Consider the following 136,966-nt stretch of genomic DNA (forward strand, 5'->3'; position numbering starts at 1 on the left):
TGTTACCATGGCTCGTAACCAGCTCAACCACAGTGCAGAGATCAGCCGACAGGTGGGTGGAGTGCTTGGCACTCCATTCATATTTGGGATGGGATGTTTCAGGTTTAATTCACACTGCTGCCATGGCAACGTAAAGTTGTCCATTGCTGCGTGCTCTGTCATTTCTTCCCTAAGGCAAGCGTGTTTGTTTCACTACAAAACTTATGTTCATTTAAAACAAGTGGAGAAATATACTAATTCTGGATGCTCCTTGCTGTTTATCCCAGTTAGTTTAAGCAGGCCGTTGATTCATGCAGCTGAACAACTATGCGTGATTGGCTTTTTTTTTTTTTTTTCTTGATTTCATGACTGGTAACAAACTTCTTAATGTAGAACAATGGTTTCTGGTAGAAGCATGATGCTAACCTGGTGGTCCTATTGTTACTTCAGACCTCCAGCACTGAGTCTAAAAACAACAACAAAAAACATAACCAGAAAAAAAGGTCTATAATATTTTTTCAGTTCCTACTTCAAAGGCTTTATGTCATTAGAACAAAACTCTAAACCCAAACAGTACTTTGGTTATGCTGCCAGTAACTCTTACTAGATAAATATGTACTAAACCACTCCTGGAAGATCAACTAATTTAAGTTAGCTTGGACTAAGCAGTAGTTAAGAGTAGGTGGTTCCATGAAAAAGCCCAGGCAAGCAACATCTTTCTGAACTCACGCATATGCCTTCTACCAATTCACTTCTAATGAACAAATTCTGATTAAAAATAAAATTTAAAAAGGACAACTTTTACCCTTAGATATGCTTCACTACACTTCCAGAACTGAAGAGAATTTATCTGCACTCAAATCAGCATCTTCTTTACCGTGAGGGTTGTGAGGGACTGGCACAGGCTACCCAGAGAAGCTGTGGCTGCCCCATCCCTGGCAGTGCCCAAGGCCAGGCTGGATGGGGCTGGGGGCAGCCTGGGCTGGTGGGAGGTGTCCTTGCCCATGGCACGGCAGTAGAATTAGATGATCTTGAAGGTCTCTTCCAACCCAAACCATTCTGTGATTCTACAGTCTCTAGGCTAAAATGAGGCATCTACTTCACAGACATTGGGCAGGAAAAATGCAGTTTAACCCACAAAACCCTTCGCTACCCACAAACATATCCAGCTGCCATGTATTTGTATATCAAGAAATTTCCAGTAGCGATCTCTAAAGATGCGTTCTCTCATTGGCCATGCTACGGTGACAGGAATTTCACCTTACCTTTCTGAAAAATGCACTCTGCTTTTAAGGAATTGTTCCACAATCAGAAAAAAAAACAACACACCACCGACCAGTTCCTGTAAAGCTGTTGGAGCATCTATACCCAAAGCATCTTAAGTTTGCTTTTAAGTTTGTACAGATGGAGGAAGAAAATTGTAAGAAAAAAGCAGTTGTGAATGCACACGAGGAGAGAGCTATTTCTGAGCACCTAGAGAGAAAAATGTGACCCATAAGGTCAAAACGACTGTTGGTTGGTGGACAAGCACATCTAGAAACCATTTTACTGCTTCCTTCTGAGGAAAAGCCTGGTTTAGACTGCAAGCAATGTACAATCTCACAGTTACTCACAGGTGTTTATGTATCCAGTTTCAAATTTTATACAGGCCCAAAACACTCACAGCTGCACAGCCTTAACCAATTAAAATGGTACTATGGAAACAGGTCTCTCTTACTCACTTTGTATTACTATCACTTGAAGTTAATTACTACAGATTGTCACATATTTTAATTAAAACTTGGCTCTGAAAAATCCTCTGAAGATGCTAATCACTCACTATAAACTGTCCTAACATCTTAAAACAATGCCATCATTTCCATTTCCTTACAGATACTAGTCTTTTACTTTTCACCAAGAACAAAAATGCTTTCCTAAGAGCTGATTTCTGCCCAAATTATCCTTTCAATATTTCCTTCTGTGGAAAGAATTCCAGTACCACTTGAAGTCCACTACACGATACTGTTTTAAAACTTTCTGAAGCATATCTTAAGAAAGACTAAAAACTATAGGTTGAGTATGTTATTTAAAAGATATTTCTCCTAATGCACTGTAGAAATCATGGTATCTGTTTGGGTTTGGATACTGGAAAGCAAGGAAGTTTGTTGTGATTCAGATTTCACCTTTGCGAGGGACAGCTGAAGCTCCCTTTATGCAAATGTCAGTGCCTTTGAAAACAACTCCCAAGCGCCCAGATTTACCTTTTGTTTGTTTGTTTGTTTGTTTGTTTTTAGGTTATTCTTGGAACATCTTTACAAAAAGTCAAGGGTGCTCAAAGAAAGCCCAGCTGCAGACTGCACTCTTACTCATGGCTCTGGGATGCCACTTCCAGCAACAGCTTAATTGTTTGGAAGGCACAGTTCACTACATATGGTGTGGCCAGGTAAGAGAAACAAACATAAACAGAGAGATTCTGTATTTCATAAAATGCATACTTCTTACAGCCTATAAAGATGATGGATGTTCCAAAAGTCAGGTTGGAGGGAATGTTTTGACTCATTTTGTGCTAACAGTGAGAATACCTATTTTAAAACCAAACACAGAGTCCCCTGGTGGTTAAATGAAACAGGCAGTAGGAGCTAATTATTCCCCAACTCCCAGTCCGGTCCAGTCCTGCCTTCTTGGAGAGAACAGAGCTTCTCTGCTTTTTTTTTTTTTTTTTACACCTAGACACAGACTTGGTAAGTAAGAAGTGACAAGGTGATTCATAGTGTTGCATGCAGCAGGAAAAGAAGGAAGGGAAAGGAGAGCAAGAGATCAGGTGTTCATCTGAGAAGCAGGTAAGGAACCGCTGGTGAGGAACAACCAGACTTGAGAAGGCAAGGTGTGTAGCAGAAGAAATTGCATCAGGCCTGTACACACTCGATCACCAAGCTAGCCTAGGAGATAAGGGAACTAGAGCTGCAATTGCTGAGAAACATGCCTGAATGTTTAGAGGCTGTACTACGTTTACTATGAGACATTAGAGGAATTAAATTGGCTATTAAGGATTCCAGCTCTATTCAATAAACACGGTACTGAAAAATAGGAAGCGTTTTGCATCAGACAGCTAGAGAAGCGTTGTGCTCCCCTCAGGTACCGCAATCGCTGTGGTTGTCAGAGTAGAGGAACGCAAACGATAGCGATGGACTGACACCACTTCCATTTACTCGAACCCCAAACACCAGCCCTTGCTACTTTTCCTGCTGGTTCTTTGACCAAATAATGAGTTAGGTGTCCCAACTGGCTCCAAAGATGGAGAAAATGAATGCTTGATAGTAACTATAACCTGATAGTTGATTAAAAGAACACAAAGCAAGAGGCCCAATGCTCTTCAGCAAAAACCCACAGCAGAGCAGCTTCTGGCAGGGTACTCACCAACAGCTGTGACTGCGAGCGCACTGACCCGAGCTCTGAGCTGCCCTGTCCTTACAGAGGGTTACATTTACGCACACAGGGGTTCCTGCTCCCCGCAGCGATGTACTGCCTGCCTCTTTGCAACTTGCTTTAAATTGACCTTTGAAATTCAATTTTCGGTGAATTCATGATGTGCTTGGAAAGCCTCTGGAGCATTCAACTACTGCAAACCTGTTAACTGGTTTAACGTTACAGCCAACTTATCTTCAAGGTAAAAACCATTGAAGATTATTTTTTTTTCCCAAAAAATTAAATTCCCACCTTACAATTTTTTTTCTGTAGTCATTTTTGGAAGTTTCTTTACTTGCTTGCCAGGGCAACGTCACAATTTTGCAATACAGATTTAGGTGCTTTGCTGTCACTAACCACGCACCCAGAGGACAGCGGTTACCGCCGCTGACCCTGTGGCGTTGAACCGTTCCCTTTGTCACTGCTTTGATTTTTCCCTGTGGATTTTTCCCTGCTCCCCGCCCTCAGGAGCGCTCGCCCGTTACCAGGAGCGGGACACACACCGGGCAGGGCCCCGTAACTCGGGCTCCGAGCCCGCCAGCCCTGACAGGAGCGGCCGCGGGGCCGGGCGCTGAAGGGGCCGGGCCCAGCGCAGCCCCCCCGAGGCCCCGATGGCTGCTGGCGGCGGCTGAGGCCTGGCCCGGCCCCGCCCCGCCGGTTACGGGCGGTGACGTCACGCGCAGGGATTCTAGACCGTTCCAGGGCCGTGACGTCCGGCGGCGTCATTCCAGAAGATTCGGCCGGCGCCGCTATAAAAGGCACGGAAGAGGCGGGGCTCGCGCAGAGCCGGGCGGGCGGGCAGGCGGCGGGGCCGGGCGGCTGCAGCGCTGAGCGGGGCGGCAGCGGCGGGCCTGGGGCCGTGACGGGCGGTGAGCGCGGTGCGTCCCCCGCGGGGCAGAGCAGAGCAGAGCAGGGCACCATGGTGAAGGAGACGGAGTACTACGACATCCTGCAGGTGAAGCCCACCGCCTCCTCCGAGGAGATCAAGCGCGCCTACCGCAAGCTGGCGCTGAAGTACCACCCCGACAAGAACCCCAGCGAGGGCGAGCGGGTACGGAGCCGGGGCTGGGGCCGGGAGCGGGCCGGGGGGCGCGGCGGGGTTCGGGGCTGCCTGGGCCGGGCGGGCCCCGCGTGGCCGCCGCCTGCAGGCCTCGGGGCCGCTCCGCTGGGGGTGCGGGGCCGCGGGGCGGCCTCCAGGTGGCGGCTCCTGGGGCTGGCGCGGAGCTGCCCGGCTCCCCGCCGCCCGGGGGAGCTCCTCTGCTCCAGCGCTGCCCCAGCCCGGCCACGGACGCAGCGCCCTTCCTGCGGCACCCGGGATGAATGAAGGGTGCGGGTGTGCGGACTGGGTAAAGAGGCCTCGGCTTGGCAGCAGGCCTGGTGCCCGGTCGCGGCAGGAGGGCACGCTGAGGAGAAGTGGGCATCGTGGCTCCTTCCCCGGGCACTGCTCTCACCGTTCCTTACAGCTGCCAGGAGTTCACTCTTAGCAGTGATGCTTGTTGAAGCAGGCGAAGCTAGAAGGACTTCTGCTGCCTTAATGGTCATCGTGCTGTATTGGATGTTGTGAAGGTCAAAGCTGGATCCACCTGCCAGCACTACTGTGCACGTTGGGGTTGCAGTGGATGGATTTGTGCCTATGAACAGCATGAGTTCTTTAGAGGAAACACAAAAGCAGGTGGATAGGGAAACTACCCAGAGGAAGCCATTCCATTGTGCTGAGCCATGAGTGGACTGTTTACAGCACATCTGTTTCATTTAAAAAGAGAGACCCACTCAGCTCCCTACTAAAGGAGCACCACAACTGGAGACCTATGGAAAACAAACTTGATTTATAGGTTTATTTACATAGAAATAGGTCTGATAATTAATACCCTAATGTAAGAAAGGAAACACAATAATTGTGCATGTAGTATACTAATTCACAAACCTAAACTAGTTAAATAGTAACATAGGCTAAGTTAACTTCTAATGCTTTTATTTTTGGTCTGCAAGTTTACCTGGTCATAAGCAGATCATGTTGAAAATGAGCAAGCTGAACAAGCCATTTCAGCCCATTTTTCAATGCTCTTTTCTATTACTATTTTACTAATAAGATTTAGTAATAGAAGCCTTTGGATGGCTTTTTAAAGAATGTCACATCTGGATAAGGTTGATGTTCTGATTTTTATCCAAATTCGTTCCATTTGTAGTTACACCAGTGCTTTGTCACTTAAATATTTGTTTAATTTTAGCTGAGTATAGGAGCTCAGCAGCCATTAAAGATTGCTGTGTAGCTCTAGAATGACTAGTGCTGCTGTGGCCAGTGAGCATCCAGGGACCCCAAAGACTTAGGGGATAGCATCATATCCCTTCCTAAACAGGTTTGTTAGAGGTGTATGATGGCTGCAACCCATGAGCATCAAAGGGGCAGTTTGCATATGCCTGTAAGTTGGATGTGACTCTAAGTTTGTGTGTAATATGCTGGTGGGTGGGAGGGAGAAGACTGCTGTTTTTCCTGGACAAAAGTGTATTATTAGGCTCTATTGTTGAGGGAGTTTTCTCTTGGAAAAAACAAACACTGCAAGAGTATTGTAGTGGCTCAATCTGAAGATTGAGTTGCACGTGAGAGGGTTACATTTCCTCTTGGTCATAGTTGTTCAGAGCTTCTTTTTTCTTTTTAGTTTAAACTCATATCCCAGGCATATGAAGTTCTGTCGGACCCAAAGAAAAGGGACCTCTATGACCAGGGTGGGGAGCAGGCTATTAAAGAAGGAGGCCTGAGTGGCGGCAGCTTCTCTTCACCCATGGACATCTTTGACATGTTCTTTGGTGGTGGAGGCCGAATGAATAGAGAGAGAAGAGGTACACAGTTCTAAACAAGTTCTAGAAATTCTAACCATGCACTTAAGCATAAAACACGTGTGCTCTGGTACTGCTGTTCTGCTAAGTGCACATAGTGTGGGTTTTATTAGTTGAATTAATAGATCACGTAACCTATGAATTTTAGTTAATCTAGTAGTGAGATTCTAATAAAATAGATAACATGATGTAGCCATAGCAATCTTATTACTTGTGCTTATTTTATTTTTGTTAAAATGGGTATGGGTGTAATTTTTAGGGGAGGGGGGAAATACTTGTCAAGATGGCTAGCAGATAAGTTTTAAGTTATCTTCTTTCTAAATTTGTGCCTCACTTGCTCATATGCTTTGGGCAACTTGCTTCAAAGGACACCATCAACTTAAGTTAATGTTGAATCCCATGAAAAGATTTGGGAGAAATTATGTGGCACTGAGTACATACTGTTGCCAAAAGCACAATGATTTCTTCTTGTTCATTCCCAATGTCTGTTGAAAGAGCAAGTAGTAACTTGCTGCCATGTCTTTGAAATCACGCTATGAAGTGGCATGTAAATATATAGGTAGGCCTAACAGCAATTTCTAAATTGACTAGATCTGAAGCTGGTAGTGTCCTTGCATCTTTCTGTTTTGGTTAAGCTTATAAAATTATGGGGAGAAGGAGGGGTCAGGTGGCTTTAATGATGCTTTACTTAACTACAGCTCAACTTTGTTCTGACCTAAGTGGGTGCAGCTTAGTGGAAGCTGATGGAACTGCACATGCTTTTAAGGGGGCTGAGCTCTGTTCAAAGTCTGGAATTAACATTTCTTCAGTGAGACTGCATGTATGAACAAGTATAGAAGCCTTTAAATAAGCATTAGTCCTCCCAGTAGCTGAACCAGAATTAATTTTTCTTTCTCTGTTTTTCCAAGGCAAGAATGTTGTGCACCAGTTAGGTGTATCTCTTGAAGACTTATATAATGGCGTTACAAGGAAATTGGCACTGCAGAAGAATGTTATATGTGGGAAATGTGAAGGTAAAATAAGCAGTGGTTTCAAGCACCTCTTACTCCAAGATTTTCTTGAATAACATAGTGGAGGGCTGGGAACAAAGTGATTTTTTTAATATATTTTTCTCTTCCCCCTGCCCTGAATCAGACTGCTTTAGGTCAATCTGTATTCAAGAGTAAGGCCCTCTTCCTAGACAGTGGTGTTAACCTATTGCTCTAATGGCAGACTTGAAGTCTATAAATTGTCATCAAGAGCACCTTTATTACATACTTGAATCGGAAGCTTTAATCAACAGCTGTTTTGTTAAACTTTTTCTTGAATAATTGGCAGTAGAATTGTAGCTAGAGTTGTGCGACTTGTTTTACACCTCTTAAGCATCCATAATGCCTGATCTTCACTGAGGTAAATCTTAATGTAGCCTTGTATCTTAGTATGTTTTTACATTTTTACTGAACCAATTCTTACCAAGGCATTAATGGAAAATGTAGCTGTGGAAGGCTGTATGTTGATGATTCATTCAAAACCAAGATAATGGGGGGAGTAGAGGGGGGGGAGAGAGCTGGTGGTGCAGGGAGACTATTAAATGAGCTGTGAGTAGAGAAGTTGGCTTTCTTTTGTATGTTAAAACTCCTAACTTGTGGGGCATGTTTGTCATGGAAACTAAATCCTAATTAAATTGGAATTGCATTACAGAACTACTTAAGTTGCCTAAAGGTTCTCTTGAAGTCAGTGAGTTGTAGCTTGACTATTGTAGAATAATTTTTTTTTTTTTTACCCCTGAGATTACCTTTAACTTCTTCTGTTAAAGGCTATGGTGGAAAGCGAGGGGCAGTAGAAAAGTGCCCTGTGTGTAAAGGAAGAGGAATGCAAGTTCTAGTTCAGCAGATTGGACCTGGCATGGTACAGCAAATCCAAACTGTGTGTCCAGAATGCAAAGGCCAAGGCGAAAGAATAAACCCAAAGGACAGGTGTGACAACTGCAATGGCTGTAAGGTTGTAAGAGAGAAAAAGATCATAGAAGTTCATGTTGATAAAGGTGAGAGACGTTTATTTGTTCTGCATCCCTAATCCCATTCTAATAATTCTGTTGAGAGTTCACTGCTTTTTCTTCTGCAGGTATGAAAGATGGTCAGAAGATAGTATTTCATGGAGAAGGTGACCAAGAACCTGATCTGGAGCCTGGTGATGTTATAATAGTACTTGATCAAAAGGATCATGCTGTCTTTCAGAGGCGAGGGCATGACTTAATTACAAAAATGAGAATTCAACTCTCAGAGGCTTTATGTGGCTTCAAAAAGACAATTGATACTCTTGACAACAGAGTTCTTGTCATATCATCTAGGCCAGGTAGGTCTTCAGAATTCTGATGCCATGCAAACTGCTTGTCTTTTGGACTGTGCTAGAGCTATTTCTTAATCAACTGATGCAACAAATCCAAACTGCTTTTGCAGTCATGGAGTCAGGAGTGGCAAAACTAAGAACTGAAACTCTGCATGCAGAATTCCAGCTAATGCTGTCAAATGCTTCTTAGGAAGGTTGCTACTTCAGTTGCAGGATAGACAGGCCATGAGAGGCCAGAAACATACATATTAATCTGTGAATTCAGCCTGGAGGCTGTTCAAAGAAAAGTTGATTTGCCTACAGTAGAGGAAATACTCAAGATGAACTTCTATTTGGTGTTTTTATCACTTTGCTTTGTTTTAGTGTGCTTCAGTATGCGCTGTTTTCTGTAGATTGCTCTGTAACCTAAAGTTTATTTTTATTGTTTACGAAACTCCTGTCATGTAATATTGCTTACAACTCCTGACCTTTGTGCAGGTGAAGTGATAAAACACGGTGACCTAAAGTGTATCTACAATGAAGGGATGCCTATCTACAAATCCCCGATGGACAAAGGCAGCTTAATTATACAATTTTTGGTAAGTTAACTACATGCTTTTTTGTAGCAAAGAAATCTATTAGCATCAGGAGTAACTATTTGTTTAAAAAAAAATTGTAGGTCCAGTTCCCAGAGCACCACTGGCTTCCAAGGGAGAAACTCAATCTGCTGGAGGCTCTGCTTCCTCCACGAGAAGATGTTATGATTACAGATGAGATGGATCAGGTAGACCTTGAAGATTTTGACCCTAGTGAGCAAACCTACCGTAACAGTGGGGGAGAAGCATATGAAGAAGATGAAGAGGGTCCAAGAACAGGTGTACAATGTCAGACATCTTAAAGCAAGGTGGAATGGCTATCATCTAAAATGTAAATTTTCACAATGAAAACTGCATGGCTGTAATAGCCACTGCTTCTGGTTTTTGTGTTCAGCAAATTGAGTTGCTGCGCTGTCAGTATCACTTTTTTTGTAACTAATTTATATTGTGTTCTTGTCTTTATATATAAAGCAAATGTCACACAGCTGAGAACCAACTGAGTTGGTATACATTTTCTTGTGCTGTGAAGGTTCTCACTTTATTTCACCTATGCTATTTATATAAGACTCTGGCAATACTGCTAAGAAGTGGAGTGTCTTATGTAAATATTTTCATACTGGAAATTAATTTCATAGAATAAAACATAGCTGAAGTTACTTCTAATAAATAGAACTTCACATTTTGTTTTTTCTCTTCGTGCTTTGTAAGCTAGTCTTCTTAAACATGTTTCTTTAAGTTCCTGCTCCTTTGTTCAACTAGTTTAGATGTCTTTGTGTATGTAGTCCATTAACCAGTTAACTGTATTTCAAGAGTATTCTATTCCTGCCCTACTACTTCATAGTACTGTTCTCCTGTCTCTTCCTTTTCTACAGATGAGAGTAGACTTCTTTCATCATCTTAACTCTTAACTCTCATCTTAACAAGAAAATTATGAAGTATTTCTCTCCTGTGTATACAGTACTTCAGAATGATTTAAGAAGAGGTACTTCCCCACCCTCCCCCCCCCCCCCCCCCCCAAATGACTTTTTTCAGAAACTGTTGCTCTTTATCTCAGGCTTTCCTAGAAGGTGGTGTGGCTGTACAACAAAAGGCTATGCCTTGCATATACTGTTGGTGCTTTGTACTGTGCCAAGGTAGCAAAGTAAAATTCCATTTTATCTGTTTTTTATAAAAGCAGACTTTTGTACTGAAGTAGGGTTGAGAACAAGTAGTACCCATTAGTGAAATTAAACCATGATGAAGGTGCCACCTGTCACCATACAATGGCTGGAACAGGTGTTCAACTTGAATGACCCTATCCCACACAGAGGACCTACATTAAGATGAGCGAAGGCTATCATAATCTCAGTCACTCTTCCTTTTCCTAAAATAAGCTTGTTCAAGCTGGTCAACAATTTCTAGCTCTAGTCTATTTATGTAGGAAAGCCAGGAAGAGATGAGATACCAGTGGTAGATTAACTGAGCAGTTACCTCACCCATGACTGTATATTTCCAAAAATACATTTTTCCAAGGATTAGTTACAAGTTACTTGCAACTATAGTTTTTATTTAAAAAAAGTAAAGCTTTCTTTCATGCTAAACAATAAAGATTGCATATAAATTTATCTGATTATCTGATTTTCAGTGGGAAATCAGATCAGCATTACTAAAATGCTTTTTATAAAATAAAAAAAAAAAAACAGGATTGCAGTGTTTTTAAGAACTGCCACAGAAGTTAACCAAAGACATTTAAAGACATTTAAACAGGACAATCATAGATATGGATTTCTTTGTCATTTCCAACAGATACAATTTTGGACCCACTTCCATTGTATTTCACTCCCCAAACCTGCAAATAGGACATAGAGAAGATCATAAAGGGGAGGTACTGAGACAAAACATTTATTTATCTTTGCAACAAGTAATGTATACCAACTACAAGAAGCAAAAGAGGATTATTTAAGAACACCCTCTCAGAGCTAATACAGTTACAATTCCTGCTTTAACAAGTGATAAGGCTTGTAATGGGATAAGACTTCTAGCTGCCTGGTAAATTCTTGCTTTCTACTTTCATTGACTACAGATTATGCAGCCTTAAGATACTTGGAAAAATACCAAAGTGTACTTGCCCCAAGTAGCATAAGTCTGTCTTAACCTTTTACACTCTTGGCTCCCATCTTTTTTTTGAGTGTATTTTGAAGTGCTTTTCATGCAGACTGAGAAGCAGCGTATGATAAAGAATGACCTAGTTTATCCTTGGGTTAATTGAGAGTCATTTACTTACCAGTGCAAAAGCAAGAGAAATTCAGGTCAGTCCTCTGGCTTGAGCTAAAAACTTATAAACCTGTAAATGACTCTCACTCATCCCTTTTATTAGAATAACATGAGGAAGAATGAAGTCTATCCAGCACATTAATACAAGATTACAAAATAGCTGTATCAACATGTTTTGGGGGAAATCTCATACGCTGCTTTTCTATCTAAAAACTATAGGGATCAAATGTTGCAGGGGGCTGACGTATCCCTGCCTTCCACAAGTCCATGTAATTACAACTAAAACAACACTAGAAACCCAATTATGCTTGGTATCAAAATCCTCACAGATGTAGATAACTGAAAAAGGGGTTACCAGCAAAAAAGTACTGTGGAAAAAAGAGTCTAAATAAAATATGCAGGAATTTCCATTCTTAAGTCTTCTCTTAAACATCCAAATACAGCCTTGTTCTACTTAACACCTAGCATTTGGGGAAAAAGAAGTAAGCTGGTTCCTAGCCTCTTTACTCAATTACAGCTTTTCTTCAGCAAAAATAGAGTTTCAAGGATGGTTTGAAATATTTTTTAAAAATACCATCCTTTTAAATAACTCCTTCCCCCTACACCTGCACACACTCTGTAAGTGATAAATAAGACCATGAAGATAAAAAATACAGTCTGATAAGAATCCATTTGGCCACTCAGGAGTACCCTTGTTTGGACCTGTAAAAATGGGTTCCATGGAAGAGCTCAACCTATACCACTCTTGGAATATTAGATTGATATTAAGTGCCTAAAAATTGCAGCTTTTAAGATTTCATTACAGTAAGCTGAAGTCCAACTCCTCTTTTAAGCACAAGCACGCACAACTGCACAACTTAAGTTTTCCTGTTTACAATGATTTAGGTAAAGTGATGGTAGACCAGACAATATTAAGTTTGTAACATACCTGATCTTGGTGGTCAGAGAAAGTGTGAACACAGGTTCTTGTTCCGGCATCCCAAACTTTTACACTTTTATCAGATGAACTGGAAAAATAATCAAAATTTAAGTTAATAGATTAACTAGTTTATTTCAGAGCTTAAAAGATAGGGATAAATTAACAAAGATTTGCATCTTCTACCAGGTCTAGTAACCTTTAAGATACATCACTGTTTCAGTATCTGCAGTATGAAAATGAGGACTCCTGTTTTAGTCAGAAAATTCTTTGAAAATTCTTGATCCAAAGATCAAGAAATGCCTATTGTATATACCAGGTCTCCCAACTGTCTAAGCTGTTTTAAGAGCTGTTAAGGCAGTTCAACTCAATCAACATGTACTACTACTACATTAGGTTGTACTTGTTTTTTAACAGCAGCTTTTCAGATATTTAGAATCAAATTGCCCTTTTTTTCATTAAAGTATTTTTCACTTGTAGGAAACTACACTGCAGTGAGATGACTTATACTATGAAATAGTATTGACTACAACTGCTATTACATTACAAATCAGCTTGAGTCTTTTATTGTTATGTTTGCTATTCCATTACAGATTTCACTGCAATTTGAACACATCTACTTTCTGATTAATCTCCACTTATAAATATAAAACTTTTTTTTTTTTTTTTAAATAAGCATAAGAGTTTAAAATCCTCATTACCTGGAAACAAAATGGGTATCATCAGGACAAAATGCTACATTTAATACCCAGGATCCATGACCACTTAATGTGCCAGCCAAGTTTGCATGCTGTCTGTAGAAAGAACAAATTTAGAACACAGAATTGTAAGATCAACATTTGGTTTGTGAATTCCAGGGAGAAAGCAACTAGAATATACTGTAATCAGCGCAGTCACGAATAGTTCAATGGAAGGATCACGGAAGGAGGACATTTTTTCAACCAAGCTGTCTTGTGTTGCAATAGGTTCTGGTTTTCCATTTCCAAACTTAAAAAGAGGTCACTACAAAGATGGATAGGTGGACAAAACAGTTTGGCCTGGAAAACTTCTACAAAGAATGCACAGTAATGCAGGTATAGAGGAGTGAAGATGACTGAATCAGTGCCTTTTCCTTCCCAGGAAACTCCTCCAATTTTTGTCACAATGCAAGAGAAAAAAAAGTAAACGATGTCACTTCAGGTAGGTACAGATGTTTCTGATGTGTAAACACAAACACACAGGACAGATATACAAAACAATTAGCCTGTTGCTTACGGGGGCAAATATGAGGAAAACTGATTTCAAACTTAGACTATCATCTACCTATGTACTTCTTAAAAACTAGAAGATTTAATGTTTTATTATTTAAGCTAAGGTTACTTATTCAATAAAGAATTGTCCAAAAGCGGAAGGGAATTTTACATTTTTTACATCCTCAGCTTTTTGGAACAGTTACTTTACTGTTAGCATATCTTGCAAAATGAAAACTCACACATCGTAGATTTTGATGTAGCCGTCATCTGAAGCAGTTACAAGTAACTGAGAATCTGGAGAAAATGTCAGTGAACGAATAGGCATCGCATGACCTGAAATTCAAAGTTTTGCATGGCTCAGAATTTATCTCTACTGCTTACTAATGACAGTAATAGTAGTGAGAGTTACATCAGAACAGCATTCCCTGTTAAAAGAAAGCAACCTCTCTATGCCTCTGCTGGCTTCTTCACACAACATACAATGGAAACTGGCAATATTCTGAGCTATGAATGTTAAAGCATGTCCAAGGCAACACAAAAGTACTCCTTTCAGCTGAGGATCTTAATTAGAAGTGATGTAGGAAAACATAGTTTTCTGATCTCAGAATGCTTTCTAATATGACAAGCGTCATGTTTTCTAACATGATTTAATAATGTTTGAAGTTGTTGGGTTCTATATTTTGCACTGGGCAGAATCTGCATGAACAGTAAAAGCTCACACCTTAAAAATGCGTATCTTTTACAACATAGTATGTTCAGTTGTTTTCTGAAACAAGAATACTTTGCTATAAATCTGATACCATATTCAAAAGAAAAATCATGTATAGCAGCATAGATTCGGCTTAGTCTCACTTGTAGTGCACTACAATACAAGAAGCAACTGCAATTTAAGAAATGAGTTAAGCATTACTGACTTGATATTTTAAGATAAGGATGGGATTTATGCTACAAGCCTGAGTTTACAGTTTGCCTCTTATTTTGCAAATTAAGTAAATGAATAAATAAAATCTAATGGACAAAAAACACAAATTCATTTATGCTGTGGCTATTGTATCCAACTCTGACTTACATTATATCTTTCAGTTTTCCTGAATGAAACCAGAACTTAGGTACTGCAAATAGGCAAACCATTACCTTCTAGCGTGTGCAAAAGTTTTCCAGTTGCAATATCAAAAATATTGATAATGCCATCTATCGCTCCACTGGCTAAGTATTTCCCATCTGGACTCTGTAATAAAACACAGCAAGTATGCATTTAACAACTGTATGAATTTATGCTATGTACCTCCCCTCCCGATGCTCTTAGCGGCTTGTCACAAAGCACGGTCGACAATATCATGTAGAAATAAAGTGATGAAAGAAAAAAAAAAAGGCTTATAACATATTACCACATATTAAATATAAGAGATGATCAGTTATTGTTCTTACATATGCAATGCTAAGGATGAACTTTCCTCTGGTATCCAGAGAATATTCTTTTTTTCCAGTTTCAGCACCAAAAATATTTACTTTTCCCACATGACTTCCTGTTGCAAGGTACTGGGAATCAGGTGAAAAAGCCAGAGACCAAGCATCAACTATATTAAAAAATAACAACAACAAAAACAAACAAAAAAACAACATTCAGTTAGCTGAATACTGTTGTTAGTCCTTACCCAATGTCAGTTCAGAACGCATATGTTTAGACGTTTATCCCTGGCTACTCTTAATACTCCAAACTCTACTAAATACTCCAGGAGCATACAAGCTCATTAATGTGAACTTCCTTTTAATGGAGTAAAGCATGAGATATTTATTTAAGTTTAGTGAAAGATGACATTTTCTACTCAGATCTCAAGTTTAGTAGCCCCTACTGCAACAACAAATTTAGCATTTAAGGCTGCATATGTGAAGTATAAATTCGTTCTTTTCTCCTCATGCTGACAGGTATTGAACCAGTGTAAGAAAGCAACAACTAGCAGTTAGCAATGCACAGAAGATGGAGAAGAATCATGCAGATATATGAATGTAACGTGGGTCAACATGTGTTACAAGTGAATTAAAAAACCTTTCAGAGTAACATACTATATTTATCTGGCACAATGTAATTCACAGATTTTTCTATATTCTTATGATTAATTACCTAAAACACTCCAAGATTGTTTTTAATTACGGGACTGCCAATGGATCAGTGAAGTAACAATAAAATCTTAGGCCCTGCATTCCAACTCAGAGAATGCAACATCAGTCTAGACTTCAGCTTTACCCTACTTTGACTTGTTCCCTTAGGCTTGGATGTACTGCATAAATAAGCATCACATATATGGCTTAAATTCAATTCAGATATAACTAGAAATCAAGACTCAGACTTCCTTTGTAAACCAGTCTGAGTAAGTGTTTGGATCATTTTTTAAAACACCTTTATATTAACATATGTGTAAGAGCAAGCTGGTTTCCATTCTGCTTTATCTAACAAAAAAACATATCTAAAAAAGTGTAAATAGTGTAAAAATGTAAAACCATCTGATATTACTTTATATTGAGCTGATAAAAATCACTCAGATTTTAAGATTCTGCAAATCAAGAAAGATTTTAAAAGTCCCAGTCATCTCATATACCCTAATTATATAATGTACAGTAGTTACCACCTACGTTTAGGAAATTTCTTACACACAGATTAACACTGATATCTTACCAGGTCCAGCATCTATTGACTTGATCTGTTTGCCAGTTTCCAAATCCCAAAGGCGAATATGGGCATCTAGGGAGCTGGATGCTGCAATGGAACCTGTGTGGCTGATATCCACAGATACCACACCTAGTTGGTGACCCTCTAACGTCCACTGTAGGTTCAATTTTTCACCATTCCTTTTGTTAAAGGGAAAGAAAAGGCCAGTTATGAATAGCTGGAGGTACTTAACTGAAATCCAACCTCGGATAAAACAAATAAACAAATTAACCCACACTTCTCAATTCTGGTCAACCATAGGAAAACAGAAGTACCCATGGAAAGTGAGGACAGCTATGCACAAATTGCTCACTGTACTCAAAGGAAAGAAACAAATCATTTATCGTATTTCTGAAAAGCATGTACTTCATTTTAAGTTTGTAAGGAGTCCCACAGAAATCTCCATCACACAGCAGTACATGACTACTTGCACAGCAGACCCAATCTGCCAGCACAACATGAAACAATGACTAACATTTTTAGAATATCACACAAAGCTACTGAAGTAACTAAAGTGAAGCACAGACTTAATATTGCTCTGGCTAAGAGAGAGGAAAACATTGCAAAAGTACACTTCAGTGTCACTTGTATGAGGATTATGAAGATATATTTCTTTTATTTTTTTTTTGATAAGAAAGGAAGGTAACATTTTCTCTTTTACTTTGTTCTCATTATTCCTTTCACAGTATACATGCCCTCAATGCATTGTCTCATAAAAAGCTTCATTTCTAATTCTTTGGTTTCAAAATGCATCAAGTTCTACCATTCTCTCACAGAAGACATATAAAATTCAATGTATATTTTCAGAAGGGTTTGTGTTCTTCCCAATTTAAAGCACATTGGAATGCTACCACTCCTGTAAAAAGCATGTACCAATGAAGATAAGCTTGCTCAAGAGCTGTGTCATGCTACCTGTTGTGGAAATTTAAGGTTGCTTTAACTCCACGCTGACTACTTCCCAGGGTTAAAACTGGTTTTAACCATTCAGTATGGAGCAGTTCACTTACCACTTCCAGACCTTCACTAGATCATCCAAAGAACCAGAGATCACAATTTCAGAACCATCCTTTTTGTTCTTTCCCCAGGCAACTGACCAGATGTCATCATCATGAGCTAAAAGAGAATATAAACATAGAAACTAAAAGTTAAGGTGGTTTCTTTTGATGGAAGATAACAACCAATTTTTACTTCCCGTTATAGGCTGGACACCTATGTAATATTCAGAGCAGATAGCCCAATTAATGTCTTGACATGACACAGAGTTAAATTTAAACCAGGAAACTGCCCTTTTTTGTGTTCTTTTACAATTTTAAGATTGCTCTGACAAAGGTCTACATTGTAGCTGTATTTTGACATTTTTACGAAAGGAAGTTTTAAAGCATATGCAGCTGGTTTATCAGGCAAAAACCATGGAGTTTTTTTATCATAAGTCTATTGCATCTGCTGCAGCAAGAACATGCTACTCTAGTCACAGTACCTACAGACTTCTGGGACTGAAGTATATGAGAGTCCAGTCACCAAAAAAAGTCACGTAGGCTTTGGTAACGCTAAAATTGCCTGTTTAATGTTAGCAGCAGACCCCCTTGCACTTCAGGTCTATCAGTGCTCTGGGAGCCTTATCACTGCTGTTATTGTTTCAAAGCACACAAGGTCTATGTTTACCAAGGTCACTGTTGAAAAACTGCACAGATATGTTTAAGCTATTCAGATTTACATGTCATATAAACATAACCCAGATGATCTCAGACACATATCTGCTTTACATTGCCCAAGGAAGCCAGTATTATTTAATAAATATTGGTGTCTTCTCACCTTGCTCTTGCTTGAAGAGAATACCGTACTAGAAAGAAAAAATAATTAGTATTATGCATAAGCAGCCTAAAAATATATATATAGTACATATATCAAACCAACAATTACTTAATTTAAAATTAAGCTCTCATTTACCTGCGTGGTCATGTCTTTATGGAAGCAATCTTAACAGGAATGCTCTGGAAGGAGAAAACCCATTAGGCTCAACAATAAGACTCAGGCTCAGAAACACCGCTCTGCAAGGAGAAAACGCGGTGGGCACAGGCGTCAGGCATCAAGAAAGCGCTGCCCTTGGGGCACCCCCGCCTCCCCACGGGACCCCCACTGCCGCCACCACTCCTTCACGGCCACAGCACGCCCTGAGCTACCGGGCCGAGCCGCGACGGGCCGCGAGGCACCGGGACGCGCCCTGAGGTACCGTGAGGGGCCGTGAGGTACCGGTCCGAGCCGTGAGGTACCGGGAGGGGCCGAGCCGGGCCACCGGGATACCTGTCGCCGCCGTCGCGCAGTGATGAGGCCTTCTCGGCGCCGCGACGATAGAGAGGGGCGGTGGCGGCGCCGCGCTCTCTGCCGCCGCCGTGTGGCGATGGAGGCTCCGCTCCCCGCGCCTCAGCTGAGCAGCGCCGCTGAGGTAACGCGGGGCTGAGGGCGCCGCGGGCTGGCCCCGCCGCCTTCACACGTCCCCTCCGGCCGCTGCAGGTCCCCGGGGAGCGCCTGTCCCTCCCTGGCTGCCTGGCGGCGCGGCCGGGACGCTGCCATCTTCCCGGGCACGGCCGCTGATGGGCAGCAGGCTGCTCGCCGCCCGGCCGCCCCCGGTTCTCCCGCTGGTCACACGCAGGCAGCGACCCCAGCGGGCTGAGGCATCAGCCACTGTGCTTGTAGCTGTCCTAAAGCAGTCAGCGTTTTTTGGGTGACCTATAAAAAACTATAATGCACTTTTGTGTCGTGAGGGCAGCTGTGGGAAACGTGAGGGACTCGGGCAGCAGCAGGGCTGGAAGTTGCTGACTGAAAAGTGAGACTGGCTGGCTTTTGTCAAGGGTGTGGAGGAGCAATGCCAAGCCGTCAGGGAAGACTGAGCTCCAAATTTACTTCTTATGGTAGGTATTGGGTCACTTCACAAACAGCCGTCTCCCAAGGATCCTGGAGTTGCTGTAAATGTTGAGCAGCACTTCCCCAGCCAGAGTGCCGAAGTCGGCTTTAATTTCACGGGAGGGAGAGGAGGCTGGTGACAGAGAGTGACAAAAAATATAAGACTTTTCTTGGAAGCTGACTTTTTTCATGTTGCATTTACTGCCTCTGCTTAAGTTAGATCTGGGGGAAAAAAAATAATCAGAATTAAAGTTCAGGAGAACAAAGCAGCTTCCCTGAGGCTTTAAGCTAAAGACAAAGGATCAGTGGCCTTTCACAGTTTTTAATCAGTCTTTATGTGTACACAAAGCTCACCGAGATCAATAGAGCTTGTCAGAGTAAGCAAAGTAACAACCAAAACAGGAATTCTGAATGTGTCTTAACACAGTTCTGCAGTCAAGAATGAAAATCTGGGTAAAACTCTTACAAGTAACTACAGAATCCTTAGTTCTCTTATTATTTAGATTGAGCTTTGAGAGGCTTTTAAGGCAAGCTGCTTTAATACACTGAATTTCAGTTACTAATGATACACTGGAAAGCATTGTTTCAGTAGTCAGATAAATTAGTGTATTTATGCATCCTACCAGGATTCTCCTAAGAATTTTTCCATTTAAATTTGTGCTTAAAATATCCCACTTTCACCCTATGTCCAAATGTCCATGGCTGGGTTCTGCAATTCTGTGGTACTGTCATGTAATCTTTGAGAGTCAAAGTGTTTCTAATCCCTCCAGAATTTTCACATCACGCAGAGTTCTCCTATGTACCAGTATTAACCTTGTACACAGGCCGTTAGACCTTCACGGGAAATGGTTGTTATTGTTCTCCTGCAAGTGCAGAGTGAGACTGTGGGTTATTTCCTACAACACTTATGACACAAATCTGTATTTGCTAAGAGTTAAAGCTGATTAGATGCTGCTTTGGTGCATCAAGAGGATAATCTGAAGCAGTGTGCCACATGTTTGATTTCTAGATAAACTGCCTTCTTGGAATGGTTACTAAGAGTGTGTTTCTGTATGTTTGCCCTTGTTCTGGAGCACTAGCATGCTCTGTATCTGTGTGGATATTTTAACCCTAATCAGAATAATACTTTATGAGTGTACATGTGTTTAAATGCATTTTTCTTAAACAGTGTTACAAAGGAAAACCTGGTGTATTTAAAAACACAGTACGGTCACCTTGGTATTGTGAACAAGTACAAGTGATTTAGGTTAAGATATTTTTTTTTCCCTTGGGATGCCATACAAAAATTGCAAAAGGCAGTTCCCGGACAAAAGCACAGTTGCAGAGGACAAACTGAGAGCCGAACAGCTAGTTTCAGAAATAATAGGTTGAGTGCCCTTGTGGCTAGCTATTGCAATCATAATTCAGGATCAGCATTCACAATTCAACACTTGCTTGGCCTTTCTCAAAAGCCAATGCCAAGTGAGCCTTGATTTATGAAGGTCTTAAAGACACCTGAACCTCCATAAAGCAGAAAGGCTAGGTAGTTAATTTAGAACTTCAGTTCTGCAGTTAGATGAACACTGCAGTATTCAGATGTTGTCAGACATGCCAGCTCTTCTCTCTCATCCATGCTAAATAATTCCTTAACTAGTGGGTTTGAGGAAAGTGGCAATGGTATTTGCAGTTATGGGTGGTGTGTGCTGAAGTGGGCATGTGTACAGAGATGACATGAATATGTATTCTCATGATCATCAAGATGGAGCAACACGGTCCCTTTGGAATGGGACTATGTAACATAACTACCTGCAGAGGGCTGGATTGGATGACAGGTCCCTTTCAGGGCTGATCTATCAATTTCAGGTTTGATTTTCCATGTTAGGGTTCTGGTAGGATCACTCGCAGAAACTGTAGTACCTGCAGGCACTGCAGAAACAAAGAGCTTGGTGTCAGCGTGCAGAGTTATACCATCTGCCCGTTGTGGGGCAGCAGCATCAAGATAATCTCCACCTCCTTGTAGTAGCAAGGGGTTGGCGTACACAATGACACATTAATCATTCTGAGTCCTTTACCCTTTAGGGACTCTGAACAGTTGTGGCAAGGGGAAAGATTCCTCTGTTTACATTACCCGATGTGCCCCTTGGAAACTGCTAAGAGACTGTTCCTGGGAGCGAATTGGAATGATATTTGTACTGTTTGCTCATTCGTTTCAGGTATTTGTTCCCTTCACAAGCTCTAGGAAGACAGTTACACATAGAACTTCGATGTTTTTCTTGAAAAGCAATGTATAAGCATGTATAATCCACACACCAGCTTTGTAGCATGTTACTGTCAGGGTAGTTGAGACAAAAGCAAGAGCCACAGAGAATCAGACCCTAATACAGTCTACAGTTCCACTTTAGAAGTGATCCCTACACATTGACATTGCTTTAAGATTGCATTTAAATACTGAATTGCTTCTCTAGCAAGAAAGCAAGCCTTTCTATGTATTCAGTCAACAAGCAGTGAAAAGTTTTTGAGACAGACAAAAATGGAAAAGAAAATCAAAGCTGCCAGAGACTGAGCCAAACAGGAATGAAAATAATACTTAGCACTTGCAGGAACAAATCTCTCTGACTGGCACCCTGCAGTTCCACCCCAAGGCACCTTTGTAGGGTACTGGTGAGAGGACAGCTTGGCCTGGATTTCAAATGGGCGAGGTGGGCAGTGAGACTGGAGTGAATGAACAGTTTATTCTGGGAAGAAAAGAGGCATATAAAGCAGTTAATTAAACCAATAAATCCTAAAGAAACAGACTCCCTCCTCCATGGAAGCAACCTCATCCCCACCATTGCCTGCAGAGAAGCCAGAATGCTCAGATGTAATTACAGGCCTTTTAATCTCTAGGTTATAGCATTTATAGGCTGAGAGGAACCTTTCAGAGCACAACTGTTTTGAAAGGAATAATAATAGTAAAAAAAAAAAAAAGTGTTGTTCGTTGTGAGAGACTTTCTAACAATTGGTCTGTGCTTGGTGATAACTGAACCCAGACATTATTCTCACCCTGTCTTTTCTTTCTCCTCGTGAAAAGACTTCAGTTCTTCCTTCAAGTATTTGCTGTATTTAATCTGAATTACTATATTTTATTCTTGATTTTGTTCTTTCTTGTAGCTCTCTTTCTTATGGGGGGAGAGGTGGGTCAGAGAGAGTTTCTTAGATCTTCACATGAGCCTGAAATGTTGAATGAGTATATGAAATGCAAGTATAATAAAAGAAACATCTGGTGCTCATTTGTCAGGATTGGAATAAGGCACTTTAAAATGTCATGCATATGGTTGGGACTTGCTTTTAGAAAGCACAAAGTTTCAACTAGTACATCAAAACTCGTAGTAAAACTTTTCTCTCCATTATGATGTATCTCACGTGTTTCACCCAAATTTATGTATAAATTGCTATTGTCACTTCAGATATACATGGCAGCTCATGAGAACCTAATCACTGACCTTAAGCACTGAAAGCAAAGGAAAATGTCTCTAGGAAAATGTCTTTGGTTGTCACTAATAGACTGTTTAGTTCTGAGCAAGTAAATAACGATCATGTTAGCTAAGCTGCTATTTTACACCCAATTGTGTACTTTTTAGTTTGGTATTCATTCCTGAAGCTGCAGCAGAAAATGCTCTTACACGTGTATTGGTAGGCTTTCCTATGCCAAACAGCACCCAAGCAGCCAGTTAATTCTCAAGTGTAAACGAACGTCTGCAGTCACCACCTGTAAGGTACTGTTCTCATGAGGAAGAGTATGAAGGCATCAGGGATCCTGTGCTCCTGTGCACCTTTTTGTACCCAGGATGCTAGTTCTGTTTGCATCTGGGTAATGGGAAGTTAGGATGGGTGGTGGCAAAGGAGACAAGGGAAGCATCTTTTTTTTTTTTTTTTTTTTTTTTTTTTTTTTTTCCCCGATCCCTGCAGACAAGTGTTTGAATGGGTTGCTGAACTGGAGGATGGGAGGGAGAGAAGAAGTTTTTTCCACTGGCTGTGGGACATTCTCTGCCTGACTAAGCTGTTTACAGTTCACTAAAGAGGGAGAGAAGGCACAGTGGTTCCAGTCTCTGCATGTGTTATTTGCTTCATTGTAAAATGTTATTAATTTTATACTTCTTATGGATTCTCTTTCTAAAGTGACAATCCAGTTAGCTGCTTGAATTGGCTGTAAGCCTACTTTTTGTTGGAGTGGAGAGTCAAAAACTAAACTGGCACTGTGGCATCTTTGTAATTTTAAGGGTCTTTGTGATATGAAAAACACTTACAGGATCAAATGCGGAGGGTGCAACTCTGGCTGTTGTGAACAATTAGTAAGAAAACTCAAATTAGTACCCTTTATTCATTGGCAGTAAATGGAAAGTAGGTTTGTAATAATTAGCTAAGAGACTTTAAGAACATTTTCAGAAGTTGTACTTAGAGTTTGTTCCTATGTATTTTTGTGTCACTACCCTAGAATGTATTTACATACATGGACACTCGGATCTTCAATGCCTAGTATCCGTTTGCATGGTTTGCTGGCAGGCAGGCTACATGGACTCACACTTGGCTCAACCAGCCAATTACTTTACCACTTATCTTCATGTCACTGCCCCACTTTGTTACTGCAGCCTTCAATGCCACTTCTGTCTTCATCAACACTGTCCCATTCATGCTGTTTGCTTTGATGACTTTGCTGGGCAACCTCTTTCGTGTCCTTGTCTCCTTAAGAGGGGGGCTTATTCTTTTTTGGTTTGCTAGTCTGGCTCACAAGCCCTTGTGAATCAAATTGACAGTATTAATCTTACACAGAGGAGCCACTCTGGAGGATAAATGCCAGTGCTCTGCATGCTCTGGCTCCTGTGGAAGTCAGTGGGAGGAGGACTAAGCATGGCACATCATCAAACATTACATTCAGCTACTTTCAGATGAGATGCTTGAACCAAACTCTATAAATTTGGCAAACCTTTGAGTCATTTCCAGGCCGCAGAAGCCCATTTTACAGCGGTGATTCCACATACTATTCTGGCACAGCAAAAGAATGTTTTCTTGTCTCAGAGATCTTACGAGGTCCAGATCACGTGCTGTACGCTTTCCCCTGCTATTGTGAGTTCTCATCATGATGACTTTTGACACTATACCATCAATGAGAGTGTCATATAACAAAAAAAAATCCAGATTTCTAATGAGATGATAGCTTGTTGTGGGCCACCTCTGTTTAGGGATGTGTTAGCAAGATAAGCAGAAGTTTGGCATGACAAAATGTACTGGGTCTGGCTGGAATGTTAACTTTCCTGGCAGCAGCCCATACAGTGCCGTACTCTGTACTTGTAGCTGGAACAGCAGTGTTATCACACCAGTGTTGTGTCTACTGCTGAGCAGCAGTGGCACAGCATTGGGCCTTTCTCTAACCCTCCCAGGGGGTGGGCAAAAAGTGAGGAGAGAAACATCACTAGGGCAGCTGACCTAAACCAATCAAAGGGATATTCCATACCATGTGGTGTCACACTCAGCAATAAAAGGTGGAAACAGGAAGAAGAGGGGAGGGGTGGGCTCTCGTTGAGAAGACGTAGGTCCTCCTCTCGAACACCGGCTGCGTGCGTTGAGGCCTTGCTTCAAGGATGTGGTCAATCATCGCTCATTTGTGGGAAGTAGGGAGTAATTTCTTTCCTCTGCACTTCCATATAGCTTTCATTTATTTCGTTTGTTTGTTTTCCTCCCTTTTTTCCCTTTTCCCTTTTATTTCCCCTTAGTTAAATTGTTTAGTTCATGGTAGTCTTTATTTAATTATTATAATTATTTCCCTTTAATTAAATTATCCTTATCTCAACCCGTGAGTTGTTCTTTGCTTTACTTCTCCCCCTCCTCATCTAAAGGAGGGGGAGTGAGAGAGCGGTTGTGGGGTTTAGCTGCCCAGCACGGTAAAACCACCACACAAAATCAGAGATTTTGTCTGTGAGATGAACATCATCTAGGTCCCAAGCTTTCTAGGACAGACACAGAGCAAAAGAAATAACAGAGGAAAAACTCCTTTTTATTTCAGTGATCATCAGATCAGTCTCTGTGACTGGAGGATCATTGCCAACAGCACAGAACATCGTACTGGAGTTTGGACACTGATCCCAAGTCAGCTTCAGTACTATGAGTTTTCCCCAACAGGAAATCCTGTTCATCAAGAACTGCAACATTTGAGTTAATTTACGAGGTGGTAGCCAGAGCCCTGAGCTCCTAGTAAGAGATTCTTGAAGTTTGGTGGTTTCAAAATGCCATCTAAAATGCAAGTGCTCCTCCCAAGCCGGACTTGCAAGTTTCCAGAACTGTGGAGGGAAACAGCTGAGGAAAGGCTTTCTTGCAGGGATGGGTCTGTTGAAAATACTAACTGCAATTCCCCTTGTGGTGTGCTGGTCCCATTGAACCTGCTATCTCAAGAGAGGACTTGGCAGTGCTAAGCATGAGGAGCCCCTAAACGTGCTCGCTGCATGAGGTTTGACAAGTGTTAGTGAAGAGTGCGCTGCTCAGGAGTCTGAGCCTTCTGTCTTTATCTGCAAGAGGGAGCCACCAGCTTATGCAGCTGTACTGAGCTGTGCCTGGATTTGTGACCGAGCTAGCTGAAGCTCTTCATGCTTCCTTCTGGAGGGAGGTCACGCACAACATTTCTGTAATGACACCTCAGCCAGAACTGACCCTGCAGGGAAACATTTACCCACTGACCCCGAAACATGTGGGGTCAGGTATGAAGAGAGATCTTTTAGGCCCTTGCTATACACCCTCAAGTTTAGTGCAGTGCAGTCAGCAGCTCTCGTTTACTACTCATAGTTCATGTGTTGTTGCTGGCAGTGATTAGCAGCTTACAGTTTAAAGTGCAACAGCCACCAGAGGAATGACTGGGATAGGCCAAATTTGAGTGCCCTCACTTGGTACGACTGGAAAGAAACAAGTAATAGAATATGAGATTGGTGCAACTCTGTAACCAGTAGTTTCATGGTAAAAGCTGCATTGTGGAAATTTTCCCCCTAAGAACAGTGGTGGTAAAAATGTGTAGAGCGTTGAGCAGTGCAGCATTCACCAGTCTAGTGCAAACAGGCAAATACAGGTCCAGTTCCTGCCTGCAGCAGCACAGTCTTAGAAAGCAGAGAACCATGGTTTCGACCCGGTAGCTCAGTATAGAATAAGAGAAGGGACAGCAGTGGTCCTGCCTGGACTACAAATATAAACAGGAATTTTATGCGAATGCACAAAAAGCAGAGGGTTTTGTTTTTCTCTTTTGCATGGCTGGAACCAGTACATACAAGGTGTTGATCCAGCAGAGCATTTAAGCATATGCCAAGCATGTTAGCATTGAAGTAAAAGTATTTTGAAGCATGATGTTTAAGTATTTTGCTGGTTCTGAGCCTTAATAACAGGAGTTAAAGGTAGTAAAAGTCCTTTCCCATCTGTTCTGTGAAGGTTGTTGCCCAGATCCTGCAGAATCAATTTTAAGGAGGTATTTTATACTGATATTTTACCAAGGCTATATTCTTCAGTCCCTGAATTGGGGTTCCTCCCAGAAGAGTCTCCATGCATTTTGACAAAATGCATAAGGGTCTGGGGGCCCTCTGAAGTGTCACTTTCCTGTATAAAAGGTGCTCTATCGAGCAGCAGAAAAGAGAATGAGAAACTCAGGTTCACAGCTGGGTGGTCTAAATATTGGCACACGATCCTCTGCAGCAGTTTTAGATTTTGAAAAGCAGCTTTTCCAGCACATGTTTAGAATTGGAATAATTTACAATGTGAAGAAAAAACAAATGACAGATTTCCAGTGTAAGAACCAAGGACCAGTCATCTCTCGTTTCCATATACCGCCTCTTGTGCCAGGTTGCAGCTTCTGAGGAACTGAGTAATGTCCAGGAGAAAGCCTTTGCTGGGAGGATAATGCACAAAAGCTAAAAATGACTTATTAATGTGAGCTGCAGACTGACTTTCTTTGAACCTTTAAATCCTGGAAAGCTAGAATCTAGACACCTTCATTCTGACCCTGTGAGTGGCATTGTCAGCCATGGCCAGTTGTTCCATGTGCATTCACCTCTCCTCCTGTGCAAATCACAGCAAGAACAGTTTCTTTTCCAGGGATGGGAAGTTCCTGGGATTATCAGATGTGTTAGTAGAAATACGTCATAGCAACTGCTGATGAAGCACTGATTTGAAGTGATGCAGACTGTAAGTCATGGGTTTCAGTGGGCAGTGTTGCCTTAGAAAGACTGAATGCAACGGAAGTTTTTTTGATTGTCTTCAGTGAACAATATCTTGAATTTGAGAGCTGGATTTCCTCCAAAAGCAAGTGGACAAAATCCACTTGTGCAGAGTGAGTCTGTCTGTGAGGATTTCACATTGTCTAGCTCCTTAAAGAAAATCTCATCTTGCTGAGTCAAGGCAATCTCCTTTGCTTTGCCATCTTTGCACTGCTGTCTGCACAGATTCTTTTTATTGTTGCTTCTTTTTTTTTTTTTTTTTTCTTTTTTCTTAAACACGAAGTGGGTCACTTTCCAGTCTTCCTGTATTAGGCTGTGGTGACAAAATGCAATGTGACAGCTCCCCAAATGTTCTGATGTTTCCAAGAGGGAGGTGTGAGGCGGTGAAGAGAGGCTCTGCCCTTGAAGGAATTAAATCTCTTGGAAAACACAGTCTCAGGTCATTCCACGTGCTTCAGTGACCAACGTTTCGGCAGACTGCTGGAAACCTAATTGGACTGTTTCAATTGGTAAAGCAGATCTGAACCTTCTCAGACTGCTCCATGTGCAAGAGGAAAACAAAGAGCCCCAGGCCACTGCCACTTCCTTTTACCTTCTTCTCTGTGGTGAAGTCTAGCTGGTGCAAGTCCCAGAGACCGCTGTGCTGAGGCTGGACAGAATGTGCAGATGCTGGGCCCCAGGGAACCAAAACTTCATCGTGTGCATTTTGAGAGGGGGGTTGGAATGAAAGATCAAGGGAAGTCCACAGGAGCAGAGCTCTCAGCTACCCGTTACATGGCTGCATTGTGCACTCCATGACCTGGTGCAGCTGCAATATAGTGGCTGAGGATCATGATCACCCCTCTTTCCAGAGTCTCCTTTGTCCCCTCTTCCTCTTTGAGGTGACTGACTAAAAAAGGTGATGAGAAATGCTAGGGTTTGCTGGATGGCTCTGCAAACACAGTCCCTAACACAGTCCAGTCAAGACAGCAATTTTTTTGACGCCATGCCTGTTCCATTTTGGAGTGGCTGTTGTCCCTACTTCTGATGAAACAAAATCTCCAATTCGTGTTTTGAAACATACAGCACACACTGAATTCTGATCAGACACATTTATCTGAGGGTTAAGATGATGAGCATGTTAATATCAGTGGGGTGCATTCCACTACAAGCATACGCACTCAGATAAATTAATGCAATAGATGCAATACTTGTGGTTGAGGTGCAAGTTTCCTTGCAAAATTGTTATAATTGGAAGCCCTGATGTCAAAAGCCCAGGAATATAGAACTGGAGTGGTCTAGCTGCTCTCAGTGGGCATCCAGAGATTGCATACAACCCATTCTGAGTAGGAGAAAGAAAATCTGGTCTGAATTATTATTGTATAATAAATAATCTCCAGATGAAATCACTGGATTGATTTCAAAATCAGTATCTTCTGAAATAATAATGTAACAAGAACAGATGTATCATCGTGTTTACACGCATTACAAACAAAGTAAATAAATGCTCAACATCCATCAGCTTCTATCTTGTAATAACTGGGGTAAGAAATTATGAGTAATTAGCATAATGACATAAACTCACATTCAATGAGAACCACAATATTGCACCATTAGCTAGTTTAGAAAGCTTTCAGAGGCAGTTATGGATAGATTTAAAGCTGCACTGCTGAACCCATAAGCTCATCTATTAATCTTTCATCTGTGCCCAGGGCTGCCTTCTTTGCAGTTAATAGTAGTTGTTCTTGGTAATGATGAAACTGTTTAGAAATGAGCATTGGTAGAGACTTAATTAAATATCATTAAAAGATCAGAAGTAGCTCTTGTGGCCACAGAGAATCATGCAATCATTGAGAGATGATTGGATTTAACAGCTTCGCTGAGCAAAACGCCTCCTTTCAAGTCTGAGTTTTAGGCTTTCCTAGGACAGCAGCTGAAATTCCTTGTCATGAGACCATGCATGATGAAGAATGGCATTTCCTTGTTTGGTTGTTCTTTAGTTTGTACAGTGGGTAAAGCTCTGTTTCTGTGTGTATAATGCTTTATTGGAGAGTTCGGACTGATAAATTTGGAGTAGATAATAACTAAGAACCTGGAGATGATTAAAGTTTATTTTGAAGATGGGGAAGGGTGAAAACCAATGGCATATGTAGAATTCATGAAGTAAAAAGGCATCTTCAACTCCAAAATTAGCACAGATAAGTAATTATCTGCTTTTCATTGTATTTACCCCTTTTTTCAATTACACTAATACTTTATTAATTAAAAGTACCACTCTAAGTTGGTGAAAAAAAATATTGGTTTATGAATGTGACATGCATTGCATGGAAATTATGTCAAATTGTGCAATGTTCCTAATGTTCCAGGTAAAGCTCTGCCTTTTATAAAAGCTTGCTTAGCAGCGAAATCAGTCTCATAGATACAGTATTATCATTCTAGCTGGAGGATTGCACAGTTCTGTTTTTAGGCAAAAACGATGAAAGAGGTGCTGTATACAAAAAATACAGTGATTTTTGACAGGCATAGTTCTTACAGTGTCAGCCATTCTAGTAGGAGATAATCTTCCCAGAACTGATCGAAGTAGTAGAGAAATAATGATATCCTAAAGCAGCAGAGCATATTAGCATTTGCAGTGGGAATTTATGTTTCTGACACATTGCCCCTGCAGTGCTTTACCACTGGGGTTCCTCTGGAGTTGTGAAGTTCCTCAGTAGTCTCTTCTTTATTTTCTATTCTTGCCCAGCCCAGAGGTTTATTCTGTCAATGTGCTCCTTCTCTTACTTTTTTAAAATGGTTTTCTTTACACTGTAGCTTTGGTAAAGATATAAAAAGAAACGTGGAATGACAAAATGCTGTGGCCCAGGTTAGGATTTCCAAGATTTCCCTCTCCTCTCCAAACTGTAACTAACTTGGTAGAGCAGAGCTGGCTCTGAAGAGAATTTGAAGAAAACATCAGAACATACTGGATGCTGCAATTCACAAAACGAACAAGTTGAAAAGAATATCAGAAGAATGTATTTTTTTTTCCAGTTCTTTTCATTTATGGGAATTTGTAAGAAAATCACAGACAGATATCATTTTGCTTCTTTTTCCTTTAAATTATGTCTGTTTTATGTGAACATAATATTCAGACTATTTCAGATATTAAAACTTTAGATTCCTACAGTACTACTCTCTTTATGTTGCAAGCTAGGGGAAGTGATTTTGCTTTACTTTCTTCTGATAAAATTCCAGATATCAATTTTTGTCCCACGAGTGAAACAATTAGACTGGGAGAACTGCCAAGAGCTTAAAACCTCTTCCAATATGTTGGCTTGTACATCTGATAGCTTTGCTAAGTAAATTTTTTCTAATACGCCCATCATTTTTCTGCATATGTACACAGTGCTATCCTAATGTCCTCATCTGCTACAACACCACATGGTGTCTAGAGATCGTAAAGAGTCAATTGAGCGGAGTCTCTCCAAAACAAGCAGTGGTATCATGAATAGATGACCACCTCCCTCATATTTCTGTTCGTGCCCAGGGCCAGGAAATGATAGGTTTTAATCTGAGCTGAAATCAGGGTGTTGATGTGCTGCTACTGGGCTTTGACAAGCAGCAGTAAAAGTCTTCTGGCTAAAATATTCAGGACTGTCATGCATTTAATTAGGGCTATATGAGCCCTAGCTGGCCTTACATATTATTCACCTTTCACTTTTGATACACCTTTACAATCACAAGACCATGATGCAGACCTTTTTTCCAGCTTACTCATGGGTGTACTGGTAAGAGCTTGTCTGTGCCAAGAATCACGTTACAGATTCTGCAAGGTGCAGAGGACTTCTGATTCTTGCTTCAAGGAGCGTAACTGCCTCAGTATGAGTCCCACACAAGTAGTCTGTTGTCTATTTGTCATTCAGTGCATCACTTACCCTTTCTGCTCCTGGCTTGCTTTTCTTCACCATTGTGATTCTGTTTCATATTTAGCATGGTGCCCACCTACTCTTTGTTGGGTGTAATTAGTGTCACAGGGACCTGAGGAAGGAACGCCATCTGAGAGCTGGCTGTACTGACTTGTTCCCTTGGTACAATATGACTCATCAGATACTTCACCTATTTCTTTGCCTAGCTATTTCCAGGCTTGGGACTCCATCTGAAATGTGTGCCAGCTGAATTGACTGTGAGTCATTTCAGATGTGTGAGATAATGGCTGAAGCCAGTAATACATTACATATATTTATGAGGTTTCTCCCAACCAAAAGAGGTTAGTGGTGTGGTGTACTATATATAGTCACTGTCATGCTGCATACTGCATGTGCGTATGGTACAACCAAGCCCTTCAGAACTGTCAGATAAAACAGCATTTGAAACCTCTAGCCAGCAGCAAACTGCTCCGTCACACTCATTAGACTAAAAACATGGGAAGTGCATTAGAGATTATTGCGAAAGTATATTCTGTCTAATCACAGCTGCAGGCAGCATGTTACTTAAGCAAGAAACAAATCAGCAGAATGAAGGTCTGATTTAACAGCACCAAGGCAGAAGGAGCTTATATACTGTTTACTCTAAAAGGCATGGTGAATCTTGTTTTTTGTGTCCACAATTGTTGTAATGAGTCAATGAAAATGTTTCCTTATTAAGTTGTGCTTAGTCCATTTCCTAAAGGCAAATGTTGTTTCTGGAACTGCGATATCTCAAAATGATAAGCAGCAAGGTATTGTATTGCAGAGAAGTTTGCTGTTGCCACTTGAGAAAATCAGCAAACCTCTCACACACATAAGAGTGCATAAAAATAGCTGCAGCCTGTGCCACAGCCTGGTCTCGTGCCCCTCACCAGGAGGACACCACTCCCTGTCACTGAACCAAAATGCTCCCTCCTATCCAGTTCCAGTTCCCTCCATCTCTCAGTACTCCTACCTCACAGTTTCTCACTTGCAGGTGCAGCTCCCACATCTGGTGCCTGGAAGCAGTGGGGTTCGGCATCCCACAGACCGATTGCCTTAGCACTGGGTCACCTATGCCACACCTATGCCAAAGTCTACTGAAGTCCTTAGTGTATCAAATCCTTTGTTCTATTTATTCCGGGACCTTTCCTGCTGTGAGGTCATTGATAGCACAGTTAAACCTTCTGCGTCAGGAGACTGGCCACTGAGTCTTTGAAAAGGAATTTTTTAACCACAGTAACTTTATTCTAACTAGACAGTGAGTTCGGATTTCCAAAGCACAAGGTCCTGAATACAGTCTGGTTGCCTTGATATCTACCAGCTTTTCCCTGTTGATTTAGATCAAAGACAGCCCTCCTAGCCATCTTGCTTCTGGCAGTGGGACAGCTCTGTTCAGGAAGGTAGCCTCTCTGTCTCTATGGCAATCAGTTTATGTTTTTTCTTTTCATTAACACTACTCTGGCAGCAATGAATTTAAACCAAATCAGAAACTAAAAAACACACACATTAGAGAGTGTCCATTCAAAGTCAGTGATATTATGTGCAGAACCTCTCTTGTTAGAGAAAGAAAGGTGCATTCACCCTAGTGGCTTTCTATTATAGCTCATTAAGGAAAATCAGAATTAATCAATATACTACAATTTCCTCGTTTCCAGCTGTGCTAATCAGAAGTTATGTCTCTGACATATGGGCTCCGTTTCTTTTTAGAAATTCTGCTTAGGCTTGTAGACTTCCTTTTCACAGAGATTCAACAATCTGGGTCCCAGATATATACATTGATTTGTTTTTGCCAAGAAAATATCATTCACAATTATTTATGAGTGAAGAAAAGTAGACAAAATTAGATCTATAGCACCTGGCGTAACAGTGACTTTAATCTTTGGAAGGCCTTTTGAATGCAGTATTAAGAAACAATACATCATTGAAAAAGATGAATGTTGTATGAGTCCACCAACCCTTTTATGATGTAGGTCCAGCTGTCTATGTGGAACTATTGAATTTTTCTTTTTGATGTAGACTTAGTGTTGATTTTAAAATGTTCATATAAAGCCAGTTGTTCTCCTTTTTTAAACTTTATCTGCCCAGACACAAACACTTTATATGATAGAACAAACAATGTTCTATCAAACAAGTTTAACGATTCCCCTTTAATGCTGCGCCTATAATCCTTCTATTGTTTGTGTCAGCTTTTATGAAAACACTCTCCTGAAATTTAGTTGCAGTATCTCTGCAACTAGTAGTAACCCCTGCTTTGGGGGTTGATACCTTCATATTACTTGACATAATATCTCGTCTTTCTCCCATGTTTTTCCTTTTAACATTAGTGATGGAAGATGCCCATAGGAAACTGCTCAAGACTGAATGCAGCTGTGATTCAGATGGAAGGGCTACATGTGGGTGCGATGACATGGAGTGTGCTCTGCACTAGGTGGTGCTCATGGGAGCAGCTATAGCCTACTGAGAGCTTCAGGAAATTTACTCCCACTATCTTTAAAATAAGAGGAGTACAAAGATATTTTGAGACATACAGAACAGAACACTTCTTAGATTTTGAATGGACTGTTTTGAGGACAGGACTCTCAAGAAACATGAGACAAATTCCATTGAAAGTGACTTATTTGTGCTAAAAGGTTACATGAATGTCAAAATATGTCTGCTGTTCCTAAGGGCCTAGTAGTATGCACCTGTATCTTGGCCAGAATTTCTGCTTTCCCAAGGTATATTATACAAAGATGCCTCAGCCTGTACAACTACTCAGAACATCAAACTTACTATGTCTTACCGAAACAAAGGGAAAGAGTTGTCAAAACCAGGTACTTCATTCAGAAGTACTGTTGAAAATCAGGTGGATTCTAAAACTGTAAATTTAGAAGTCTGAATGCAGCATCTTCTTTTGAGAATTTTGTTCATACTGTCCAAATTTTATTGCTTTCAGCTAGTTATCTAAATGCATAGTGAGGCATGTAAATAAAAACATTGCTACTCATAGAGGTGCTGAGCTCTCTCTCTTTTTACTGACACCAGTGGGAGCTTAAATTATTATTAATTCAGAAGACTGAGGTTCTTTTATAAAAATTATAGATACCTTCTCATATAGTTTGATACAAGTTTCAGAATATAAATTTGAAAACTGTGGCCGTAATCACCTAGGTCCCTAGAGATGACCCCTCAAATCTTTAATGGTGTGGAAGTGGCTTGAGTTATCTTGATGCTTTCCAGATAATTTGTAGACAAAGAATGTCTGCATTATTCCTTTTCACTCTGAAATCTGCAGATCTAGTACTAGGGGGGAAGCCTGGAAAACAATGACCTCCTTGTCAGAGATGCTGATTTCAGTTGGGAACGGTCACTTGGCCTGTTTAGTTAATAAGCCCCAGAAACCTTCTGAATTAGAAAGAGCAAAGGATATTAGTTTAGAGGGTCAGAGGGTTAACAGTGGAAGGAGCAGTTGTATTCAAGGTCATTTTCTGAGCAAAGTTTGGCAGGACAAAACAAAGAACGGAGAAGGATGGATAGGAGTTTGAACGCTGACAGCTTACATATTTCTGGACCTCATCTTCTGACTACAGAAATTGACATAACTTCACTGGAACTAGTAGCATTACAGTTACTTGTGCTGGGAAGAAGTAACTCCAAGCCCTTAGACTTATTATTGCTTTGAGATAGGCTGATGAAAAACCTTTGAAAGCACATTTGGAATTCTAAATTGAATTAACAGATGAGATTCCTATTTCCTGGTTCTAATTTACATGGAATGCTAAATACTGCATTTTGCCACGAAAGGGAAAATGAATTTTCTTCATCTTTTTGTCTGCCAGATGTAGTGGAAAGCTTTTGAATTTAACATACACACAAAGGTCAGGGCACAAGAGTAAAACCTAGGATTGTGCAAATGGTATGGCCCCTATAGCTTCAGGACATGGCCCTGTTGGGAGTTCAGTTCAGACATAAACGAGAATATACTCCTTTGAATTCAGTCATTCTTCTTCTGGACATGTGGAAAAAATAACATGGTCCTCTATCCCTGGGGACAAAGATCCTTTAAGAGTCTCCAATATCTAAGGTAATCCATGCATCAGCTTGGTCCATCTGCCTGAGTAAGTAAATCTTAATAGACCTGGGTCATCTTCAGAGAGGAGCTGACACAGGTTGATTGCTTTTATATTGACAGCTTTATTAATGCCTTTTGTTCACACAAAAAAAGAATTGCAGAGCTCCTGAAAGCCTCTGTGAAAATCACTGATTTCTAATTTAATGATAACCCTTTCATGAGAAAGAAACAACTTTTCTGCATTAGTGATTGTGGGGAGCGTTCCCAATTTAACAACCACATTTCAACAATGTCAAATGTGAAATATCAAATCAAGGCTGCATAACATGCAGAGCACTGCTCTCACTTTTCAACACCCCTCAGTTATTTGTCATGGGCACACAGGAAAACTACCAAGCATAGCTCAAAGGAAAGGTTGGGTTTTGAGAGTAGCTTTATCAGCATTTCTATCTGTTGCCTGACTTAAGTGCACATTCAGAGGATTCTATTTAAAACATCATATGAGGTATTAATTTAAAAGCCTCTGATAGGGGAACAGTAACTTTGTTCCTCACTGTTGAGCATGCCTACAGAAGCTTAGAGCAAGCAAGCTTGGCAAAGGTTTGCTTTTCTTAGAGAGTGATGCAGACTAGTGTGATCTGACCTTGGGAGCCCAGGAGGCAGATTTGGGCTTCAGCAGCCTCTGCCTCAGGTCCTCTGCTTCCCTAGCCTAGGTCGCCTGTGAGCAAGTACAAGCAACTCCAGTGCTTTAAGAGCTCTTCATCATCTTATCTGGGGTGAAGGTACTTGTCTGGACAGAACCAGTCCCCAGATCAGTTGAAACAGTCTGAATAGACTATTCTGTTTAGCTCTCTTCAACAAAGAATATGCTGGAGAAAGAGAAGAGAAGGCTAGAGTCTTATTTCCTAGTCTGTCATTCAGAAAGCCATCCTTGATTCACAGATCCACATAAAATCCATTTAATCATGCATAAGGCTCTTCACAGAGGAGGACTTTCACTGCCAGGCCATTCTTGTGAGTCATGGGTTCCGAAACTCTTAAATTTTTTTTTTTTTTTTTTTTTTTTCCCCCTTCCTGAAGCACATTATTTCACCCAACAAAACATGAAAGCTCTTTTTAGTCATGTGAATAGATTTTTTTCCTGTTCATACAAGACTATTTTAAACTTGGCAGATTGTTAATGTCCCTTCAAAACTGTTCCCTTCTGCCACGTTGCTTTATCTGAAGCAAAGGAGTTTGGGGACTTACATCTCCTTTGCAGCAGTCAAGCCACATGCAGAGTCTGACTTTTGGGAAACAAGAACTGAAGTCTTGTGCTGAAGTCGGCTGTTGATAGCTGGACCATTTAGACAGAAGGTAATGTCACTTATGCTCTGAACACTCTCAGTCAGTGCTCAAATTCTGTGCATGTCAGTTAAAAGGTCCAACTACTGAAAATCTGTATTAGATGTTTGTTATTTGGTATGACCCTTCTGCATAAGGATTTGGCCATTTGTAAATGGGTTTCCAAAGCAGAGATTTAAACTATTACAGATAGAATATTAGTCTGAGACTGAACGATCTTGATCTTCCTCCCCACTGATATCGATGGTACTACCCCGAGAAAACATGCCTGTGAGCACCTCTAAACCACAGTTTGTACTTATTGTGTTGCTGTTGTTGCTACTGCGCATTGCTGGATCCAAATCAAATTGCTCAGTGGTCTGCAGAATTAATGTGCAAGTGAAGAGACAATCAAACTCTGTATTCAGAGTAAGAGCAACAAATTATACGTTGGTTAAGGAAATATTCTCAATTTCATTGTATTCTCGTAGCAGTTCATAAAAAAGATTGAAAGAGCAGGTGGCCAGCTTGAAGCCTGAATGCGGGAGATGACACAGATCAATTAGTGCCTCTTGAAAGGGAATATCATAGGGAAGGAATTAAGGTGATATTTATTTTTCTTAATGCACATAAGAGTGGCAGACACTTTACTGCCCATCTTTAACAATATGAGTATTCATTTGCGTTCCTATGAGTTAGGTCTCAAAACCCCAAAGGATAACTTGGGACTGGAAATCCCTCCAGCACTTTAGCCTGGGAACAGTGGGTATTCTTTCAACTGTTAATGAGAGTGCGGTAGACAATGCAACACTGTAGAAATGCTTTTTATTCTGCATACATCTGTATTACATTTCACCTATTGTCATGCTGGAGGCTCGTGGTAAATTAATTTGGCAGATAAATTTATGACGGCAATTTGCCTTCCAGTTGTATAATTTATTCATGTCAGAAATAATTCATTATATTCTCCTTTAAACCATTCTTTTTTTGGAGGTACCACCTTAGTAAATAAAATTTATTGTTTACCCTGAGCCTTGTGTGACTTCACAGTGGTCAGTCACTAACCTCAAGGGGATAGTTTTGGTCACATTACTGGTCACTTATTTGGCTGGATGATGGAGTGCCCTGGTCCCATCTGTACATATATTACTTTCTTTTGTCTTAGGGGCACTGCTGGAAAGATTAATTAGGTCCATCTGTGGGGAAAGATCAGCCTTAGGGGATTCAGGTAAATAAAATAAACGCCAAGGGGAAAAAACTGCTGAAGGGGTTGTTTTGGAAATCAAACTGTTTCCCATATATGAATGAGGAAATTAAATACAGAAGGAGACTGAAAGAAAAGTAAAACTGCCTTTTAGTCTGGGTTATTTCAGCATGACCTGATAAACATCTCCTATTGCTGCTGTGCTAGGATAAGGATCTGTGATGAGGGGTAAAGTCCAATGAGAATATTCTCAGCTAAGGTAAATCAGTAGCTTTCTGATCTCAGCGGAACTACCCTCACCTTATGACAGTGGAGATTTGAGTCATATCTGCCACAGTGATATTATTTCTCTCCTTCATTTGAGTGATCCAAGACATGAAGTAAGCTGATCCTGATTCTCATTGTCCCCTCTTATTTATTTATTTATTTATTCATTCATTTCTTTATTTATTTATTATAATGGTGCTAGATTCTTTATGGCTCTTACATCCCACATCTGTTTTCTTTTCCTTTCTCTTGCCTTTCTTCAAGCTTCTTGCCATATTTTCTTCCTTATCTTTTTCTTCCTTTTTTTTTTTTTTTTCCCAAGAAGTCCAGCATGCCTTTAAGTCTAACAGCATTGAGCTAACTGATATGATCACAGCTTGTAACAGAAACTCAGCTCTCACTGACTTTTATATCCTTATTGTTATATGTTCAGTTAATTGGTGTAACTGGTATGTAAGAAGTGAAATTTACTGCAATTTAAGTTATATCTCATTCCGTTGCCTTATCAGTCTAAGGGAGGACTTCTACACCACAAAAAAAGGGGGGGTCACAATCCCAATATTTGCATAAGACAGGAAAGGAAAAAGAAAAACAAAACAAAACAAAACATTTTTCTCACTGAATTTTACCTGTCTTAAGGGCCTGGAACATAAGAGTTGCTTTGCTTTTAAACTTTTGTTGAAGTGAAGTTAGGTTCTTTATGAGATTGCAGTTCAGCTGCTGCCGACGGTTAAATGAATTGGTGAAGTCAGAGGAACGGGAGGGCATATTTTTGAGATAGAAAGGGAAAACATAAATGATTTAAAAGGAAAGAGAAGACACCTACAAAAAGGCTACATGGAAGAATGTAGCTCACAGGGCAAGGGGGAAATGGCTGTAGGTGATCAATTCAACTTCTGTATACACATGAAGCACTTTGGGTGAGAAGGAAGGCATGTGCTCTGGAAACACATGTGCCTGTCTCCAGCCCTGTGCTTGCAGCACTGGCAGGGACCAGTCTCAGGGACAGTTCCTAGCGGGTTGAACTTTGAGGTCTAATTCTAAAGAGCCAGTGAGCCCAGTCTGCACCGCTTGAGGGAAACTTGCTCTGTGTATAAATGAGGTGTGAAAGTGTACACATGGCCAGACAAAGCCAATTCAACACCCAAGAGCATATCAGGGGGTTTGTTTTAGAAACAGTACTGTATAGGTGGATTGGTACCTCACTGCCTGTAGAAAAGATTATTGTCTGAATGAAAATGTAGTTCGATGTCTGTGTATTTGGGTTGCATAGCTCCATGCACTGCCCTTGCAGAAGAGAGCCTTTATCACCCGTAGGCACTTGTTCCTTCAGCTTGCTGCGCTCTCTAGATGAAGGGTATTCTGAGGGCTCTCTCCTGGTCAGCATGAAATATGTCAATGGCCACAGTCCAAGCCAAAAAAACCCAGTTCTCCGTCTTAGGAACACTCTCACAGAGTGTGATTCCAGCTACTGAGAAGGGTATATTCCACCCACTGCAACGCTTCTGGTTCCGGCAGTGGTGCAGCAAACGAAAGAACAGCAGTGGATCTTAGGTGGTCCTTTGAAGACCAACATGTCCCCGTCTTAACATCTTCTGGGCCAATTTGTTTTCTCCGGTAGAGACAGAGGGTCCCTTCCAGTTTATGCTGCACGTTTATTACCGTGAAGCTGTTGTCCTGCAGAGGACGTACTGCTCCCCCTGGGTCCGTGTGTACATGTTCTGTGTGCTTCTGGGAGCAAGCCTGGCCCGTGGCAGTGAGAATCCAGTGGTGCAGCTGGGAAGCTGAAACTGAGAGACTGAGCAGGGTCCTCTGCGTCATGGCAGAACACAGACTTGGTGCAGGCTCCCTGGGCTCGCGGCTTTTTGTTCCTAAGATTCGAGCCTACCTGCACGAGGGCTGTGATCTGTGTGTGATCTGTGTGTCTGTTTGGTGTTTTCTTCCCCAGGTGTTTGGTTTGGTGGTGGTGGGTTTTGTGCTTTATTTGTGCTTTTTGCCTTTTTTTTTTTTCTTCTTCTTTTTTTTTTCTTTTTAATGAGGTGACTGGGAACCTTAAAACATTTCAGATGGGGATTCATTCTCTTGTCATTTGCTAAAAGCTGAAAAATGCTTTGCATTTTTTTTCCTAGAGAAAACATGTTATTGAAAACAGATACTCCCCACTAAAATTTTTGTTTCTTGAAAAAAAAAACACAAACACAACACATTTTCCAACAGAATATTTCAGATAAAGAACCATGCCAGGTCTCCAGGGTATGCTAAAAAGACAGGAGAAAAGAATTGGTAGAAAAAGAGGGACTGTCAATGGAGAGAGGTTTTGTTCTGCCCTATGGTTCTGCCTCATGGCTCTTTACTCGAGTACAACTCCTCCTGGGGTGACAAGCAGAGGAAGAGGAGAATGCTGCCTAACCTCTGGCTGAAGAAACTCCTAGATCTGTACATTGTCCAGGAGTGAACACATTTTATACATACCTCAAGCAACCAACTCGTCCATTTTACAGAGTGAGGCTAACAAGTGGAGGACGGTTGTGGACGTACCGTGAAGCCGGCTCAGCAGAGCTTTTCCTATAATTACAATACATCTGGCTCTGGTCTGAGTGGGGAATCACAGACCTCTGAGCGTCTGGAGCATTTCCTTATGCACAACAGCAGCAGCAAAACTGCCTTAACCCGCCAAACCCCGCTCCCCTTCAACCAGCCGGGTGGGTAAATCAGCTGCAGTCCAGCATCCCGGACCTGACACCGGGACACTCGAGGCCAGGCACTGGAGGTGCTGCTGACACCGGGCGAGGCGCTCCCCCCGTAGCACACCGCTGGGGGCTGCAGCAGGCGGGGAACACACCTCGGGGGGCTTCCCCAGGGGCCTCGGTAACGACCCGGGGGCGCCTTCCAGCCGGGCAGCCCCACCCCGGCCCCCCTCCGGCGCCCCCAGCCGCGGGCCGATCGATCCCCCCCCCCTTCCCGGGGAGCCCCCCGGCGGGGCAGGGGGTGGCGCTGGCCGGGGGCTGCGGGGCCGGGCCGGGCCGGGGGGGCTGCCCCTGGCGGGGGCCGGGCCGGGGGCCGGGGGCGTGTGCCCCGTTGTGCTGCCGCCGCCGCGGCCCGCCCCGCTCACAAGGTGCCCGAGCCGCAGCCCGAGCAGCAGCGCCGCGACCCCGCCGCCGTCCGCAGCGCCCGCCCAGCCATGCCCAACTTCGCCGGCACTTGGAAGATGAGGAGCAGCGAGAATTTCGACGAGCTCCTCAAGGCGCTGGGTGAGCCGGGGGACGGGACGGGACGGGGCCCCGGCCCCGGGGGAAGGGGGTAAGGGGCAGCCGCGCTCCGGTGCCCGGTGCTGGGCGAGCTGGAGGCTGAATTCAGGCTCTGCTTCCTCTCCTCTCCGCCCAGGTGTCAACGCCATGCTCAGGAAGGTGGCGGTGGCCGCCGCCTCCAAGCCCCACGTGGAGATCCGCCAGGACGGGGACCAGTTCTACATTAAAACTTCCACCACCGTCCGCACCACCGAGATCAACTTCAAAATCGGAGAGAGCTTCGAGGAGGAGACGGTGGATGGCCGAAAGTGCAGGGTAGGAGGAGAGCACGCGTGTGTGTGCGTGTGTGGGGTGTCTGTGTGCACACTTACAGACACACAACTGCTGCCCTAGCCATGAGGGATGCTGTGCCCATCCAACAGCGTTACCAATCTCTTCTTAGATAGGACAAACACTCCTGGTGCCAGCATCTCCAAACGGTGCCATCGCTGCCGTCCACCCACTTCATCCTGGGAAACACTCTGGGGGGGTTCATGGTGGTCGCAGCACACTTTTTCCCTCTTCCAGCATTCTCCCTCATGCAGGACAGGGTAAAACTGAAATCTGAAGGCAACAGAGCGTTGCAGGTCCTGAAGGCACAGCTCAGTTCCTTGGCTGGCAGGGTTTTGTACAGTTCTCTTTGCCTCCCTCTGCCTTGGCCACCTCAGCTGCGGTGAAAGATCTCCTGTGTCTCCCTCCGTGATGGGAACACAGGGAATGGTGGAATGAGAGAGACCTCAAGAGTCAGGATTTAGTGCACAAGCCTGACATAACTTTTGTACTAAAATCAATCGGACATCTTCACAAGCAGGACCACAGACTATTGGTAGTTTTGGGCTGGAATCATCTCTCGAGTGCATGTCTTCAGTTTGCTGATCAGATAAATCTTTAACAGTGTAAGACAGACTTTCAGCCAGAGTTATAACAGACATAATTACACCATCTCCTTGTGCAGAAGTGCATCAGAGGGCGTTCACTGGAGTGTTTTGGGTTTGATTCTGAGTGTGTGAGCCCCTGCTCCTCTGCCCTTTGTAACCACTTTTGTGGCTGTGGAGGGGATATAATAGTGGTGCTGTCAGTCAGCAGCATCTGACACCGGCTTCTTGCTGGTGTAGATACATGGGATCAGGAGTACTGGAGAAAATCATAGCTGTCTTTGAAAAAAGTTAACAAAGACATGCGTTTGTAATCCTTTGCCCAATTGCTTTGCTGTCACTGACATTTATAAGATTGCCTGAGAGAGAAGAATTTGTAAAGAGTACCAGAATGTAGTCCCAGATAAAGAGTATGGGTTTTAAAATATCTTGTGATATTGAAATAATCTTCTTGCCAAGCTGTAATCTCTGTTGATTCTTGGGCCAGCTTCTGAGACCATTTGAACAATTAAAAATTCAGCATAAATTTGCTATCTTCAGTGCAATTGCTATGACTTTAAACTTACGAAAAAGGGAGGCAGATCTTGGGAGATGGTGAAGATTTAGAACATCCACTTCATCTCTAGGATGAGTTATCGTATATTTAACAGTTTGTTCAGGAAATGTTTCTGGCTTTGGTAGTTTATCTTGTTCAGCAAAAGTAGTATTTTAGTGTCTTAGTGCATAATGTGCACACAATAAATGTGACCCGCTTTCTGGAGAAGGATTTATTGCTGCAGATGGAAAAACAATAATTACGGCTGTAAGCTTTGAAAGTTGGAAAAATCTGAAAGAGATGTGTTTTCTGAAGTAGTAAATTTTTTCCATGTGTTGTGAAATTGTTTACAGTCCAGTCTCAGGAATGAGTTGTACGGTTGTGTATATATAATCAAGATGTGGCCACAGTGCAGAAACTGAGAGATAATAAAATAATACTTCAGAATATAATTTGCAATACCTGGCAAAATTGTGAACTGGTGATAGATTGTGATATACTTTATGGAGTGGAGGGTTTTGTTCTGCCAACTAACTTAATCCATTGTTCAGACAGACAAAGAAGAGTCCTACGCAGTTGCACTGAAAGGCATAGCTTCTATAACTGCTGCTTGAGATGGCTTGTCGGCCTAAAAAAAAAGTACTGTTTTGAAAAAAGTATTTATAAAGTGAACAGCTAATTCTAAATCAAAGGAAAGGGGTTTTATTTATTTAATTAATTTCCCCTTGCAAAGTCTGGGATGTGTTAACTTGGATTTATGCATACATATGTGTGCACACAGTATTTGTATATAATCACAGACTAATGAATGTCTCCCATGTGCTAGTTGTAAAGCAATTACTTGCACATTCATTATAGGGCATCCTTCTGCACAGCTGTTCCATTGCACCATAGAATAATAGTTCAATGCTAGAATGAAAAGCAACAGAAAGTCAGGGCTTGCCTATTTGTGAAAGCTAAACAAAATCCTATGTTTTCTTAAATTATTTTTCTGTAGTTTCATAGTCATTATTCAAATGCTTTGAAAAATGCCTGAGGGTGTTTCAATCTCCAGACCCACAGCCTTAAAAAAGAAATATTGCAAACAATAGAATCCTAACAAAGTTTCTTTAATTTAATTGTGATTTATTCTGGTTTGTTAGCACAATATGTGCTTAACATACTGTTAACTTGGCAGAGTGCCATATAGCATGAAAGGTTATAAGAGGCAGATACTGCATTATTTATGACCATAAAATGATACATACAATTCTTGATGCTTTTACACTAAGGGGACGCAGTAGTGATAAATAACATGTCACATCAAACATGTGTTTGGGAATGTGAACACTACATCACATTTTTAAAATATTTTTCACCATTAGGCATTTTATGAAAATGGCTTTTAATTTAGAAACAAATGCTGATCTACACTGAAAAGATACATCTACAATTACTTTGCTATTAATATATACTTACTTCCAGGAAGCCCACTTACACCTTAATTTTGATTTCACCACTTTCCACTGATGCCTTTTTCCCTTTGCCTTTATCTATGTGTTGCTCCTTTACTGCAGCAATTATTCTCACTACTGCTCATTGCTGTCTCTCTGCCTCATGCTGCTAGAGAATATAATTAATGTTATTCCTAATGGTTTTCTTACCCGCAGAGTTTGGCCACTTGGGAGAATGAAAACAAGATCTATTGCAAACAAACTCTTATTGAGGGAGATGGTCCTAAAACATACTGGACTCGAGAATTAGCTAATGATGAGCTGATTTTGGTAAGAACCTTGAACCCACCCAATGCATGCACCATATTAACAGCTTTCATTACTGTGTAGCACGATGTAGTATTTTTCCTTACCCAAATCTGTCTGGAAAACTGCTGTTTTCAAAATTCTCTGTAGTATAGTTCACACATCAATCTTTCCTTTCTTTTTGATTTTTTAAAGAATGAATGAAAATATATGCAGGTTCTCACTTGCATTTTATTGTTATAGCTTTCATCATACTTTTACTGGTAAAATAATCACAAGTGGGCCACTTCTGCTCCACAATAATGCCAAAGAATTTGCTTGATTTATTGCAGATTTTCTCTGGTGAAAGTGAGATCAAAGCGTTTGACCTCATTTCTGAAGAACCTTCTTCTCCAGAAGGCATGCGTTTAATGTGTTGCTTCTTAAACACAGTCACATGGTGTATAGGAGCGATGTGGCATGTTGTTAGTATGCTCTAATCTCATTTTGTTTATGAAGAACACACAGTTACTCCCTTTCTTTGCCACCCTCCCCAATTCCTTGATCATCTCTGAATGCAGTTCAAAATTGCCCTCATGAGCTTGTCAGAAATCCACCCATTTGCATGTTTGCTGTCAGCCAACATCCCCCCTCTCCTGTGTAACTTTACATGTGGCAGCAGGGTTACTTTGAGCATTCTGAGCAGCACCTCTGCAACTGCCTCTCAATTTGTGCCATAAATCATATGCAGTTTCTTTATTTATATTGCACTTATTTCTGTTAGAGCTGAGTTCTCTTTACTGAGTATTTCCTCAGTCATCAATTGACTTTAATGCAACAGTATCCAGAACTGGATATAGACAACAGTTTCTCTGGGTTGCAAGTAGCACAGTTCAGCTAGAGTTCAGAATCATTTTATTGCATGTGTTCTTACAAGTTAATTCTGGGTAAATCGGTAGGTTGAACTCCTGTGCCTCATCAGTTTGGTCACGGAAGGCAAGCTGCTGGAGTGACACGTAAGACATCAAAGCAGGAAGTTTTTATTTTGAACTATCCAACTAATGAAACCCCTGCACTTTAAAAAACAAAAAACAAACCAAAAAAAAAAACCTCACAAATGCTTCTCTAAAGCAGTTGGAGCTCTGTTTTAAAGATTGTATCTAAAACAAAAACAAGACCCAAACCTAACCAAGTATAAATAAAAAGCTTTTAAGGTGTTAATGTTATTCCAGACATCTTGGAACTGTTCACCCACCCCTTAGGAGGAGGTGTATGCTGTTAATGAAATCAGACTGGTTTCCTTTGAATTACTACTGTAATTCTGGATCTTTTTTTTTTAATTTTTATTTTTTATTATTTTTTTTTTTTTTTCTCCCACTCAACCACTGAAATTCTTTATATTATCCAAAAAGTTTAGGAGACAAAGTACTTTGATCTCTGCTTCATCTTCATATATAGTGGAATGAACAAAATGTATTCTCAGCTATCATTTTTTCAGCCTTCTGACAATTAATTTTTGTAGTTTATTACTTAAACAACAAACTAGTGAGGTAGCTGTTAAACTAAGTGAATTGTTCCCAAGCAAAACAGGAAAGCCAGTTATAATACTACTGCCTCCTGCAATCAGCAACATGAACTTATCCAGATGGCGAAGGGGAATGATGTTGGTTAAGAAACAAGAGCAATTCAAAGATTATAAAGCCTCCAGCCTTTTTTCTTGCATAATAGAGCCTGTTGAGCTTTTCTGAATGAATTGTTTTTCAAATTAGGATATAAATTAGAAAAACCTCCTTCTTATTAAAATATTTCAAGTTATAGGAACACAAACATAACTTCTGATAAGTTGTTTTACTGGTTAATTGCCTTGCCACTAAAATATACACATTACTTCTAATCTGTACATGTCTAGATTCAACTTCCTGCTGTTACATACCATGTTCATTAGAAGCTAAATATTATTCCTAATGTTCATTATTGCAAATAATTTTCTTATTATCACCAATGAAGCCACCTCCTAGAAAAACCTTATTTTTGTTAGGCTAAATCACTAGAAGACCTTGATCCCTTCAATGTAAAACAAACTTTCTTTGAATCATTCTTCCAGCCCCTACAATTTATCAATTCACTTTCTAAACTGTGAAGAGTAGAACTGCACATGCCACTTTGCCAGCAACCACACTAGCATCTGATGCAGTAGTGACCCCATCTCCCCACTCTTAGCTGAAATTCTTCTGATTTATATGTAAATACTTTTTTTTTTTTCTTTTTTTTTTTCTTTTTTTCTTTTTTTTTCTGGAAACTCTTGCTTAGCTGATCATGATCCCAAGTGATTTTCCTAGTTTCTGATTCCCCAGACCAATCATCTTCCCCTTTTCTGCAAGTTAAGACCATGTTCATTGGTTGCTAAATAGGATTTTACTGTGGCCATTATAAAAACATAGTGTATGTTTCCAAGTGATTGAGATCATTCTTCCTGTTTTTCACTATTTAATATGATTCTGTGATTCCATTTTTCTTTTCTGAAGCATAATGGCCTATTTTATTTTATTAAATATTAGGGCATTGCTAGGTCCTCAAGACAAAGTTTCAAGCTCCTTGATGAGACATTTGATGAGATTGAATGTCCAAGTCTTTTAAATGTGCGGGTCAACATGTTCAAAATCTTCTGTCACCCTGGAGCTCGGTAATGAGGTTTTTCTGAGAGTAATGGTGGTAAGTGTGAGGGTCCATTTGGAGAACTTAAGATGGACAAAATTAATCCTTTTGGCAGACCTTCTCTTTAGTGGAAGACAGAAAGGATTAAAGGATGCTATATTTATTGTCTGTAGCTTCTAATCGTAGAACCCCAGAATATTCCTTGCAGTCTGTTCTTTGGGCTTTAAAAGGTAAACTACCCAAAGGGTTTGGCTGAGGTGCATCCCTTGACCATGACAGGGAGCAAAGTAGGAATAGGAGCTCTTAGTGGAAAGACTGGGGAATCCCTTTTGATCTCTTGTGTCTCAGCTGTGTTTGGATTTTTCATCACTCCAGTGAAGAAACGTTCAGCTTGGAATTTTATTTTATTATTTTATGTCTTGCTTGGAAATCTGTCTTGTGTCTGAGTCTGCAACCCCTCTTTTATGTCTTACTTCTTCCAATCTAAGATCATGGTGAGAAGATGTCCTGTCTTTGTCTTCCCCCCTTTTCTCCTTCCATCATCCCAGCTTGTTGAGGGTTCTTTAGGACCTGAAATTCACTCTCGTGCAGTTTTGCTGCCCATATCAGTTCAAACGTTTAATGGTTCCCATCTTCACACTTTTCAAACCTTCTTACTTACCTAAGAAATACTTTCTGGTCCTTCACTTTTCCTGAGATACTTTGGTAAAATTTCCACATTTCTATTCTGGCAAAGCTCCCAAAGCTCCCTAAGCAGAAGGAAACCACATTCCTATGAACTTCTAGATGTCTGCAGCTGGGAAAATGTCCTTTATGGAGCAGACCCTGTGATGTAGCAGTTCAGGAACTCTGTAAGGCTGATACTTCTCACACTCCGCTCTTGCTTCTCCAGCCAAATAAATCTTTCAAGAAGTCCTGTCTCCTTCCTAGCTATTACATGCATTTGTAGAGGAAATCAATAAAACTCATATACCATGTGCAAAAAGTTGCAAGAAGGAATCTAAACTGTGTTAGACTGAGGCATTAATGGGAAATAGGCTTGGGGCAACAGGCAGGGGGTGAGGAATGAGTTTTACTCTGCTAATAGTGTCTATATAAACCTTGGAGGTTTGCCACATAATTTTTGATCTAATGTGCCACGTTGCTTAGGGGGTCCATTAAATTATGACATTTCCCTAGTGGAAGGATATATTTTTCTTTCCAACACAGCATGTTAAATAAAATGCATTTTTTAATCCATATTTAAAAAAAAAAAAATCAGTGTTGAATTGTCATGACTACCACAGAGCTAAAATAAAAACTTTATTACTATATAATTATCAATCTTTTTTGCATCCTGGCAGAAGAATTTCCTTGTGTTCTTCAAAGATACACCCTTGGAGCAATATGATGTTCTTTCATGGCACCTCTGTTCCTCTGGTACACAGATGCTGGGAACAAGCTATTTAGTTAGGGAAGGTTTTCTTTACCTTCAGGTGCTAGTTATGTTTGCCTTTAGTTCTTAGTTCCTTGCAGCATGGAGAGTGAGATTCCTCTTTCTAGTAGCATAAATAATATTTGGCTCACAGTATGGCAGAAGTATGTCTGAAGTCCCGTTAGAAAAGAGACCTTTCAGCTAAGTGAGGGATTCAGGATCAAGCTCTGCTTTATAAAAAAAAAGGTGCTGCAAATGTGCTAGATCATTGCATCTACTTTAATCAGTGCTGTTAATTATAATCTTGTGGGATGCTCTTGCTGAGATTTCAGCATTTCTGATTTTCAGAAGGACTGAATAATCTAGATGAAAAAGATTACATGGAATATGTAAACAAAGGAGGGTGGAAAGGATAGATCCCCATCAAAGTCCACATCTGCTTGTCTTGACTGTATTCTTGAGTCAGCATATCCTTGTCTGCAATTCCACTCTGAAGCCACTTGGATTAGAGCTTGGGCAATCAAAATTGGAATCTAATACAAAAGTACGTTTTTCATTTACTTGTCTAAAAATTAAGACCTGGTATTTAGGCTGTTGTAACATGCTTTTTCATCACTTAACTTTGCTTTTATAGTCTGTAGAGTTTTTGCTCTTGCTGTGTGTTTTTGTCAAGGAAATTAATGAGCTATCAATCACTTGGGTAAGTCAGAAGAACAAAAGGTCTGCTCTTACAAAGTTAAAGGATACTGCTTCCGAAAGTTTGCTATTCAAATGAGAAACATCTATATATTCTGACTTTATCTGCCTTGCTGCTTTCATAGCTGCTCATGCCTCTGTAGAAGTTTAATCTATAAAACAAATATTTTAAAGTGGATGGTTACTGAAGGCTTTAAAAACAGCCTCAGACCACATTTTGCACAGTTGATGTATCACACAGGGGTTCTCAGAATCAATTATAGCAAGGGTCAAAGATCAGAACATTAAGGGGGCAGAGGGGTTCAGGCATGGTTTATATCCTCCTTTCCCTTCCCAGAAAAATCATGGCATAGTTGATTAAAACTGGTGAACTGTGGAACTTAGATGAGTGAGTGAACATTTTTTAAATTATATTGCTGGCTTCTAAAATTAAACATAGCAGGTAAGAAAAGTCAATGAGGATTGGGAAAGATATTTTGCAGCCAAATGCTGAGATTTGTGACGTTCCTAAACCTTGTACAGAACAATGGTAAACTACCTAAGCATTTAACTTTTCTATAGTTCTTGAAGAGTGATCATAGAATCATAGAATGGTTTGGATTGGAAGGGACCTTAAAGATCATGTAGTTCCCACTCCCCTACCATGGGCAGGGATGCCACCCATTAGATCAGTGTATTTAAGTGATGTTAAATTCAACCAGTTAACAAAAGGAGGCTCGCCTCATATGGAAGTCAGCGTGGGACGGTGTAAAGTAATGTCTGCTTTATAGTATGCACGTGTACATATGGAAGTCTGCACATGGATCCATGCAAAGCCTTTTCTGAGGATGGAAAGATACTACTCATTTAAGTAGTATCTTTTCTTTTCCATTTATTTGCTGATGTCTTATGTCTTCCTTTTGAGAGTTGGCTCTGCAAGTTGGTCAGTCATGAACAGATAACGATTTTTGCATATGGTGGCAGAAGTGATCTTAGCCAGTGATTGTTTCAGTGACAGTTTTCCTGATTATACTGTTCCACTTATCACAAAGGCTCCTTAGCAAATGTTTATAGAGAAGGCCTTATAAAAGCAATTTACTCATACAATTATATACTACTGCTCTGTAATTCTCATTTTATCTGTAATGATATCAGTTGTCATCAGATCTTGAGGGAACTGAGAGACGGCAGTTTGTTGGATTATCCCCTTGTGCAGGGCTTTCTTTGCAGTGTGCATTTGGACTCTTAGCCACAGATTATATCAAACTAAATGAAGAAAACTCTTCCGTAATTGGCAGTCATTGCACATTAAAAACCCTATTTTAGATTCAGATAGAAGTCTGATCTTGTAGCAATTCGTAAATGAGTGTGTCCTTTGCAAGCTGGTGGGAGTGTGGTGTTTGAAAATCCTGCATCTTCTTGTTAGATTTGAATTCAGCTTGGTAGTGTTGCACTCTTTTGAGTTGCAACTTCACCACCAAGTAGCCAGGATTTTTCTCTCTCTTTATTAAAAAGTTCTACTCCCTGAGTCATGGGAACCCCTAAAGTCTGCTTGTTCTGACAGGTACTAGCACTTTTTGCCAGTCTAGAATTAGAACCCTAGATATTAGGCTGCTCCATCCTACCCCTGAATACAAAGATTTAAGTGTGAAGGATATAAGAGTAACAGCCTTTTGATTTGGATCTTCCCCTGAGCTTGGGCCCAGCTGTACAGTAGATGCTTCTGCGATTAACCACAAGAAAAGGAATGCAGCACGTTTGAACGTGTTCCTCCTTGCTTCGTTTAGCAACGTGTAGTGGAGTTTGATCAACACTACTAGTAAGTTACAGTAAGGTAGGGAAACACCTTTTACCTAAGTCCACATTTAAACCATGTACATAACAACAACAATCACAGCTATTTCTTTATGTGCTTCAGCATGGAAGTAAGAGCAGCAGGGACCAAAACTTCAGTGTGCTTAGCAGAATTTGAATGTACCACAGAAAGACTATCACTGTCAGTGACCTTCTAGTTTATACAGACAATCTCAAGCCCTACATGGTCTTGATTCTGACTTCCTTTCTCTGGCAGAGCTCCTGCTGAAGCAATTTCACATTTGTGTATAATTTTGGAAATGCTGAAGGAAACCATAGTGGGGGTGTTTGCAGCTGGTGCTGCGGGCAGTAGGAAACTAGCCGCATCCTTGAATATTCCTTTTCAAATATTTTCATGTTTAAGTTAAAAATCTTACCATCCAAAATTTTAACAGGTCTTTTTCTTCAGTAAAGTGAACAAAACACATGCCAGAGGTGGTTTTAAAACCAAATCCCTTCAAAGTGGTGTTGGCCAAAGCAAGCGTAGGAAGCGTTAAAACAAATAAAGTCCAGCTGAATTTTCCTAACACACTGGGGTAGGTCTTAATTATATTTTCAGTGAGACCTTGGTAGTTATTACAGCCAAGCACCCCACCTCACAGCTCATTAGTAGTGAGCTTGAAACTGTCCATGTCAGTGTAGCTGGACATCTACTGTGCATGTAGTCAGTATTTCCTCATTCTTGCACACATATTTCCTTTATGTTTAATTGTTTACTTCAATTTTAGCCTGCCAGACTTGAAATCACATACAAACACTTTGGGTTTAGGTAGCTTTCTCAGGCCGCTGCCACAATCTCTCTCATGCCTAAAGGCCCTGATAACCTCTACTGCAATATTGCTGTCATTGAATTGCCTTTTACTTACAGGACTAGGAGGTGATTTGAAAGCAAGCAAGCAAGCAAACAAAAATGAACCAACAACACCAAAAACAACTCAGGTTTCAGATACATGTGAAACCCTATCTCAGTCAGTATAACATGATATAAGACCAACTCTAGGTACCTGGAAAATCAAGGCACCCTGAGATACTGAATCTGGCATGAGAAATGGAATGGTAATGGGACATTGTATTAAGTCAGTGACTCTCAGATGTGTAGTGATCAAATATTTACGAGATATCATAATTTTTTCCTAACATGAAATGAGTTTGATCTCCACTACATTTTTTCCATTATGTGACCTCATTTCAGACTCTTTCTGTAGTTAACTAATTCACTGGTTAAGGTCGACATATCCTGAAAGAAGGTTGTGATTGACACTGTCCACATTACAGCTTGGGAGCAAAGGTTTCAATATCTTGGTATGTTGTGTCAACATCTTGCAGCATTATGTTCACAGATCATACATACATATTCACCAACTCTTCAACATTGCTCTACTGACTTCATTTGAACTACTCTGATTTATACCTGCAAATACTAGAGAAGGTGTTTTGAACATGCCTTCTGATCTGAATTCCACCCCCACCATTTCCAGTTCAAAGTGTTGCAAATGTGTCTAAATATAACAGCACTACATTCCAAATTGTCTTTCTTTTCTCATGTTTATTTATAAATGCATGCCATGGAACTATAGAAAAAGGGAATTTCTGGGTCATTTATCATTCTGACAAAATTCATGGTGCCTGGGAAAGAAGGTCACCTACAGTGCATTCCTCTTCTAAAATGACTCCTTTCTTTGCTCTCGTCTGTCAAAAGGCATAGGAAATTGCATTTCTGCTGTAGGACTAGCTACTATAGTAAAAGTAACATTAAAAATGGTGTTAAGCGTTTGCTGATTCTGTCTCTTCTGATTGATTTCTATTTCTTTTCCAGACCTTCGGTGCTGATGATGTTGTGTGCACGAGAATTTATGTAAGAGAGTAAAAAAATCCATTTACTTGTCATCTGGGATGAAGTGGAGAACTGTGAAAAGCCCCAGTGTAATGAGTATCCATGTGTGCTGTTACTAATGCGGTGTTGTATGTGACCGTGTGTGTTATATATGAATCCATATCCTGTTAAGTGTATTTCACTTTATTTTTCATCACAGACACTACTCCTTCTCATTTTTATGCCATCATTTTTTTTGTGTCTGCTTTGTATTCTGTAGTTGTCATTTGCTATGGTTTCATCTATTATTAAACTTATTGGGCATAACTCAGAGCTGTTTCGGGGTGTTTTTAATAGAAAACCCAGAAGTGCTTTGATTAGGATTGAAACACTTTTTAACCTCTGTTGAAGTCAGTGTGGAGTTTCACTGCTGCTGGCTAGACTTTTGTAAGGCCTTTTGCAGAGCTGCAAGCTGCTTTCTCAAACTGGGATCTCTGCCTCTTCTTTTTTCTGACCTGTCTCCTTTGGAGAGTCACTGAGGAACAATTCCTGTGATTGCTGGGGCTGTGATTCAGTGGAACCAGACAAGGAGAGCTCATTGCCCTCTTTCCAGCTGCATCTGTAAAGAATGACCGAGTAGAGCAACCATTTTTCTTTTTGAATCATCATTGGTTCGCTTTCTGGGTGGAAACACTCATTAACCAAATACAAAACCCAGCTGTATCTACAGGACAAATAACATTGTGATCATGACTAATACTTACTGTCATCACACCCAAGCATCTCAGACATGGTTAGAGAGCCAGAAGAATCTGGTAGACTTTACTTATTTTGGTCACAAAAAAGATAATGCTGGGCAAAGCTGCTTTTCTCCTACCTTCTCACCTATGATGGGGAAAACTTCTGATGGCTTCACTCCCATTCTCAGTATTACAGCTCTCAATTTTGTCAATTCAGTATTTCTTTTGTTGAACAACTGAGTAAATTCACAAAGCAGAGCCATAGCTCAGTAATGAAACACCTAATTTAATGTACTTATTCTGGTGCAAAGTTCCAGCCACAGCACTATCAAATGTTAGATTCACTCTGAACAGGCATTCCTATGATGAACCAAGAACTTTCTTGTTCTTCAGTGTGTGAGATATCTAGACATACATGCTAGGAGCACTACTTCGTTCTGTGCAGTCTCCAATCTTATCTGACCAATTTTTAGCTTTGCAAAATCATTTATCAGCTTTGCATTACCCAATCATAGCAGATTTTGAAGAGGTTCAGAGTTAGCAGAGTGTATGTCCTGTTCACTGGGCTGTACTCAGTATTCATAGCAGTAAAATAGGTCCAACTCTTGATCATCTTTGGACATCTGTGGCAAAAAATTACTTTGTCTCTTTGTAGCTCTGCAAAAGAATCCCCTTGACGTGATTCTTAAACTGCTGTGGAGAAAATAGCCACCTGTCCTATGTGTCACACAGTGAGCTACAGCAGCACAACAGGAGAGAAACAGGATGTTTTCCGTCTCCTCTGCTCTCTGACAGGTCACACCTTCTTCATCCAGGATTAGCATTCAAGATGATTTAAGTTCAAGATTATTCAGATTCACATATTGCAGTTGAAGAGAGGGATCTTTTCCTTCCACACTCTAACCTTAAGCCAAGCCCCATTTTCACAATCTTGGTTCAGTTGGTACCAATTAAATATACTGCGTGTCAGCTTGCACTGAAGCATCAACTGCAATGAGTTCACTTTGGTTTGGATTTAGGTCATGCTGCCCACTGATGAGAATGAAACCATAAGGGGGGGAAACAGTGATCTATCTTTATTTTTTATCTTATTTTAAGATACAAATTGTAATTTTTCCCCACATAAATTCCATTTATGGAGTATCTGGACCTGCTTGTGCAATCAGCTATACCAAAGGGACTCCACAAAAAGTGCCAAGCAGAACTAGCTCAAAGCGTCTCAGTGATGTGGACAAAACTGTGTATTGCCACATCAAGGCTGAGAAGAAAAGAGCTCTGTGTTGTAGAGCGTGCTGGCTCATGCCATATCTCTGCATCAGCAGGAGCCTGCCAGCACTGTAGGGTGGGTGCTTTGCTTCCAACTCCTGGGGTGGGTGAGAAGGTGGACGGTGGAGGCTGGTACAAGCAAGAGGGGGCAAGTACCAGAGTCAAGGTTGGTAGGTTCAGGACCCTTTTGCCTTTCCAGAAAATTGGCAACTACCTTTTCTGCCTGTATCTAAAGTAGCCCTCGTGTACACTCTGTGAGGACTCAGCAAAGTATTGGTATGAACCTCACTCACACTGTCTAGAGCCTGTGAGTGCACTTAATGGAAGCAGTGATGTCTATGTCTCATTTCGAGGAAGGATCATGCTAAGCTGTTGTGCCGCTCCAGCAAATATCCTTCAGAAAGCTTTACCACCAATTGGAAAATACCAACTTACATTTCCATCCAGTTGGCAACTGCTGTCCATGCAGTAAAGCACGAGCTGTGAAACTGGGTTGTAGAGGTTATGATTAAAAACAGACTCTTGAGATATGAGCTGCTCAGCGTAACTGGGAACTTTCCTCTTCCAGGATTTAAACTGTTCCCCCAAGCTCTGTTTACAGTCTGGCAAGAAAGAAGTTCCTTTCTTTAGTAATTTCAGTGTGGAACCTTCACCACTTGATTACCTTTCATGGAGTTACATTAGAGTTACTGGTGCGTGGGTAAATTTGTATGAACAGAATTGGTCCAGAGTTAGTTTTATGGCTCATTCTTGAAACTTTGCAAAGGCCAAATTGCATTTTGTGAGTCCTCCTGGATTTTAAAGCTCTTCCAATCTAGGCACACAAGGATTTGGAATGATTTTGCTGGCCAAAAGCCTTGCAGTCATCTCCTGCCCTTTCTTTCTTTGCTGAGATTAGGCCCCTTGGGAAACATGGGAGTTGAGCAATGCCAGGGTGGCCAACAGAGACAGTTTTATACACTTTTTGGGAAAAAAAAAAAAAGAATTCACTTCTCTCCAGATGAGGTGATGGAAGCAGAGTGGGGTGGCTGTAGCCAGCATCCACAAAAGCTTGGTGTCACAGTGTCCGAGTGTTAAACAGTTGCTTAGCAGAGTAGGATCCTCAAAGCTTCAGGTGGCCATTCTGTGCACATGGGAGTGAGGGACTTCTATAGACGAAGATGCCAGGACAATGGAGCACCTAAGGATTTACACAGAGGGTTTGTTGCCTACTTGATATCACTTGGCTACCTGAAAAGGGTCCACAGCATTTATGGATACTGTTTTCCACATCCAGATCAAACAGACTGTCTACATCTCTAGGTGTTGAATCAAGCATGTGAGCAAGCAGTAGGGTCTGCTCACAGCTGTGTGTATCAGCAAGCAAGCTGTGCTCCTCCAGAGATGCAGAAACTTCCTTCCCTTCGTGCTGCTGTGTTCTAGATAGCGTGTTGGCCCTTGGCCTGGAAGCAGCCGGTGGTTACAAGCATGTCGTGGTGACAAACAGCTCACCTCTGTCCAGCTGGTGGCTGCTCAGTTGCTGTACAGAAACCACTCATGGCATGTCTGCTGTCTCGCATGTCTCTCTGCCCAAGGAGCTCAACTTCTGAGGTCTGCTGGTGGCCAGTCGTGATGGCCAAATGCCCTTAGGGCTTTGTTGTTGTGAACCGTACAAGTGAGTGTGCTCAGGAACTCTTCTCCGTCATTTTATTCCATCTTGTTATTTATGGTTAAGAGTATCTCTCCACACAAAGCCAGCAGGTTACAGATAACTAAGAAGGTGGGAAGACTTCCTCCCTGGAAGACACTAAAATAGAAATGCCCTGACTTCAGTTGCCTCAGCAGTCCTGCTGCTTTAAGGGGCCAAGGGAGTATTCCATCGCCTAAACATAGGTGCCTGTAGCTGTTTTAGATAACCTGTGTATCCACAAGATCTGCACCAGGCTAGCGTATAACACAGCCTGTGCATGAAATCTGTGCCTTTTTTTGGAGAGGCAGGAGCAGACTGGGGACAAAACGTGAGAGCATTACAACGTAGGTGGCTGTGATTAGGCAGCTGACTCCCAGCCAATGTGTCTGCGGGCTTGGGGCCGTGCTGTGCACTGCACGACTGATGGCAACTGCCTGCCACGGTAAGACAAAGAAGGGGCTATACAGCTATCTGCAGCAACTTGGAGCATGTGTAACATTTCACAAAAACAAAGCTTCTCCACATGAGTGGAATACTAGGATAGAGCAGCCATGTTCTCTTCCCTAGGCAAGAAGAGTTCATTTTAGGATTTTCCTTTGGTTTTCCATACTTTGTTCTCATGCCGCTCTCATAAAACATGTATTGTTTTTCTTTTCTCCATGAAAAATAAACATCCTAACCAGTAAACAGATCAGGCAATGAAGTTGAATTCAAAATAATCCACTGTGGGAAACCCAGCATAGGGAAAAAAAGTCTTAGCCAGAAATGTGATACTGCTTTGAATTGTTCAGTTTGCACATATCTGTCCCAGCAGCTGCTATTGTATGAGAACAGAGCTGTCCCCCTGCATGCTGCATGCCCTGAAGAGCTAGTGCTGCGTTAGCTCAAGGGATCACTTATTGCACTCGTAGTGCAAAGGGATCTGTTCCTGCTGGCAGGAAACTCCAAACACCACAGGGCTGCAGAATCCGGAGTCTCTGAGTCCTGTTAAAATATGGGCTGTCTGGATATTGTCCTGTCAGAAGTGGAACAACGTAGAGTTTTCTCTTTGATAATACAGATGGCTGGCTGGCTGAGGAGAGTGGTGAAAAAATGCTGGTTTTAATAGTGAAGGCATAGGTGGGAACAGACGTCATAGTCCTTTCTGCTAGTCCCTTCATTTCAACATTCCCCATGTTACCTCCCAGATCATGAAGCCAGTTTGGATCAGAGGCAAAAAAGCCCCACCAGGATTCTTGAATTTTTAATTCACTCTTCCCTGACTCTTGCTGCACTCTGATAAATCCAAGTTCTGAAAGTTCTGAAACTGAAAACTCGTCCTCTGTCTGTCATCCTGCTTCCATCTGAGGCCTGCCGGGGATGCTCCACCAACGTAATCTGTGGCAGGCTCTCAGTTGTTTCTCCATGTTCTCAAAACAAAGAGGAATCTGGCAGCCCCTTGGTTTTATGAGCTTGAGTACAATTCACTGTTAGAATTTGCTGTATGATCACACTGTGACTGGAGAGGAAGATGGCAAGGCTTGAGATGGTTTCCGTGGCAGGCAATGCTTCAATCTAGTACTAGATACTGCAACCTCCTGCACAAACCAGCTGCTCGCTGGGAGACAGCTCACTTGCTCAGGGGGAAAGGAGGTGAGAGTCTCGGTGACTGACTGAATTACAAATTTCTTAAAAGCTCTGTAGATACGTATCTCAGTGTTAATCTTCACAAGATTTCATCATACGTCTGATGAATTCACAAAGTTTTCGAAGGGCTAAAGCTTTCATGTCTAAGTAGCTGCCAGTGCTGGGAGGTAAAGGTGCATCTGGAAATTGAGCGATCCCATGGAAACTGCAGAGAGGAATAGCTGCAGTGGGTAAGAGCAAAGATTCTCTCTCCCTGTGTGTCCACTGCCTAAGGCCCTTCCCTGACACCCTGATGAGCCTGCATATCACTTCAGCAGGCTGGGAGACATACAGCTAGCCTGCCTCTAAACCAGGCCTTGGAAATCTGCATGCTTGTGTCCCATTCTCTCAATTTCCTCACTTTTGCGTCCCACCTACACAGAAAAATGCAGGACCCATCAAAAAGTCAAAGGGGTTTTCCACTGAAACCACCTTTTTAAAAGCACTGAGAATTTTGGGCATCTCAGGCTGGGCTGAGACAAACAGCATCACTGAAATCTGCAATAGTTTTGATGACCAATGACTTACAGCTTTTACCTAATGTGAGTAAAATATAAGCTTTGGTATCCTTTTGTGTTTGGCTTCTGTTCTGCCCCGTGACACAAACCTAGAACATACACCTATGGGGTAAGAGTTTATCTTAGTGTCTCTGGAGAAAGATGAGTAATTTAAAGCAATCTTGATAGAAAGCAGTGTTATCAGCGTGAGTCAGGGAGACCTTTTGAGCAATAATTCATTGTCCATGTAAAAGCTGAGATTCTGGTGCTATTAGGAGGTTACTGATTGCTGAAACTGTTCCTTTCAATTTCTCCTGCTGCAGCTGGGAGATTTTTAAAATGTTCCATATGTGGAAATTTATGCAAAATTGACACTGTGTGACTCTGGTGCACAGTGTGTCTGGAACATCTAAATAATGATTTTAATTTGCAGACGATCCTGCACAGGGTGTGCCAGGACATCAGCAATGACTGCAGTGAGAAGTCTGTGTCTGAAACAAGCACCTAATAACTCTTTTTGCAGCAGATTTTAACACTGAGCTTATGCAGTCTGTGGCAAGGCTGGAGACTGAGAACATATTGCAGTTATTACAGACCCTGAAGTCCAAGTTCCTTTTTAGACACGTCACCAGTAATGCGTTTTAATCAAAAGTATTTTAGTGAAGGAAATTGGAATCATCTGGACATGGCTGGCATCGTGTTCTCTCAAGTGTGATTTATTTCCTAATTCCCTTAATGATCTTGATATCAATACTTTGTGATGAGCATGAAGAACACTAAAGGCCTGTAATGTGACCATTAGCTCGGTTTATACAGCAGTGTTACTGTCCTTGGCTTTATTGCAGCAGCAGAATCTTTAAAATGGGTCATGAAGCCATAGGGCAGCTATGAGAATGGTCAGAATGCTGTGAAAAGATCATTCTGGGGACACAGCTTTCTTCTTTGCTAGTGTCTAAGTAACAGCAGGGTGAATTAATTCACTGCTTTACTGCCCTCAGTTCATCCTGCTGGAAAAAATACCTAGGACGATACTTTGGGACATGGGGTGGGGAACATAGTGCAATATTTCCCCTCACCCTGTAGCCAGAGTCAGAAGCAGGATGAACACAAAATTACATTTTCAAGGAAGGGAAAAAGTAGGTGAGAAAGGTGTAGTGTGTGCCTGCGTGTCTGTGAAACAGCCGTCATGCCAGAGGAACTGGTTTTCACACAGCTCTGGCAGTCATAGCTAAAGCTGAATGCAGTACCTTTTTGCCTTTCTTCCAGTTTGTTAAAAAGTGACCAAATTTGTTTAAAAGTTGTTTCAAAAGACAGGCTAAAATGCAGAAGGAGATGTGCAGCTGACACAGCTGCAGTGACAGAAGGGAATGCGATATGCTCCCGTAGGCAGCGCCGTGGTACGGATCATTACCTTGTTGCTCCCAGAGCTCTGTGATTTGAGCACGTCGATCGATGCCATGGCACACAAGATTTCCTGTACAAAACTCAAACAGCTCTTTCTCCCCTCACCCCAGAGAGCATTCTGTGTGTTATGTCAATAGATAAAAGTGATAAAAATCTAAAGTGTAGTATTTGGAGGCGTAGACAGACCTCAGAATAAAGCCCTGAATCTGTTCCAAGGTAGGGAGGAGGAGAGAGGGAGTTTATAACTTTCTCCATCATTTTTTTTTCTTCTTGTTTTTGGCTGAGGAACAGAATTTAAGGGAGAGATTGAATTCTCTGTCGTAATTAAAAGCCTGGGAAGAGCTTCTTTGTATGCTTTTAAAATTTGATGCAGTTGAACAAATTGCTGTTTAGGTCCCTAAATTGTTTGGCGTTTGCTCATGTTAAGGCAAATTTTGGTTGCATTTACTTTTGACCCCAATACCTTGTGAAAGAGTATGTTGCTCTCTACCAAGTTTAAACATTTGCATGTGATAAATTTGTGTAGTAAGTATAATGGTCTGTTAAATTAAGCTTGAATGTATTCAGAATATGTTAATTTACTTGGAATAAGTAATTGTCGTTTTGCCTGAAGCCTATCATTTGGATGCTGCAATAATTAGGGCGCCCCTTAGCCAGATTTTATCATAGAATAACACAAAGCAAGTAGGTAAGAAAATTGCTGGGTGAGAAGAATAAGCTTATACCTTGAAGAAGACGATACTGGGTTAAATGTAAAAGATTTGTCTCCATAAGCAGACAGGATTTAAATAAATTTTTGGAGCTGATTCAACAGTGGCAGAGTGACAGAGCTCCTCTCAGAGAGCAGCAGCCACAGCTGGGTGGCTGGAGGCAGCAGTGGGCAATGGCCCATGGAGACAGTTGGGGGCAGCCGCTCGTTGCGGCGGATGGAGCAGAAGAATCTGATGGCAGCCTGCTAATGTGCCTCTGGTGAAGAGAACAGTGCACATAAATGGGTCATAAATAGATGAGATCAGCCCCAAATAAATGATGCAAACGTACAAACATCCTGGTGTCCGCTGGCTGGGAACGGTGCGAGTCTCCCTCCTGTTTACCCGGTGCGGGAGGCGTGCAGTCACTGTGAGGCACTGAGGTCTGGGCAGCAGCTTCCTACAGAAGTGCATTAAGGCCTGGCAAGCAGTTTATGAGCATAGTTACCCACACATATAGTAGAGGTGCTTTTTAAAATAACCTTTTCACTCTGTAGATGTGGCTTATGTTCCCACTGGAGCCCAATGAGTCTCTGCAGAAGATGGAAGGAGTTAGCTGGCTTTAGAGGGATATCCGCAGAAACACAATGTGAGGAGATGTATGTCACACCAACGTGAGGCACCGTGGAACAGCAGGGTAGGGAACGCTGTGCGTGGAGCCAGTGCAAATCAGCAGACCAAAACAAGTTGCCTTTGGGCAAGGAAGCAGCTCTTGTTCCTCCTCTGCCCCTGCTTGCGAAAGTCAGGATGTGCCTTTCCCACTATGTCCAGGGGTAAGGCACGGGAATGCAGGAAATGACAGGAAGGTGGGTGGTCAGGGACTGCAGCCATGAGCTGCTAAAATGGAAGGTGTTTGTGTGGGACACATGTTTATCCTTTGGAAATAGATGCAACAGTCTCCTTCGAGTTCCAGGTGCCTTGCCCAGCCCGTTCCCTCCCCTAGTTAAGGCCTCAGACCTGCTGTCAGGATGCTGGATGCTGCTCACTTGAAAGCAAAGGGTGTTACGTGCTCAGAGGCTGCTCAGCACGTGTGGGCCATGTGTGCACACTTCTGCACCGGGAGATCGTGGGGCAAGGTTTGAGGAAAACTACTGGCATGGGCATAGGGAATTTCTTTTAAGGTTCGTCTGTAAAGTACCAACTGCATTTCTGACTATAAAAATAGCAACAGTGCCCTTTGTATACGTGACTTTAAGGGCAGCATTTGTCTTACATTAGTATAATAACTACTGTCTTTGCATTCTTAGTGTTGCAAGAATAGCCAGAAGGCATTCAGCCTGCATGAGGCCTGCATGAGAGATGCTGTGTGCTCCATAACATGTGGTAAAGTCCGCTATTGTTTCTGGAAATCTTTGTACTTTGAACGCATCATTTAGCTGCCTGATCATTTGTGTGCATGATAAACTGTGTGCTTTGACTACTCTTTTATAAAACTGTGGCTATGAAAATGCAATGGCCTTTTATTTTATTTGAGCAACAAAGTGGTGTACTGCAAGACGCACCCATTTCCCTGCTGGGAAATTACCGGGTGCTTTACGCCCCGGAGCTGACTGTGGGCTGTGTCTGTGCCTTTGCCATTGTTACTCACCATGGGCAGAGGGCACAGGAGGACTAAGCCCTTCCGTTGCCCTGGACTGTGCTGTGCCAGGTGCTCTACAAAGGCAGTTTGAGGATCTCCCAAACTTCAGCGTCTGTATAGGTGCCCGAGGGCACACTCCTTGTCCCTACGGAGTTCCACTGATCTACGTGTGGGTTGCCAGCTCGTATTTTAGTGGAGAGCTGGCGGGACAGGAGCAGGATTAGGGCAGCGCAGAAAAGAAGCCATTCACACAGCCTCATTTCAGGGCCTCCCCTCTGAGCACTCTGCACAGCAAGGCTTTCCTCCAGAGCCACACCATTTCCACTTTGCTGGGTTTTTGGCACAACATGGGCCTGGTGGAAGAGGCATGACAGCACTGCCCCATCTGTCCAGTCTGCAGGGTGGGTCTCAGGACAACCTGCACTTCTGTGAAATGAAGCCCTGCTCAGCGTTAATCTGGTGTCACAGCAGAGCGCCTCCAACTTGCTTTGCTCAGCCACGATAGCTGGCTGAGCCCACTAGGCTTCATCTGGTGAAGGATACATGGCTGAAAGATGAAAACAGGGCTTGTTAATTGCCAAGCCACCTGAATCAATAGGGAGCTCTGCACGCTACTTCGCGTGGTCTCCATGGACCCCGTATGAAAGATGAAGGCAGCTGTGACCTCGCTTCACCACCCTTGCCTCAATCAATAGCGACCAGCTTTTAAAGTCCCAAAAGGTGTGATTAAGCCTCTGCTGCATGAAGTTAGCATTTCTTACCATACAGCCCATTGTCCGGAATGAATGGGCCTAAAAGCCCTTATACCATGAGGGTTAATGACCAGATGTCCCTGGAAGGAAGCCCATCAGCCCTGGCCCTCAGTGCCAGGAATTACCACAGCAGATTTCGTTCCTCTTTGCATCTGTATCTTAGCTTCAGTGGGCACTCCACTTGAGTAAACAAGTGTATGTGTGCAGGACTAGACCCAGAGGTGTCCTGGGAGAGCACTGGAAGGAGAGTTGTGTTCCTCATTTCTGTGGCGTGGAGGATGCTCCTAGTCAATGACAGGAAACATCAGAGGGTTGCAAGTTCAAATCCTTCCATACCTGGGAGGAGGGTGGGGTGTATTTCTAGTCCATATAGCCAGCACTTTCTCTGGACTAGTCCCTCTTACAAAGTGAGTGCTTGCATGAATGTGATAGTGGCCAGCGAGGCTTAAATCAGACTGTCCCCTTGTAAAAGCAAGGCTTTAATAATGCACAAACAGGACGATGTCTGGGGGAAAACACTAAGGACAGGTTTGTGGTTTGCAAGAGCAGATGCACAAGCACCTTTAACAGGAAGGCAACGGGCAGCATTGTTTGGAGAAATGAATGAGGAAGGCAAAAGTTGTTTCATATATGATCTACGTAGCGTGCAGATTTGGCGGTGCTGATACAGACACACCACTCTCCAAGGGCCGTACCGATGTCGCTGTTTTCAGGCAGCAAGCCACCAGTACATTATGCCAACATAAAAGGATCCTTTGAGCAGCTGGCCTTCCTACTTGCATTTTTCTTTCCCCCCTGTAATTATTGATCCCAGAGCTCAAGAGGCAGTGAGGACATCTCACTCCAATGCTAATACTGATATCTTGTTGTCCACATGGGGTATTATTGACTGGATGTTACTCCACACAATGGGACAGGAAATTTGGTTAGCACAGTGTAACCGGGGTTTGTGGTGATTGCTGCGGTGTCCTTATCAGTCTTCTGTCATTCTCTTGCAGTTGCTAATTAAGGCTTTAATTTTACTTTAGCTATTTTGCATGTTAAAATTCTGAAAACCTCTGAAAAATATGGATAAACCTCTGGTGCCTATAGCCAGCAGCAGTTTTGCTTTTGGAGAAAGAAAAGCCCTGTAAGGCTGCTTCTCTGCAGTCTGTGCCTTTGTAGGTGAGCTTGTGTGTAAGAACAGGTCGTTAGGGATTTGCTGCTCAAGGATGGAGGCAGAAATAAATTTTTTTCAGGCACAGATAAAGCTGTTCATAATTCAGTTTGAGTGTGAGATTAGTTTCCTCTGAAACACCATCAGAAAGCACTTGTTCACAATCTAGGTCACAGCTAGCTCGTACTGTGTTTTTCCTACAGTTTTACTTCTTTACCCTGAATAATAGATTTGTGCTTTGAGCTCAGTACCATGAACAAAACCTTGGTACAGATTAACATGACCAGCAGATGATGTGAACAGAAAATCCAGCTAGACTCATTCAGCATAAACAAATATTTTGAGGTGCATTGCTCAGACAGTGATTAGTTTGCCATCTGTAAGTAGAGCTACAGAGGAAATGAAAAAGATGGAGTATGCTGAAAACTGCAGTGGGAAAGAAACTACATCAGGGTACTGATTCATAATGCAGCCGGGAAACGGTGGGGTTTAGACTAGGATCTGCTGGGTTTTAAGATTCTTGCCTCTTTGAGAGTCAGCCCATCTGTGAGATGCTTTTCATGTTGTCAAGTCAGCAGTGGAGTGGAAACTTTTTTTTTTTTTTTTTTTTCAAATAGGCAGGAGGAGGGGGAAAACCCTGCATAAAAAAGAAGCTCCCATGAGAGGAAAATATTGCATGTACCTTTTCAAAATCCTTCAGGATGCAGCTGCAAATATTGAAGACAAATGGTTGCTTGAAAATGCCAATAAAGAGAGTAATGGAAACAAGCTATGCCTAAAATTCACCTCAGCCTTAGATTCTGAGAGCAACAAAGATAACAGCATAATTTAGGGCATTGAGTGCACCCTCAGTAAGTTCACAGATGACACCAAGTTAGGTGCGTGTGTCGATCTGCTTGAGGGTAGGAAGGCTCTGCAGGAGGATCTGGATAGGCTGCACCGATGGGCTGAGGTCAACTGCATGAAGTTCAACAAGGCCAAGTGCCGGGTCCTGCACCTGGGGCACAACAACCCCAAGCAGAGCTACAGGCTGGGAGAGGAGTGGTTGGAAAGCTGCCAGGCAGAGAAGGACCTGGGAGTGATGGTGGATAGTCGGCTGAATATGAGCCAGCAGTGTGCTCAGGTGGCCAAGAAGGCCAACGGCATCCTGGCTTGTATAAAAAGCAGTGTGGCCAGCAGGGCTAGGGAGGTGATCGTCCCCCTGTACTCGGCTCTGGTGAGGCCGCACCTCAAGTACTGTGTTCAATTTTGGGCCCCTCGCTACAAGAAGGACATGGAGGTGCTTGAGCGGGTGCAGAGAAGGGCGACAAAGCTGGTGAGGGGCCTGGAGAACAAGTCCTACGAGGAGCAGCTGAGGGAGCTGGGCTTGTTCAGCCTGGAGAAAAGGAGGCTCAGGGGCGACCTTATCGCTCTCTACAGATACCTTAAAGGAGGCTGTAGCGAGGTGGGGGTTGGCCTGTTCTCCCACGTGCCTGGTGACAGGACGAGGGGAAATGGGCTAAAGTTGCGCCAGGGGAGGTTCAGGTTGGATGTTAGGAAGAACTTCTTTACCGAAAGGGTTGTGAGGCATTGGAACAGGCTGCCCAGGGAAGTGGTGGAGTCACCATCCCTGGAGGTCTTTAAAAGACTTTTAGATGTAGAGCTTAGTGATATGGTTTAGTGGAGGACTTGTTAGTGTTAGGTCAGAGGTTGGACTCCATGATCTTGAGGTCTCTTCCAACCTAGAGATTCTGTGATTCTGTGATTCTGTGATAATGGAGCCTATTGATGCACTAGGAGGCTGAAATATACAACAGCTAGAAAGGTAAAGAGTTATTTAGAATCTGAAAGTAATGTGTACAAAAGTCTGAGGTGGCAGATCATTGCTGAGATCATCAACACACAAACAGGAGGTGCTGAATAATGGAAGTACACTATGGCCTCCCGGCCTTCTCTTGCAGGCAGTATGAGGAGCGTCTCCAGTGCCCTCTCCCAAATGAGATATCTCAGCAAACTGTATTAGGTGGAAGATAGTCACAACATTTTCAGAAATACAATTCTTTTTGCCAAGGAACATCAAATAGGGGCCAAACCTTTCTTGTCAGTGATGGAACTTTAGCCAGGAAAATTCAGTAGCGTTAGCGCAGGGTTTTAACTGTAAAAGCAAACACTTATAGAAAACATCCCAGTAATTTGGGCACTCAACAGTATTGCAAGAAAACTGGTTCTAAATTGCTATTTTAGATGATGCTGTGAGCTTCAATCTGATGGTATGGAAGGTGCCTGCTGATGGTAAGAGCTTTTTGATGGCATGGAGATTTCTCCTAAGGCCTAAGAAATGAAGAAAAAATCTGAGAGAAATTAGTCTAAACTCTTCTGAAACAGAATAGAATATGAGTATCACTTCACATCTATGCATCTGATATGTGGCAGGGCAGGAAAGTGTCCAGTTGTCCCACTTCCTCTGCTTTTGAAGGATCCTTGGGACACAAATTCCCTGCAAAGGAATAGAAAGAATATATTCTGAGCTAGCAGTTCTAGAGAGGGGACTGAGAAGATTGAAGGATGGGACACAACAGATAGGAAAACAGAAAGGCCGGTTCATTTCTGTCAAATTCATCACAGGTTTCTTGGATGCTTATGGGGGCACTATCTGAGTCTGGGTAGGCCTGTTCTACGTACAACAAATACAGGTGGTCACTGAGCTCTGCTGAGAGCAAGGCTGTAAGTGTACGGGGCACACACCACTGGAGCAGTGGCACTTACAGGCTGCAAACACAGCTAGCAGCCTGTATTAAGTAGGTTAGATCCGTTATCCAAGGAGACCATAGATATATCATGGGAGTCTGTGACCTCCCGGAGAGACATCAACTACTGACCTCGCAAGGATGGCTTAGAAATGATCCTCTAGCCCTTCATGGCCTCTCCTCTCATGTGTTATTGAGAATCTACCTCACACCTGCCCTTGAAACCTCAGCCTGCTCCTTTTGAACTTTCCCTGGTCGCTCACTTAGACTTTCTAACTACACATCTGCAAAACTCCCCAGAGGCACAGCACCGTCCCTCCTCAGGGAACTACCCGTGCCAGGGAGTCTGCAACACACTGGGCAGTGCTGCGGCAGCAGCAGGTCTGTGCTGTGCCACTGCTACTGGCGGCCGCTGGTACTCGGGGCTTCCCCTGCCGTCTGTCACCTCTCAGATGCTAAGGCTGTTGCAGCAGGAGCAGCCTCTGTCCCACACGCACATCCATTTTACAGCGGGGCCTCTGGTTGGAGGCAGCACTCCATTACCTCTAAACAGAAAAATACCACTACCAAGAGAACAAAGGCTTTCAGCTGAGATTAACATTTTATTGCATAGGCGGTAGGTATCAAAGGACTTTATGGCTCTTCTGGAGGCACTTCAGTCCAGTTGGATTAAAATCAGCACAGCTGTTCCCCAACTGGTTATGAGAATGCTTCCAGCAAGCGCCACATCCTGCTGTCACTGTCCCTCTTCTGGAGGATGCGCCATCCGCTCCGCTTGCTCTTCCTCCTCCTCCCCCTCCTCCTCCTTGCCCCGGGTTTGGTTCAAGCCTAGCAGCCTTCATCCCAGCGTCTTCATCCCAGCGTCCTCCCCGCACTTCCCAGCAACAACCTTCAGCACAAAACTGATGAGCAGGGAGCAGGGCATGGGGTTACCAGTGAACAGAATGAAATTGCCCAAGCGACGCCATGAGGATGGGAGATGTCAGCCTCCTCTTGCACTCCTCTCCCCTGGACATTGGGCTTGTAGCCAGCGACTCCTCACCTGCCTCGGGGCTGATCAGCAGAGGCAGCAGGGCAGGCACTGCTTTGTGTGGGCTGCTCTGGAGGTGGGGTGGTGAGGACTGCACAGCCACCACCGACAAACAATCGATTCTGCCTCTGCAGAAAACTTTAGTAGCAACGCAGCAAAGAAGAGGGGCTGAAGACTCAGGCCTCTGACCACACCTGGAAGTGGGCAGTAGAGCGTGTACATTTAAAAGGGAATACATGAGAGGCCCTGTGCCAAAGAGGCCAGGACAGCAGGGCTGGAGCAGCTCCTCTTCTGCTACAGAGCTGCAGACGGAGGATGCAAGTGGGAAGCAGTGACAGAAGGAGGGTTCGGAGTTTGTCTAAGCTTCTTTGATTGCTCTGCGATGCGCTGCATCAAGTGAGACTCTTGCTGTGCTCTAGCCTGGATTTCACTCCATCTCTAGGATGCAGATGCCATCTGCAGGAGCCACTCGATCCAGCCTCCTGGAGGCCACAATAGCCGTGAAGGGAAGCTTTAATTCTAGCAGCTGAAGAGGCGTTAGAGAGGAGACTGCCTGCATCCCGAGAAGGAAGCACAACCTTGTTTGTGGCGTGAGCTGCAATGGAAGCTGGCAGCAAAACTGACCTCAGCCAGGGCCTGGGAGGGAGACCGCTTGGCTCAGTCACGCTCTTGTTTTAGGTCATAGATTGTAGATTGCAGGTCTCTCCTGGAAAAGCTTTGGGTTTCCTGCCTCCAGCAAACATGTTTGATAGCATTTAGACAGGAAGACTGTAGTCCCCCAGCTGACTTCCACCCCTGAATACCTCTTGGGTTCTCCTAAATGCACAGGTCTCTGGGACTCTTACCTAAACATGACTCGAGGACCATTTTCTAACACGGATGATATGGTGTTCTTATCTCAAACTAATACTTGGTCTCTGCTAAACATGGGTATGGTTTTGATTGGTTGCTAGCTTTATGAATTGGATTTTATCTTGCTAAAAGCCTCATTCACTTGCTCTGAATGAGCCAGGTCCCACTAATCAGAAGACGAAATGCAGATAGTGGCTTGTCCTGCTGTGGAGGTTTTGGTGAATGACTGAGGATTGTCAGGTGGGCATAAACTGTCTTCATATTAGAAGTGTTTAATAACAATCAGTAGTTAAAAAGATCTTTAATTCTGTGCATACTCCCCTTGTGCACTAGGGAATTGCAGTGCTTGGTGCTGCAGGGCACAACTTTGCAACCATTCCTGCCAACTGTCTCACTAAATAAACCAATTTTCTCTGTTGTGGGTGTATGAAATGTCTTTCCTGCTGGTGTCCCTCTCTGAAGGCATGGAGCTGTGGCTCTCTGTGGCCCAGATGTGCCCGGCAGCAGTGCCCACTTTTTTCCCTCCAGCTGTGAGAATGCACATGGTGGTACTTGTGAAACTAAGAGCCCTCCTGCAGTGAGTGAGGAGAGCAAGCTATTTGGCTCTCCAGCATACAAGGGAGCAGATGGCAGGTGAGCCCTACCTTCCTGGGGAGGGGGGAAATACTTGTGCCCCAAGGTTTTGGGGTGAAAGCTCTGCCAGCAATGTCCAGGCTTGTGAAGCTCCTGAGGTAAGAAAGCCGAACTGTGCCTCCCCCCACAGTTTCCAGCAGCATTTAGGAGAAGGCAACAGATGCCATCCATTTAAAACAAGCATGTCAGTAATAACCACAGCCTGAACCAAAACAGATGTCATCTCTATGGCTGTTAAGCCTGATATTTCACAGACTGCCACAAGCACTGGACAGTGTAGCTTGAGGTTCCCCAGTTGCTTGTACTTCCTGAAATGAAGACCTTGTGCTCACAACTCAGAATCCAGTTAATCTGCCAGCAGCACAGAATATCCCTTCTTCTTCCTGACATCTCTGGGAAAAGACTTTGCATGTTTAGACTCTAATGAGCAACTAGAAAAAGAGATTTTCAAACTCCCAACAATACAGCAGGACCAACAGTACTGTAACCTGAAAATAGACGTCTGCTGATGGAATAATAAAAGTTCATCATCTTATTCTTTTATTACATGATTTATTTGGAAGTAAGCATGTTTACCTTGCTGAATTTCCCCTTTGGTGCTAATAAGCTCTTCACAGCAAGGCTATTTTCCCAGACACCATTTAGACCATGAAATATACTGAGCCCCAGAATTAAGTTTTGAAAAGCAGCTTCCAGAATACTTAAACCACTCTTATACTCAGCCTGAACTTGAGAACAATTCATGTGCTATCTGCAGATATTTATAAGACAGCATTATCATCTGATTTACTGAGAGTCTGCTGAATGTTTGGGAGGGACTTTTAGAGGGGTTTTAGCATTGTGTACATCTGTGTAAATGGCAGCTCCTGCAAGAGATTAAAACAAACTTTTTGACTTCCTGAGTGCCATGATTTCAGAGGAGAATTTACTGAGGCAAATGGAATTGCTATCAGTGAATCAAGTAATAAACACCAGTCTGAGATAATTAATATCCCAGGGGATGAGAAATCAAAGGAGTGTTATTTCTCAGTGGAGCCTAAACATGGGTGAGGAACTCGATTTTCAGTGTCCTTTGTGAAGCTGGCTCATGCAACACAGATTCGTTGCCACACAGTTAGTGTTAGCAGTAAATGCTTTTTCCTCTGGAATTTATTTATTTACTCGTTTTAATACTGGGGATTTTGTGTAGGGATTATTAAACAAAATGCAATTGAAAGTAAAGCTTAAATTCATACTCTTGAAAACTACATGGCAGCACTGAAGATACTGCAATACAAACAAATTACAAAAGCTAAGATGTATCTCAAATCATGTGGTATCAAAACAAAATATTCGGTCGGGTTCTTGCTGAAACATTCAACCTGCCTACATGTCAGGAAGCTACATTCTTTGTTCGTTTACAGCTAACCTAATTCCTGCAACTTTGCTGGAATTTTATATATATATATATGGCATGTTCCCATGCCGTGTATATATATATATATAATTATAATTATAATTATAATTATAATTATAATTATAATTATAATTATTTTTTTTTCTTACAGGCTGTCCAATAAAAATTGTATAAACCTTTTCTTTATTTTTTTTTTTACTAAAAATATGCTAATGTCAAAAGAGCTTTATGATCCTATTAATTAGCTGCCCCAAGCTACAACTTCAACACAGTCTGTGCATAGATTACTCTATGTTCTACCCATCTCTGTAGATTTACTTGTGCATTTTAGATTCCTGATTGATTGGTCTGACCTCAATTTCCTACACAAGTTTCTCAGGTTTTCATTTTTAAACTCCTACATTCTTGCATATGGAAAATAAACGTCAGTTGTTCTGGTTTTCAATCTACTACAGCTAGATATGGAAATTAAACATTATGCTCTTCCCCTAAATATCCCTTACTGCTTTAGACGGGAGAACTGTGTAAGGTTCACTGCATTCAAGCACTAAATACAGCAGTCACATGAAGCCTGTATGTAGCCAGGATTAAAAGAGATTTGATTCAGAGGCCTCTACTTCAAACTGCTGGACTGATCTGCTTCTCGAGTGGAACGTATGGGAATGGTGTGGCTGCTGCATGGCTGCTCCTACTATTGCCTTTCATCTAGCTTTATAAATAGGGGAGAAAGGCACAACCAGAAAAGTGTCTTGCATTACACTGGGTTTTCTCTTTCTTAGCATGATCTCTCTTCTTTCTTATACTACTCTGGGACACAGAACTGAAAGCATTGTTTAGCTCAGCTTTTCCTGCAACAAAACTACTTTATCCATTTGAAGGTTGAAATACAATGAAGGAGAGCGCTGACATTCTCTGTGTGCACTGGCTGCCTTTTGCAAAAGTAGCACAAAGTGCTTCCTTCTATTTGGATTCTCTTCTTCACTAAGACATTTACATTTAGCCTGCTTCTGTCAGCTCCAATTAACTCTAAACCAGCAGTATCTATCCCCATTTTTCTTCTGGGCAAGTCCTTCCTTGAATTTGACTTATTTGGGATGTTAGACTCCAGCTGGGAAATGGAGAAAACATTTTGGAAACTGCAAAAACACCTTTCTTTTTAGACGGTCACATAACACCTTAAAGGACACCCTAATTCTCAAAGAATCACACAGAATGCAGAACAGTGGGGTAACCCAACTGCTACTAAGCAGAGAAAGAAAAAAATTTAGTACAAATTAAGACCATGACCAAGTGGCCAAACATTGTGTTAAATCAAAATATATATGGGATTTGCTGTCCAAAAATCCATCTGATTTAATGGATTTGATATTCCTTTCATCTGAGAACGGAACTTAAAAACTAAGCATTTGATAATAAAGGATTTAGCACATGAACAAGAAACAGAGCAAAGTCAGACTTCAGTCAACAGTGGAAGAAAACCAGAAGTCATTTTGCCACTGACACCCTGTAGACTCAGCCCTGTGAGACTAGAGGTTTCCCTCAGAAAGGAAAACAAGTGGGTCAGCGATGGCGCAGAGCATCCCTGGAGATGCATCTTATCTGAATTTGTCAAGAGACAAAGCTGCCATCATTTGTCTGCCAACGCTTCATCTGCCCCTCGTGTCCCTCCCAGCACTGCCCCCCGAGGCTCCTGCCCACGTCCCCATTCCCACGAGCCAGTGCGTGGCCAGCACGTGTCACAGCCGCCTGCGCCGGGGAGCAGAGGGTGGCCAGCTGCCGTGTGCCAAGGAACAAGGCTGCAGCCCTCCCTGTTTGAGCTTTTAATGAAAAATGACTGCACTGATCCTACAAGGGCAAAAGCTGTAAACAAGATGCCGCACATAAACAATCTGTCTGAAGAACCAGACAGCTTTTGGCATCATGAACTCGCTTTATGTAGCGGAATTGGCGGAGCTCCCCTGGGCAGACATCTCAGCCAGATCCTCCGCCGTCTTCCCTCCTGCTGATCAGAGCCTGCCCCCTCCCTCAGCGATAATGCTGACAGCACTGCGACCCGGGACAGACAAAAGGATGCCAGAATCACGGTTGCTCAGATGACTTTGAATAAAACTTTTGCAATCAGTGCCTCAAGCCATTCTGTTACAGCTCAGGATGTCAGTGTCAGCTGAGGTAAAAAGGGATGCAGACAAAAGGTAGTTTGCAATCAGTCAGCGGCCAAGTCACAGACTCTCCTCGGCAGCCTTCCTGAGGGCCTGAACCCGGTGACAGCCTGCGGGGGGCTTCGTGCCCCCAGCACTGCCCGGGCCTTGCGGCCGGGAGAAACCAGCACTGGGCCATGGGGCTCACTGTGCTGCCACCTCAGGCACCAGCACCGTTGCGCTGAAGGTCAAGACAAAAATATTCCAGCCCCCAGCTATGGAGGAAGATTGCAATCTGAACGCAAGGAAAGAAGAAATCACGGGGTATGGCAGGAAGAAAACCTCCACAGCAAGGCTAACATCAGCGGGCGGCGCGGCTGCACCTTGCGCCTGCCTTCCCAGGCGGGCTGCGGGAGCGCCTGCGCTTTGTGAGGTGGGTCGATGGGATGGCACCCGCCAGGAGGGTTTGTCACATCCCTGTTCATTAAAGAACGGGGATGAAAACAACGAGACAGCGGCTGTCTGAAAATGACTTGCCAGAGCTGCCACTGTACATCAATTTCATCCCTGGAGGTCTTTAAAAGACGTTTAGATGTAGAGCTTAGGGATATGGTTTAGTGGGGACTGTTAGCGTTAGGTCAGAGGTTGGACTCGATGATCTTGAGGTCTCTTCCAACCTAGATGATTCTGTGGTTCTGTGATTCTGTGATCAGTCGTTTTGGCTTGATTTCACGAGTACTGGTCAAATGCACAGTTCCAAAAATATTTTGGGGATATTCACATTGCTGCTGCCTTTCTCCCTTTCTCCCTGCGGCCGTTAGCCGTTAACCGTTAGCCCTCGGCCGTTAACCGTTACCGCCGGCCGCCAGGCAGACCGAGGGTGAGGTGAGGCCGAGCCCCGCCCCCCGCCGGGCAGCCCCGCCCCGCCCCGCCCCGCCCCGCCCCGCCCCTCCGCCTCCGTCACCGGCCCCACGGGTCCCGCGAGAGCTCGCTGCCCGCCCTCCCCTTTCCCTTCGCTTGCCCACTTCCGCCCTCTTCGCGACGTCTCGCGAGACCCCGCGCCCGTTTCCCTGCTGCGCGGCGGCGACTCTCGCGAGCGGCAGGCGGCCGGGCGGGGCGGGGCGGGGCGGGGCGCGGCGTAGTCTCGCGAGAGCTGCGCGGCCCCGCCCGGGCCCGCTCCCCCCCCGGCGCCGCGCTCCCCCCGCCGCGCTAATATGGTCGCCGGCGATGGACCCTGCCAGGACAGGTCAGTGCGGCGCCCACACGGCCGGGGCCGGCCTCGCCTCCGCCCTCCGCACCGGCGGCACGGGCCCGAGCGCGGGGCTGCGCGGCTGCTCGGCTCCTCAGCCGGGCCGCCCCCTGGCTCCCTGTGTCAGGCCGGGCTGCGGCAGCGCTGCCTCAGGCCTGCGGCGGGCCGGGGGCGGCAGCGCCGGGCCCCGCACCCCCCCCCCCTTCTCCTCCCCACCTCCCGTTGCCCGCCGCCACCATCTTGGGCCCCGCGGTGCTGCTCGCGGGGCCGGGGCCTGGCGGCGGGGCCCGTTTGGTGCCCGGCCTCTGCCGAGACAAAGGGGCGGCGGCGGCGGGGCCGGCGCTGGGTGCTGGGTGCCGGTGCCCCCCGGAGCAGCCCTGCCCCGGCCCGGCCGCAGCCTCTCTCCCCTGCCCCGCGTTGCGGCTCCTCCCGCTCTCGCTGTTTGCAGCCCAAGGGGCTCGGAGGAGCGGCAGCGCTGCGGGCCCTTCGGCTCACTGCCGGTTGAACGAGCCCCAGCCCCTCTGTGAGCCCCCGGCCTTCTCCAGGAGGCGTTTTTCTCCTCACTTAACGTCTGCCAGGAGGTTTATTTCTGGTTCTTGCTCGCCTGTCATTAGCCAAGCGCTTAATGATTTATGCTTTGTAGTGTATCTGGCTCTTATCTAGGCTGGTAAGGTGCGTTTGTTCTGTCCTGTAGATGGTAAACTGAGACAATAAAGGTCAGACGTGCATGTAGGCTTCTGACTATGCTGATGACTTGCATGACCTGTACATACCTAGTAATATTAAAATTCCTGTTAGTCACATCTCCATCATTAGATGTCTTAATCCACTCGGAAGCTTTTCCATTCATGATTTACTTACAGTCCAAGAGGAACAATTGTTTTGGAAAAACTAGAAATAAAAATCTGGCCTTCTGTCAGTTATCACACCTTCCATTCTTTCGTATCTGCAACTTTTTTTTTTTTTTTTTTTTTTTTCAGGAAGCCCTTACCAGCCCGTAATTGAAGCATTAACAAACTATCCACAAAAGAGGTTCTACAATGTCTCGAAGCTTGGAGGCTCCAAGTATGGTAATGATGACTTTTAACAGTTGGCAATTAGAACAGTACCAGTAATAAACATGCACCACTTACTGCTGTAAAACGTTAGGAGATGCAATCGTGAATATGTGGGCTCTTAATAGGTATAGTTGAATGCTTATAATTTTATACTCTATTACTGCCTTGTGAAGCTGATTAATAGCTTAGGGCAGGGGGGATAATATTTCATGCAGCTTTTTTTCATCGAGGGAGAAAGTGCAGCAGGTATCACCAGAGTCTTACTCTAATACTACAGATCCAAATAATTTATCTTTTGTTAAAAAGTACTGAAGTAACTTGAGAACTGGAGTGTAGTGCTTCCAAAAACCTTTTTTTTTAATTACACCTTTGTCCTGTTTGTTGGTGTGCTAATTTCACCTTAACAGTATCTTCAGATAGTGGATAACTGTGTTTACTGGCATGTAGCTTTTACTGCAGTTGCTGCGGAAGGATGAGTTCTGGTGGTGTACAAACAAATGCTTAGTCTCAGCATGTCATTAGTATGCTATGTGTCACTAAGTGATATGTGCCAAAAAAGGTTTTTATTGGGCGTCTGTCTGGTTGCCTCCTAAAAAATAGAAAGCATTTGTGTGTGTGATGGGGGGACGGTTAGAACTGCAGATGGGGAGAGCTATAGATCACTGTCAGCTGGAATAGGTTTTAATCTTGCAGATAATCAAAGCTTACTTTCGTTATTTTCTTAAGCTTTCATGTTAAACTCATAAAATACTTAAACAAATAATATATTATTAGAGTTATTTGGGATTTTTTTCACTTTTACTTTTTTTTTTTTAAATCTGTGTTCCTTAACTAAAAAATTACCAGTGGATATTTCATTTTAAACCTGTATTTGACAGCAGTAATTACTTGCCTGTCCTTAAAAGGGAATAGATGGGAGCTTTTTCCAGGGCAACAATGGCTGCTGCAAATTTTGTGCAACAGCTTTGTGCTCTTGCAAATTCCGACTAATGTAATGCTGCAGTTAATCTTTCAGATAAGCACGTGAGAAGGAGGTAGAATGCTTCTGTTCATGGCTTTGTCTGAGAAGCAGCAGTAGTGTGGTAGCAACAAAGCCAGTCAGTTCTGCTCTAGTTTTTCTGAGCGTCCTTGTGGCTGGAGTGAGAATTTAAACAGAAGATACTGCTTTCTGTCTGGATGAGTGAGTAAAGCTTGGAGCAGTACTGAAAGTAGTTGGAGAAATGTAGAGAAGTAATGTAAACAGAATAGGATAAGAAGGCCTTTCTCTTCCAATGGAGGCTGATGTGCAGGAGGTGGAGGCTTCACATTAATTGCATATTGAAAGCATTTAAGTGCAGTGTGGGACAACAACTAATAAGGAATCCATTATCTGGAATTGTTCATTGCATTTATTGCTAGAACATTCATTTTGGCTATTGCTTGTTTGTTCTCTGCCTTGGGGCTTCTGACTATAATCTGACAATAAGTTAATCAGATTTCTAATGTAAATGTTAATTGAATTATTTGTCAATTTGTAAGAAAAATCCGATTTTTCTAGTGTTGAAAACATGAATGAGTTACGGGTAAAATGGTTGCTATGAAGACCTCAGGATGATGTAGAACAGGAGGGACATTGGAGATCTAGGCCCATATCCCTGCTGGCACTAGTGCTAACTGGGAGAGCCTTTCTCACTTGAGCTCCACCAATGTGTGAGGATGGAGATTCCACTGCCTCTCTTGACCCTGTGCTTTGCCACCCTCCCTGTCACATCATCTTCACTGTATCCTATCACAGTATCCATTCCTGCACCTTCTGACTTTTTTGTGCTTTCAGTGGGCACATCTCAGAGACTTCTCCTCCTCTGCAGTTCCTGTTAGGCTGTAGAAGACAACAGTTGGTTTGCTTTGCTTTCTCCTCTCAGAGTGAGCAAACCAGGTCTCTTACCTGCTCCTGTGTGACAGGAGCTGCAGCTCCATAACAGCCCTAGGAGGCTCTTCTCTGGCTATGCTTGGGGATGTGGCAGATCTCAACAAAGCAGAGGCCCAAAGCTGCACACGGCTTTGCAGATAGGACCTTACTGCTGTCTGGTGGGGAGAAGTAATCCCTCCATGGCTGCTACCTGGCCCAACATGCAGTTAGCTCTTACTGCTGCAAGGGCGCCTTGTTTGTTTGCAATCCAGGCAAAAGCAAAAGAGTTTGGTTCTGGTTATTTGGCTTTTAAGTGAAGTGGTGGCATTACAGCTGCTTCAGAGTAGGTTTGGTGACACTTCTATATTATTTTGATTGACTTGTCTAATTAGACAACAGTAGATGCATGATGAGAACAGTCAGCAAATCCTGTACTGATAGTCCAGAAGTTCGTCCGCAAGTTAGGTTGAGACCACCAAATCTTAACTCTCTTGACTAAAACTTGAACTTAACTGTTTAACCCTCTTCTTCCAACTATTTAATATTTCTCACTGTTACCAAGTCATTTGTTTCCTTGAATTATACTGAGAAATATGGTATCTGGAGGAAAATGTGAATTCATCTTTTTTGTTGTTTGTGGGGAATAGTGACACATGCTTTTTTTCTACTTCTGCTTTTTTCATTTCCATTTCCAGTTCCCTGGACTTCACCATGCTAGAAAGCTGTTTCTTTCAATACCTTAATCCAGATCATAAACAAAGTAACTGAATAGTGAAATGTTAGCTGTAATGTTTTATGAAATATTTTTATGGCACGTGTGAGGATGGTTTCTGTTCTTTATATCACTGTTTATCAAAGACAAAGAAAATGATGTGACATTAGTTGCTTTTGGCTTGATGTCTCAAGTAATGATGAAATTTACAGGTCGGAAATATTTTTGGCATATTCTCATTGCTGTTGACTGTCACCCATTCTGTTTGGTAATCCCGGCTCTAGATGCCTTGCATGCATCTCCTGCTGGCATAGCATACCTCTTAAGTGTCAGTGACTTAACACAGTGCAGTCAAGACATTGGTATCTTCTGTTCAAATTCTGTATGGTAATTCCTCTTCTGCAACGTACATACTCTGCAGTTCGCCTTTCCACATCTTACAACGAAGATCAAACCCAAAAGCAACTGGACAATTGGGTTCCCGTAGCTCTCATTCTTCTAATCCCTAGCAAACTGGACCTCTTTAGAAATGTGAAACTGTAACTTAGCAAAACACAGAAGCTTAAGGCTGTTGCACTAACTAAGTCACTTTGCCTACCCTAGATGTTCTGCCTTATTCTATACGAGTGTTGTTTGAATCCAGTATCCGTAATTGTGATGGCTTCTTAGTGAAAGAAACAGATGCTATGAACATTTTAGACTGGAAGACAAAACAGAATAATGTTGAAGTGCCCTTCTGTCCTGCCAGAGTTGTTCTTCAAGATTTTACGTAAGTGGAGTGTGTGCTTACATGTGTGCATGAAATACTGTGAAATATCTGTGCAAGCTCACTGAGTTGTAGGTGTACTTCAGCTTGAAAATAGAAGTAGCAGTTAGCCTTTTGATACTGAAATAGCTCTTTCTAAATAGCTCATACGCTGCTGCTGCTGTTCAGCAGATATAACGTAATTGCATGTGATGGAAGAATAGGAGTCGTTCGTATGCTACCCTGGTTTTAGCACAGGTTGGTGAGGATGAAGCTGTTGGCCTACACGGAACACTTTACAGGATAAGTGCCAAAACACAGATGGAAGTGACAGCATTTTGACTGTAGCCAGATGGCTGGCAGTTCATTGAAATACATAGTTTGTGCTTGAGACAACTGGAGATAACTATTGCTTGCTCCACAAGAATATGTAACCCAGTTCAAAGCATGAAAAATAGATATTTAATAAGTCTCTTAATATATTAACTTTATGTGATTTGAGTATGGCCAAGCTGAAAGGACAGTCCTTCAGCAACTTGCAAATATTAAGTGCAGGATGTCTTGGTGAATCATTATCTAAGTGTTTATGAAGAAGTGAGGAAATTAAAAAAAATAAAAATTAATTTTATTAATTTTGTTTAGCAAGCAAAATTAAGAAGACTGATCTAGTACTGTGTTCTCCCTTCAGTTCTGTACTTCAGCTACTCTTACCTATGTAGTAACCAGGGTATCAGCTTCAATAAAATGCCGAGCTTCAGAAATGACAGGTTTTGTAAGAACATTAATACATGCTAACATATTAAAATGTATAGTGTGAGCATTGTTTGCAATACAAGATTTTATAAAGTAATAAGCATCTGAAAATTATGTACATCACATTTCAGAAGCTTAGCAGGACAAAAGAGCAAATATAATTATTTTCTTTAAGGTGTTCTTATACTTTCTGGTATGTTAACTTAAAGCATGCTGTTTGTTGTGAATTAGTACCAATTCCATTAAATTATAAAAATATTTGGACTTCTTTAAAACTTAGAGAATAGAAAAACAGGGTTATATTGTCTGAAACAGAACTCAAATAGGTAGATATAGACTTAGAAAGAAGTTTCTATATTTTAGAGCATTAATGTCTGATGTTACTGTACTACTTTGTTTTTTCTTCTCTAAGTGGAATTCCAGCAATGGTGGATTTTGCTGCCATGAGGGAAGCAGTGAGAAATGCTGGAGGAGATCCTGTGAAAGTCAATCCTGCCTGCCCAACTGATCTCACTGTTGACCATTCTCTGCAGATTGATTTCAGCAAATGGTAACACCTTATTTTTTTGAGGAAATACACGCTTCTATCTGATGCTGAGTTGTGGGTTTACTCTGGTCTTTGTATTGTCCCATCCCATTAAATCACTTGTTGTGTCTGGATCCCTGAAAGTAGACTTGATGGTAGCTGAAAGAGGACCAGATAAAAGTAGCAAAAATAATACTTTAGAAGAAGAAAGAGAATGGTTCTGAGGGGTTATAGATGGAGCTGACAGAATATAAATTCTGGGCAGGAGATTGCTGAAGTAAGCTAGGTCTGTCATGTTTTCCAGAAGATAATGCCTCAAAAATGAGGTAGAGTGTTTGTCATTTTTGCTTTGCCCTGTTCTTACTGGTAAAACCTTTTGGTAGGTTAACATAATTGTAAGTCCCTTGTCGCAGCTCTGGAGGAATGGCTTTGCAGTCGGATGTATTGAAGGACTGTAATTTCAGCTCGTAAGTTATGACTGTGACTTCATGTAGGTCTTGATTTTGCTACAGATGAAAAACGGTTGTATAGATTTAGGGGAAGAGTGTACTTGGAGTCTGGAAAAGTATTAGGACTAGAAAACTGTCAGCCTGGTTTTCTTCTGACACACACACTGATGTGATGAAAACAGCCTGGGGTTGCCTTGTGGTAGAAACATAATGCTGCAGAAAAGGAAAACCTGATTCAGTGTGTGCTGAAGTTCCCTTCTAGTACCCTCCAGCCCTAATCCCCCTTCATCATGGAGCCTTCCCAAAGGTGTGCAGAACCGTGAATTGCTTGTTCTTTGCTCCAGGCCTTTTCCCCTGAATTAATAGAATTCACAAACTGGGTATGGTTAATTTGGTTAATGTCTTAGGAGAGTGGAAAGCATGTTGCATATGCAGTGTCAGTCCTGTGGTCTGCCTCCTTGTGTCTGAAGAGACAGTGGACTCAATTACATTTGGGCTAGCCTGAAATTATCAGCAAGACCAAGTACTGACAAGAGGTCTCGGTGTGCTGCTTTGTAATGATAAATCAGGTTTCTGTAGTTTCACTTCTGGAAAGCTTGCAGGAACTCAGCAGCTGCTGGCCTAAGATAAGAAACCCTTCCCTGCAGGTTGGTTTGTGCTGCTTTTTACAGCTTGTATCTCCTGCTGATCAGAGGCTCATGGACTAAGTTGGGATTTAGACAAGGTATCCTCTAAGGCCATGCAGTATTCTGCAGTTAGATAACTACCTATCTTTCTGTGTTAAAGCTGCAGAAAGCAGTGGCTTTACAAATCAATGGTTTCGTAAATAATATGTAAGAAATCATCCATCTTTCACAGCTGGTTTCTTGACTCTCATGGGGAAACTGAATATCCAATAAATAGTGGGTAGTGTGCCATATGGACTTCATTTTAAAAAAAAGCACGACTTTTGTCTTCTGACAGAGTTGATTAGAGCATAAAATGTATCTGAGCTTTTGAGAATTTGTATTAAAAAGCTTAATTAAATAGTAAGTTACATTTCTTTAATTGAAAAAGCTTTGTCATCTTCCTTAATGGATTGTATGAAACATGTATAGTACTACTGTAGAATAAGAAACGTGCCAGTCCACTGCTTGCGTGAGGCGCTGCCCACCCATTCCAAGTGTAATGCCCTAAGTTTAGCCTTTGCAACATGTTCTTTTTTTAAACATGATCTTTGATGAACGAATTGATGGAGTTACTTGTCTGGTGTTAATCTTTCAGGAAATTCATTGCAGTTCACTTAACTAGTATAGTGGGGTAATAACTAAGTGAGCTTAAGTGGTTAGGAACAAAACAAACCTCATGTTTAAATGATTCTTCTATTTTATATTACAGTGCAATACAGAATACTCCAAATCCTGGAGGTGGTGAGTCACAGAAGCCGACGGCAAAGCTTTCTCCACTTAAAGTACAGCCTCGGAAGTTACCTTGCAGGGGTCAGACTGGCTGCAAGGGGCCATGTAGTGCTGGAGATTCAAGTCGCAGCTCAGGACAGTTCCCTGCGCAGATTGAAAACACGCCAATCCTCTGTCCTTTTCACCTTCAGCCGGTGCCTGAGTATGAAAACTTACTATTTTAATTACTTGCATCTTTCTGTGTTAGGTACTGCCAGGGACAGTTTAGAGAGACACGTCTTTCTAAACATACTTCTGTACTTCTAGTCACACATTCTGTAGACTGGTTCCAGCATCTAGAAGGTCTGATGTAGCAGGTTTCAGTTAGTCTAAATTAGTCTAATTAGTCTAAATTTTTTAGAAGGATTTCAGTAAACAGTGCAGATGGCCATTTGTGTGACTCATGACTGTCATTTTAAATGACATTTTGAGACTTACCTCCTTTCCGTACAAGGACAATAAAGCACAGGAGCGATCCTGTGTAAGTTAGAAAGTAAATGTCAATGAAACATTGTTTCATGGCTCAAAGTAAATTTTCATTTCCCTATGGGAGCTTTGCAGGAGTTTTTGGCTCTCAGCCTACACATTACTTCTCTCTCTGTAGTCTCGCAGTCTTTCTGTCACTGAGTTGAAAGTCAGCATACATCCTGCCTTTGTGTAATGGCACAGAGGAACCTCATCTGTTTGTCTTTTCCAGATTTTCAATATTAACAGATCATTGTGTACTGTTCCATCTATGACAATTACATGTAATCATCCTTCTTTCAGCTGCCACCTCTTTTCTCTGATAGACTATTCAGATGTCTGTCACCTTGTGCCTGACAGGTGTAGAATTTAAAAGCTGATTGTCTTTGTTATTTTATAGATATGCAAATGTTCCTGCTCAGTGCAGGTGCAGTAACACAGAATTAGTGATGTTTTCAGCAATATTGATGTCTCTGGCAGGAAACCAGCAGTAGCATTTGTTAAGCTGAAGGTTGAATGATGACTGTCCCTAAGGGCTTTGCAAAACAATATACCTGCTGACCTTCTGACGCTGCAAAGAAGAAATGAGGAAGGGTCATGATGTAAAATCAGCCTCTGGAGAACTGAGAATTTTTTTTTCCTTCCTGCTGTAAAACAAGTGTATTTCTTCTTTGTCCACCTTCTCAAAGCAGAGGTTATTGCTCTTAAGTTGTGGGTTATTCCATAATGGATAGCAGTATCTTAATATAACTTACAAAAGATAGTTCATGTTAAGAGACTGTACTAATGAGTAATCATGAACAAAAAGTAGTGCCATAGAGGAAAAATATATGGAGGATAGTTACAATGTCTTAACGTTCTACCCAGTTGCTAAAGGGCTAGTACTGAACATGGAGGGTGTTTTCCACATGAACTAGTGAACACCTTGATTCTTTACAATAGTTGAAATTTGATGTGTGCAACTCAGCAGAACATTAATTAGAGGAAAAAGATTCCTAATACTGTAGTATGTGCTGGGAATAGATCTTATTTTTTGAGATTAAATGCTTGAGGCAAACTACACCTAAAACTATATCTGTTCTCGGCACAGATTAAATCAGTTATTTTTGACTGTTTACAGACACCTTGCTGTAAGGAAGGAATTACCTTTGTTTTAATAAACCACTTCAAATTTTGCTGCAGGCTTAAACGAGTCTTTTGTCAAACAAGCAGAAATAACTTGTTCTTTTGTACTTTGAAATTATGGTAGTGCTTGTAAACTTACTGTCTTCCTAGGCCTGAGACAGTATTGAAGAATCAAGAGATGGAATTCGGCAGAAATAGAGAGAGACTTCAATTTTTTAAGGTATGTCTGTGAACTTCAAGCTTTGCGTGGTGTGTGTTTTGGTTGTTTTGAGATCTTGCTCTGTTCTCTGCTGGTGGTCAGGTTTAGATGATAAAAGAAATGTAGTAATTTGGAAATATCAGATGCTAATTAAATCCAAATTTAATATGTGAACAGAAAATTAGCTAATAATAGGTTTATGGCTTGAAATTTAAAATTGTTTAAAATTGTTAGACTGCAGAGGTTCTAAACATAGGTGTCACTTAAAGGGGAGAAAATATTTCTAATTCTGATTTGAAAGAGTTCACTATTTGATTGGTCTTGCAAATGTGAAGGTAATGGACAAAGTAGATATTTATGAAGCATTAATCTTTTAATGTGTTTTAATGAGCTCTGTGCTGTAGATCTCAATGAGCTTTTGAATAAAAGTTTGCTTTATCCTGTTGAAAATCTTATTGAAGTTAAAGTGTTGAACAGAAGCTGGTATTGAGGCATTGCTACTCTCCAGCTAGGCAGCCGTGCTAGTAGGCATTGTGTTTAATACAAGTCTTCTGTGGCATCAGCATCTTTTTAGTCACGGATCTGCAGGATTGGTATTTGATCCTCATCCACTAATGTTGTTTATGAATTCAATGCAGTGATCCAAAAATCTTTTCATATAAGGAAACTAGGATATTTTTCAGAAAAGCTGCAAATTAGCTTGAATGTTATTGAAAAGGGGAAACTGCCAAGCTGAATTTTGTTACAAGTCTCTGTGGCAGTTTCTTTTATATCTAGCATGCTGAGTTTAAGTGTAGCAAGACACTTCTCTAAATTGCCTGTTCAGTATTATACACAGATGTAAATCCTGAACTGCAATCTGCTAAATATTAATGGTCAGGTTCTGTTGTCCAAATATTAGTCTTAGTTGTGCTTGAAAATTAGTTGCATCAACTGGAAGTCAAGACTTTTGCCCAAAGCCCTGTTTTGGGAAGGCAAGTATGAATTATTGATGCAGCCTTTAATAGGAATTGAATTAATCGATTCAATTGCTAATCGTTAAGGATATGTAGAATTCAGGGGGCTCATGTAACTCATTGACAACTGAGCCACTTATGTAATATAACAGTACTTGCTGTTTATCTGTTAGCTTTGTCATTTTAGTTGTTTAGTTCTAGTGAGAATTTAATAAGCCTTTGGAAAAAAAAAATCTTTCTCATTTTGTAAAAATCACAGTGGAGTTCAAAGGTTTTCAAGAATATTTCCATAATTCCACCGGAGACTGGAATGGCGCACCAAGTTAACTTGGAATATCTGTCAAGAGTTGTTTTTGAAGTTAAAGATTTCCTGTATCCAGATAGTGTGGTTGGCACAGATTCTCATACGACCATGGTAAATGGCTTGGGTATCTTGGGCTGGGGTAAGTATGCGAAGAGTAACTTGATAGCACTTTGAAAGTCATACTAAACTGTTTCCTACTGAATATTTCTGTCTCAAGCATGACAAATTGTCTTGAATTGTTCTTCAAAATGTTTCTTGTTTAATAGTAATCTCAGCTAATCTCATCAATAACTTGATGTAATTTAAAAAGAAAATAGCAAAAAAAACCTGTTGATACTGAAGTGCTTCTTGGACATGCAGTAAAAAAAATCTAGAGAAAGGTTTCCTTCCTTATGGGAAATAAATTTAGATGCAGAGGGTTTTGTATTAGGTTGTGAAGTCCAGGAACTTCAGCAGTAGTCTTGCTCAATGTCTTCCATGTACAAATATTTATTGGAAAATATCTGCATTTCTTGCTGTAGCCTTTAGGCTTAACAGGAAGAGCTTTATTAGATTTTTAGAACTTAAAAATATTTAGTCTGTTACTTAAACTGATGAAAATCAACATAATATTCACCTTACAGGTGTTGGGGGGATTGAAACAGAAGCAGTGATGCTGGGGATGCCAGTTACTCTAACTCTGCCAGAGGTGGTTGGGTGCGAACTGACAGGCACAGCCAGCCCACTTGCTACATCCATAGATATTGTTCTAAGCATTACAAAGGTAAGAGTTCAATGCCTTCTCAAAGCAAGTAAAATGTGTTGTGAGTTCCACCATGGGAGAGGTTGAGAAGAAAATAAAATGCTGGGAGGAGTATTTGTGGTATACCTTTAAACATTCCAGTGTTTTTTCTCTGTAGTGGCTTATTTCTAAGTCCTTAAAAAAAAAAAAGTCTGTGCAGAGGAACACAGAGAAGCCTTAATTCCCTTTTTTCTTCTATTTACAGCATGTAGGCTTCTTCCCTAGCTCAAACTTCTTCTGGATACATTTTTTCTTCTAAAATCCTACTAGACACAAGGCCAATCTATAGTTATAATCTGGTATGACTGAAGAATGTATTTTCTGAAGCCAGGGTTTTGCCAGGGTGGCGCAGACTATCCAGATTTAGTAAATGAAAAGCTAGTGTCAAAGCATTTAAGAACTTTGATTGCTTTGAAAATATATTCTGGCATAGTGCTTTGAGAAGCATCTGTATGTTCTTGACTAAGAAATATGAAGAAATCTGCTGCAAATGGAGGTGTGTGTAATCATGTCAAGTTCCAGTCTAGAGAACTTAGTATCTTCATGGGGTTTGGAGGTTGTTTGTTTGTTTTTTTTTTTGCATATGTGGGACTTTGTTTTATTTCAGACAATCATGACTTGCTAATTGCATACTGTTGCAAGAAGTATTGCTTACATTATCTCTTGAGATAACAAATGTTGTTGTGTGTTCTTTTAAACAGCATCTTAGGCAAGCTGATGTTGCCGGAAAATTTGTTGAGTTCTTTGGGAGTGGTGTTTCCCAGCTGTCTGTAGCAGACCGAACCACAATAGCAAATATGTGTCCTGAATATGGTGCTATTCTGAGCTTTTTCCCTGTTGATAATGTGACATTGAAGCACTTAAAGCATACAGGTAAAGACGAAATTTCAGGTACTGGTTCATAGTAATAGTTTCAGATGTGTTAATGCACTTGCAGGAAGCTCCATACTTAGAACCCTGCAGAAGACCACTCTTTGTCTTGGATTTAACATACAAAATCCTGCCATACAATTACGATCCGTGTTGTGGGATATACTAGGATAAAATTTCTATCCTGTAGAATCTTATGGCTTATTTTGTCTCCATGTATTCCCCATATTTAAGTGAGGCTGTAACTTTTGCACATAGAACACTGGGGCACGGAAAACTGACTTGTCCTTGAGGTATGCATCCAGTCTGGTTCATTTATCTGATACCTAATTTATTAACATTGTGTTCTTTTTGCTGAACTATTCTTTTGACTTCCAGAATCCTTGTTTTTGAAAGCATGTGTAAACTTTAAAGTATAAGAAAATTCTCATTTATATTTTCAAGAATATATGGAACATAAAATGGCTTGGGTTGGAAGGGACATCTGTATATGGAATTAATCCCCTCACCACCTGTAGAATCCTTACGAAATCAACATCTAAAATACTTCTTAAGAAGTGAAACAGCAAAAAACCCACAACATGTTTCTGACTTTCACAGTGATTTTTTTCCTCTGAAAAGCATTATTTCAGTGACATTTGAAGCTAAGGTAGAAGGATGCCCATTCCTTATCAACCTAGAGCAAATGCAGAAAGCCACAGGGTAACAAGCAGCAAAAGCTTATTGACATTAGTAAGCCTCTCTGAAACTGAAGTCTGTTGTTTTTAAGTACTAGTTAGAACATCTTTAATACCAAATATGCTTTGTCTGGTCAGCATAGATCAAACAAAACAGATTTTCTAGTCATCGTCAGTAATATGGAATATTATTGACTAAACACGTGATCTGTCTAAAGTCTCAGTAGGGGAAGAAATTAATGAACTTAAGGGAAAAATCTGTAAGTGTAGAGCTACAATTGCTAGTGTCAAGACAGCTTATTTTGTTCCTTGATCTAAGAGGGAAAGTTAAATTAATTTGAAAACAAAGAACAAACAAAATGTGTTTTAATTCGTATGTCATTCTTGATAGCTCCTAGCTGGTGTGATACAGAAGTGGCGTGCCTTGGAAAAAGGACTACTTTGGATGTTCAGGGATAATTTTAGATTGAAACAGTCTCAATTTCTGAGAGCTGTGTTTTGTTTTTATTTATTTGACTTTCTCATGTTTGTATTTACTAAGGTTTTGACAAGGCCAAGCTTGAAGTCATGGAAGCATATCTTAAAGCTGTGAAGTTATTTAGAAATGATGAGAGTTCTTCCAGAGAACCTGAGTATTCCCAGGTACGCTTGAAATTACTTGTTGTCTATTCGTTTGTTTCTCTAACAAGTAACAGCGGCTGATTTATGTATCTCCTGCTGTAACTTGTATTGGTTTAATGAAGTTGCATTTAACTCACAATTCTAAACAGGGCATGTTTGCAAAATTTGGGTGGGGGTAGGAGAATGGGGAAATGATGTTCATTCCAATGAAGAGGTATGTATTTTAATTCCTGTCACACCCAAGTAACTGTGCAAGTCTTAGGGATGGTAGAAAGTTAGGGGATAATGTTTAAAGCAGTTTGAAGAAGAACCTTTTAAGGTTTGGCTAGACAACATGTTTTTACCCCAAAAGGTTGGACCAGATGATCTCAGAGGTTCCTTCTAACCTGGGCTATGATTTTGTGATTTCTATGATTTTGTGATTGATAGCCTTGTACAGTGAACCATCTTGAAAATGGAAGGCTAGAGTTTTAATGTCTCAGAACACTGGTATTTTAAACAAAACATGTCCTGGGTGTCTCAAAGGAGTGTATTAAATAATGTGGAGCTGGGATTGATTAATGCATGCTTCTTTTCTTTCTTTTTCAGATAGTGCAAATTAGTTTAAGTTCTATAATTCCGTATGTCAGTGGCCCCAAGAGATCCCAAGATAGAGTGGCTGTTAATAACATGAAAAGTGACTTCCAAGCCTGCTTAAATGAAAAGGTTTGTACGACAGATGTACTCTTCGAAAGGTACTATAATCCACACAAGTAAATGTTGTTTACTACTTGCACACCTACTGAGCCCTAGTTATTACTATGTGAACAGATAATCTAAAGATATTATTTTCTTGCTTGACAAACATCCCCAGGGTAGAAGCTGGTAAATTGTAGGCATGTTCATCACGAACATAATATTCAAAAATCCTTATTTTCATGATTTATACCATACAGAGGGAAACTTTAGTAATGAATAGTGTAAGCCGGGGAAATGTTTTAATTTCTGTTTTTTTTAAAGAGCTGCATTTTACTTAATTTCCTAAACAGAATTACAAGAGGAAGAAGTCCATCTTGTGTTAAAGGAGATGCAGAAGGACTTAGAAGATTTGAAGCTACCTAGTGGTCTAGGTTTTAAAATTCTGTTTCATCCACCTTAACTTAGCACAGAACTTTTTGCTTGCAGCGTAATTTGACGTCAGAGGAAGTTATTTCACTCTTAAATTGGTATTTTTGGTTTGCAGTAAGCATAAGCATCTAAGAATGTAGATAATACAGAAATGCATGGTCACTTTTAATATTGCTCATTCAAGTTAAGGGCTAGCAACGAAATTTGATCAGAAACATTTCCACTTAGAAGTTCCATCAAAATTCTTTGGCTTTAGCATTTCTGGCTTGTAATGAGGTATATAAAATGGAATCATCAGTTGTGGTGGGGAGAGAAATCAGAACAGATTATGGATGACGGTGCTGCAGAGCTGGAGAAGCTAGTTTGCATTTAGTTATCCTTTTCAAATTAGTCTTAAGTAGGCATCTAATTCAGAAACAAGCATTATATCAAATGAGATATATTCTTAATATACTCCCTAAGAAACTTAAGGAACTGTTCTTTTGTGTGTAGCAAGAAATATGTGGCATCAACCATCCTTTGACTGGCATTTGTTCACAATTGTTGAAAAGTTAATGTATCTACAAAGAAAGGATAAGACTGTTATATGTATGGCAAGTGAGGTGTGTGAACTGATCCAAAATCTGCGTAAGGGTTCCTAATGGGACAGCTGATTATTAGTCTGAAATGGGTGTTCACTTGGTCAGGCTGTAATGTCATAATTAATATATAATATTTGCTAACATATTTTTGTTATCTAGACTGGTGTTAAAGGGTTTCAGATTGCAGTTGAGAAACAGAATGACATTGTACCTGTTCAGTATGAAGGAAATGAATACAAGCTATCTCACGGCTGCATTGTCATTGCTGCAGTAATCAGCTGTACCAATAATTGCAATCCATCTGTCATGCTTGCTGCAGGTATGTTGTCTGGTAGCAACCTGATCTTAATGTTGTGCCCATGTTTACATAGCCTTTACCTTCATTTTCGTAGGTTTTCTGTAATGACTTGAAGGTTTCAAATGGTACACTTCTAGCCTTAAAATTCTACGTTCAAGAGGTTAGATAATGCGAGATTTTCTTCAGTAGTATGATCTCAAAATTTGTCATAAAGTAGTTGTAATAATAGTAATTCAAAAATATTTCTATTTGGTAGCATTTCAACAGGTAACCAGGTTTAGTGCTACCTTCAGGCAGATGCCCATTTTGACACAAGTTGGTACAGAAGGTGGGCTTTGTCATAGATAGTAATAGCTTGAACTGCATGCTTAGCAGCAGAGTCTGGAAGGTAAATCCAGTTTGCTGAACAATTGCTCTGTGCCTTAACAGTTAGGTACTATGTGTTATGTCTTTATAAGATGCATGTAATTTTCCTGGAACGGTTACATCTTCTCAGACCTTGCTTTGTTTCCTTTAAGATCCCTTGTGGCTAAGGCAAGTTTCACTTTGAAGCTGTGTGACCTTTATCAGTAGAAGAGTGCTGTACTGATGGCCATCTAGAACATGAGAAATATTTTTGTTATAGAAGAGAAAATGGACATCTACAGAGCAGGAATGAGAGCTAAAACCTGAATGATATTGTTACAAATAAAGTAACTTTATTCAGACAAGTAGTTACTTTAATAAATGAGAGGTCCCCATGGCCTTTTTTATGCTTGGTTTAAATAAGCTAGCATTGTGTAAATGTTATTTTAAGGGGTATGCAAAACATAAACTGTCTGTTTTTTTTGTTTTTTTTTGTTTTTTTTTTGTCTTGTAGGACTTCTGGCCAAAAAAGCTGTTGAAGCTGGCCTAGTGGTAAAGCCCTACATAAGAACAAGTTTATCACCAGGCAGTGGAATGGTTACGCATTACCTCAGTTCAAGTGGAGTATTACCATACCTCAGTAAGCTTGGGTATGTTTTGATTCCTGTTCCATTTGTAATTTCAGAGAAATAGTTCACATGGGTTCTTGTACAGGTTGATAACCATGCTTGCTAGTCACTTTGGGATGGCTAAGTCTTAAGCTTGCTAGTCTGTCATTTTAGCTATGTGTTTATTTAGGGTTGTTTCACTCAATTTTATTCCCACCTTAGAATTGTGTAAAGTTTTACTGTAGCTGAGCTCTGACTTTCAGTAACAATCTACATATGTGTGAGTATCTTTCTCGGGATGTACTAGTTCGTGTATTTTGAAAGTGGAAGCTGGATGTATATTCTTCAGGGCAGTCTGTTAATATTCAGCCTGAATTGGCCTTTTCATACTTTCGTGGGGTGTTTAGCATGCTTTTGGTTACTTGGTAGAAATAATAGTTAGATTAGGTTCATATTTCTCTAATAGTGCCCAGCTGTGTGCTAAGAGGAACATAACTGCCTTTGCTTTGCCAGTATTTAAGGAACTGAAACCTTTTGAGGTATTTTATTTGATTAACCTTGATTGGTTACAAAAATTTTCTTGCGTCAATGAGATGCAATGTCTGTCATTAAATTCCTAAAATGCCTAATTAATAAAGGGGAAGAAAAATCCTCTTAGGGACGACTAATAAAAAAAATGCTTTTTGCTAACAAACTGCTCTTAATGATTTAATGTACTTCTTGATTTTTTTTTTTTTATTGTAGGTTTGAGGTTGTCGGTTATGGGTGTTCAACCTGTGTTGGAAACACTGCTCCCCTTCCAGAAGCCATCAGGAATGCAATAAAACAGGTAGAGGTCCAAGGCTTGTTGAATACAGAACTTGTTACAGTGTTGAATGACTAAGAAATACAGGAATCTGTAAAGAAAACTTTGTTCTTGGTTTGGACTTAGTAATATTCTCAAGCCTCTGCATTTCAGAGGGAGACCATTGATTGGTGTGTAAAATAAATGTAACGTGGTCTTCATAGCATACAGATACAAACTGTAAGATAAATACATAGGAGCTAACCTTAGGAAGAATGTAATGTGAAAGGAGTTTTAGGAGTTATGTCCTGGATTGATTTGAACCAGCGGTGTCCAAATAGCTGCAGCACTTTTCTCCTGTGAAATAGAAGGAAGAGGTAACAAATTAGACAGGAGTTCACTGAAATGACTGGAGGACACATGAGAGTTGAGAAGAATCCTTTTGATGGTAGGAGGAAGAGAAGGGGTAGCACTGGAGAACAAAGTGCCTTTGTGTTGAAGAATTAGGATATTTTTTTGAAGTGGAATGCTAAAAGCACATCTTAGTCATCAAAAAAAATAACACAAGCTGTTGTAGTACTATGAAGTCCTGAAAAAGTTACATCTGGATCTGACTTTCAGGGTGATATAATTGCCTGTGGAGTGCTGTCTGGAACAAAGAACTTTGAAGGACGGCTCTGCGACTGTGTCCGTGCCAACTACCTTGCTTCTCCACCGCTAGTAGTTGCTTATGCTATTGCAGGCACTGTTAGAATAGACTTCGAGACTGAGCCTTTGGGTAAGTATTTCCATATGTCTCATATTTCTAATGCATATCTAGAAGAAGTTTCCTCCTGTGCATTTCAGCATAATACAACAGGATATTTGAAGAGAATGCACAGTTACATTTGATGTTGCTAGCAGCTAAAACAAAACATCCACTTAACTGTTTCTTAAATTCCTAAGATTTTTAAATTCTTCGTCTCTGAAGAGCTGAGTGTATGTACATATATGAATATAATGTGTATTAATAATCTAAGTATTTTGCTTCAAAATTGCTTTTCTGTTTAAAACCGTCCCCAGGCACTGGCTTTAATGGCAAAAGTATCTACCTACGAGATATTTGGCCCACCCGAAAAGAGCTACACACAGTGGAGGAAGAGTGTGTGATATCATCCATGTTTAAGGAATTGAAAGAAAAAATGGAGGTAAGAATGGTCTTTTGTTCTAAATAACTTAGAGGGCATTTCATTATAGTTTTATATTCCAGTTGAATGTGATTGGATTGTCAGTTATTTCTATTATGCTAAAGGAGGATTTGACTGATATGGTTACCTATATACTACAAGTTACCTTATTGATATTATTTCACATAACTTAAAAAAAACAATAAATCACCGAAAGGTCTTTGCTTTCAGAATGCAAAAAGACTGTAGACAAATTCCTGTTCATTTTGGTTACTTTTATATAGAAGGGAAACAAACGATGGAATTCACTGGAAGCGCCTGAGTCAGCTTTATTTCCCTGGGATTTGAAATCTACTTATATCAGATGTCCTTCCTTTTTCGATAAACTTGTAAGTACATTGGATCTACCCACCAGACTATATGCATTAGATTTAAGTAAGGGAATAGCTGTTCCAGTAAAGCTTTGATGTGTAAGTATCAAATTTGATCATCGCTAATACTTGTCTTCTAAATATTGTTTGTATGTTTGGAATGAGGGGAGCCTGTGCTTTCTCTTCATATGTTGCAGATGCCTGTTATTTCTAAAAGGCTCTTAGAATTAAAATGGGAGTTATCCATCTTGTTCAGTTCCCCCTCATCACATTTCCCCCTTCTCTTTTAGGCCAAAGAACCAGTTTCACCACAAGCAATTGAAAATGCCCATGTCTTGTTGTATTTGGGAGATTCTGTAACTACAGATCACATATCCCCTGCTGGAAGCATTGCAAGGAGTAGTGCTGCTGCGAAGTATCTGACCAACAAAGGGTATGTTTTTTCATATTAAACAGCTCTGATTATATCAGAGGATTGCTTTACAAGTCAAATAACTGATCATCATTGTTGCTTGTCAATATAAATACCTATCTGCATCAAGCGGAGATTGTACATGGTTAAGCAAAATAGTAATTGCTGCTGGGATTTATAAGTAATCACTTATCTCGTGGTCCTGTCTAGCGTTATATCAAACAACTGAGACCTACTGCAAGAGCTCCTTGTTATAACTGTTGAGGTAACACCTGCTGCCAAATACAGGTCAAAGCAAAAATGACTTCTTAATTTACAAAGTGTGATCTTATGTGAATGTGAGGTTAGAGACTACTTCTGTTATCAGCCTCAGGAAGAGTCGGATAGATGTGCAGAACAGATCAGAAGTTCGAGAAGCATGTATCATTTGAGAAAGTGAAGCCTTGTCTTAGAAATGTAAATTTGGTGCTTTAGCTTATTTCTGCATCAAACAGCATCTTGCAGTGGTAGTACTGGGTGCCTTTCATCTCTTCTGAAATTCTGAAGAGTCCATGTAATGATATCTATTCAGTGTCGCAACTCCACTGAGTATTTTGGAAATTGTTTTGTACTATATTGCAAAGATATATTATTAGTATCAGTGGAGCATGACAAAATAGTACCCTGTGGTGTGGACTCTGTTTTTAACTTGTATTCAGTCTGAATGAGTAGTATTAAAAGAGAATGGATGTTTGCTCCTAAGATGGTGGTTTGATTTAAGAGTAAAGCTGTCATTCTGGTGCAATATTTATTGCTAAACATGCTGTTAGAGGTGAGAGGATAAGTAACCATGCTTTTTGTAAGATAACTCCTGTTTTAAATACCATAATGTTTGTAACACTTGATAATGAAGTTACAGAAAATGCATTTAAAATTTCAGCTTTCATGTAACAATGATTTGCATGTTCATTATATTATTATAATAGTATCATAATTATAATAAAATTAAAACAATTGCATTTGTCAGATAAATAGGTCTTTACCTCTTGTGCTGATAACTTAATGTTTTTGAGATGTTGTGATACTTAAAATCTTAATATCGTTCTAAATAAGGTAATCTTTGAAATGACTGATTCCCTTTTAAATGTTTTTATTGTAGACTCACACCTCGTGAATTCAACTCTTATGGAGCTCGAAGAGGTAATGATGCTGTGATGACAAGAGGTACCTTTGCAAATATCAAGCTTCTGAATAAGTTCATAGGAAAACCAGCTCCTAAAACAATTCATTTTCCATCTGGACAAACGGTAAAAATATTTGTTTTTATAGATACTTTAAAAAATGTGATACGAATTTAGAACTCACTCAAATTATTTCATTTTGTTATTCCACAGCTAGATGTGTTTGAAGCAGCAGAGTTGTACCAGAAAGAAGGCATTCCTGTAATTATTTTAGCAGGAAAGAAGTATGGACTAGGTAGCTCAAGAGACTGGGCGGCAAAAGGACCTTTTCTACTGGTACTGCTGGTTGTTTTTTGACAGCTGTGTTTTTTGGTGTTTTTTTGGTACCTTAAAAGAAAAAATAGCTTTGGGTATAAATTTGTTTAGAAACTGTCTCCAACCTCAAATATAATGCCACATTTTGTTTGTAAAAATGTAAGTAATTTCTTTGCTAGAACTTTTGTAGAAGATCCTTTGTGGAAGAGTGACTGGTCAGAGGAGTAAATCTGAATTTCATAAACATGTAGCTTACAAACATGTAACTTAGCATCCTAGACTCCAGACATTGAGGTAGAATATTTATCTAGTGTTGGACTCTGTTTGGTTTCTATAGGGATTTTACCATCTAGCTATTATAGACTAATTCCTTGTAATATTCGTAATATATTCGGAGTTAGTCATTCTTGCACAAGTCCGGAGTAATAGAAGCAACTACATTGCATGTGGGACTTTCTCCCTGATAACTACAGCATCGTCACTTTATTCTAAAACTGTTTCATACTGTATAGGCCTGCTCCAGCTTATTTGCTTTTGGCTAGCTATAAAGCTAAAAGATGTTACCTACATACAGGACTCATACAAAGCACTCTTCTTCACCTTGTATTGCAAGATTTTTTACATAAATTATTTGAAGCTTGCTTTTGTATTTAACTTTAACTCACTACTGTACTGAAATACTAAATTTTGTGTGTTTTTGCAGGGTGTTAAAGCTGTCCTGGCTGAAAGCTACGAGAAGGTCCATAAAAGCCAATTGATTGGAATAGGCATAGCTCCACTTCAGTTTCTTCCTGGGGAAAATCCAAATACTTTGGGTCTCACTGGCAGAGAGCAGTTTTCTATATTGTTCCCTCCAGAGCTGTCGCCTGGAATGACTTTGGATATTAAGGTATTTCTGCAGTATTTTTTCAATTAATTTCTTACTGAACGTGCTCATGATTAATTACTTTCTGTGCTTTCAGTCCTGATGATTGGAGCAGGAAAGAGTATTTGATCTTTGAAAGTAAACTGATACTCTGGCCTAAAGTTTGACCTAGTTATTGAAGTTTACCGAAGTACATATAAACATATTAGGTAACAAGCCTTCCTTCTATGCACTCCTTATGCAGCCTGAAATCCTTGATTTTTAATTTTTTAGCATTGCTTTCCCCCTTTATGGGCACTTTGTTAGGGTAGAATTGAGTCTTAGCTCATTCAGGTTCTTTGAAAGACAAGAGTGAAACTATTTGAGGAGGATTCAGCTTTCCATCCTGTGTAAAGGATCTTTATGGTAAATATAATCTGTCATTTTAAGGAAGTGGCTCTTTGTTGTTATGGGTAGTGTAGTAACAATATATAGCATGTCCCCAACTGGATGGAATCTGCTAGAGTAAGCTTTGTTCTATTCCCAGAAGTCTCTGTTCTGCAGTGACAGATAATCAAATTGAATTTGCTTGTGTTAGACAAACCTTGGGGTTAGAATACTAAGAATAAGCAAGGGGAGGTGAAAGGAAAACTCTTGATTGTGGTCTCTTTGTTTTTATTTTGAAGACAAGCACTGGAAAAGTGTTCAGCGTGATTGCCTTGTTTGAAAACGACGTGGAGATAACTTTATACAAATATGGTGGAAGTCTAAACTTTGTGGCTCGAAGATTCTTATAGTAACTACTGACTCTATGGGTACCTTGCATTAACTGGTAATCCTGAAAATGCCTTGTGTGAACCCAGGAATCTGTACTGTGGAACTGCAAACAGTCCTAGTGTGCTCAAAGTTACTTCGTCCATGGATGTAAAAGATTGTGAATCATTGTAACTGCAACAAGATCCTTCCTGATTTTAAATAATATTCTAATGGTGCTATTAAACATTGCTAAAATCAACATGTGTGTTGTGGCAGAGAGCTGTAAGTATGGAGGGGATGTTTTATGAGACCATTTTGTAAATAAACTACACGAAATCTGAAACTGATTGTGCTGAAGATTATTATGTAAGTTTTTCTGCAGTTGTTTCCACTTAGTTTTTGCACCTGTAAATCTGTGTACTGCTGTTTGTTGGTTTAAGGGTAGCAGATGGTATGAAATGGTAAAGGCCAGACGTTTTTTGGCATCGAAATCTTAGAACAGATCTTCAGTTTTGAATTATCTGCTCTTTAAATTATGGGCTGAGCAAAAGGCAGTCCACAAGGCGCACGGTGTCCTGTATGATAGATCATGATTTACCTTATGGCATTATATCCCTTACGGATTTTAAACTGCTCACACCATGAAGTACTGTGTGCTGGAAATATGAAGTTTGCATGGGCAACATCTCTGCATTTAAGAAAATGCCCACGATGTATTTTGTTCATGCTGATCAAATATAGCACCCTGGCCTTTTGGTAAGCTGCAATTTGTCATGTCTACCTTAAGGTGTGCAGTTTGTCCTTTATGCCATCAGGTTTTTACTGTAATGTTTGATATCATTACCCAAAGTACTTCCCTTTAGAATTTTAACCTTTAAAAAAGTTTATTATGACTGTTTAAATTCCTCTGCTATAAACACAGCATATGTCTAATAAATTCTACTTGTCAAATGTTAACTAGCTGAGATAGCCATACAACCTTTTACTGCTTTCTAATATGCTGTTAGTTTGCAGCTCTTCTGAACAAGTATCATATTCCCCAGCTGAAGATCTCTGGATACCGAACAAATTGGCTCTTAGCCACTGCAACTCCAATAAATGTAATTATCAGTGTATTGGTGATTAAAAAAATAATCCACTGTGTTTAATAATGTTAACGAAAGATGCACAGTTTCTGCATAAGCGTGTTTGTTTTTATCACTGCAATAATCATTGATTTTTCTAATCGGTGCAAGTGAGTCTTTACAGATAGCTTCAAGATAGCTATTTCTGTGCTCCTATATCTTGAACAGCTTCATAGTACCACTTATTATTATGCAGAGAGAACTTCTTTTGAAGGGCAAAGCTGCAATAACTTGCCTATAACTTGTCGAGATTTTGCTTTTAGGTTTTTGCTCTTGATAAACATTGTCTTAAATGTCAAAACTTGTAAGAGGAGTACATTAGCTTTACTACATGTGCTTTATTTAAATTTATAACCAGACGCTAAGCCAGCTGACTTGCAGAATAAGATGCTATTTAAGGATTTGAATGGTGTAGGTGTGACATGCCTAAAAATATAAAGTAAAAAACCTGACAATTATATCAATACAGTATAATTTCTGGACAGTTCAAATGCTATGTTCCATTTCTTTGGCATAATTCTGATACATCTTCTTATTTTACTAGCCAAAATTCCTTAAGGTTTGAAATTCTATATGCTTCACTAATTTGGCTGTTTTTCTTTTAGTTGAAATGAAAAAAACAACCAACATTCCAGTGACTCATACCATTGGTGGGTACTAAATCAATGCATTTTTGAATACTGTATTCAACTGAATGCTGAATGAGTGTTCTGCGGTATGCTTTTGGCTAATTTTATCAAGAGTTAAGATCTTATTTCTTGTATAACAGCGTCTAATACTTCTTTTTCAGCTCAAGGATATATTCTTAATTGAAGAAAATGCATGTTCATTATTGAGGAGCAAATAAGACTTTAGAGCTGCCAGGTAATGATGCCTCATGCAGATGATAAATGAAAATACAGCTACCAAACTCTTGAAAAAATTTTTCTGTAACTGCTTATGCTTGAGTGGGATGCAGCTCCCACCCTCTCTAGTGCAGTAACACTCATTGCTTCAGACGGAGATAGTGATCCAAGCCATTTTAAGGTAAACCAATATTGTGAAGTTATGTGCAATTTCAAGGGCTGTGACTTATCCATGAGTTATTGTCACCAATAAAAGTAGTCATCTCTTTTAAGAGACTTGATGGCTTCATTTATCATAGCAACTACTTGAAATCTGCTGCACTCCTATGCCTTAACATCAATGAACAACAGCTCAAAGCAGAGATGCTGTTAACCTTGAGGCTTATGCTGATAGCATCTCAGTCTCTTGTGCAGACTGATTCCTACCCTTAGGATCTGTACGTATGAAGTGTAGCAGGTGCTGAGAGGAACAGTGCTGCTTGCGTAGCCATCTCCTGCTTCTTGCGTGGTAGTGAACTGCCAGTGAAGAGCCCTTGTGTGATTATCCATGGCAACGTGCCTGTCCCTTCTCCCCATGTGCAGCAGTGAACATTACAAAGTCCAGGTCAATAGCTCAGCAGTGAAGGAGGGACATTTGACTTTGAACGTAGTGCTAGGAGCCTGTGAGCAACAGTGAAGTTTGCCTTCTGGCAGTGGCAGTATACAATACAGTCTGAGGATTGCTGTGATCACACAAAAAAGCATTGTTCAATCAGACTTCATAGCATCTTAAAACATAGGAGGAAGTGCTCCTTTTTGAGGAAGTGACTGTGTTAGATGTATTTAACCTAGAATTCTGTCTCCAGTTTGATTTGGAGAAGAATCTATTACAGTTTTTCTAAACATTTACTCTGTGCCCTTCCCCCCCCTCCAAATGACAAAACTTTGGGATAGTGTTGATGTTTATACACTTTACACTGAAGTTTAAGGACATGAAATTATGTATATTGATAATATTTAAGCAACTGCAAATCTGTCTGCTGTTTAAAGCCAACAAAACAGTCATAAGTTTTAAGTTCAGTAAGTATTGTATAGCTGTATCTTACAAAAAGTTCAGTTGATGACAATTGTGCATAAAATGTTACTGATGCTGTAAATTATTTTTAATAAAGAAAATTGTATCACAGTTCTTGTAGTTACCATCTATTTTTAATAGATCATGTGGAATAAAGTTTAAATGACACTAAGTCTGAAAGTGCAGGGTGAATAAGGAAAAGGGTATCATTATGCATCAGTGTAGTTTTCTCTTCAGGAGTGTCTCGTGGTTTTCCAAAGCATGCTTAATCAGTTTAGAAGAAGGCTTCCTCTGTCAGCTGAGCTCCAGATATCCCTCTGGTTATTAAATCAAATGACTAATGAATAATCTGCTTATTTTTCTTAAGGTAAACATCTACTTCAATTTAGAATGTAGATCAACCCATGTATTAAAGCAGACTGCTGACTAAGGTTACATTTATGGCATGTAGACCTCACGTATGTGACAAGTTTTTCCAAAGTTGACTTGGGGCTATCTGACATGAGCCTGTCCTCAAAGACTTGCATTCAGAAGAGGCAATTAAACTGGTATCCAATGCAGATGGTAATTTTTTTTTAATTTTTTTTTTCTTACAGATAATGGTAGGAGGGCTGAAGTACAGCTTTAGCCCTGGGGGTTGCCTTATGAATGCAGCATGCTTTCCACCAGAATACCAGGCAGGCAAGAAGCATGCATAACAGTCTTAAATGTTGGCCCTGCTGTCTGGAGACTAAGGCAGGACTAACTGTAAAAGGCACTGTAGTTATTGTTTACAGAGAGAGCAAGGACCTTCTGATTACATACCTTAGTCACAAGCATAGCAAGAATGCTTTCCTGTTACCTCTGTTGCCCTTCTGTCTCAGAAATTGAGAGAGAACCTTCAGTCTTCTAGAGCACCTCTAATCTTAAAAAGCTCATTTGTGATTTCATGGGGCTGGGAGGAAAGGGGAGGCCCCTTGCTGGAAAGCAGCTGTGCATTATGGGGAATCATAGGAACAAAGACTGTCCTGCTAACCTTACAGCTTATTCTCTTTATTAACAATCAGACAGTTTATGATTCTGAAATACGGGACCAAATTGAGGTCAGGGTGTGGGACTCTGCAACTAAAAACGACAAGGTTGCAGTGGGATTGCTTGGCACCTGGCGAGCAGTCTCTGAGGCCTTAAAGAGCCCTGTGGGACCACAGTCAGACACGTGTGGTTTGCCAGACGGTGAGGGAGCTGCGGGCTCGTCCACCGATACTTCTGCTACACCATCGCCCCCCCGCCGCTACAACCATCGCAGGCCTTTGCTGTTCCGCCCCCTGCTGACCTGGACGTGCCTTTTGACCCAGGCCCTATTGGGCCTGAAAAGGAGATGGGTCTGTTTCCCTTCGATCCGGGAAGAATGGAATACATAAAGCCCGAAGGCTGATTGCTTAACAACTTAAAGCAAGACATACTGTTCTGGTGTCTGTAATCAAGAAAAGGAATGGCAAACGGAGACTGTTAGATGATCTGAGAAAAAATAATGATGTCATGGAATATATGGGAGCACTTCATCCAGGGTTACCAACTCGACTATGCTCCCCCACTCATGGACATTAATAGTAATAGACTTAAAGGATTGTTTGTTAATCAAAAATGGTTGTTTCAATTGATACCTTTTCTGATTGCACATATGTATAGGCGTACTCAGGTTTCTTATGTATATGTAAAAGCAATGTTCTATATATATTTAGAAAGTTTGATGTTTGTGTGTGTGATGGTAGAGCATAGACTCCACTTGCACCCAGTGCTGTTTACTTGCCTTTTATAAATATTACTAAATTTGGATTGAGTTGTATCTTCATGTTTAACAGTAGAAACATCTGCTCTAAAATGGGGTGGGAGGAAAAAAGAAAGGACCTTGTCTTTGTTACTTGGAAGAAGTTTCTATCATCTGAATTCCTAAGTGCATTAAAATATTCTCAAATGTATTTAACCTTATTCATAACACTGAACTACTGAGACAAGCTTTTTAAACTGATCTACTTAAAAACATTAGGATATTGGCCTTTACTTCAGATTCCCAATGCTGTGATTGTTGAACTTTGTTTTTGTCAGGAGGGATTCAGAGGAGGATTCTGTACTGAAGGTGTGTATGTGTGGGGGAAGTGAGCTTTGTCAGCAGGAACAGAGCCTTAAAATTCTCTGAGACCGCTCAAGTGTTGCCAGCCTGAGTTCTGGTGCAGTCCAAAGGTCAGAGTCGGCTGATGCATCAAGTTTGTTTTAGGTAAATGATTATAGGTCAAGCCACGACTTTTCCAAATCTTGTGTACTTCTAAAATGATTTAAACACGAACGTGGACCTGTTTCTGGGGCTAGAAGGGACATGTTTGGACAATGTTTGCGGGTTCTGACAGGAAGCTGCAGCTTTCCGCGCTGCTCGAGAGCAACCCCAGGAGCCGGGCGGCGTACGGCCTCGTGCCTGGGAGCTGTGTCCTGGCTGAGGGTTCAGCAGAGGGGCGGCCTGAGGCAGCCCCTCCGCCCCAGGGCCCCGCGGGGCCTCCCCCGACCCGCAGCCCTTGAGGCGCGGCCCCGGCCCGGCGGCTCCAGCGCAGGCGCGGCGGCGGCGGCGCCTCCGTGCTCGGCGGGGCTGCGCTGCCCCGGGGCGGGGGCGCTGCTGCGGGCGGCCCCGCGGGGAGGGGAGCGGGGGCAGGCCAGAGGGCCCCGGGCTGAGCCCCCCGGCGTCTGCTCGCTTCGCGGAGCGGAGGCTGCGGCTCGGCGCTTCCAGCAGCCGGGCGGGCGCCGAGAGCTGCGGCTGGAGCGGGCGAGACTCCGCCGTGCGCTCCGCGCCCCCGAGCGCTGGAGCTGGTGGTGGCCGGGCTGAGCGAGCAGGCCTGCTCTGCCGCCAAGTATCCGCAAAAGTCTTGCTTACCTTTCGCGGCTGCGAATCGAGAACTCTCTGGTTAGGAAATCAGTAACTCTGTGCCTTGGGAACTCGTGCCTGGTTAGCGATGCGCCGGGTTAGGCTGCTCCTGGAAAGCAGCCGATAAAAGCGCTGATCGTTAACAATTCTGTGCTGTCTGCTTGCTGAGAACAGATTGGGTGCAGCTCACTTGGGAGGCTGACTTCTGGGGGGCAACAGATAAAGCAGTTGGCAAGGAGCTGTGATATAAAAAACGCGGACTTGCTTAGCGCGTTAGTTTTTTTCCTTGTTTAACACACTCGTCTCCCTTATCTGAATGCAGTTTGTCACAGTAACCGCTGCTTCCGATGTCAGAATGCAGATTGTGTCTTCCAGCATCTCTTTTTTTTTTCCTAGAGACACGATGTCTTCTGAAAGCGAGCGCCAACCACAGACGTTGAGCAAACCAGCATTTGATGAAAAGGAAGCAACAGAATTGGTTGACAGGGTGTTTGGATTAAAGGTGTCCTGGATCAGGCCTCTCCCCAGCTATGATGATCAGAATTTCCATGTGCGTGTCTTAAGAAGCAAAGGTGAGGCTGAAGGTGCAGATGAATATGTCCTTAAAATCACCAATTCGGAAGACAGCCAGGAGCCTGACCTCATTGAAGCACAGACACAGGCCATGATATTTCTCAGTGCTGAAGGCTTTCCTTCAGCTACACCTTACCTCACAAAAGACGGTAACATCATGTCTCTGGAGCCAAGAGGTGAGCAATTACAAGGACCTTTACTGCCCTGTTATCACCCTTAACTCAGTGGTAGCTTTGTGACGCACTTGTTGCAATACAGCAGAGGGTTTGGATCAGTGACAGCCCGCATTCTGCTCTGTTGCACTGATGCGAATGTGGAGTAATCTTGGATGATTACTTGCTCGTACGTGAGCGAGCCGGAGCAAGTTGCATGAGAGCCGGTGGTTTTCACCAGGCACTCCATGCTCAGCTTTCACCTCTAGCGGTTCCTGTGCTTGCAGTAGCGGTCTGGTACTTTCTCAAGCCTGTAGGTCCTGATCCATCTCGCCTTTATCTTTTGAACAAGAACTTCCCTGATGAAATATTTACTTTGGGGTGCAGGAATATCATGGTGAGAACATCAGGGTTGAGCTGCCTGTTTAATTCAGAGTGATAATATAGAAAAACCTATAGAGAGAGACACCAGAGAACCTTGATCAGAGTAAGAACAGCGCTGCAAGTGTCAGTAGGTGTGGGCTTGAGGTATGGCACAAGATCTTTGAATGAAATCTGTTTTTTCAGCTACACCTGACGCCTGCACTGGGAGAAACCATTTTGCCTCTTGTGTTAACTAATGCTCAATAGCATGTATTGAAGTGACTGTATTTCTGCTTGCTTGTTAGGTAGCGAGCCTGACAACAAAAAGTACATGGTCAGGCTGCTGACTTACCTGCCGGGTACACCAGTAGCAAAAGTTGCTGCAAAACTTGCTACAAATCCTCAGATTTTCTATGAGATTGGTAAACTAGCTGCCAGTTTGGATAAAGCTCTCACAGAGGTGAGTTTTTGTTGCTCAGGCTTGACAAACTTCAATAGATTTTTCCTCTGTTTCTTCTTGTGTTTGCTGTCAACTTTCCTGACTGTAAAAGTGAAGTTGGTGAATGCAGACTTGAATTCAACTTCCAGGTGCCGGCCCCCATGCTGTAACTGGGGAAGCTGGCTGTTACTATAGCATTTCCCCAGGTAACACAACCAGCCCGTGCTTATGACAGAGTCTCAGGGATCCTTTTGCAATGCATTTTTGTACCTTGAACAGGGATGTAAGTTTTTTGTTTTGTTTTGTTTTGTTTTGCAAAGCTCACCTGTCAGCTATTTCAAGTCTGGCAAATAACAAGACCGAATCCTAGACTGCCTGAACTAAAGCACGTACAGCTTGTTTTGAAGCATTTTTGTAAAAAATGGTGCTCACAACTGGGTGAGCTTTTAATTTGAATTCATTTTGACTTGCTCTCCTGGTCATTAGAACCATGACCAGTTATTGCAGTGGTAGCAGTTGGTTCCTTTTCTATAATGCCACTTGTGCTAGTGAAGAGAGATTTGGGACACTTCTGTCAGTTTCTCTGCTTCCAGTCAAATAACCTGAATGCACAGTAAGTTCTTTCTTTACTCTGTAACTATGCAGAATAATAAAGCTGATAAATCATCCAGTGATTGTTTGATACATCAAAGAACTCTTGAATTATTTATTGCCTTTCATTAACCTTTCCTTCTCATGTTCTGGCTACCAGCTTCAGACAATTATGCGATGTGAATTGCTAGCTTTACCAACCGCATTCCTAAGTTACAGCAGCATTTTTCTATTGGGAAGGATAATTTACTGTTGGCTTTTAAAATTCTGCTCGTGCTCTTATAATGTGATTAAAATAATTTATAAAGACCAGCTGGTCTCAAAAAATGCCTGTGACTTCTCCTGCCCAGTAGGAAGCAGTAGATGTGAGTGCAAATTTTGAAGGGAAATGCTCCTCATGCCCTTAACATAAGGGTTATTATTTACCAAGTTTTGTCATTTAAAAGAAAGCAAATTGCAGTTGTTACTGTCAAAACTCCCAGGTATCATTGACACCAAAAGTAATACCTAAGGTACTGTATTTTCTGATGGCAGATCAGGACGTACAGCCTTTTCTGTCCAGTTAATTGCTTGGTCAGTTGGATAGCAAAGGAATGTCCCATGCTTTGTTTTGCGCATAAAATAATAATTCCACCTTCTCTTGTTGGTGTCTTCTTTTGCCTGGATGCGTCTTTCATTTCCTAAGTGGAAAAAAAGTGGCTGTTGATGGCTTCACAGTGATGAGGCCTCATGAGATTGAGATCTCTGCCTTTTTATTACCTTTCATGCATCTGGTATCTCATAGTTGTCTGGAGTATGACTTGTGCTGGGGAAATTGCAGTGGTTGCTCACCAGATGGCACCAGATAGCACCAGTGTGGTGCTTTATACAGGGTTAGGGACCCTCTGCAGTGATTTATGTTTTAGGCTTAGTATTGCTCCTTAAATTTTCATATAGCTCTAGTTTTAACTATCATTTAGCTATCTTTAAGTAATAGCCTTAATTCAAAACATTAATTTCTTTTTAAGAGGAAGGCAGCAGCTGTAATGGGAAGTGTTTATATGTGCCCTGTGCAGTGGCAGAATCTGGTTTGCATGTACCTTAATGAGCGTTAAAGGGTTCAAGGATAAGAGTGGTGTGCAGTGAGAGAGAAGCTTTTCCTCCCAAAAGGTCACTTTCCAAACCACCTTTTTTTTACTTCTAGTGAGAGAGAGAGAGAGAGATCCTGTTTGTTTAAAATATTTAGGGTACCTGGATGCACGAAGGCAAAGTCATATACAGCCAATTTGGCTGAACTTCCTTTCCAAACAAGTCAAGTGAGATGCGCATAGCCTACTGCACGTGGGTCAATTTGTTGGGGTCTTTGTGTACTGCAGATCCTGTAGACATTTTCATAAGAATAAACCTGTCAGCAGCTCTGTAAAGTCCTGTCTTCAGGATTTATCATGTGCCAGCAGGATCTAAGGCTCAACCCCAAAAGCTGCCACCTTTAAGTGCACAGAGTGCATCTGTGTAACTGTTCTGACACGCTGGCACAGTTTGTGTCTCTAATCCTTTGGCAGCTTTTTGCAGTGCCAGCTCAGTGCACAATCCAAACTCTGCCCGTGTGCGGCTCCAGCCTTGGCAAGGCCTCAGAACTGCTAGAAAGTCAGTATCACTTGCAGAAACATTGCAGAAAGCATCAATTTTAAATGAGTTCAGCGACAAAGGACTTAAGATAACTTATATACCTAAAGAATAGGGGGAAAAAATGTTTTGTGTAGATATTAAGATGCTTGTCTGAAATAATCCGTCAGATTATTCTTTTGCTGGTTGATATAAATGGTCAGTGGTGTGGTGCTTTTCAGCAAGTCTTGCTTGGAACCTGTTAAAAGGGGCTTTGAATCAAGGCGTTTAATCACAGGAACAGGTTTTTAATTATGGCCTATTTTCTCTTGTGCTTTTTCTAAAGAAATTCCATCATCCATCAGTAAAAAGTCTGCACCGAGGCCAGTTCATTTGGAACCTGGCAAACGTCCCTCTTCTAGATCGGTACATTTATGCCCTGGGCCAGAACCAGTATCGTGAAGTTGTGGAACAAGTTATTGAACAATTTAAAGAGAAAGTCATACCCAAACTAAGCAGTTTTCGAGCCTGTGAGTATTTTATTCTCAGCAAATTATGTTGAACTGAGACACTGAGGTTTCTTACTGAGGGTTCATGGAGAAGGAAAAAAAAAAGGCAAAAGAAGCCTCCTTTATCCATAGCACACGTGGAAATACTGTGCTGAATTCTGCAGTGCAGAACTTGCCAGGGGAGCGTGCTGTGCAGTACTGGTAAAGTCAGGTTCAGTTCTTCACCTATCTGCTGAGGTTGTTTCAGTTAAGGTCATGACTTTCATGCTGTTTCATTAGCTTAAGAATATATGGAGTACACTACCTCCTTTCATAAAGGTCTAAGTAAATATTTAATATTTTTCTAAATTCAACTCACAATGATATTGTGGTAACTTGACAATTTGATAGTTTGAAAACTCTGCTATTCTAGCATAAAACAGGTGTTACCAGAGCAGAATCAGACCTTGTACCTCTCCCTTGCTGTCTGGCCACCAGTTAGTGGAGTTTCTAGGCCCTTTGTATTTCCTAGGGAGCAGCAAGGCTGTTGATGCCAGCACACAGTGCAGGGGACACTCGTCTGGTTTTGTAGCGGAGTGTTAATTGCAGCCTCTGTGCATCTTTTCACAGCTGTTGCTTTGAGAAACTGGAAAAAAATGTGCCGATTAATAATTATTTAGTATTATTTGTTTCTTCTGTGTTCAGGTATCAATCATGGAGATCTCAATGACCACAATATTCTGGTGGACTGCACCTCTCCCTCCCAGGGGCCTCCTCAGTACAGGGTGTCGGGCATCCTGGACTTCAGCGACATGAGCTACGGCTACTACGTGTTTGAGGTGGCGATAGCCATGATGTACGCCATGATCGAGAGCGCGGACCCGCTGCGGGTCGGGGGCCACGTCCTGGCCGGCTTTGAGCGCGTGGTGCCGCTGACGGCGGCGGAGCGGGGCGCCCTCTTCCTCCTGGTGTGCGGCCGCTTCGCGCAGTCCCTCGTCATCGCGGCCCACACGGCGCTGGCCTACCCGCAGAACCGCGACTACCTGCTGGTCACGGCGCGCACCGGCTGGCGGCACCTGGCGCGGATGGCCGAGGCGGGGCAGGCCGCCGTCGAGCAGCTCTGGTTTGACACCGCCCGCGCCTACGGGCCCCGGGGGGACGCCGACTGAGGTGGGGGCGCCCCCGGCCCCGCCGTGCCGCAGGTGCGCGGCCGCTGAGCTGAGGGGGCCGCGGGCTGAGGGCGGGCTCCGTGAGGCGGCGCGGGGGCGGCCGTTACGGCCCCTCAGGGCGGGCCCCGCCCTCGGGCGGGCGGCGGCAGCGCGCATGCGCGGCGGCCATTTCCGACGCTGCGGTGAAGGTGCGGGAGCGGCCGTCGCGCCCGGGCCTTCCCCGCCGGCAGGGCCCCGACTCCCCCCCCCGGGCCCGGCCGGCCCGCAGTGGGCCCGCAGTGAGTGCGGGGGGCGCCGTGACGGGGGCGGCCCCGGGGGGCGGCCCTGAGCCGCGGGGGGAGCGCGCGGGGCCTTCGTCCTCCGGCGGGGGGGGTGGCGGCGATGACTCCGCACTGCGGGCGGGAGGGGTGGGGAGGGCCGGGAAAGGGAAAGGGATCGGGGTTGGGATCGAGATTGGGATCGGGATCGGGATTGGGATTGGGATCGGGATTGGGATCGGGATTGGGATTGGGATCGGGGTTGGGCCCGGTGCCGCTGCCCCGGTAACGCTCCCGCTCCTCGCCGTTTTCCTTGCAGGCCCGCTCGCCGCCCGCCCGCCCGCAGCTCCGCGCCGGCACCATGGTGAGTGGCGGCCCCGCGCGGCGGCGCGTCCCCACGGCGCGGCCTGGTGGGGCGGGCGGTGCCGGGCTGTGACGGGCTGTTTGTTGCTTCTTGCAGTCTCGAAGATACGACTCCAGAACTACCATATTCTCTCCAGAAGGTACTCGTTAACCGCGCTTTTTCCAATGAGCCGTAATTGTTTTAACCCGCTGCTCGGAACCAGGTGTCACGCAGATAAGCGCCGCTTCCCCGTGTTTCTGCCCACACGAGATGCAGGAATCACAGTTACCCGCCCGGAGTAGTGCCCGGTTCTGTATGGACTCCAAAGGTCAAAAGTGGAGGCTTTAAATTCTTTCCTGTTCTGATTCAAGCAGTAATGTGCATACGTTTCCACCAAATACCACTGATGCATCTTTTTTAAATAATTCAAATAAATCTTTACCGTTCATCTTTTGTTTGAGTGTGGATGGGTTTTGTTACTGCTTTGCCCCCTAGCCCCTAGAACATGCATAGCATCCTGCTGATGTGATCGCATCTCCATATTATTCTTTTACATGCTGAAGCAAGCACTTGCAAATCATTTTTTCCATGTTTTGTAGAAGTGATTGATACAAAATCTAGTATTTTTTTTTTTTTCAGTTAAAACTCATTTTGTCTTGTTCTGCTGTTTCAGAGAGTTCTCTATTTTTTTCTGCTTAGTAAATTATTTTTTTCCACACTGACTCTGCCCAAAATTGCCTTTTCAGATTTGTGTTTTTTCTCTCTTCTGACTCCTTCCTATATTTCAAAAAAAATTAATCTGCTAGTGACTGGTGATAGACTGAAGAAATAATCCTAATTTGCACACCAAGCACCTCTCATATTCTTGCATATTTAAATCACCTTTTTGCATATTTGGTCTCATTCAGTGCTATTTTATGGCTGTTATAATTTAAATTGTTTCCTAGGCCGATTGTATCAGGTCGAGTATGCGATGGAAGCAATCGGACATGCGGGTACTTGCTTGGGGATTCTAGCAAACGACGGCGTTCTGCTAGCTGCAGAGAGACGCAACATTCACAAGCTCCTCGATGAAGTTTTTTTTTCAGAGAAAATATACAAACTTAATGAGTAAGTTGAAACGATGACCAGATGTTCACTGATGTTACCGCTAACTCTTCAGACATTTTAGCATTGAGCTTGGATTTATTTGAAATGTTTGTCTTTGTTTTGTTCAGTGCTACAGTTGCGTGTGACTACTTCATCGTTACTGCATTCATTGATTGTTTTAAAGGAGCACTGTGTTTTTATCTCTAAAGAGAATTTTCTAGGAGGAATAGCCTGTTTCTTGTTACTTTCCATACACCATAATGTTGTTACATCTCTTAAACTGAGAGTTCTCAGGTTACAAAATAGCAAGGGGTGGATGGGTAATAGATAATCCACAAATCACTGTGCTGCGTCAGCTCAACATCCTCTTTTACATCTTTTTTTTCACCTTGTATTAATCAAAGAGAGTAAGACAAATCAGGTAAAATGCGCCTTAGCTTTCTCTGCCGCAGCTGTAGCAGAGATGATGTATGTCACTATTGTGACCTTCTAGCTCTATAAAAGTTAAACCTGTCATGGAGCTTCAGCCTTGTTGTATCGTGCATATGAAACACAAACAGGTTTTCATCTGTTGATTTCCCATTCTGATTTATTTTGGAAGCAGCTGGAATTGTAGGAGGTATTGGATTTTTGAGGAGGTGGCAGTATAGTAAGTGTAGTGGATTGGTTGCCTAGGCCGGCTCTTCCATCTTCTTAGCAAAATTAAGAACTTTTCAGAAGAATGTGGATTATTGTCTGGTAGTGAAAATTCTACAGCAGTATCAGATTTGGCAAAAAAAAATTAAGACAATTAAGAATGAGATAAGAGGTGTTAATTAAGAAACAGTCAAGGACGCAAACTATATGTTGCTGGAAATGAAGATTAATTTTCAGCTAAAGCAGTTAATAGTGACTTTTGAAATCATTAATATCTCTAATTCACGTTTATATGAATGCAATGTGTGATTGGTGAATCCCACTGAAGGCTGTCACAGAAGCTGTACGGCTCCTTTAGTATTCTGGTTTGCTGTCTGTGTCAGGTGGTGCCCAGAATAGGTACTTGCATGTAGCTAGTGGCTCTTGTGAAGATCCTCAGGATCTTGTCAACATGGTTAATCGTCTCTGGCATAGTCCTCAGAACCGTATGAGTAGCTGAGCTGCTTGCTTTCTGCTGTCCTGCCAAAACTTTTCTCCTCCTGCCAAAACTGTTATACTTTCAACATACATGTACTCTAAATGCAGGAGCTCAGCAATCTGTTGCACATGGCAGCTGTGTAGTTTTGATCAGAGAAGCCCAACAGCAGGTAATCTGCTTGAGCTACTGCGTGAAGACAGGAGTGTTTCTTGGAGACTGATAGGAATCCAGTTCATTCGTGTGCTTCTCTTGTAGGGATATGGCTTGCAGTGTTGCAGGAATAACTTCCGATGCCAATGTTCTGACAAATGAACTGCGACTGATTGCCCAGAGGTAGGTTTGCTGATAGTTACGTGATTTTACTTGCCTGCGGTGCCAGATTCAGTTCTGTCTATGTATTAAAGCAAAATGAACACGCGCTCAGTAGAATTAAGATTGATTGAACTAAAACAGCTAGATTGGAGAGGCTTTAAGGCAGGAGCTTGCTAAATGTTAAATGTACCAGGATAGTGTTAACAAAATTTTTGAGAACTCTTTTGTCTTTGATACTAGGTATTTGTTACAGTATCAGGAGCCCATTCCTTGTGAGCAGCTGGTAACCGCGCTGTGTGATATCAAGCAGGCCTACACCCAGTTTGGAGGTAAGGAAGTGTGAGGAACCATAGTGCTTTTAAATGTCTAAAGAAAGATTCTGTTATGTAATTTGAAGCGTCTGAGTCTCTGGACAGTTCTACCGAATTCTGCTGTAACAAGTTAAAGCGAGAAGAACTGTAGCCAAATTTAGGAGGGGAACAGGCAGTCATAATTAGTAACAAACTTGATTTGCTATTGAAGATGCTACTCTTTAGTCACAGAGAAACTGATGGCTGAGGTTCAGGCCCAGCGCTTTGAGCGCTCTTGAGTTTAGTGAATGCCTTCCAAAAGACCAACAGAAAATTGTTTGCTGTGTAGCCTTTTAAAAGTTTTGGTCTCTCCATTGTAATGAATAGCAAATATGTTTTTTTCTGCTACATATAGCAGGGTATTAATATTGTAAAACATTAATAATGAAAGAAAAAAGTATTTTGGTGGATTGAGGAACATGTTAGAAAATGGCACTGTAAGGAGTGTTCCTTAGAATGTGAACTGACTATAATGGTGTTTTATGTATATGTAATGTGGAAGAATGACCTTTAATATATTTGCCTTTTGACTCTTATAAGTTAAATGCTTTAACTACGTACTTTAAATGCTGAATTCTGATTTAAAGTTCAGAGATGATAAATTCCAATTCGTGGAGATGGAGATGAGCTGCTTATTGGGGTTAAATGAAATAAACCTCTGCTATTCCCTCCCCCCTTCACTTAGAAAGAAATAATGCTGTAGTGCTTATCTCAAGTAGCAGAAGTGCAGAACAGTCTGTTAAATCCCAGTTCATAGGAAAGGGTTTGACAAAGGAAATCAAAGAAAATAATTGTGACCAGTCTTGTTACTAAATTTAGGTTACTAATGGCCTTCTTTCCAACAGGAAAACGTCCTTTTGGTGTTTCACTGCTGTACATTGGCTGGGATAAGCACTATGGATTTCAGCTGTATCAAAGTGATCCTAGTGGAAATTATGGAGGATGGAAAGCCACATGCATTGGGAATAATAGTGCTGTAAGTTCTGTGCTTTTCCTCTCCCCAAAAGTACATAAGTTGCATTGTACTAATTAAATTGAATTGTTGGTCATGAGTACAGAGCAGAAATGGATAACTGTACAAACACAATTACTTGTTTTTTGCCGATAATATCAAAACCTTTTTTGGTTCATTGTCCGATGATACCATTTTAATTTCTGTGGAATTTATAGGCAGCTGTGTCAATGCTAAAACAAGACTACAAAGAAGGGGAAATGACCTTAAAGACTGCGCTTGCGTTAGCCATTAAGGTTCTAAACAAGACCATGGATGTTAGCAAACTCTCTGCAGAGAAAGGTAAGCAGTTCTCCAATTTGGGATAATGCTCTTTCCTTAAAAAATAAATAAATAAATAAAAAATTGTAAATGTCTATATTCCACATGTGGCTTACTGGATTTTTAGTGCTCACGTAAAAAATCTTCAACAATATAGCAGCAATCCTTGTTAACCTTGCTGAGAGGCATACCTATGACTTGGTTAAGGATGATCCACTGTGGTTAGCTCCTAGACCACAATTCAGGGACTGTAGCTAGGCCACATGAGTGCATTAGCAGAAGTGGCTACGTGTCTGGTGGAAAAATCACTGGAGAGGTATTGGGTGTGCTGCTGCAGAAGAAGACTGCTGCCATCCAGGCTTTGTTGATTAGGTGGAGGCAGGACAAGAACCTTCTGCTTCGCTGCCAGTTGTAACAAATCTTAACCCGTCTAATGATTGCTCTTTCAAAAGGACAAAATGTAATGCCGCTGTCTGTTCCATATGTTTCAGTTGAAATTGCAACACTGACCAGAGAGAACGGAAAGACAGTAATAAGGGTTCTGAAGCAGAAGGAGGTGGAGCAGTTGATAAAACAACATGAGGAGGAGGAAGCAAAAGCTGAACGTGAAAAGAAGGAAAAAGAACAAAAAGAGAAGGATAAATAGAATATGAAATCAAATATTCTGTAGATAATACAGGACCTGCTTCAGTAAAAGATAATCTGGATTTCTGTTTTGTAGCAGCCTACAAATACGCCATGAATTTGTATGAAACCAGAATTACTTCTGCTGAACCAGGTCCTTAATCATCATTCAGATAATTGATTTTCCGCTCCTTATATTGACCAATAATTGCTTTAATTCTCGAACACTCTTTCTTTCATCTTCTATTTTTTATTATGGAATAAAATTTAAGAAGAATAGTGATGAGTGTCTTTATTTCTCAGTAATGCCTGGTTATGCACAATCTTGAGGGAGTTAATCGCTTTAAACCATTAAAGGTATATGCTAGTTGGTAAAGAACAAATATGGTGTTAGAATTGTTAGACTTTTGTGTGTGTGCGTGTGGGGGGGTCTTTTAAAGTAGTGAAAGGGGCTCCTAAGTTTGGAAAATCATTCGTGATCACTTCACAAATACTGAAATAAAGTGTGCTGGCATGCCAAGTTTTAATTTTGGCCTATTTTGTTCTATAACAGGCTGTGTCAAACTGATGGTCTTGCAAGCAGTTGTATTTTAAACATGCCCTGTAGCAAATGTGTTCAGTTTAGCATAACCTTTCATGAGTGCATGTGTTTTCTATGAAATTAATCATGTAACACTAGTTAGAGTCACACAAACTAGAAAGACACTTTATAAAGGCCATGGGAAAATGATAAGCTAACTTGTCCAAATACAAATAGTTAAATAATAGTGTGCAATTTTTAGGCCACGTTGACTATTTTACATTTTATCCTGAAAAGAAGTATACATGTTTTATATTTAGCTTAGTGTTGCTGATACTTCCCCAAAGAATTCAGTTCCCTTATGTCAGACAACAGCCTAGAAAACTAACCAGTTAACCACTTGAGAAATCATAATATATGTACATGAATTAAAAACCAGAATAATTTTTGTTGAGATTATTATTTTGCATTCAGAATAGGGACAAAAATTTCTGCTAGTTCTGAAAATGATTGGGAATTTATAGAGAAAATGTAAACAAGTTAGTTAAAATTGTTTTACACCCCTTTAAATTGTAAAAAGCAAGATGAAAAGCCCACTCAATTAACCCATTCTTAATCGAGAGGCCTTACCTGCTGTTTTTCAAGCTGTGCTAGTTGATTCAGCCTCTGTGACTGACCCGGATTGATTGTGTGTGTGTGCATGCGCGCGTTATATCCGATGTTGATAGGATTTAATATGACCATTTAAAGCAAGTGAGTGAATCCATACCTTATTTTTAACCTATCCCAGATGTTTTCACTGATAAAATGTACATTGTCAACAGGGCCAGAAATTACCCTTAGTCTCAACAAAACCCATTTTTGAGCTCATTGCTGTAAGGTTTGGTGTTGAGTACAGAGGAAGGAATCTGGCTTGAGGTGTCTGTGCTGCAGCTTGCATAGATGTACTGCGCTCACTTCAGCAACTTCTCTACAGGCAGCGGTGTGGAGTGATGTGGGTTCTAAGCAGGCTGCAGTACTGTTGTTAATTTTGCAAGTCTCAGTGCAGGACAATTGCTTTAGTATTTTATACTCAGTACTTCGTTAGTTTTCAAATTTTATAGCTAATAAAGGTTAGAATTTTTTTTTGCACCTTGTGCAATATTAGATCTTTGCTTCCATATCATAACATAGGAATGATATGTAGCAAGTTCTGAATAGTTGCAGACACCATCCGATGAGTAAGGTTTAATCTCCACTATACATGGAGATTACAATCCTCTTTATAGGACTGTATAAATACCTCAAGCTCCATTTTTATGTAGAAAATATAGTGCCCAATCTTCTTATTCTTTGATGCCATAAATGCAATATTTCAGCGTCTTTTTGCAGATTTCTAAATCAATGGGGATGATTGTTATACCAAGAGCTCAGAATATGCCCTAAAAGTAGCAATGCTGAAAGGGAGCTTTTCCCACCTTGTCAAAGATCACTTGAAACAGAACATGATAGACTCCAGCAATGCTTTCTGTCTTCTAGGAATCCATTAGAGCATTTAAGTCACGGTTCACCAATGTATATAAATCATGCAAGGTAATCTCACTGGTGTGCTACAAATATTACTAGATAGTTTAGGTTGTAAATGTATTAAAATATTTTTTCCTAAGTTATGCTGTTTCTAACAAAAAGGGGAAAATAAATACATGTAGGTCTTTGTTTAAAGAACTGCCAATAGTATTTCTTTGCCAAACACTACATCGTTTCCTGGTAAAGGGGAGCTTTTCAGATACTGTATTAAACGTTGGAATGATTTAAATTTTCTCATCTCTACTCTGTTACGTGTAAGGAAACATGATAAGTTGTGTAGTTACATTGCATTTTAAAAGGTCTACCTATTGAAAGGTTTTGTTTACTAAAAGTATTGGCAAATATTTAACAAGTGTAATCTTTGAACAATAATAACCATTTTATTTTTAAAAGCTCCATCTCTACCGAGTGCTATTATTAGCTGATTGTGAGATGAGTCTCTACTGCCTTGGAATATGCAAGTAACTGCAATATTAATAATAAGCTGTACGCTAGCTAACACCCATATCCAAAACTATCAGTAACATTCCGCTAAACCTCACATCTGATTCTTGTCTGTATCTGAGCCTAGGACAGTAAGCAGATGCTGGAGATTTTCTGTTTGATTGAATCTTCCTGGGACATTCTGACATCTGATGCAAATTTCTTACCTGTTTTTCCTAGAAATAGAGCAGCCTTTGACTGCTCAGGCCTACTGTGTTGATTCTGGCTTTGTGTGTTTAAAAAAAAATCACCGCTATCTGTGCCTTTTCTGGGAGTGGTTTGGGGATAAGTCGTAAGAACAGAAAAATGATTCTGGCGATACATTTCTTTGCTAATCAAATGATCTTCCTGTTCTTTGTATTTATTTATTTATTGGGTGTATGTAGTGTTTATGTAGAATTTACAGTGTATTACATAAGTATTTCAAATATTTAGCTATTGCTGTGGATTAAATGTTATTTTAACACCAGAACTTCATGTGGTGCTGTGGAAGGTGACAAATTTTTCAAATTAGGTAGAAGTATTTACTTGAAATTGTTTGCATAATATGATGTTAGTAAACTTAAAGACTGGATAGTTTATATCTCACTTGACTGCATGATAGAACTTGCTAGGACAGGTACTCACACATAGATTGTCCTAATAAATTGTAATGTGCTTTGTTACTCTTAAGTAGTTTAACGGATAATGAAACTACTGCTTCTCCAGTAATACCTGTGCTGTCTCTTGCATTTGTCGGTGTTTAGGAAAAAAAAAAAGTTAGCTTGTTTTCTAGATTAATGTATTCTGTTCAAATAAAGTCAATTCAACTTCTAAGACTGCTTCTTATGTGTGATTTACTGTATTGTGCACTGAAAGATAGAAGATTCCTTTAGATACCTATTCATCTGAATGTTTTTCTTGGTGTAGTTAAAAAACAAACAAACAAAAACACCACCCACATTAAGATGCTAAAGAACATGTTAAATTTGACTGCTTTTTCTATTTTGTAATGGATTCTCAAGGTCATTATGCTTTCAGTTCATAATCTTAAAACTAGGGATAATACTTCTCTGCCATGTGGTGAGAAAGAATATGCTAATTATTACAAAGCGTTTAAATGTAATGCTTTTAGAGGCCACAGAGCTGTATGTGATGCATGGTTTATACATAGCTATGTATACACAAAACATTTAAGTCCTGAGTTAATACACTCAGGTACAGCAGAAACTTGAGAAGTGTTGTAGTTTCAGACCAGATGAGGTTCTAGGACTTCTTTATATGTCTTTCATGTCCTTTAAAGAAAATTTTTCATTACAGTTTTTTCTGTAGTAGAAGTTCTCCTTATTTTAAAGTTTTAAATGCAGTTATTTCTATTATAATATGAAGAACTGATAAAATAACTTATCTGAAAGAACTCATGAGTACCCTTTGCTGGCTATATAGCTCTTGGCTTTCATCTGGAGAAAACTCAGCTTCATAGAAAATTTTTGAAATATTCTGATTTCACAAAGAAAACTGAACAGCTTGCTATTTTTATCTGTGATTAATTCAGCATTCAGCTTTCCAGTTAAAGTACTCTTTGGTGCACAGTAAAAGCTGCCATCAGCCAATTTACTGGAGATTCACAGAACATGCTTCTGTGGGGACCTTCAGACGTCAGCTCCCACTGAGAAGGACCCTTTGAAAGATACCAGACATTACTCGTGTAATTGTTTTGCTTTTCACTTAACATGATGCTCTCAGTATTAACATTTTGCTCCAAGCTCAAAGCAGAAGGAAAAAATTGGTTTCTTATTTATTACTACTCTTTTTCTATAACAGTAATAATGACATAATTAACGTATGCCAGATGATGTTACATAAAATATTTAGCAAAACGTTGGGCATGTAACCTAGACAGTTTAATCCTTTTTTATGTTAGAGCATCTGTTTTTTCTAGCTAGGACGCAGCTGCAAACAAATTCATGGTTATGTAATAAAACCAGTGTGCTACGTCCTGCATGTTTGAGTGGCAGCTATCTTTAGCACTGATAACTAAACGTCATGGCTCTGAAATGCATTTACTGTGATGCACATATGCTGTTAATAGAAGTAAGGATTTTACATGACAACCTTATGGTAGGAATAGCAGGTGCAGTGCAGTGGTGGACCAGTTGCCATCCAAAACTACAGATTTCCAATTTCTGTAGAAACAATGCCCAGTAATTTTGGAGTACTTGGAAAACATCAAAACTCCAGTGTAATACAAAAGAATAGAATGCTTGTGGCTTTTTTTTCTCCTTTTCATTGCTTTTTTTTTTTTTTTTTTTTTTTTTGGTGCCACACTTTGAGCTAGAATATGTTTTTATTTATTGTAAAATCTTGGGTTGGCCACTGCATGCACACTGAGCATTTCAAAATAAGAGTCACATGCTGCATCCTTTAACACACACACACACGTTTTGATTGTGCATGCAATATATAAATGGATTCTTGATATACAGCACGAGCGTATTCACCGCAGAGCCTTCTGATCGATACAACATGCCACCAGAAGTGTGCTGGAGAAACTGCTGCGTAAGCACCCGTTTTTCAGATGGCTTGTACCGACTGCATTGTGTCTTGCACTGACACGCATAGCCTAAATATGGCTGCAGGACAATAAGACAATACAGAAAAAGATGACTTTAAAAATTAGGAGTGTGATTGAAATGCTGAAGCACTCCATTTTGATTGATGAACAGATTCATAGTGTACAGAAATAGATAACTATTCTTCTATAAAGCGAATACTTGATACAGAGAATTTTGATAATTGACAATGTGCTTAATGAAATTACTTCTTAGGATAATGTTCAGTTTAGGAAGTCTAAAGTTGTAATAAATAATCCGAGTTGAGCAAGGTCCATTTTTTCTGAGCAGTCTGCTCTCTAGCTCTTCATGTAGCAGATGATGAGCACCGGGTTCAGCCATTAGCCCCTCTCTCCAAATCTTTTCTCTGTGTAAAGTTAAAAATCTTCACAAACAGTGCCTTAAAGACGAAAAAATGTATTGCTTAATGCCAGCTGCTTCCATTTTCTGTGGAAATGTGTAGACTCTGTACGTTAACATCAGGATGATTTAGGAAGATCACTCATATTTCACAGCTGGTGCTTTTAAAGCTGTGCTTCCTAACAGCTTTTATTCACCTGACCCTGGCATAAGGTTTGTGTTTTCTGCATCCATTATATTTGCCGGATATTCATAATACGCAAGAAGAGGGGAATACCCTGGGTCTTTTTAGCTTGCATCAGCTTATCTATTTCTGATGACGACTCCTAAAACATTCCGATTTAGAAACTCAGAAGAAGCCGCTAAGTTTTTTGTATGGAACGGAGGTTAAAAAGTCCTTTGCTCAGGAATCTTTCCCTGAAATTTGGCCAAAAGCACCCTCCCAGACGCCCCTGTCACCAGAGCCGAGCTCTGCGCTGCCCCGGGCCGCTTTACCTGGCTCATTCACCGCTCGCAGCGATCGCGGCTCAGCCCCGGCCCTCCGGGAGCCCCTCTGCGACCGGGGCAGCGGCCGGGAGGTGCCCGAGGTTCCCTCAGGGGCACCCGCCAGCCCCCCGCCTGCCGCGCACCGGCTCCCTCACGGGACGCGTCTCCTCCGGGCAGCCCGGGGCACTCCGAGCCGGCGTCTCCCGACCCTCCCGGGGGAAGGGGCCAGGGAGGGCGCCTGCCGGGGGCTCGTCCCCTGGCGGAGGAGCGGGGAGGGCGCTGCCCCCCACCGGCCCCGCGCCCGCCCCTCGCACCCCCTCACGGCTCCCCGGCGGGGCGGGGCCAGCGGCGCCCGTCGGGAGCGGAGCCGAGCCCCGTGCCCGCCGCGGGGCGCTGAGGCGGCGGGGGCCGCGTCCGAGCCATGGCCGAGCCGGGTGCCCGGCGGCGCTGCGGCCGCCCCCTGCTCCTCCTCGCCTGCCTCTTCGCGACCGTCCTCGGCAAGCCCGGAGCCGGCCCCGCTGGCCGTGCCCCCTATGCCGGTAAGGCGCCCCGCGGGGTGAGGGCAGCCCTCTCGAAGCCCGGGCGGGAGCTGCTCACCGGGACGGGCGCTGAGGGGACCGGGGCGGGCTCTGAGGGGGTCCGGGAGCCGCTCGGGTGCGGCGGGGCTGAGGCCAAGCGCGGCCCCTGAGGAGCGCTGAGGAGCCCGGCGGAGGGGACGGGAGAGCCCGGCGGGCAGCGCTGCCGAGGCGCTGAAGCGGCTGTGCCCTGCAGCCCCGCTCCTGTCACCCCTCGCACAGCCGCCACCCCGGGGCCGTGGTGCTCGCCTTGAGCCGGCGGGAGGGCAAACTTCGCCCAGCCCGAGCCGGTCACCGCAGCGGGCGGTGATCCTGCACGTCTGGAGCGCGGTCACGGCTGTCTGAAGTCCCGACTGCAGTATTCAGGAGCAGAAAGGGAATTCGTGAAGAATAAAATGGACTCTTCTGAGTGTTAGCGCAGAGTTTAAGAAGTGTGGTTTAGGGCCAGTGAATTGCTTTGGCGTCTTGTTTTTAGTTCAGAACACAAAACTGCGATCTGTTACTGCTAAATATGGTTTAGAAGGCGAGTCCTGGTCAGTTGTTAATGCAGCAGTGCTTTTCATCTCCGTGAGAGGTCTTGCGAAGTGCCATTGCTGTGGGGCATTATGTGGTGTATGCAAGTACCTGCAGCCACGTTGCACCAAACCTGGCCTTTTGGCACAAGGCAGGAGTTGTAACTTTGAGAACGCACCCTACGTGGTAAGCATAAAGCTGCCTTTTCACGGCGTTTGATCTAAAATAAAATGAGATTTGCTGTTAAGCTTAGGAAACATTACTGCTGCCTGTTATTAAGGTATGGGCCAAACTGAAATAATAATCTCAGTAAGTGCAGTTGACATACCGGTAAAATTATTTTAGGCTGCTGTTTTGCGTGTGGTACAGCAATCATTGTAATGAGTAGAAGTGAATTATGGATGTGACTTTGTTTTGATGATACTTCAGAAGCAAATTAAAATAAATTTGCTGTTTCCTTTAGTTAATAGTTTGGTGATGGACTAACCTTTTATCCTGGATCATTCTGATTTGACAAGACAAAGCATGAGCTGATTTAATATACAGCCAAATCATAAGTTCTGTTCCTTGCTGTGTATCTTAAACGAGCAGGTGAGATTTAAATGCATGGATGGAGCCGGGACTTAACCAGCACCCAGAGCACTGCTGTGCCATGTGTGGGGCTGTGGTGGTGTCTCCTTGGGAGCTCCTTCGCCCCAATGTGCGCCGCTCAGCTTGGCACAACTGATCCTTCTCGTAACCAACGGGGAGCTGCAGGCCTTCCTCCTTGGAAGAGGCTCTTGGGTTGTTTTTTTGTTGGTTTGTTTTTATTTTTTACTCTTTATATATTTTTTCTTTCTTTGGAGATTTTTAGGAAGAAAAATGTGAACACTGATTTGTGGAGAAACATTGATTTGTGAGGATAAGGAAAAGGAAGTACTTGGGTACTTTCCCACTTTCCACAGTGGTTAAACCTGGTTTTTATTTGATATATTCGGAAATCTCCCACTCTGCCTCTGCTTTTATCAGTTTCTGAATAACTGTGAGCCATGGTTTATATGTTCTAGTGTGTACAAGACTGGAATCAAGCTGCATGAGCAAAATGCTGTTGTGGGCAGAAGGTAATGCCAGCATGCAACTTTTGTAGCACGCAGGGCTGTGCTGGCAACTTGTCAAAAGCCCAAGGCCTGTGTCCTATTTGCATAAAGATTTACATCCATTGATATATTGTTTACTTAGGTTTGCTTCCTCTAAATTAAATCTGTATGAATAAATGGCTTGACCTTTAAAATTCTATGTACTCGCTCTTCCTTTTACTCCCTGTGCTCTCCACACTTGCTGTGTAAATGTCTTCTGCTGCTTGCACGCAGCATTCCTCAGTGCTGCCTTTGTGTTTCATCCTCAGTCCTTGCTGGCAGGTCAACAGTTGGATGAGAACGATGCACGTCTCCTATGGTGAGCTGAGGCTAGAAGTGGCCTAAGAGAGGTGACAGACTCCTGCATCTCTTGAATCCAACAGAAAAGGGCCCAGTGGCTTCTAAGATACCAGAACTCCTTCCCTGAGGCTCTGCCCATGCTTCTAGGCAGCCTGTTCATAAATGTGCCCTCTCTGCCAGGCAGGGAGGAGGATCGGAGTTCTCTTATCTGAAAATGGAGCAGAGTGTGGGTGCCAGTGGACTCATAAGGAAGCGCCCTGCACCTGTAGATGGTGCTTCATCAGGAGACTGCCTCTGGCCATGGCTTTGCTGGAGAGCACAGGAAGGTGTTTGGCACATCCGTGTACTTAGCGCACAGCTTGGGTGTTGGGAAAGGGGCAGTTTGTGCTCCAAACAGCACGTCTGAAGAGTGCCACGACAGGGAAGGGGCAGTCTGCAGCTGATCGTGTGTTTCCCAATTAACTGCAAGCTGCGTGGCCATACAGTATGCTGATCTGTTATTTATAGAACTTGCACATGCATTCGTTAATGTGAGCAGTAATTATCCCTTGATAATAAGCTGTTAGGAGATAGTCTGGTTGTACTTTTCAACTACCAAGCAGGAAACTTTCATCTTTTAAATTAAAATTGAATGTAAGAAATATCTTTCCTGCTTTCTGTCTGTGTACTTCTGTCCCTAGTGGTTAGGGCCAAGCAACATCACAGTTCAAAATCCCTGGGAGTTTCATGCCTGCAATAAGGGTGCTGCTGCTGGTTGGCAGCTTATTGCTGTCCTAGGTATGAGAGAAAGTAGAAATCCTCCCAGGAACTTGAAAACCCTGAAATAAATGGAAAATTGTAAAAGTTACTGCAGTAGCTGGTGGCTATAAGGGATGTCGTAGCACACAGTGACAGGAACATAGGACTGTTACCTTTGAGGTACCCAGATAGTGTCTGAAAAGAAGAAAGCAGAACAATTCTGCACAAAGAGCCACCAAGAAGCAATGGTTAAGAATAGCTGCTTTTCGTGTGCTGGTGGGGTTTGGTTTGGCTTCGGTGAGTTTTCTGTGCTTGTGGTGGTGTTTGGCTTTATTTCTTAGCCAGGGGAGAACAAAAGGCCCATAGGAAACTCAGAACACAGGGACTTTGGGCTCTTGCTGAGTAAACTGGGCAGAGTTGGTGGTCATCCTGCTTCAACTTAGGGGCATCCTAATAACAGCTGTTCTGTGCTTTCTGGATGCTTATTGCTAACTGGGTACTTGAACTTTCAGCAGCTGCCAGCAATCTGTTCACTAAGGCACAGAAGGAGAAGTAGGGAAAAATACTGACAGTCATGCAGAAACTGTCTCGATCATTTTAAAGGGGGGGGGGGAATCAATGAAAAGACTAACATAATAAATTGAGCATAAAACGTGTTCACACCTCTTCTGATCAGTGAAGTGGTGGCAGGAGGTTCTTGAAAATGCAAAGAAAGCTTTAGACAGAAAGAGATCTGTGTAGTTACTATTGAAAATCATCTTGTTCTGCTTTTTCCTGTCTGCTGCATTATGAATGTGGCTTGCTGTTAAAGTCATCACCAGCTACCCAAACACTGTGGTGCGACCAGGGCTGTAAACTTAGAGGAAAAACACAAATGCTGAATGTAGAAAAAATTGGAGTTTATTGGAAAGATGGAAACGTATTTTAATTTCTCTCCAAACGACCACTGAACAGTTTTAGAAGAAGGTGTAAACTGTTGCTGTTGCACTTGTAGCCTTCAAGGTGCTTCCTTTGTTATAAATCATGTAAAATGTACTAAACAAAATAGATTATCACCTTAAAAATGCAAGTGCACGGAAAGTACACTTAGTAGTGTTATTTTCATTGTAGTGATATTTGGTTATGTATCTGCATTAAGAATACGTATTTATTTGAAATGTGCACCTTAACATTAGGTTCCTAAAAAGTGACCCCTTACCCATCTCCCCTGGACCATGAATCTCATCTCCAGGCACACCAGGTGGCGATCCAAGGACAACCTGAGGTTGCTACCGCTCAGTTCTATCAATTAGGAAATGCTTTGACTTAAGTCATTTATTCCTGGAGTTCCCACGTGTTCTTTTTCTAAGGAAGTGTATGTGTTTTGTCACTACTATTATTACTGCTTGCAATTTAGCAAACAGGATGCTTCAACTACAAACTGTGACAAAGTTGGTGGTTTTCTGTTTTAAATCATGAGCGTGCTTTGCAGAGAGAAACTTTTGGCCAACTAGCAGCTCCATGACTGAGGGCTCTTTGTGTTCTTGGCATGGAATCACTGAAAAGATTGAGTGGGGAAGAGTTTCAGGTGTAAGTAGTAGTAGACATTGTCACTGGGTTTGTCATGGAACAGGATGGCTACTGCCTTGGGTTCAGAACACAGAACTTAACTGATGTCAGCCCAAGTAAAGCCATGTAAGCACAGGGGTGCTCAGAATGGCCCTTCAGAGGCTACGAAACCTTCCCAGAGGGTGGGGCAGTTTGCTGGTGGCAGAGCTGGGGGCTTCCATCTCCTCGCTGTCTGGTTTAGGGCAAGACTCATGCTGCGGATTGTTTGCTTGCTAATCACGCTACTCATAGGTTTTATTCTCTTTTTGCTCACCTCCGACTGGTGTAGCCAGCCTGCTGTCCTAAGCTATTAACTGTATTTCCCTTTTCACGCCTTCTGTACTTGTTTTCTGTTTAGCACCAGTTCTTCAGAATCTTTTTCTTGGTGCTAACACCAGTAACAAACTTCAGCAGTTCCACACCTTGTAATCCTAAAAGCATACAGACACAGAAAGGAGAACTTGAACACCTGCAATTTGTGTGATGGGTGAGATGTGTGGTCTTAGGAAATAAAATATCCAAAGGTGGGGGGTTATTTACTTTATTTTTGCCAGCTCTTGTTATGCTTTTACCATCTCCAGCCTGCCCACGGAGCTCTCCTGGATGGAAGCTCCTCTTAGCGGGCAGCATGCCCCAGTGTAGCAGGAAGCACAGCAGCTAACCAAAAGTCTGGGAGGAGCATGGATATTGCTGTGAAAGAAAGAAGTCTGAGAAAACTAGTTGGATGATATTGTTAGCAAATGTGGTCATCTTATTAATTGGTGAGTATACTGTAGGTCCAAGTGAAAAATGTTTGAAAACACTTTTTTTTTTAAGCCAGGAAAAGCGTTAAGGGAGCACGTCCTTGTTTAGCACAGCATAAGAGAAGCTGCCCCTGGACAGCGTGTACCCTGAAGGTGCTGTGCTGGTGTACCAGAGGTCGTCTTACAGGAGCATGGACACTGTGGCAGTGCAGCTCTGCCTCTGCATTGCTTCAAGGTCAATTATCAGAGAGAGAATACCCAGCTGTGTCGTCACCGCAGATTGTTCAGAAATGCAGTACAGTGTCCTAACTGTAAAAGGGAAATGTAATTAATGCTAATGCAAAACTCAGGGATTTATGAAACATTAGGCTGAAATATATACGAAACTATTCATAATTCAGGAAATAGGGATATAGAAATAAAGAAATTAAGTTGTATCCTCAGGAAGTATTCTTTCAGGTGTCTGCAAAAAGCAGGACCTGGCAAATCCATGTAGTTACAAATAAGAAGTTGTCCCTGGCTAACGAGGGTACTTGGAGCTTGTAAGGTATCAGTACAAACAAGTACACCTTAACCCAATAGCTGTGATGGGTTGCATGCATGCAATGCCGTGTTGCCGCATCCTTCTGGGCAGCAATCCTTATGTCCAAAGTGTTTCCATGCATCCAGCACAGCAGCAGCCAGGGTACAGGGTGAGCTGCCCCTTTGCTCCCTGCCCCTCCGCGTCCCCGTGGCAGCACACGGGTAATGGGGCAGGCAGTTGTGCAGCACACGCAGGTAACAGCTCAAGGACCAGCGACGTGGTGTTTGCCGATGAGCGACGTACTGCGTAAACAGAGGGGTGTTTTGGAGCAGGAGGGTGGGCTGTGTGAAAACCCAAGTGCTGATTTGGCACGCAACAAGAGCTGTTCAGCCGCACCTTAGCATACGGTGGGATTTCCAGGGAAAGGGATCCTGCTGTTCCTGCTTTGCTGATCCTTTCTGAAGCCACAATTCTGCTTTTATCCCGACTTGGAAATTTCAGGCACAAGCCAGTTTGGGCTCATAATGCTGTTTCTCCTGGGCTGTCCCAGAGCTGCAGTGCAGGAGGCAGGGAGCCCTCACAGGGCTGGGCTGGCAGCACAGCGCTGTGATGGATGGCAGGAAACGAAAAACTTGGGTGCCCTAGGTGCCTAGGCCCAGCTGAATTGATGCCCTGATGGGGTTAGGCAGTCAAATGCAAGGCCTCGAACTGTTGATCAAGTTGTGAGGCGGATCTTGAGAACTGTGTTAAAGTGAGAGCTGGTGTGCAGTGTGGTGCTACCTGCCCAGGTTCAGCTCAGTAATCTGAGGCAAGTGTGAAAGCTTAGTCTTCTTGTGTCTGACAGTCTGTGGTTCGCTGAATGTTTATGATAATAAACTTCAAATAGAAATTGTTTATTTAACTGACCCTTTTGTTTTCTTTCCCTTCTTCAATGAAAAAGCCTAAATACCATGACTGATTTTTCTGCATGTGTCATTCACTACTTTATGTCTGCTATGTACACCAAATTCACCTCCTTGCCAAACAAAATAATGTTAATCTTTTAAATCTCTACTCATGTGGATGTCTGCCTCTGCTTTTAATCCAGTTATGCCATTTCTGGTGCTTTTCTATTCTTGATGCATCTTTTTTTAGACTGGTAGCGAGCACATCATTTCTAGAAAGGTCGTGCCATGCATGTATGTCATGTCAGTTGGGTTAAATCCCGTCAGTGAGCAGCAAAAATCCTTTCCTAAAGCAGGTGCTCCTGTCTCCTGCTTCTTGCTCTGAACTCGGCCTGGGCATTGGAGGCCCTCCCGAAGCTGTTCTGGTCAGGGCGATGCCTGCAGCTTGTGCTGCTTCTGGAGACAGTGCTCTTGTTCCACGCTGCCTTCACCTGAAAGCTCTTCTTACACAGGTTATTTTTTGGGTACAGATCTTTCCTCCTCTCTCCCCGAATCTTCCCCATGTTCATCCTTGTCATGTTATTTAGGGTATATAATTTTTGACATCGTGTCTCATAACAGAGAAACGTGAAGCTTTACCCTAGATTGGGTAGTAGTGTTTCTACTGATTGTACTTCAGTGAGACAACAGGGGTAAAGGCCTCAACTCTTGTGGGTCCTTTAAGATAAAGGACAGCCGTTGCTTGATGGAGTACCTAGGATGACTTAGATACCTGCTTTCAAATGTGGGCTGCTCTCTGCCTGCAGTTCCTACATTTACAGTGCTTTTATCCAAAGCTCTTCCAGGTGTTCTGTTTGCTGTTCTTTGTAAGCTGCCCACAAAGATTTTTGGCTGTTCTGGGCCATCAGTTGGTCTCCAGGCCTTGAGATGGATCCTTGTGTACTCAGAAAATGAGCTAACTGCATGCTATTACTTAAAAAGAAAGGTGCCTTCCAGTCTATAAAAAGTTAGAATAAATAGAGGAATCACTGGTAAATAGATTAGCACGTGTTTTTAAAGTACAAAACGGAGGGGGAAGGGGGGAGAGAGCTCTTATGCATCATAGATGCATAACCATGAGAAGAAGTAAGGCGTGGAACATGAAGATGATTGTATTTCAAACAGGAGCACAAGTTATGCGATATACTGAAGACCTGTATAGTGTGGGTGCAGGTTTTAGGAAGTGCTACCTTGGTTTAGAATGATAAAACTTCGGTCCCATATACGTTTTCAGTTGTAGAGGCTTTCTGTAATTACACGACACCAGATCAATGACATAAGTGCGTTTTGCCTTTATTATTGGTAACGTTATCCTTGTGTTCGTGAGTCATAGATTTAAAGACTGCGATAGTGGTATGGAGATGCTAATAAAAGCAGGTAAGCAATACATATGCACAACGTTGGCCACACTTCCAGATGAAAGGGGATGAGATGAGAAATTTAATACTGCATAAACATAATTGCAGCTGTTTGGACACAGGAAGGCAGATGTACTCTGTTCATTTAAATCAATGTTAATAAGTTATTTTTGTTGTATAGGCATATCTGAACCATCTTTTATTGCTAAAAGTGAAGATCGCTTGTTTAAACACTTATTTGAAGACTATCAAAGATGGGTTCGTCCAGTGGAACGCTTGAATGATACAATAAAAATCAAGTTTGGTCTTGCAATCTCTCAGCTAGTAGATGTGGTATGTATTTACTTTTTTCCCTACTTATTACAATTTTTGAATGCAGTATGAGGTGAATTAAGTGTGCATATTTTAGCTTACATATGGTAGATTAAACATTTAAAATGATTATAAGCATAATGAGAAATACATTGTAGAAGGGGGCATGAAGCAGTGTTGACAAATTAATTGAGAAAACAAGGGGCTTTTATGTTTAGCAGTTTTCAGCCGCCCCCCCCCCCCCAAAAAAAAAAAAAAAAAAAAAGTGAGTGAAATGCTTAATAAGCCTAGGGAATTGTGTTTTAATATACTTATTCACTAGGAAAACAACAACAAAAAAAAAAAGCCAAATTTTAGAGCCTTATTTGTCAACTCTTTTTTAAAATTCAGTAACACTTGCAAATACTACTCCTTTTTTTTCCCCTTCCTAACCAGGAAAAAATAAACAATATCCCTGAAAGCCTTCAAATACATTGCTTCCATAGTAAGAAAGATTATCTCTTGGCATTACTTATCATGTAAAAAAGATGAACCAGATTTTGTTTTCTGAAACTTTTAACTTCAGAATATTCTTCTCATGTTGAATACATTAGTTATGGCTGCAAGAGGAGTTTTTCATCTTATAGCTCTTTTCCTCTTAGAAAATCAGTAAGACTGCATGAAATACAGTCAAAATAAAATGAAGGGAGGAAAGAGACACAGAAGAGGAAAAATGCAGCTTTTAAAAAAGTAAAGTGTAAAAGGCTCTCATATAAATGTACTTACCAAAGACTGGAATGTTTTTAGAAGTGTTTTCTGTATTTAAAATTACAAACCTGTATGAACTATAGAGGTTAGTTACTATGAATGTGCTGTGCAATCTTTTTCATAAATGCACTTAATTTTTATAGGATGAGAAAAATCAATTGATGACAACAAATGTCTGGTTGAAACAGGTATGTGTAAAATATGAGTAAAAAAATCTGAAGTTTCATAACTGCAAATCAAAAGTCGGAAGTAACGTTGTTAAATATTTATGTATTGAGAACTTAAGTGCATAAATTCTTGTTTTATGTATTATCTTTACAAAATGTCCCTAGAAATGCTTTAAAGGATTAATTGCTATAAAAGCCAGATTAAAAAAAAAAAAAAAAAAAAAAGTAAATTGGGAGGAAGAAAAAGTACCTGATTAAAAGAAACCTGACACTGCACTGCATGGCTATTTAACAGACCAAGGCATGTGTATACCCATGAAAGTTACTGCTTTGGTACATAAGCTTTCTTTTAAAAACTGTGTTAAGAAAAGTATGATGGATTTGTGTAATCTTTTGTATTATTGTTTAATGTATTTCTGTTGTCAGAAGCTGGATAACTACCACTGAAGAATTTCAGAGTTGTATATGCTTGCTACAGAAAGCTACTTTTTCCTCTTAAGAAAATTTGTTTATCATCAGGAGAAAGCCTTAAGCCTGATAATAATCGAAGTCCAACAGTACAGTTTAGTGGCCACTGTGAGCTTGGGAAATGCTTCTCACAAATCATTCTCAATTTAAGTTTGAGGAATGGTTGCAGACCCTAATTGTACTTACATGATAACTAAATTATTTTTATTTGGGCAACTGCCTTTTGTTTTTCTTGGTTCTTCACATTCTCTTCTTCTCCAGTAACTAAGTTGAGGCATTTATTTTCCGGAAAACTTTGTTGCTACTTAGCAAGTATGAGATAGGAATATGTTGATGAGAAAACTGTTCTCTCTGGGTAATTTCTGCAAAACTTGTTGCAGTTAAACCAGTTCAAATGAAGTAAGAACTGACCTGACTGTGTTTAAAATTATGTCTTATGTCTAACTCTTAGAAACTTCCATTTTTTTTTCTTCTTGAGATTTTAATTCAAATATAAAAATACCAAAATACTACTATGTTTTTAATGGTGTTATTTTTAGCATTGCTGGTGGAAATAGGACAGTGAGTTTTTTCTGTTTGTTTTGATGAAAAACTTTATATTGCTTCTGATCACTTTGCAAATTTCTCGATGTTCATTCAGAACCTGTTTTTTTTTTCCTCCAAATTTAATTGTTTCAGCTTATAATACCTTTTATTTGAGTAAATATGCTCTGAAAAATGAATTTAATATTTTAAGGTCTCTGCAGAAGTACTGTGAATTGGCTCTTATAACAGAAAACAAACATGATGATATCGGTTGTCTGTTCAGCATATTCAGTGTTGTATGCTTTAGAAGAGTTTTAGAAGTTTCATGCATTTATTTATTTCAAATTGCCTTTATATCTGTTTTCATCAGATCTTGTCCTGCCTAAATAAACTTCACAATTATGATTTTTTCATTTCATGCATCTACAGGAATGGATAGATGTAAAATTAAGATGGAATCCTGAAGACTATGCTGGTATAACATCTATTCGTGTCCCATCAGATTCTATTTGGATTCCAGACATTGTGTTGTATGACAAGTAAGATTTTAATCTTTTCATATAAAATACATTTAGTCTTTCTCACTTTACCATCCAAGCTGCATGTACAGGGCTCGCTGAATGGACCTGCATGTACATTTAGTAGAGCTAAGAATGTGTAGAAGACGTTAGAATTTGCCTCCAAATGCATATTGATTTTGTTGCTATGTAAAATGCAAGTTTTGGTTTGCTTCTGTATAGCATTTCCAGTCTTTGAAAAGTTTATTTCCACTTATTCATATTAACTCTTTGTTAATTAGAAGACAACGTCTTGCACAGTGTTGGGTACAAACTAATAGTGTAGAGGGAGTGTGTGATGGGAGATGATTAATCAACTCATGCTGTTTTAAGTCATATTCAGCATGGATTTAAAATGAAGGACCCTCAACTGTAAGTTTGTTTTCTGTAAAGTAATGGATCCCAGAAGAAATAAATTTTGAATGAGCCTTTCTGCTTAATTCAGGTGCGTGTACAACACTTTTACTTTTTATGACTTGCTGAGATGAGAAAAACTGTTACACTGATTATAACTTCAAGTTTGGAGGTGGCACCAAGTATTATCTGTCTAGAGTGTTGTTTTTTTTCTTGAATGATAATGATTTTATGAAATTTAAATATATTTATGCTGTATTAGCAATAGAAACATTGGAGTTTGGTCATGGGGCTAAAAGTCAGGATTTTTACAATCCCTTGCTTTAATCATCAGAACCACCTACAGTTGTACAGATATTTTCATGACTTGAAAATGTTCTTCACTATTGAAAATCTGTCTACCTGTATGAGATTCAGGTTTAAAAAACAAAACAAAACAAAAACAAACAAACAAACAAAAACCACCCACCAAAAAAACAACCAAAAAAACTTGAGAAGTGGACTCTGCAATACAAAATTTTGAAGGAGCAAACAGCTGAAATGACATTAATGAAACATATTTTCCTATTTAAAACACACACACTCCATCATAAATGCATACATATATCTCTTTTTCAGTGCAGATGGACGTTTTGAGGGAACGTCTACAAAAACTGTGGTAAAATATGATGGCACCATTGCTTGGACTCCACCAGCAAACTATAAAAGTTCTTGTACTATTGATGTAACCTTCTTTCCTTTTGACCTCCAAAACTGCTCTATGAAATTTGGTTCCTGGACTTACGATGGCTCACAAGTTGATATAATTCTAGAAGATTATGATGTTGACAAGAGAGACTTTTTTGATAATGGAGAATGGGAAATAGTGACTGCAACAGGGAGCAAAGGAAATAGAACTGATGGATGCTGCTGGTATCCCTTTGTTACATATTCGTTTATAATTAGACGTCTGCCACTCTTTTACACGTTGTTTCTCATTATTCCTTGTATCGGACTTTCATTTCTAACTGTCCTTGTCTTCTATCTTCCTTCAAATGAAGGTGAAAAAATTTCCCTTTGCACTTCAGTCCTGGTATCTTTGACTGTTTTTCTTCTTGTCATTGAAGAGATTATTCCATCATCTTCTAAAGTTATCCCACTTATAGGAGAGTACTTGGTGTTTACTATGATATTTGTGACATTGTCCATTGTGATAACTGTCTTTGCTATCAATATTCATCATCGCTCTTCGTCTACACACAATGCTATGGCACCTTGGGTTCGCAAGATATTTCTTCACAAGCTTCCCAAGCTGCTTTGCATGAGAAGTCACGTAGATAGATACTTTGCGCAGAAGGAGGAAACAGGAAATATGAACGGATCAGAGTCATCTAGGAACACCTTGGAAGCAGCTCTAGATTCTATCCGGTATATTACGAGGCATGTTATGAAGGAAAATGAAGTTCGTGAGGTGGGTGTATTAGTCATATTACACTAATCTTGTTAGAAGTAGAAATTAAACAAGTAATGGTTTGGTAAGTGGTTGCATATTAAATATGAGCTAGGATTTCCAATTTTTGTACTTCATGGGAAAGAAGTATGCTACAATACGGAGATACTGGGCTGTCCTTGGATTCTTTAAGTACTTCTCTCTTTTTCTTTTTTTTTTCTTTTTTTTTTTTTTTTTTAAGAAATAAACTCATGTTAATTATACGTTTTCAGTCACTTGTCTGTTATAAGAGCATGTACTGTTAACATCCAGCAGCACTGCAGGTATTTTCATGTTGAAATAAATAGGTATTTATCATTTTAATTTTGTACCTGAAGGCTACCTGAAACATATGTTTGGTTTACATCTTCACAATAAATACTGCTAAGCCTTATTTTGGAGCTTTTGATTCCAAATAAAAGCATTTTTTTTAATTCCATAATTTGTATTATTTCAAATACAGGCTATTACTGTGTATTAGCCATTTTGTGCTGCGACTGCACATGGACTCAACAATCATAAGAGGTTTCTTGTAGCCCTATCATTATTGGTTTTTAAATTATATTGAAAGATGTCTGAGGGTTGTTTTTTCAGTCTGTACATTTGCACTCTGAACTATCCTTAGTGGGTATTCACACCATGCAGGTAAGAGCATTATGAATTTATTTTCTTTCCTTGCTTTGAAACTGGCACCACTGGAGCATGAGAGATCGACCTGCTATTTTCAGGCCAGTATAGAAATACAGAAGTTTGCTGCCTGGTCTCATGATGTTGCTACATGTTTCCGACAGTGAAGTCTGAGCTTCTTTCAATTTACACAGAAATGATTGTCTTCAGAAGTTGCTAGTTGTTGAGAGGTATGTGCTCCTGTGCTAGTCTAGGAGTAAGCTAACTCCTCTGATGCAGCTTCTCAGGACTCTGTTATCGCAAGAGATACAGCCTGGATTTTGAATAATTGTGCTATCTACTGTACTGGTATATCCACTGTACTGTTAAAACAGGATCAGTGTATATGCAATACATTGTATAGCCATGCCTTGTTTATACAAGGCGAAAAGAGTAGTTTGCTATTAAATATATAATTTCCAGTAAAATGATAGTTAGTTTTTTTTCTTACTGAGCCTACTCTGACTATGAGTGACAAGAAAGATGATAGCTTTTTTTTGTTTTGTTTTGTTTTGTTTTGTTTTGTTTTGTTTTGTTTTGGTGAAGCGTTGTTGTGATTCTAAACCTTAGAACTGAATACATAGATGACAGGGGGACTCACCTGTGTTTTGTTATTTGGCCTCCAGAGAATGCAAGTTTTACCTGCAGAAAGTTGTTAGCCCTGATTGTTGAAAATAAAATGTACACAACTGGTGTTGTAGCCTTGCCTCTTAGGAAGCAGTAGGCCTGGGAAATGCAGACAGCTCCATTTCAAATGAAACATACTTGTTTGGCAGGGTTTTAATTTTCTTGTGTAACTATATTACACATACTTGCAACACTGTGTGTAGATAGGAGTGATCCTATCAAAAAGGAAAAGAGCTTTGAAAGTACTGTAAGTATTCTCCCTGGTGTGTAATTCCCTGCAGTGATAACATAAGTTTTCAGGTTTTGTATATAACAGTAGACACAGCTATTGTATTAATCTTATACAACTTTTGCATCTAGCTCCTGCCTGGGAACTCTACTTTGTGATGAGGCTGTGGCATGAATCCTAAATCCTTCTATGTTATAAAATTGCCTACAGGTTTTTCTCTATATACAGTTGAGGATGTGCAATGCTTGTTAGGGTCAGTTGCTCCATTAAAATCTAATATTTGTGCTGTATGGTTTACCATAAAGAGAAGTCATAAAGAGAAGTTTGTTCCTGCTCTAGGTCATAGTGTGATTCTTATATGTAGTGTGTGTGTGTTTGTGTGTGTAAATATAAAAGAGGAGTTATCAAATTGACCTGATTAGGAGGGGGAAGCAAATGTGAAGTGGTTAACTATTGCAGGGTTTGATGCTTGATGCTGTATTTTTACCTGTTCCTGCATGTACTGAACAGCTCTTATATGTTCTTTGTTTTTTAGGTTGTTGAAGACTGGAAATTTATTGCTCAGGTGCTTGATCGAATGTTCTTATGGACTTTTCTTCTGGTTTCAATAATTGGATCACTTGTGTTATTTATTCCGGTTATTCATAAATGGGCAAGTATAATAGTACCTATGCACATAGGCAGTACAAATGCATAAAATAGTTTTGGATCTGTCTCTTGCTGACATCCTTCTCTAAAAAGTTTGCAGTAACTCTGTTTCCATGCATGTTCTTTATAGGCATGTTTCTGATAAGAAAAAAATGAAAAACCCCAAGCCATAATATTGTTTTGATGTTAAAGCATGACATATAGGACACCCAGAAGTCAATTTACTTAGTGCCAGTCTACTAATATACTTCTAAATCAGGTCAGGCTCTAAAGAACCTTTTCAAGCACTTGCATGTATATGTCAGAAACAGTATATACTGACACCTACTGAGAAGTAGAAGGATTTAAAATTTTGTAATGATGATTGCTGTAGTCTTATTATTAAATTACTATGCAAATTGTTCTATTGCATATTAAATGTTCGCAGATACTTACACAGTAGAGTTGCTTATTTCAATTTATTATAGTATGCAAAGGTGAATTTGTATTGGCATCAGCTGTCTTCGGTGTATTGTAATTGTACGGAGTTTCTACAGCGTAAATGAAAAATGATGATAAAAATATAATCTGAACTTTATGCATATTCAGCATACAAATAGTGATTTGTCTGTGTTGTGTCTTCATAAATTTTCAGTGGAATTTGCTGCTGAACTTAAAACCTTTTTAACTCTATCATACTAATGTGAACACATAACACAGTAGGCCTTAAAACACTTACAGGATACATGGATATTGAGATCTCTGTATCAGCTATGGAAAGAGAGGCAAAGGCAATTAAATGAGGTGTCCAAGTTGCACAATTGTTCTAACATGTCAGAGCATTCAGATTTCTTTATTCTTGATGAAGATTGTGATACTAATCTTAGTTGCAAACATGTTGCGTTTTCCCAACCTTGTTTGCTTTGCAGAATTAAGTTTTGGAGCACAAATAGCAGGAATTTGAAGAATGAATTTCTGAAGGAAATAGGCTGAAAATTCATATGCCATGTAACAAAGTACAGACGATTAAATTTTCGCATATGTTAAACAGAATTTAGAAAATTACCTTTATAGGTTCTCTCACTTACAGAATCACATATAACTGAACAGTAAGGACTTAAAGCTTTCCATTCTTTCTCTTTTTTTTCTGTGTTGAAAACTAAATAACATGTGTATATATATTGCAACTTTTTAATTATATCATTAAAATATATTTTAATAATGAATTTAAATTCAAATTCATTTCAATGCCACTTTTAAGAAAAGTTTTATTTCTGAAAGAGACGAGACTGTTTTCCTACACCTAAGTTTTGATAGTTACTTACGATGTTATTTTATAACACATTTGTATCCTGCAAGACTAATGGAGTAATGTAAAGGAAGAACAAATCTTGGTAAGTTTTTTGTTTGGTTAAATTCTCAGACCAATAATAGCATGTTTAGGTGAAAAGTTTAATGTAAATTGTTATATTGTTAATAATGTAAGTAATCGTAGTTATGGATTTGGGGAAAAGATACATTTTTCCTCTCTCTATCACTTTTAGAATAGCTCTATTTGACATTGTATTGATTATAATACTGATTGCTAATGTCATAACTTATATATAACTAGAAGTTTATTTCAAATTCTTTCGCCTGCAGAATGTTCTTGGTTTTGTATAGCTTCTTCAGTCTCATTGGCAGGGAAATGATGCCAACCAATGTTCTATTTTCTTTTTAATATTTTTTTTAAATCTATTTCAAATAATTATGATTGAAAAAGGAATCTCTTCTTCAGATATACGATTACATATGTCATTAGATATCAGTATATTCTGTATTTCCGCAATAACTTATTTTAAAGTTGAATTTAAATGATTATCTAATTTAATCCATTAATTACATTTTTAACTTTCTCAGTATTACTAAGACTAATGCATCAGTAACTTTGTGTGAAAATGAGAAGTGCTTTAGTTATCTTTTCTCTTCAAAATCAAAATTTCTTTTTATATTCCTCCTTGGTTTTGAATTGCTTATTGAAATTTATCTGAACAGAAAACAAAGTAAGGAAAGGTATGGACTAGCTATATATATATATATATATATATATATATATATATATATATATATAATATATATTTAACACCCTTACTGCATCTTTTTGTTAAATGATGGTCGGAGACTGCCCAATTATATCATGAGATGTTTGGCAGTTTATTGGCAATGGAGTTCCAATCTTTATCCTAGTAACTAACAATTTCTGCAAATCCTTGAAATTCTTTAAGGTGTTTCTATAATCATATGATATGTTCAGATTAGAAAGATGATGCTCAAATCCTTGGGGTCTCCAGCCCATCCTCAGGTTTGTTTGAAATGAAAAAAAAATAAAAAATAAAAAATAAAATGACCCAGAAGCATGCACCTCTACTTATGTAACTTGTTTCTGAATGTGCTGAATTGTA

General features: G+C 41.3%; 7 protein-coding genes across 14 annotated transcripts; 6 read left to right on the forward strand and 1 right to left on the reverse strand.

Annotated features, from left to right (window-relative positions):
- Nucleotides 1-4,243: 4,243 nt before the first annotated feature.
- On the forward strand, nt 4,244-9,844 carry DNAJA4 (DnaJ heat shock protein family (Hsp40) member A4). The gene is made up of 7 exons (XM_032194714.1): nt 4,244-4,474; nt 6,081-6,261; nt 7,167-7,271; nt 8,054-8,281; nt 8,362-8,592; nt 9,064-9,164; nt 9,245-9,844. The coding sequence occupies exons 1-7, from the start codon at nt 4,343-4,345 to the stop codon at nt 9,461-9,463; spliced, it is 1,197 nt and encodes a 398-aa protein (XP_032050605.1). The 5' UTR covers nt 4,244-4,342; the 3' UTR covers nt 9,464-9,844.
- Nucleotides 9,845-10,686: 842 nt separating this feature from the next.
- Nucleotides 10,687-18,621, reverse strand: WDR61 (WD repeat domain 61). Of its 6 annotated transcripts, none has more exons than XM_032194718.1 (11): nt 18,571-18,621; nt 18,217-18,317; nt 18,082-18,109; nt 17,277-17,382; nt 16,237-16,409; nt 14,991-15,139; nt 14,697-14,790; nt 13,802-13,895; nt 13,032-13,124; nt 12,343-12,421; nt 10,687-10,989 (listed from the first exon to the last, which is right to left on the reverse strand). In XM_032194718.1, the coding sequence occupies exons 2-11, from the start codon at nt 18,226-18,228 to the stop codon at nt 10,900-10,902; spliced, it is 918 nt and encodes a 305-aa protein (XP_032050609.1). In that variant the 5' UTR covers nt 18,229-18,317; nt 18,571-18,621; the 3' UTR covers nt 10,687-10,899. The 6 variants fall into 6 exon arrangements, with proteins under 6 accessions (XP_032050609.1, XP_032050610.1, XP_032050611.1 ...); XM_032194719.1 differs by having other exon boundaries at nt 18,217-18,260; nt 18,571-18,616; XM_032194720.1 differs by having other exon boundaries at nt 18,217-18,260; nt 18,520-18,574.
- Nucleotides 18,622-41,305: 22,684 nt separating this feature from the next.
- On the forward strand, nt 41,306-53,266 carry CRABP1 (cellular retinoic acid binding protein 1). The gene is made up of 4 exons (XM_032195137.1): nt 41,306-41,375; nt 41,509-41,687; nt 44,471-44,584; nt 52,954-53,266. The coding sequence occupies exons 1-4, from the start codon at nt 41,306-41,308 to the stop codon at nt 53,002-53,004; spliced, it is 414 nt and encodes a 137-aa protein (XP_032051028.1). The 3' UTR covers nt 53,005-53,266.
- A 21,120-nt stretch (nt 53,267-74,386) lies between these two features.
- On the forward strand, nt 74,387-99,897 carry IREB2 (iron responsive element binding protein 2). Its single transcript, XM_032194575.1, has 22 exons — nt 74,387-74,448; nt 75,432-75,521; nt 78,713-78,878; nt 80,020-80,157; nt 81,960-82,181; nt 83,759-83,828; nt 85,023-85,206; nt 85,691-85,830; nt 86,550-86,721; nt 87,937-88,037; nt 88,605-88,721; nt 89,864-90,023; nt 90,862-90,997; nt 91,700-91,784; nt 92,361-92,517; nt 92,802-92,926; nt 93,190-93,294; nt 93,567-93,709; nt 94,827-94,974; nt 95,062-95,184; nt 95,867-96,052; nt 96,694-99,897. Exons 1-22 carry the CDS (start codon nt 74,430-74,432, stop codon nt 96,802-96,804), a joined length of 2,898 nt encoding a protein of 965 aa, XP_032050466.1. The 5' UTR covers nt 74,387-74,429; the 3' UTR covers nt 96,805-99,897.
- A 2,715-nt stretch (nt 99,898-102,612) lies between these two features.
- HYKK (hydroxylysine kinase) lies at nt 102,613-108,634 on the forward strand. 2 transcript variants are annotated; one of them, XM_032194609.1, is made up of 6 exons: nt 102,613-102,715; nt 103,073-103,425; nt 104,070-104,224; nt 106,725-106,908; nt 107,572-108,068; nt 108,612-108,634. In XM_032194609.1, exons 2-5 carry the CDS (start codon nt 103,080-103,082, stop codon nt 108,033-108,035), a joined length of 1,149 nt encoding a protein of 382 aa, XP_032050500.1. In that variant the 5' UTR covers nt 102,613-102,715; nt 103,073-103,079; the 3' UTR covers nt 108,036-108,068; nt 108,612-108,634. The 2 variants fall into 2 exon arrangements, with proteins under 2 accessions (XP_032050500.1, XP_032050499.1); XM_032194608.1 differs by lacking the exon at nt 102,613-102,715 and having other exon boundaries at nt 102,753-103,425.
- PSMA4 (proteasome 20S subunit alpha 4) lies at nt 108,177-116,782 on the forward strand. Of its 2 annotated transcripts, none has more exons than XM_032194610.1 (9): nt 108,177-108,223; nt 108,612-108,656; nt 108,753-108,795; nt 109,583-109,745; nt 111,094-111,171; nt 111,391-111,479; nt 112,346-112,476; nt 112,671-112,794; nt 113,265-116,782. In XM_032194610.1, the coding sequence occupies exons 2-9, from the start codon at nt 108,654-108,656 to the stop codon at nt 113,417-113,419; spliced, it is 786 nt and encodes a 261-aa protein (XP_032050501.1). In that variant the 5' UTR covers nt 108,177-108,223; nt 108,612-108,653; the 3' UTR covers nt 113,420-116,782. The 2 variants fall into 2 exon arrangements, with proteins under 2 accessions (XP_032050501.1, XP_032050502.1); XM_032194611.1 differs by having other exon boundaries at nt 108,206-108,313.
- A 3,042-nt stretch (nt 116,783-119,824) lies between these two features.
- Nucleotides 119,825-135,700, forward strand: CHRNA5 (cholinergic receptor nicotinic alpha 5 subunit). The gene is made up of 6 exons (XM_032194736.1): nt 119,825-119,942; nt 127,960-128,111; nt 128,981-129,025; nt 130,427-130,536; nt 131,527-132,358; nt 134,434-135,700. The coding sequence occupies exons 1-6, from the start codon at nt 119,825-119,827 to the stop codon at nt 134,593-134,595; spliced, it is 1,419 nt and encodes a 472-aa protein (XP_032050627.1). The 3' UTR covers nt 134,596-135,700.
- Nucleotides 135,701-136,966: the final 1,266 nt, after the last annotated feature.

Source organism: Aythya fuligula, chromosome 11 (genome assembly GCF_009819795.1).
Source record: "Aythya fuligula isolate bAytFul2 chromosome 11, bAytFul2.pri, whole genome shotgun sequence".
Lineage (NCBI taxonomy): Eukaryota > Metazoa > Chordata > Aves > Anseriformes > Anatidae > Aythya > Aythya fuligula.

Coding starts and splice junctions, on each gene's coding strand:
- DNAJA4 (XM_032194714.1), top strand. CDS start 4,343: ATGGTGAAGGAGACGGAGTACTACGACATCCTGCAGGTGAAGCCCACC. Junction 4,475..6,080: donor ACCCCAGCGAGGGCGAGCGG/GTACGGAGCCGG, acceptor TTTTCTTTTTAG/TTTAAACTCATATCCCAGGC. Junction 8,282..8,361: donor AGAAGTTCATGTTGATAAAG/GTGAGAGACGTT, acceptor TTTCTTCTGCAG/GTATGAAAGATGGTCAGAAG.
- WDR61 (XM_032194718.1), bottom strand. Junction 17,383..18,081: donor TCTCTTCAAGCAAGAGCAAG/GTGAGAAGACAC, acceptor ATTCTCTTTTAG/CTCATGATGATGACATCTGG. Junction 13,125..13,801: donor TACATCAAAATCTACGATGT/GTGAGTTTTCAT, acceptor TTCTTTCTACAG/ACAGCATGCAAACTTGGCTG.
- CRABP1 (XM_032195137.1), top strand. CDS start 41,306: ATGCCCAACTTCGCCGGCACTTGGAAGATGAGGAGCAGCGAGAATTTC. Junction 41,376..41,508: donor CGAGCTCCTCAAGGCGCTGG/GTGAGCCGGGGG, acceptor CTCTCCGCCCAG/GTGTCAACGCCATGCTCAGG. Junction 41,688..44,470: donor TGGATGGCCGAAAGTGCAGG/GTAGGAGGAGAG, acceptor TCTTACCCGCAG/AGTTTGGCCACTTGGGAGAA.
- IREB2 (XM_032194575.1), top strand. Junction 86,722..87,936: donor GAAGCACTTAAAGCATACAG/GTAAAGACGAAA, acceptor GTATTTACTAAG/GTTTTGACAAGGCCAAGCTT. Junction 93,710..94,826: donor AAGTATCTGACCAACAAAGG/GTATGTTTTTTC, acceptor TTTTTATTGTAG/ACTCACACCTCGTGAATTCA.
- HYKK (XM_032194608.1), top strand. CDS start 102,993: ATGCAGTTTGTCACAGTAACCGCTGCTTCCGATGTCAGAATGCAGATT. Junction 104,225..106,724: donor TGGATAAAGCTCTCACAGAG/GTGAGTTTTTGT, acceptor CTTTTTCTAAAG/AAATTCCATCATCCATCAGT. Junction 106,909..107,571: donor ACTAAGCAGTTTTCGAGCCT/GTGAGTATTTTA, acceptor TTCTGTGTTCAG/GTATCAATCATGGAGATCTC.
- PSMA4 (XM_032194610.1), top strand. Junction 109,746..111,093: donor AAAATATACAAACTTAATGA/GTAAGTTGAAAC, acceptor CTTCTCTTGTAG/GGATATGGCTTGCAGTGTTG. Junction 112,477..112,670: donor GCATTGGGAATAATAGTGCT/GTAAGTTCTGTG, acceptor TGGAATTTATAG/GCAGCTGTGTCAATGCTAAA.
- CHRNA5 (XM_032194736.1), top strand. CDS start 119,825: ATGGCCGAGCCGGGTGCCCGGCGGCGCTGCGGCCGCCCCCTGCTCCTC. Junction 119,943..127,959: donor TGGCCGTGCCCCCTATGCCG/GTAAGGCGCCCC, acceptor TTTGTTGTATAG/GCATATCTGAACCATCTTTT. Junction 129,026..130,426: donor CAAATGTCTGGTTGAAACAG/GTATGTGTAAAA, acceptor ATGCATCTACAG/GAATGGATAGATGTAAAATT.